At 44.5% G+C, this 121896-nt stretch overlaps 4 protein-coding genes across 6 annotated transcripts; 2 read left to right on the top strand and 2 right to left on the bottom strand.

Annotated features, from left to right (window-relative positions):
* Positions 1 to 1241: 1241 nt before the first annotated feature.
* On the bottom strand, positions 1242 to 58069 carry ACAD11 (acyl-CoA dehydrogenase family member 11). Its single transcript, XM_080934834.1, has 20 exons — positions 57864 to 58069; positions 49969 to 50068; positions 47885 to 48010; positions 47345 to 47506; positions 45312 to 45476; positions 43496 to 43637; positions 42886 to 43007; positions 41809 to 41915; positions 40333 to 40459; positions 34883 to 34960; positions 33555 to 33693; positions 32331 to 32438; positions 30556 to 30654; positions 12703 to 12769; positions 11912 to 11997; positions 11160 to 11231; positions 10226 to 10380; positions 4117 to 4233; positions 3189 to 3298; positions 1242 to 2361 (listed from the first exon to the last, which is right to left on the bottom strand). The coding sequence occupies exons 1-20, from the start codon at positions 57998 to 58000 to the stop codon at positions 2247 to 2249; spliced, it is 2334 nt and encodes a 777-aa protein (XP_080790960.1). The 5' UTR covers positions 58001 to 58069; the 3' UTR covers positions 1242 to 2246.
* Positions 26828 to 27880, top strand: ACKR4 (atypical chemokine receptor 4; the record flags this gene model as incomplete). Its single annotated transcript, XM_080934041.1, has 1 exon — positions 26828 to 27880. One exon carries the CDS (start codon positions 26828 to 26830, stop codon positions 27878 to 27880), a length of 1053 nt encoding a protein of 350 aa, XP_080790167.1.
* Positions 58070 to 58630: 561 nt separating the features above from the next.
* UBA5 (ubiquitin like modifier activating enzyme 5) lies at positions 58631 to 71975 on the top strand. Of its 3 annotated transcripts, none has more exons than XM_080934094.1 (12): positions 58631 to 58929; positions 61268 to 61313; positions 61402 to 61428; positions 63999 to 64108; positions 65114 to 65200; positions 65737 to 65821; positions 66472 to 66576; positions 66733 to 66860; positions 68794 to 68929; positions 69160 to 69238; positions 69373 to 69479; positions 71511 to 71975. In XM_080934094.1, exons 1-12 carry the CDS (start codon positions 58775 to 58777, stop codon positions 71592 to 71594), a joined length of 1149 nt encoding a protein of 382 aa, XP_080790220.1. In that variant the 5' UTR covers positions 58631 to 58774; the 3' UTR covers positions 71595 to 71975. The 3 variants fall into 3 exon arrangements, with proteins under 3 accessions (XP_080790220.1, XP_080790219.1, XP_080790221.1); XM_080934093.1 differs by having other exon boundaries at positions 61402 to 61491; XM_080934095.1 differs by lacking the exons at positions 58631 to 58929; positions 61268 to 61313 and having other exon boundaries at positions 61421 to 61486.
* Positions 71976 to 74181: 2206 nt separating this feature from the next.
* On the bottom strand, positions 74182 to 112931 carry NPHP3 (nephrocystin 3; the record flags this gene model as incomplete). The annotated part of the gene is made up of 27 exons (XM_080934213.1): positions 74182 to 74362; positions 74967 to 75082; positions 75728 to 75853; positions 76854 to 77094; positions 77859 to 77986; positions 78966 to 79041; positions 80058 to 80299; positions 80448 to 80634; positions 82117 to 82239; positions 83551 to 83645; positions 84815 to 84979; positions 87163 to 87301; positions 90585 to 90667; positions 91624 to 91726; positions 92445 to 92542; positions 93152 to 93295; positions 94539 to 94653; positions 95077 to 95180; positions 97568 to 97741; positions 98376 to 98450; positions 99002 to 99158; positions 104012 to 104172; positions 106431 to 106564; positions 107436 to 107588; positions 109794 to 109944; positions 110867 to 110992; positions 112551 to 112931. The coding sequence occupies 27 exons, from the start codon at positions 112929 to 112931 to the stop codon at positions 74182 to 74184; spliced, it is 3978 nt and encodes a 1325-aa protein (XP_080790339.1).
* Between the last annotated feature and the right edge of the window lie 8965 nt (positions 112932 to 121896).

The following is a 121896-nucleotide window of genomic DNA, read 5'->3' as shown; positions in this document are numbered from 1 at the left end:
AATATGGCAGAGAAACTTAACTGGCTACTTCCCCGGGAGCACCCAGCCACCCCTCAGTGTCCTCCTGGAGAACACTGTACCCGAATTCTGCGTGGGACCCATGTCTTCCCATCCCGCAGGCTGGAGGCTCCTGCCACACGGGAAGATCTTGGAGAGCCATGATGACTGTCTTGGGGGGGGGGATGGGGGACAGCATCCTACAAATGGCCTGAAGTGCCCAAGTTTAGCCTGCCTTCCTTCTCCCACCATGGCTGGGTCCCTTTGCCTTATTTTATAATTTGGGACTTTTTCACATTCAAAAAACAATCTTTTTTTTATGAATTCCTCCTCCCACGAGGCTTGGCTTCAGGGGCCTTTACCCACTGAGCCGTCTTACTTGCCTTGCTCCCTGTTCACTTTAATGTGATTTGGTCTGCGTAAGTTAAAGGTAAGGAAAGAGTCGTGGGTCACACGGAGTGTCTTGCCTGAGGGACAGGGACAAGAAGACAATCAGTGAACTGAAGTGAACTGCAGCCAACACAGCCAGGTTTCCTCGGTGACAGAGAAAGTGCATACAGGACTTTACATATATGACCCTTGATTCAGATTGTTGAAAACAAAACAAAAGTCACAGCAGAACCCCGGGCTCAGACATGGTGGTGTATCTCACAATCCTCGGCAGCAGGCAGCAGAGGCAGGGGAATTGGGAGTTCAAGGCCAGGTGTCCATAACCCCCCATAAAAACTTTAAGGAACTAATAATGAGGTATGTTTGGTTCTGGGTATGATTTCCTTCAAACAAAAGGAGGGCATAAAGCAGTTTGCTGCGTTCCCAGATTTCAAATTGCTCCTCCCCTGACTCTCACAGCAGCTACTATCAGGAAGGTCCCCAAGATTAAAAAGGTGGCCCCCGCTGGGTCTGAGGAAATGAGGTAGAGAGGATGAGGGCCCAGAGGCACAAGCTGCAAGGGCCCACATGCCATGGCTCCGAGTTCAGGCCTGTGGCAGACGCTGGCTTTCCTTCCACAGCCCCTAAGAAGATATCACCACAGGCAGGATCTCTGGCCACACACACCACACACACCACACACACCACACATACCACACACACCACACACACCACACACACCACGAGCACAGTTTCTGATGAAAAGGTTAAAGAGTTTTAGGACTGAAAATAATTTGGTTTGAATTTTTTTTTTTTAATTTCCTAGCTATTTTTCCAATGGTATTTACGCCACAAAATGACAATAGGAAGCAGAGAAGACTTAGGTATATTTTATTCAATTCAATGTTTCTAAATATAAATCGGTGTATGATCAGTATGTAAAGGTATTGTCCAGTAGATAGTTTAAATTATTTTCACTTTTCAAAATCTAGTATGTATTTTACACTTACTGTGTTTATTTGGATGCCAAATTTTGATTTAAAATATTTCTCTTTGTGATGAGATTTCAAACCATCTATACTTGAAAATGTAGATCCACCTATTCAAGCCTTTCCAACTGTACTTAACAGTTTTCCCCTGAGTTAAACTGAAAATATGTATTTAAACTAGAAATCTTGTTCCTCTGCTATGCCAGCAATATTTTGCTGTAGAGAGCTGCGGTGGTCCACGGTGGCACCGCAGGGGCAGCTCTGACAAACCTGGCCTCACCGGATCAGACCAGCTCTCACGGAGCTGCAGAGCTTTGATGTAGCACCGACTACTGACTGATCTCCTCAGCTTGTTCTATGTAGCTTACATGGCCTTGGCTGTACAGCATGCTATAACATGCTACGTTTCCTTGTGAACTTTCACATGTACTCAGATTTCACCAGAACTTGTTCCTGTTGGGTTAGAACGAGGCTTATTGGGAAGTGCTAAAGTAAGCTCCAAAACACTGCTGAAAGGGGTACAGTTACATACTTTTCAGAACAAGATTAAGTAGGTCTTGGGTGTCTATTCACATGGCTTAATTCTGGAAACACAAAATAAGCTTTTATGCCAAGGCTCCGGAAAAAGCTCTACCATTCTCAGTGTGACCTTATCACAGGTCACATGGGTATAAAGCAAATGCTAACCCGTTAGACACTAGACTCAACGACAGTTATGGGGTTTCTATTTACCTCACATCTGTGTGATTCTTAACATTATAAAACACAGTGATCAAAATAGATGCTAAAATCTTTACCACAGGTGAATAATTAGCCCTGTGCTCAAACTACTCAAGAAATGTGAGACATAAGTTTTGAACTGATCAAAAGTGTGCCCCAGGGTTGCTCCCATCACATCCGGGCTGTGAGCTGTCTGGCTTGACCCTGAAGCTCCATTTTGGCAATTGCTGAGAGGTGGACTTCGTCAGGACCATCTGCCAAGCGCAGGGTGCGTATCATGGAGTACCTGAGAGCAGGGGGGTCAGAGTTACCAGACAACACGGTACCGTCGTGTCACGCTCAGCCCAAACCAAGAAAAGGAACACGAAGAGAAAAAGCCAACAGCTTCTGAAGCTGCTGTCTTAAAGTTCTCAGCTCAGAGAGATTCATGATTCAAAATGAGTCAGGCTGCGAATTCAGCTGCGGCATCCTGTGGCCCCTCCCCTTCCTGGTTCTGAGTGGAACTCTTGTTGAAGCCCAGAAGGCCTCAGTAGACCCCTCAGGGCAAAGGCTAACGGGCAGAGTCAGATAGTGGCTGCCCTCTGAGAGGCTCTTTCTTAAAGCGCGAGTCCCACAGTATTTCCCATCACTCCACCTATAGTTACACAGAGGCGTCTACTCTTTTCCTAAACAGTTACTGTCTGTACAGCATCTGTAGGTTTAAAAACCTCATTTTATCTTCTGATTGACACTTATTTCAATCTTTGCATTTTTAATGCCCATCCTGTTAAATATATCTGTTAACATTTTTGTGTATAATATGTTCACACTCACACTTGTGTGTGTGTGTGTGTGTGTGTGTGTGTGTGTGTAGATCACAGGACAGTCTTGGGGGTTGATCCTCACATTCCACTCTGTCCCGTATTTTGTAAGGCAGGCTAACTGTGTGGAGTTAGTAATCTCTGGATTCCCTGCCTCTGCCTCCCGGTTTGAAGGAGCGCCCGGAACTTCAGACAGGTGCTCCTACTGCGCCCACCTTCACACAGGTTCTCCGGATGCAGACTCCATTCCCCACATCCGTGCGGAGCTCTTTACCCACTGCACACAATGCAGACACTCCTAACATCCACTCACATGTTAGCCAGAGGGAAATCCTGGGAAACTCCCGCGCCTCCGTGCACCTGGATGGCCCAGTCGGCTATTTTGCAGACGGCTTTGGGGGCAGCCACTTTGATCATTGCAATCTACGTAAGCAAGATAAGAAAATGCTTTTCTCAGACCATGCAGAATGTAGGAGGATTTGACAGAATTGGTATTTCTGTGTGAAGTACAACAAAAAGCTGTCCACACACCCAAGTCACGTAGGAAACAGGATCTGTCTGTGGTAGAAGCCAACAGAAGGTTTTGGCTATGGCTGAATTTCACTCAGCAGAGACTTTCTGGAAAGGATCTCACTTCCAGATCACATTTATTTCTAAGTAGCCTTGTTTCCAAAAGGACTTCAGGCAGCTTGTAAATCACACTTGGAATGTTTATGCTCCATTAATCTGTTCTTTTCTTAGAAATGTTATGGGCTTTTAGAATAAGATGAGTATGTTCTTATTCCAACTAAGCTGGACTCTGAAAGGCAGTGATCAGATGTCTTTAATGGAACATTTATAATGTGGCAGACTCACTGCTACAGCTCATACCCAGCATCTATCTAGCCTGAGGCCAAGTGCAGAGAGATGCTAGACACACTGACACAAAGCTAGCAGGGATGTGCAGTGGGTATCAATCCATCAATTCCAGGTACGCAGAAAGCCCGGGACTTCCCCAGCCCACGTGGTCTCATTTTAACAGTTCTTAAGGTGCTCTGCATCCTGAAAGCCATGCCCTCAGGCAGACCACTTCAAGGAAAGCCAGCATGTGACCCAGTCTTTAAACCAAAACTACGAGGAGACTTCTTGTATTCTGAGTGCCGTCCTGGGGGGCATGAACCCTGAAACAGCCAGTGGGTGGGAGATGGTGGAGAAGCTCTGAGGCTGGTGGCGCAGGGGTTGGAGTCGGGTGGGCAGCTCACCTCCTTCCTGGCTGAGGCACTGCCCAGAGTATCTATGTTGTACGCCGCTTTCAAGGTCAGTAAGCGGATCTCCTCGATAGCAATTCGGCTTTTAGCAATCCAGTGAGCCACGACTTCCTGTAGGGGAGTGGAGGAAGGGTCAGTGGGATCTTATTTGATAAACCCTTCCTAGTTCAGTGGGAGTTCACAGCCTGGCTGTGTATATCTCTGAGTCAGAGTCCCAGCTACAAACCTGTGGAATACCACAATGATGAGAAGATTATAGAAGCATTAGTCACTCAAAAAGTTACCTATTTTGGAGTTTTAAGATTTGTGTGAGTGAGTGAGTGAGTGAGTGTGTATGTGTGAGTGTGTGTATGTGTGGCCTCAGGTAGCAGGGCATGCTGCTCACATCAGACAGTTCCTCTCCACCCTTGCCAGTCCTGCCTCGACTCCCAGTGCTCAAGCCATCTGCTTCTCTCTCTCCCATCCCTCCTACACAGTGTAGTGGCTTCCGCTGTGGGCGGGCCACAAAGGGTCTCTGGGTAGCATGACGGCTGATAGGCCTCTTATTTTGGATATCTTAATGTATGACGTCAAGGTGGCTGAACTGAACAACTGATACCAAAGTGAGTATCAGTCCCCATAAGTACAACGGAGGAGCTAGTCCTAATCAGACTATTATTCCCAGCACAATTTCAGATGACCCAGCAGCCCTTTGTTGTGATGTTATTAAAAAGGCCTTCCCCATGCTTAGAGAAGTGCCTCATGCCTGTAACACCAGTATCAGAGAAGGTGAGGCAGAGGAATCAGGAATTCAAGGTTAGACTGGGCTACATCAGATCTTGTTTTAACAAAACAACCAAGACTGGAGAGAGCCTGGTGGGGTGGTTAAGAGCACTGGCTGCTTTTCCAGAGGACCTGGGTTCAATTCCAAGCACCCATATAGCAACTCACAATTGTCTGTATCTCCAGTTCCAGAGGATCAGATGATCTCTTATTCTGGTACACATACAGGCAAAACACATACCCATAACAGACAAGCAAACATAACCCACCTCCAAACAAGCAGAAAGCCCTTAGAGGATGTTCTAAGAGTTTCTCTCTCTCTCTTACACACCACACACACATAGCCTCGCCTTTTCAGGGGGCTGTGCTTCTTCCAGCCAGTGTAATGCTTTGACTTCCGCCCTCGTCTTTCCACTGACTAACAGCGATGCCAGCTGCTGAGAACGGATCCATCTGGAGAGGAATGAGGTCTGTTACCCAGTCATCTGCCAAGGAGCGCTGGGCCATGCCAACTTCTGACCCAGGGAGCCTCAGCAAACATTTCTATGCAGCCTTTAGTATATGCTCGTTTGTTTTTGTTTTGTTTCATTTTTAAGCAAACACTAGAAGTGGAATTGTTATAAGAGAGAGCTCACGTGGCTGTACCATGTAGAGTTTGCAGCAGCTGGCTAAGACAGTCCTGGATGTTTCCCAAGCACCGGGTACTGTTATCAACCTTTCAGTCAGAGATATTTCACTTTGGATCCAGCCTGCATTTTTCTAATGCTTGGTGCTTTTGATCCTCCTTTGGTGTATTGGTTTGCCACTGGTGAGTCTGTGCATGTCTTAAGGAGACACTCATGAGATATGACGCAGCAAAAACGGAAAAACAAAAAGATGTGTCAGGCAAACATAATCCGATGTCATGTAAAGCGATCTTCAGAGCAGAACTGTGGAAAAGCAGACGCATGGAGCAGCTGAGAGTGCAGTAGCTGAGGTGTTTAATGAAGAGAGAAAAGGGAGAAGATCCAGTCCAGCTTACTTCGAGAGCAGTTGTATAAAATGTGAGGGGCTGGAAAAGAAAGACTCAGGAGAGCTCACACAGGACAGAGGAGCAGAAACACAACGCCACCACATGCCCCGTGGACTCTGCAGAGACACAAGAGCATTTTAACGGAGGAAGGGCGTGCTCTCCAACAAATGTCAGAGCGGATGGACAGACAAAAGCAGGAGTCTGAAGAGCCACCCACCCCTCAGAACAAGACTACCCCACACTGTGTTCCAGAGCAGCAGGGGACAAAGCAAAGGCTCCCAGACTGATGCCCAGACATGGGCCATGAAGACAACAGGACAAGTGAGAATTCACTAAAACCGAATGGGAGAAAACACCACGGCGAGGGGAAACACTTGAAAACCATCGATCTGATAAAGTAGAGTGCCCAGAATGTAAAAATTAACTCAGTAGAAAACACCAAATTATCCAGGTAGACAATGGGCATCAGACACAAGCCCAAGTCCAAGGGAATAATATGACAAGTGATGACAAGATACCACGATAGAGTCACATGGATCATTACAAATCAACCAGAATGCCCAAAGAAAGAAAACAGTGACGTCATCACTTGCTGTGCACAGACACTGGACCATTGATACGCAGCTTCTAAGCTGAATACAATGATTGTATCGCCCAGGAACTGTTCTTGTGAGCGTTTCTCTCAGATAAATAGTAAGTTAGTATTCACAGAAACTCCTAATACAAGTGGTTACACCAGCTTCATAACAACCAGAACCATAAAACCATAGCAAGGACGGTGTCCCTCAGCAGATGCATAGCTCGCCTGTAGTACGTCCACGCTAAGAGATGCTGCTCGGCAGTACACAGAACCAGCTACTGAATCACACAGTTGGTGATGCTCCAAAGAACCAGACTGAGGAAAACAGCCACTCCCCAAGGCTTACGAACATACTGTGTAATTCCATGAATTCTGGAATGAAAATAATGACTTTAAACGGAGCAGATTATGGTTGCTGGGAGACAGTGAAGAGACGGAGTTGAGTGAGGTGAGTCTGGGTCATAAAAGGACAGCTTGAATGAGCTCATGGTGATGGAAAGTTTGTAGCTGGTACCCGAGACGGCATCAGCATCATTCTGATGTGCTTTTGTGGCTCTTCAAGTGGCTCCCACTGAGGAGCACTGGGCAGAAGAAGGGACATTTTGGCATTATCTCCTATAGCTGTATGTGGTTACAATTTTCTCAAAACAGAAAGGTGAACATGAGTCCTTGCTTCTCCCTTATCTCTGTGGAAATCCTCTGTGGTTCCTTCAGTTGTCAGAACTTAGAACAGAGGAGGGACGTGCATGGGTTATGGGTTTGTTTGTGTGCTATAAATCAGACGCAACAGGACCTTCATAACCCATCCCAGGTGATCAAAATGGATTTTGGGGTTCCCAATTTTAAACACAGAACTATTGCTTGTGGTGTTCGCTTAGCCCGACCAGCAAATTCCAGAGCTTGGTTTAAGCAGCATGAACCCCCACAGCCATCTACCACCCCATCATTTTTCTTCAAGTATGTGTGGCTTCTAAGGTCTGAAACGCATCCAATGTGAATGCAACTGAACTATGAAGTATAAAATGTGCACTCCATCTTAAAATGGAAACCACCTCACCTGTCCTGTGTTCATGCTGAAAATATGAAAATATGTCAACCAAAAATATGTTTTGAATGAGCTTCATCTGCTTCTTTTTACTTTTCAAAAATGCAGCCACAGAATCATCATGGTAGCGTTCTGTGGTTCCAGCACTCGGGTCAGGACAAGCCTTACAGGTGGAAACAGGCTCAGAATTCAATTCCAGCAAGCTGTCAGTGGCCAATGAATTTTTTGATGAATGAAAAGCAGGAAAGCTATAACTTCATGGACAGACTTAAATGGTTGCCCTTCTTAGTTTTTAGAACAAAGGATCAAGTTCCCCGCTGAGTCCCCTCAGACCCCAGGCTTGCTGAAAAGCATTGAAGTGTGAAAAATTGAAAGCTCCAGGAAACAGCCAAATGTGTTGACTAAGATGAAATTCCGTTTTAGAGCTGGTATAATTTACAAGGCAGCTGGAAGGAGTCTCTACACTGAGGGAAATAAAATGTCATTTTTACAAATTGTGAAAAGAAAAAAATAGCTGGAGCAGATTCTTGTTTGTGACATGTTTACTCTCTCTCTCTCTCTCTCTCTCTCTCTCTCTCTCTGCTTCTGCCAACTCAGTTCATTCAAGCCAGATGTGAGAGGGTTCCAGCAGAAAGAGACATGCAGGCTTAAAGCCCTCTCGGGTGTAGAAGGATATTAAAGGGGCAGGAGAGCTATCCTCTCTGGTGCAGCATTAAAACAGCACTCAAGTCAGATGTGGGGCGCAGGCCTTTAATCCCAGCACTCAGGATGCAGAGTCCCTGGGTTTGAGATCAGCCTGGTCTACAGATCCAGTTCCAGGACATTCAGGGTTATAGAGAAATCCTGCCTCACAAAACAACAACAACAACACAAAAGAAAACAAATTGACAACAACCCCAACCAAAGCAAACACCACTCAAAAGCACCAGGGCAGAACCTTGAGCTCAGGATGCTGCTGGACCCCCAATATGTCCTTCCCCAATTTGTTCCAGGGCTCCCATGACAAGCTTGCAAAGATGTGAGGAAGAGATCATGGCCAATGCCCTGAGTTAAAGTTCTTTCTGGCAGCAATAGGCTACATCCATCGTGACCCCACAGAGCTCCTCAGCCACGGGCTTCCCCACAAATCGTTTGGCGTCACGAGATTGGCTGCATTCTTCTTAAAAACAACGTTGAAAAGCAAACCATGTTAACGTTGAGTGAGCTCAGTCACGTCACAAATGTCGGTGTTAAGTAACGGTTACCAGTGTTGTTTGCAGACCCCTCTTCCCAGCCCCTCCTCTGCTGCAACACTGCCATTGTTAATATTAGTGTTTGTATGTGCGCCCACACTGCTCTCAGAACCTACACTGAAGATGGAATACCTCGAAAAACATAAACAGCCCAGAAAAGCCTATGTGGAAGCCGGTGTGGCTGTGTACACCTTTCAATCCTGCTTGGGAGGCAGATGCAGATGGATCTCTGTGAGTTCCAGGCAGGCCTACACAGAAAGACCCAGAAAAGCAATAAACCAACCAACAGGACAAACAACCAAACCTCAGCAAAAAGCTGCAGTGAGACATTCTGAGGTCATAAGTGAATGATGTGGGGTGCAGGAGCGTGGGGGTGGGGTTGGTGGGGTGCAGGAGCGTGGGGGTGGAGTTGGTGGGGTGCAGGAGCGTGGGGGTGGGGTTGGTGGGGTGCAGGAGCGTGGGGGTGGGGTTGGTGGGGTGCAGGAGCGTGGGGGTGTGGAGGTGGGGTGCAGGAGCATGGGGGTGGGGTTGGTGGGGTGCAGGAGCGTGGGGGTGGGGTTGGTGGGATGCAGGAGCGTGGGGGTGGGGGGGTGGGATGGTGGGAGGGGTGGGGGTGGGGAGGTGGGATGGTGGGAGGGGTGGGGGTGGGGTGGGATGGTGGGAGGGGTGGGGGGGGCGGGGTGGGGGAAGGTTCATACATAATAACACACACCAAAGCAGCAAACACAATACTTCAGTCAACACAATCTAGGCCTGACACTAGCATCTGAGCAAAGGTAAGATTAGTACTTAACACTGAGTTTTCTTGCTTTCTTAAAAATGAGGAGGGCCTGTGGGTTGTGACTTGGCTATCTCCCTTCTTGTAGAAGGTTCTCTAGAGTCTGCAGCCGTACCACTTCCCTCTGCTGACACACATGATCTAATTTTCCTGCCTATTTGTAACTGTGTTTATAGTGGGTTGTAACAGACTCAGTAGTATACAATTTATATAAATGAAAATCCAAAGATCATGTACCTGTCAGCAAATGCTGGTCCCATTTCTCCATCAGAATCAGCCCCCTTCCATTTTAAAAGTCGAACATAGAATATTCTTTCTTTCTCTGAGTTATACAATATTTTCCTATATAGAACACTTATCTGTTCTTATTTCTTCCAGAAACCCAAAGGGCAAGGCACATTCTTTTTCTATGACTATCCCAAGTCCTCGGTGAGCTGTAGTGCCCCAGGCTCTGGAGAGCATGAGTCTGAGAGGGCTGAGGCCATCCTCCCACTCTGTGTTCTGGGTGTTGAAGCATGGGACCTGGTTCATCTCTCACGAGGGGAAATGCAGCTTCTCCCCAGGACATGACCACAGCCACAGCAGAAAACCCCTTGCTCATGCAGAGGACACCTCTCCAGCATGGATGCTCTCCTTATTAAGATTAGCATGGCTTAGTGGGTTACAGCAGGCTCATGAATGGGATCTGCCTTACATGTTCGTAGAGCTTCTTCCTGAAGGCCACCCTCTGCACTGCCCGCTCACACATGATCTGCAGGATGCGTTCTGCCATGCCCACGCTTCTCATACAGTGATGGATCCTTCCAGGTCCAAGGCGGCCTTGGGAGATTTCAAACCCCCTGCCTTCTCCTGTGAAGAAGCAAACAAGAACATGAAAATGTCCCATCCAGTCCCTTTTATCTACATAAATTCGGGGGTGGGGGGAGCTGAGCTGCCCTCAGTACAAACCGCCCTCTGGTGTGGAAAGAGTCAATTCTGCAGCAACGTTCATTATGACGAAGGGGAGTGTGGACTCCAGACTAATGTACGGACTGTCTCTTGGGTAGAGGGCCGGCTGCTTTATCAGTGCTACAGAGACACTGTCCCTGCCTTAGCAATCCAGAGTCCAGAAAGAACGGACACAGAGAGACAAGGAAAGGCAAAGGACACTGTCCCCCATGATAATCCCAGGGCTGTGTGTGTGTGTGTGTGTGTGTGTGTGTGTGTGTGTGTGTGTTGGGGGAGGGTGAGAACCGAAAACACTCTTTGAAGGTTGGGGAGATTTCCAGTGAATGGAAAGATAGGGTCATCCCAGGCATGCAATGAACATTTTAAATGTTGTTCTTTTTATTCAGTCTTGGATCTAAATTCAGAGAAAAGTATCAACATTTTCTTAAAACCACTAGGGAGCCCTTGACCACGCCTTCAGCACGTTGCTCTGAATTGGATAACGTTTTTATTCAGCTAAGTTTCCAGCTGGCATAAAATATAAAACTGTCATTAAACATTGGAATAAACCCATATCATTCCAAATAAGAAAGTACACAAGATAAACATTTTCCTTGAGTGTTGGGAAAAGGTGGGATGTGTCTAAATCAAGGCTGTATCTTTTCCAGATGCAGACCCGGGGCTGGGGCGGTAATACTCACCAAGTATTAAGTTGCTGGCGGGAACGCGCACGTGATTGAAGTGGACCTCCCAGTGCCCGCCGTGCACATTGTCTGTACCACAGGAAGTAACAGTTTTATAATGGAAAATGAGTGGAGCCCAGGGGCCATAGACAGTGACTCTGCTATAAAGTCCAATTAGTCAGTGAGAGTGGCATTCGAAAGACACTGTGGACAGTTCAGGGCAGAACTTAGCACCTAGTGTTGCAGCAAACTCAACTGCTGCTATCAGAAGAGGTCTCAGGAACTATTTGATAAGGAGGCTTTTAAATCTCTCGTCTGAAGTTGCAGACTAACGGAAACGGCGGACCAGGTCCCTAGTGTGCATCATGGATGATGTCAGTTTGATTTGTTCATCTGTCTCACTCATCCCCTTGAGTAGACCCATGGTACCTACCACCAGGCACTGATTTCCAGAATAAGAAAGAAACCCCAGCTGCCAGCTGCCTTACTCACTGTCAGCGTTTTAAATGTTGACTCCCCCTTCCCCAACTGGAAGTTTTCTCTCGGCGTACAAACACATGTGCAGAGAAGTCTGCCAGTCAGTACTGTTCCCTGAGGACACTCGGCCCCTTCCTCGGTGTGAACACGGAGGCAAAGCTGTGCTGCCCACCTCTCTGCTCTGTCTGGACCTGCCCTGGCAAACTTTAAGGGGTACACAGTGCTGCTGGGTCCTTTCAGCGTCTCCGCAGACTGTCTTCCTGCGTGGGATGTGTGCACTACTGAGAACTTACCCATGTAGCCAAACACCGACAGAGGCCTTATTAACTCTACTCCAGGTGTGTCCATTGGCACGAGGATCATGCTGTGCTGTTTGTGTCTGGACAAGAGAAAAACAACGTTGGAGAGACTGCTACGAGTTGAAGTGGTCACCGTCTCTGAGGGATCAGGCGACTGAGTGTGTTAAATACACACTTAGCCTGGGCAGGCACGGGCTGTGGTCTGGACCAGAAGCCACGGATCAGAGGTGAGTGGAGCCTGAGGCTGCTCACCGCTCAGCCGGCTGACAACCGCAGTGCAAATTAAGCATGTGAAGACAACAGCCTTTAATGCACACAACTGCCTTTAATTCAGACAACTCCGAGCATTTCTATTTCTCTCCCTCTCTTCTACGGTACCAATGGCTGAGCCGGGGCCTTGAACCTGACACCCACCGAACACTGAACATTTAATTTCTAACCACTTTATCCACCCCCAACCCCCTTTTTTATTTGTCTCACTACATAACACAGGCTGGCCTGAAACTTGCAGTGTGGAGCAGGCTGGACTTGACTCCTCCTACCTCCATTGCCTCTGAGTACTGACATTACAGGCCTGCACCACCAACCTCAGCAGCCTCTCTAATGCCTCACTCCCTAACTTGTTTCCCAGATGGATGTCGACAGCCAAACTTGAGGGATGCAGACACACGTTAGTCATTAGCACGTCTTACCCTAATGCTTTCTAAGTGAGTGGACGTGCAGAAGGAAGCCTGCCAGTTCTTCCGTGGCCTGGCCCTCCCTCTCCGCCAGCAGTGCTTTATTACCTGGATACAGAGGGAGACGCCGTTCTTCCCAAGACAACTGCGATTTTACACTTGGGATTCCCAGCTCCTAAGAACAGGAGAGAGGGGGCAGAGAGAACAAAGGGAACGCTCTTATGTTACATTCCACTCGGAAGGCTCCACACCCTCCAAGTTTATTTCCAGTCCAAAAAAAGGAGAAAATAATTTCATTCATTAAAATGATAACAAGGCAAGCAATTAGGCAAGGATCAGACTGGACTCCACTGACCCAAGCTGCTGTGCCAAAATAGCCAGATGTTAAAGAAACGTGAAACAGCTGGATGCTTGAGGCAGAAGTGGCCCTGCCCCATTAAAGTCACTGTAAGCACTAGCTCGCTGGAGAGGCTGTACAACTGTGTATGTCCGATGCAGTATCTTACAGGTTCTGACCCCATCTTTATCTGGTAGGGCTATTTATTGTTTATTAAGGGTGACAATTAGACAACAAAGTCATTCTAATTTGAGTCGTATTTTTTTTTAAATCACATTTTTAAAGGTCTGTGAGAATTCTTCCTTAGGACCTTGCAAAAACACACTGAAGGGCCAATGACATGACTCAGAGGATAAAGGTACAGCCTAGATTGACAAACTGACTCCTGCAAGTAGGTTGTTTCTAACTGCCATACATGCACCACAATATCACACACACACACACACACACACACACACACACATACGGTGAGGGTACTAACAGAGAGAAGACTTGGGATTGTGAGGGTTGGGGGTGGGGAGGCCCTTTTCACAGCAGCATTTCCATCTTCAGCACCAAAAGCCCCACACTTCCATCTCCCACACTTCCGTCTCTCACACTTCCATCTCTCACACTTCCATCTCTCACACTTCCATCTCCCACACTTCCGTCTCCCACACTTCCGTCTCTCACACTTCCGTCTCTCACACTTCCGTCTCTCACACTTCCGTCTCTCACACTTCCATCTCTCACACTTCCGTCTCTCACACTTCCGTCTCTCACACTTCCATCTCTCACACTTCCATCTCTCACACTTCCGTCTCTCACACTTCCATCTCTCACACTTCCGTCTCTCACACTTCCGTCTCTCACACTTCCGTCTGTGACTCTCGAGAAGCAGCAGGGTGAAGTGAGCACAACTCTGCAGCTCTTGCAGGCTTCGATCTAACTGAGGAGACACTGGAATCAGGATACTACACACTGAAACAACACACAAATTAAAAACTGAGCTGAAAGTGTTTCCAAATCAATCTGGGAGGATTCAAAATGGCAGAATGGTGTCTGTCTCCCAACATGGTTGGGATTCTCACTGAAGTAAAGATGTAAAAACACAGTGAAGGCAAAACTGTAGAGAGAAGGAAATGGAGGCGGTGAAGCAGGAGTGGGGTGCTGGTGGCCACTGAAAGATGAGATTCCAATAATATCTGGGGAATGGGTGAGGGCAAGAGGACCAGGAAAATGGATAGAGACACAGGTGTCTAGACAATGATACAAGATCCTGCAGAGGGACAGGGCTAGAACCTTGTGAAAGTGGCCAAGGATGTAAGTAGGAAAATGAAGTAATCTTCATCTTCATTAGAATGACAGTTGGGAGAAAAAACATACTGAATTCATGACACAGAAATCAAATGATGTCAATCTGACACTGGAAGGCAGGAGTCGAAGCCAGCATCCCATTAGCCCAGCATCCATCAGCCCAGCATCTATCGGCCCAGCATCCCATCAGCCCAGCATCCCATCAGCCCAGCATCCCATCATCCCAGCATCTCATCAATCCAGCATTCCATCAGCTCAGCATCTCAATAGTCCAGTATCTATCAGCCCAGCATCCATCAGCCAAGCATCCCATCAGTCCAGCATCCCATCAGCCAACTCTAAGGGATCTGAGAGCTGCCCAACTGAGAAACTTCTTATGGAGTTCTACACAGTGAAGAAATGGGCCTGGGAAATAACTCAATGCCACTAACAAAAAACAAACAAACAAAAAAAACCCTTAACTTTGCCTCCTTTTCTCATAAGAATAAATATAATATTTCAAATTAGCAGTAACAATGTGAAAACCTTAAAAGGTTTCAGAGAGAATAAAACAGGGCACCTAAGAGGAAGGAGGGTGGGTCCTTGAGATCCTTTTCACAAACTGCAAGAGATGCTGGATGAAAAGATCATAACCAGAATTCTATACCTACCTAAACTACCCACTGTTGTGAGAGTAGAATAAGGACACGAATCAATGAGTAAGAGTTGATAATTGACCTTGTATGCACTTTCCCCCCTCAAAGAGTCAAGAATCTAATCAAGCAAACTAAAGGAACAAATAAAGAAAAGGAAGCCAAATATTCAAAAATAGTATATCTCAGTGAAGTGATGTGTGTAAATCTTAGGATAGTCACAATGAAATGTGCATACAAAACAATCAGACTGGAAAAGAAACACTGATGTCCATAGAGATCTCGGGGGGGGGGGAGCAGAATTATAGAACACGTGCAGGAATGGGAGCTTATCAAAGTAAATGATTCAATTATAAAATAGCAATTAGAAACTGGAAAATATCTAGTGGACACATGAACCATGACCCCAGATACAAAACAAATCGTGCTGTGGAATGATTTTGAGTGTTAGGAGGCTGAACTAATCGACCTCAACAATAGAAAGCCTCTTTGGAACAGTCAGGTGGTTTGCACTGCACCTCTACAGAAGCTCGTGGAATCTAGCAGGACACTCACAGAACACTGTACAGTCCTCACCGCAGAGAGTGCTAAGTGCTGATTTTCAAAGTTCAGTGTCACCCTGGGTCAACTTGGGTCAACTGTAAGTGTGGTCACAGGAGAGAAGTCAGTGCTAGTGATCTGGGCCATGCAGGAAGAAGCCGTATGGGAACAATGGAAGGAGGAGATAAAGGATGGAAAAGAGGTGAAAGAATTCAGGACCTTCCACTACAGAAGAGAGCTTGAGGAGACATCATTATACAAGGAATATGAACCCTAAACTGTACTTAAAGTTTCTCTGTGGCTATAGTTCTGGCTGTCCTGGAACTCTTTCTGTAGACCAGGCAGGCTTTGAACTCACAGAGATCACCCTGCCTCTGCCTCCTGAGTGCTGGGATTAAAGATGTGCTTCCACACCCAGCTCAAAAGTCAGACACTTTTAAGTTGGAATTATTTATTCCAACTTACTGAGTTTGTTTATTTAATATTAAATAGGTACAAATCTATTTAATATTAAAGTTCAGAGAGCTACAATGGGAACAGCCAAATTATCACCCGTCCAATTGGAGGGTCCATGACACCATCTTGATTGTGTAGATGGGGAATGGGGAGAGTGGGGTCACCTTGGACCAGAGTGGAGACCAGAAAGCTGCCACAGCTCCCCTCCAGGATACACGCTGCTGCCATGTGGCAGGCTAGGGATGAGCAGGCTGAGAGACCGCCTCTTACTTGTTACCATTTCAACGAGACAAGGAGAACTTTTAAAAAACATATTAGCACAACTAAGCAGAGTGTGGTTCCAGCCCGAATCCCAGCACTTGGGGGGCTGAGTGGGAGCATCTGGAGCATCAGACTAGGGCGGGTTACATGGTGAGATTCTTTAACATCGCTCCCTCACAGTGATAAAAGAAAAGCCTTCCATCACATAAACAAATTACAGAATTCGACTAGAAGATCTGGGTTTCTTTTCCAATTTTCCTTTAATCTGAACATAAAACCCACACAGTGGAAGGGTCATTTCCTGCTAGAGGGACAGTTCCTCACTTACAAGTGATTATGTGTAATTCCAGAGACCCTACGTGCATGCTCTGCTTGGTGAAATATTTAAATGGAGTTTAAAAACATACAGTGCTTTTATCTCTGAATGGGAGGGTTAGGGGAAGAAGACAGAGAGCCTAAACTGAGTGGCTCCACGTTCTCAGGCTGACACCAAATCAACGGCACACCTCTGCTGGTACGTGAGTCACAGCTCTGATGTCTCTAGAGCCACAGCCACCAGAGCTGTCTGAACGCGCAGTCACAGAGGTGCATGGGTGACTTCTATGGGTTACTGGAAAGGGAGCTGTCCTCAAAGTAACTGGAAATTTAAAAAGCAAAACTGGCCACAGAGATGTTACATTCTTCTTAAGTAACAAATACGTTAAACAAAAATTTCTTTCCCGTTTCCCCTGAACACATGACCTATTGTCTACATTCTGTGTGCAATAAAATGTGGAACCATTTTTCCAACCTTCTGGGCATTTGCAACACAATCTTATTACTAAATCCAATTTTTTCAAATAATGTGAAATGGAAACTATTATGTTAAAAAGCAATGAATGTTTCTCATTAAGAGAAAAAGGCAAGCATTTCCCCAAGTATAAATGAGGAAAATATGAAGTGACTTAAAAAACCATGTTGCTAGGCCCCGAGTAGTCTGCTGATGGGTGCTGGCGTGGGGCTTTGGCTCGGCTGAGCGTGCTCGCTGTGGGGCAAACATTGCCATGGTTTAAATGCTGAATGCCCTCTCATGGCCGTGTGAATGACTGGTCCCAAAGTAGCACTGACAGGAGGCATTAGAACCATCAGGAGGGAGAGTTTAGTGCCAGTCACTAAGTCATGAGGGAAAGGCCACCATGGGACCCTAGACCTATCTCCTTCCCTGTTTGCCTCTTGGCTACAAGCTAAGTCATGTGCTAAGTGCTGTGCTCTGCTACCTCCTTACTCCTCCCCACTCCTCCCCAGTCCTCCCCATTCCTCTCCACCCTTCTCCACTCCTCCCCACCCCTCCTCACTACTCCCCACCCCTCCTCCCCCCCTTCTCCACTCCTCCCCACCCTTCCTCACCCCTCTCCATTCCTCCCCACTCTTCCCCACTCCTCCCCACCCCTCCTCACTACTCTCTACCCCTCCCTACTCCTCCCCACCCTTCTCCACTCCTCCCCACTCCTCCCCACCCCTCCCCACTCTTCTCCACTCCTCCCCACCCCTCTTAACTACTCCCCACCCCTCCCTACCCCTCCCCCTTCTCTACTCCTCCCCACCCCTCCCCACCCCTCCTCACTCTTCCCCACCCCTCCCTACTCCTCCCCACCCTTCTCCACTCCTCCCCATCCCTCCCCACTTCTCCCCACTCCTCCCCACTCTTCCCCACTCCTCCCCACCCCTCCTCACTCCTCCCCACCCCTCCCTACTCCTCCCCCTTCTCCACTCCTCCCCACCCCTCCTCACTCCTCCCCACCCCTCCTCACTCCTCCCCACCCCTCCCTACTCCTCCCCACCCTTCTCCACTCCTCCCCATCCCTCCCCACTCCTCCTCACCCCTCCTCACCCCTGCACCCCTCCCATTGCCATTCAGCATCTGCTCTAGGGTCCCAAGCAGTAGGGCCTTCTGGTCATGGATTGGAGTCTCTAAGGCCATGAGCAGAAAGAAACTTCCCCTCTACACTAATTAGCTCAGGCCTTATCTTAGTGACAGACAGCTGACTAGCAAAACCAACAGGAAATGGAAGCTTTAGTATTTCTGGACTTTGTTTTAAATGGCAACCTCTCTCCTTCATAGTGGTTTGTAGCTAGAATTCCTTATCTGAAAATACTCAGCTGGGAGATTTTTCTCTCTTTATTTGCCCAGACTCTGTAATCATGTGAAGTTATACTTAAAAAAAAAAAAAAAAAATCCTCTCTCCCCTTCTCTCTTCCCTACCCCCTGTCTGGGGGTGGAGGAGGGGGACAGAGAGTTCAGTGCGGATGCTCACAGAGTCTAGAGGAATCTGCTTCCTTGGAACGGTGGTTGGAAGCTGTCCGGTCTGGGTGTTGCTTCTAGAAAAGCAGTTTGGGTTCTAAGCATTGAGCAATCGTTCCAGCCCCCATGAAGTCATGCTTCCGTTCTTAGAGATTACAGTTAAACGCTTTCATATAATGGTTCACTTTGAAGTCTTCAATAATATTTTTCTAGTAGAGTCAGTACCTAGAGGCCCATAAGCTGTAAGGTTGACCCGATGTGCCTCACACAGCATACCACCTCCTTGGTGAGCACACAGCTGAAGACAGGAACAGGGCAGCAGACTGACACAATTCGGGGCTCATCTTCATTACAAGTCTTACGGAAACTGCCTTCAGAAGTGCATGGGCTGGAGATGTGGCTCGGGGTACAGTGGTAGTCGAGCATGCATGAAGCTCTAGCTCCAACCCCACAGTGCATAAACATCAGTAAGTAAAACAAAGCTGGGAGTGGCCGTACAGGCCAGTACTTGAGAGGTAGACACAGGATTAGAAGTTCAAGGCCACTCTGTGTCAGCAAAACAACCCAACACAGTCTTCCCCACTCCTGGAGCTCTGGCTCACAGACCTTTTTTACTGTTTAGAATGTACACCCTCCTCTCCCACCTCTCCCTCTGGCCATGTTTCCCAATACCATGACTTTCCGAATGGAAAGGATTTAGGCATTTTGTCATATAAGCCTTCAATAGATTACAGATGAGTTCTGAAGAAAAACATCAGGCAAGTAATTCTTTAATTTTGCCTTATCCAAAAACACATGGAGAATACTTGGACTCTAAATACGAAACACCTAATGTGCCTCTTTTGATCATCACTTAGTAGAGGAAGTCAGGGCCAATATACAATGGAAAAAACTTAAAATATTTTGTAGTTAGATTCAGAAGAATGAGATGCAAATCCTCATAAATACATCAACTTCCCCAAGCTCCAGGCAGAACGTGGCAGGGGCAGCAGCAGCAGGAACACCCTTCTAGAGAACCCCTCTTTTACGTCATTTTAGTCACTGAACAGGATATACAATGTCAGAAATGAGACAGGCTGTAGGAAATGCACAGCCCTGGGAACATCTCAACACGTCTGCGGGTCACAGACCTTGCTCGTGAAAACAGATGCCCCAGATAAGGATGTTCGTTCTCAACACTGATTGTACTGAAAGATTGTTCAAGCGCCAGCACGCAGTCAGACTGCAGAGTCTATCCCCTGATAGACCCTCATCAGCTTAACCTCTCAGTCTCTTAACCTCACATGGTTATGGGTTGAAGGTCAGTTTCTTACAGAAGGAAAGATGACAAGTAGCTTTATCATGACCGTTGTGTATGTGATCCCAGTAGTGTGTGATCACATGACACAGAGCTCACAGCCACTGGGAGGTCTCCAGGTCATTTCTTCTAACACCATGAGCTTTCTCAAGTAGAATGGGACGCGGTAGGAAGTGGAGTCCATGGACGGACTTCACAGAAGCAGGGTGTTAGGGAGACAGGCACTGCCTCAGATTGCCGGCGGGGTAACACAGTACAACCATTCCCAAGGAACACAACTTGGCAATGCCCATAAAAATTACAGACTCCCTCAGTCTCTGACCCTCCCTGCCAATTTCTATCACCTGTTTTATCCTGTAAATATGGCTGCCCCCCTATAGATGGCAGGAGCGTTGACTGTGAAGAGCATTCGGTCAGTTTCCAGCAGGGCTGTTCACACATGCTGTGCTGAGCCCACAACATCGGCCTCTAAAGGATACAGAAGCTTCCTATGCACCAGCATAGAAGGAATCACAATTATGACTACAAGTGAGTCATGCTAACACAAAAGGAACACACACACACACACACACACACACACACACACACACACACACACCATTACAGTCTTCAAATTTTCTAAAGGTAGGTCCAAGTTTATCTTATCAGTCTACAAAGTTATCACTCTGCAATGTGATTTATAATGCTAAAAAGAAATCTAAATTTCCCAAAGAAATAATAAAGAATAATAAAGCAAACTATGGTGATACTTCTGCTGAAACTCATTGATGGTGAGTTTGGATAAAAATGCCTTTTTTTTCTTCTTAAGCAAACATGTGACATTAAAAACTCATAAAATATGACTTTAACATGTAATGTGGACACTGAACAAGAAGTTGGAAGGTTATCTAAGTAGCGCTCAGCACGCAGCCCAGCAGCAGCAGTGTTCTCAGTGATGGTATAGCATGTAGTTTAGTTAAACATCCATTGCCGGCAAAACAATGCCACCAGCAGAGGGCCAGGAAATGAATACAAAGAGGGGCAGTGTGGGGACCAAGGGACATTGCTGTGTTAAGACAGGAAATAATTTTTACAAACCACTTGAAAAAAATGAGACTCACAAGGATTCTGAGAAGAAATGAAAGAGAGGTTAGGGAGGGGATGGGGGAGGGGGAGGGCAGAAGACAACAGACAAACATTTAGTGCTCTGAAGATGCTCACAGTGGGGACGTTCTCCATCCTCTACTTCCTGTCACTACTCTTTGCTTCTTCCTTATTTGCTCGATATTAATTGCTGTTTGGTCTGAGTTGGGCTGTCGCTGTGTATCCTGGATCAGTGGTAGACTTGCGATCCTTGGCCCAGCACGCAGAGTGCTGGGGTTACAAGCCTGAGTTACGATACCCAGCTACTTTTCATATCTTGTCAAGAGTTCCCAACACCGCCAAGTCTCCTAGCTGTACCTGAAGAAATGAGGACACAGCAGAAGCAGGGGTCTGTTCCCATGACAAACATGTAGATGGAACTCAGAGCATTATGCCAGAAGCACCAGATTCATCCAGATGCCCTTTATGTTCTGAGGGCTTAAGTTTGAAGAAAATGATTTTTTTAAATCAAAAGCTGTAAAGATTATTACAGAATTCACCTGGTTCATAAGATAGGAACCCAAATGATAAGGAAATGCATCGTTTCTTAGGGTAGGGTAAACAAGGACTAGGAAGAGACATATCCAAGCACACACAGAGCAATACTAAGACTGCATAGCAGGCAGCATCATGGGTTACCAGAAGTGTGTCAGAGATCACATGATAAAATGGAAAAAGTCTGACATGGAATATGAAAATAAGAACTTTGGCCCTGGCATCAAAACGGAGGATGTTGCTCAAACAGATTTGCTGCAATGTGAGTTTATTATCTGACAGACTGGCATCATGAGTAAGTTACCATCATAAATGCTTAAAACACACAGCGTATGAGACAGCTGAGGAAGACAGACTATTCTAAAGGACTAAGAGGGGGGTGGAAGTGAAAGGATAGAAAATACAGCCTAACAACCCCCCCCCCCCGCGCGCCCTAGTGACCTATTTAAACTGCAATTGTCACCCCCCACCCAGGAGTCAGCGAAAATGTGTACCTTCGATAAAATGATTGGTCCCTGGAGCGCTGGCTTAGATAGTTCAAGATGATTGGTTCCCGGAGCGCAGGCTTAGATAGTTTAAGATGACTGGCCTAGAAACTATGAAGTAGTACAAATTGATTGGCCCACACCGTGTGGGCTCTTGATGCTATGAAGTGATTGGTTTGTGATGTGCGGGCTTTGTTGGAGACCCTATAAAAGCTGTCTCGATCTTGCACTCGGAGTCCGCAGCCCGCCAGCCACCCTTGCATGCTGTACGACTGTGGGCCCCAGCGGGGTTGGAATAAGAATCCTCTTGCTGTTTGCATCAAGACCACTTCTCGTGAGTGACTTGGGGTGTCGCCTCTCCTGGGACAGAGTGTGGGGGTCCTTGCTTTGAGGGTCTTTCAGGAGGTACTTTGGGAGCATCCTAGTTAGCTCTAACTGTGGCCTTGACACAAAGTCATCTGAGGAGGAATCTCAGTGGAAGGATTTCCCAGATCAGATTGAAATATGCTGATGGGCATGTCTGTGGGAGACTGTCTTGATTGTTAATGGACAAAGGAGGGTCTGGCCCTCTGTGGGCCAGTGCTATTCCCTGGGCAGATGGTCCAGTATAATCATGTGCTTTAACTATATTTACCCCTGTTTTCCTTTACTGTTCTCCTCTCCTACTGGTCCCCTTCCTCTTCCTAGATATTTCCCTTTTGATCTTCAGAGTCTGTATATAAGAGAACATAGTTTTTGGGTTTTTTTTTTTTTTTTTTTTTTTTTTGGTTTTGTTTTTAGGTCTAGCTAATTTTGCTTAAAATAATTATAATTCTATCTATCTAGTTCCCTAAAAATGGCATATCTTTCTGCTTTATGGCTGAGTAGAAGTCCACTGTATATGTATCTCGTATATTTTTCTCCTCTCCTCTTTCCTTCCTTTCTTTCTTCTTTTTAAATGTGTATTTGCACTGTCACTATCTTCAGACACACCAGAAGAGGGCATTGGATCCCATTACAGATGGTTGTGAGCCACCATGTGGTTGCTGGGATTTGAACTACAACCTCTGGACGAGTAGTCAATGCTCTTAACCGCTGAGCCATTTCTCCAGCCCCATTCTTTCCTCTTTCTTTTGAAACCTGGTTTTGAAGCCCAGGTTTCAAATTCCAGTGCTGGGATTCCAGATCTGAGTCCATATACCTTGCTTATAGTGGGGACTGAGAACTAAACCCAGGCTAGGCCTGCGCTCTACCAGCTGAAACACCGACAATCCTTAACAAAGAAAACATGTGGTGTTAGTACCTGCTCAGAAGCACAGACTATATGCCTCTGATAGTAACTTCTCTTTCAGTAAATTCCCTTTAATACTTAAAACTGACTATGGGGGGTGGTGGTTTTTTTACACCATGGCAAATGGCACAAATCTAGAACTAAGCTGTTTTAGCTGCACTGGGATGATGCTTCCTCAAAGAGAGGTGGCTACACAGGTCAAGGCTACCTTGACTTCCAGACATACCCTGGGGAAAATAAAGATGAAGGCACATACTAATGAGTTTCTTTTGCATGAATCAACAGAGGCTATAATAATCACTGCTGCAGGTGGACACTGAGACTAGCTTTGCTTGAGAAAATAGGGTAATGATATGCAAATGTGAGGTGAGGCCAGAGGACCCAGTCTGCCGAAACCCTCTTCCTTCTCTAAGGTACATTTGTTTGGCAGCCTGGGAAGGCAGCCTCTCCACACACAGGAGTTTGAAGGTTTGTAACTGGGCCTTGGGGAGAGAAAGCCGTGCAGAACGTTCACTATGGAACACAGAGGGAATCCTGCAGTGAGCCAGGGCTCTGCTCCAGTAAAATAAGAAATTGAAATCCTGTTGTATGGGAACAGTAAGTCCCTGCTATAACTGCCTGGTTTGGTTTTTCAAGAAGGTAACTTTATGGGTTAAAATCATTTTAGTTTTCTCTCATAGACAAAATAACTTGGTCAAGTATTTCTGGAGCTCCCTCCCCCCCCCCCCCTGCCACCACACCCACATCCCCAGGGCTGGGGTGCTCTGAGTCTCTCCCTTGGCTGAGCAGGGAGGGGTTGGTGAGCCACAGGCACTCTCTTGTCCCCTTCAGCTGAGTGGAAATGGGCGATCCTGCCTCCTTCCATCTGTATCTCAGGGCGTTTAGGAGTTTGGATGGACTCCACGGGAAGCTTTGCAGAGCACTTAATCAAATGCTCCGGAGGGTGAGTTTCAGGAAAGCTCTCTTGGATCCAGGATAAAGGCGGGGTGTAAAATTGAAAACAAGAGTTGCCTGAGTCAGAGAGGTCCTCCGATTTCCTCCTCTGCCTTCCAGACGGCACCTCTCCCAGCTTAAACAGGTTAGTTACTCTTTTTCTCCTCCTTTTGACCTGAGTATGTGTTTCTGATTTTTTTTTTCAAGCCCAAAGATTTTGTCTTTTTATCTTAGTGGAGGATGGGGGACTTGGTACAGGCGAGTTTAAACATTTACATGTAGCACAAAAAGCTGTTAGGAACATCTCTACACTATACATGAGCACACCAAGAAGAAATGCTATTTAATGCCATTGCTGCTTTGTATAGTGTTGCTGGGGAGCAGATGGGGTTTACCTGATCGTTGCTTTCAGCTCTTTGAAATAAACTTTTTTTTTTTTTTTGTTCTTAAAGGGTTCTTTTTGCAAACAGTTTCCTCCTTCTCTAATCTCCTTACACTTTTAGAAAGTCGTCCTTTCTCTCAAATACTCATCCTGGCATTTTATTTGGCTCTATTGCTCTTCATCACTAAGTCCAAGATGTCTGGGTAACAGGAAAGAACAAAGTTTATATTGTGTTAATAATTAGTGTGTAAACCTCGGAGACTGCAGAAGTCTTCTTTAATGGAGCCTTTGAGACACCTTTGGAATGAAACAGTCTTTGCAAACTGCTGGAGCTTGGTTTCTGCATAATAAAGAAAATCTCTGCTGAGCACCTTTCCTAAGGGGAACCTTCACACTCTGCTTTTCTCAAAGAAGAGTTAGCGTGTTGAAGATCTTTTTTTTTTTTTAAACTGAATGCTCTTTCCTGTACTGTTTTGAAAATACTGTTTTCATGATTGATTCTGTAAGATCTGAGACTCTTTGAAGGACAAAAATAGCCAAACCAAGATAGGGAAGCTAAAAAAAAAAAAAAAAAAAAAAAAACTAATAAAAATACTGTGTCATTATCCTATTTATATTAAGTTTGTGAGCTCTGTACAAGCTTTTCTTGTACATTGCAGTGTTAATAGCCAGAGTGTGATTCCCCAGTGCTGAGACAGAAAACATTGTCCACCCATTCTGCAATAACAGCCTTATCTGTGGTGGCAAAACCTTTAGAGCCTGACAGATATTTAGTGAGCAGCTAGAGGGTACCAGCTGTGCTGATGAAGCTTCAGTCCCAACCAGAAATCAAACTGTCAGACCCCAGAGCGCTTAGAGCTTGGAAATGCACTTTCTCCACAGGATGGAGTCAAATCTCCGAGAGTCTTCTGGGGAGGAAAACTCCAAGCTTATCCTTAATGGGAGGGCAGAAAATTGTGCTGGAGACAGGGATAGGCGAGAGCAATGGAGAGAAATGGCCTGTCAGTGGAGAGACATGGCCTGTCACGGCAGAGTGTGTCAGCAACAGCTGGCAACTCAGAAAGCACCACTGTCTACTGTGTGGGGAGGAGGCGGTGGCAGGAGGGAGCCTTGGATGCCAGTCCAAGGAGCTTGTGGTATATCCTTCTCAGGAAAGGGAAGTGCCTTCCAGGGAAAACACTAAGCGAGACAGTGGTAGATTGGCAAATCAGAGACACAAATTAGATCGGCGTAAGAAGACTGTTGACAAACAATTGGTAAGCAGAACAAACAACAGGTTCCAGATAGGAAGACAGTGGCATTAAGTGTGATGTGTGTGTTTGTGAGTGAGTGTGTGTGTGTGTGTGTGTGAGTGTGAATGTGTGTGTGTGTGTGTGTGTGTGTGTGTGTGTGTGTGTGTGCATGTATACTCATGGTAGAATCTGAATAACCAAACCAGGTGCGGTGGCCCACACATGTGATCCCAGCACAGAGGAGGCTAAGACAGGAGGATTGCCAATGATCTTATAGACTAACTGGAACCCAGGGATCTAGGAAAGCAAGAAGTGAAAGGTGGTGCCAGTTTTCAGTTTAGAGGGACCAGGGGACACAAGAAGTGTCAGGCTCAGGAGGCAAGCTGGCTAATGAGACTTTCTTGGAGCAAAGTCAACCAGTGACTCTGTGCCAATGCCAAGCTAATTTATTTAAATTAAAATTATAAATAACTCTAGAATAAAAATGAAAACATTTTTCAAGTAAAACAAGTTATTTTAATGTATTGCAGATTTACTCCACAAGACTTAAGTTACATTTATTAAGATTGTAATGTATCTTCTGCTCTTTGATTAAATTTTGTATTATAAAAACAAGACTGGGTAGATGGCTCCATGTGTCTGCTGTACAAGCGTGAAGACTAACATCTGGGTCCCCAGCATGTAAATGGGGGGTGGGCACCGCAGCCCATGCACAGCTGCTCCAACACTTACAAGGGAGCTGACTCAGAACAGTCCTGCTGCTAAGCTCTGAGTCCAACTGAGAAACCTTACATCGATAAATGAGAAGAGAGCAATCTAATGACTCCTAATGTCAACTTCAGCCTTTAGATACATGCACACACATGTGCACTCAAATCCACACACATGAACACACACACACGCATGCAGACACACAAACATACAAAAACACAAAACAACTCTTATTACTTAAAAGTCTTCAAGGTTACCTAGGACTTAATGACTAAGAGCTGGGATGCTGTCCATTGACCAAGGACCAACTCCAGCTCCTGTATGTGAGAGCAAAGGGTCGGGGGACTGGCTCCATGTGGTTTCCATAGTGAGAGCTAGGCCACATACGGGACAGCCACAATCTATTATTTTCTAGAGAGAACACAAGCCATGTGATGGGCAAAAGCTGCTTCCTGTTCGAAATGCTGAATGTGTGTTGTGTTCTTGTCATCCAGCTTGGTGCCATGGCTCTGGAGCAGAACCAGTCAGCGGAGTACTATTATGAGGAGAATGAGATGAATTACACTCATGACTACAGCCAGTATGAAGTGATCTGCATAAAAGAAGAGGTCAGGCAGTTTGCAAAAGTCTTTCTGCCTGCCTTTTTCACGGTAGCCTTTGTCACTGGACTCGCTGGGAACTCCATAGTGGTGGCGATTTATGCCTATTACAAGAAACAGAGGACCAAGACTGATGTGTACATTCTGAACCTGGCTGTAGCAGACTTGTTGCTTCTGGTCACATTACCTTTCTGGGCAGTTAACGCAGTTCATGGGTGGATTCTAGGCAAAATGATGTGCAAAGTAACTTCGGCCCTGTACACAGTAAACTTTGTCTCTGGGATGCAGTTCCTGGCTTGTATCAGTATTGACAGATATTGGGCAATCACTAAGGCCCCCAGCCAATCAGGAATGGGGAGACCCTGTTGGATCATCTGTTGCTGTGTGTGGATGGCCGCCATCTTGCTGAGCATACCCCAGCTGGTTTTCTACACAGTGAATCAGAATGCTAGGTGCACGCCCATCTTTCCCCACCACCTAGGAACATCCCTGAAAGCATCCATTCAGATGCTGGAAATCTGCATCGGCTTTGTGGTTCCCTTTCTCATCATGGGCGTGTGCTATGCCATTACTGCCAGGGCCCTCATCAAGATGCCCAACATTAAAAAGTCTCGCCCCCTCAGGGTTCTGCTCACGGTGGTGGTTGTTTTCATCGTCACCCAGCTGCCCTACAACGTAGTCAAGTTCTGCCAAGCCATAGATGCCATCTACCTGCTGATCACCAACTGTGACATGAGCAAGCACATGGATGTCGCCATCCAAGTCACGGAGAGCATCGCACTCTTCCACAGCTGCCTCAACCCCATCCTGTATGTCTTCATGGGGGCCTCTTTCAAAAACCATATCATGAAAGTGGCCAAGAAATATGGATCCTGGGGAAGACAGAGACGGAATGCGGAGGAAATTCCTTTTGATTCTGAGGGTCCTACAGAGCCAACCAGTTCTTTTACCATTTAAATATAAAACTGCTCTCTGTCTCTGCTTTTTGCTTAGATACACACTCACATACACGAGTGATGTTTCTTTGTCAAATAAAATATTTGTGCTACACTGAGACTCACCCATCAAACACTAAACACTCGTTGCGATGTATAAGGAAGGATTCAGGGATGGGGGAGGGGTAAGGAAGCCGGACTAGACGCCAGAGAGTAAACAAGTGGGCAAAATATGGAAACTAAAGCAGGAAAAGAGCTTGGTAGGAGGGAGAAAAGCATTGTGCTATAAAGAGGAAGTCTGTGTGTGTGTGGGGGAGGGTGTTTGCATCTTCACTATAGTGGTTATTCAAATCTGATAGTAATTAATTATATAAAACACAGAGTAATGAGCACCCAAGACCACCCTGTACTATCTTTGTAACTTCCTGTGAGTAAATAACTTCAAAATAAAAAGTAAAAAAAAAAAAAAAAAAAAAAAAAGTCATGCTGTGAGTCTGGCAATCTAAAACCAATTAATAAAGAAATGTATAATTATGTGTAATTATTTAAATTTTAGTAAGACTTTTTTATAAAATTACAATTCTTAAATAATCACAACAAAACTTAACTCTGCTTTTTGTTTCTTAATTTATAAGTGATTTTATAACATAACACATAAGAAAGAATGGTAATTAAAAAAAAAAAAAGAAAGGCCAGAGCCATAAAGATGTTCACCCATCCTGGTAAGTTCCTATACATGCAAATTGGTTTGATGATGTCACCAAAGAAAAGTATCCAAATATGCACAGAGTTCATTATGCATATTCTGAAGACCAGCCTTTTAAAAATCATTGTTATCTAGAGTCTTAATTTTATAACTTCCTAAAGAACTTGTCTGTGTTTGTTGGCCCATTACTGAGAACTGGTGAAAAAATATACAAATCTCTATATATAAAGTTTATTTTTCACTTAAAAAATGTAGGCAATAAAATATGTACCACAGGCTGGAGAGATGGCTCAGTGGTTAAGATCACTGACTGCTCTTCCAGAGGTTCTGAGTTCAATTCCCAGCAACCACATGGTGGCTCACAACCATCTGTAATGGGATCTGATGCCCTCTTCTGGCATGTGGATGCTCAGAATACCCAATTTACAGAACATATAAAGCTCAAAAAGAAAAAAGACCAAAATGTGACTGCTTCAGTCCTTAGAAGGGAGAACAAAATACTCCCAGGAGGTAGAGGGTGGGAGGGGATGGGGATGATCTACAGAGGGTCGGGAATTTAAACAGGTGTGTAGCAATGGACAGGGAAATGGAGGTAGCCACCAGCAAGTCCCAGATGCCAGGAAAGCAAGAGGCTCCCAGGACCCAACAGGAATGAAAAACCCAACAAAGGGGAGGGAGAACCTGTAGAGACCATATCCAGAGGTTAGGCAAGGCTCCTGCTTGGGCCAAGGGGCCATCTACCCTTCTAAAAATTTTAACCCAGAATTGCTCCTGTTTAAAGGAAACACAGGGACAAGGAGTGGAGCAGGGACTGAAGAAAAGGTCATCCAGAGACTGCCCCACCTGGGGATCCAGCCTATATGCAGCCACCAAACCCAGTCACTACTGCTGATGCCAAGAAGTGCTTGCTGACTGGTGCCTGGTATGGATGTCTCCTGAGAGGCTCTGCCAGAGCCATACTGATGTAGGTGTGGATGCTTGCAGCCAACTATTGGACTGAGCACAGGGACCCCAATGGAGGAGTTAGAGAAAGGACTGAAGGAGCTGAAAGAGTTTGCAACCCCATAGGAAGAACAACAATATCAACGAACCAGACACCAGAGCTCCCAGAGACTAAACCACCAACCAAAGAGTGCACAAGGAGGGACCCATGGCTCCAGCCGCATATGTAGCAGAGGACAGCATTATCTGGCATCAATAAGAGGAGAAGCCCTTGGTCCTGTGAAGGATCATTTTTTCAGTGTAGGGGAATGCCAGGGCAATGAGGTGGGAGTGGGTGGATGGGAGGAGGAGCACCCTCATAGAAGTAGAGGAAGAGGGTATAGGAGGGGGGCACGGGGAAAGAGGATAACATTTGAAATGTAAATACATAAAGTATCCAAGAAAAATAAGGAGGATAGGAGTGAATATGATCAAAATACACTGTGTGCATATATGCTATTTTCTTTTTTTATTTTAATTTTTATTGGATATTCTCTGCATTTACATTTCAGATGTTCTCCCGTTCCCCCAATGGCATCCCCCTCCCACTATTTTCAAAAGAAATAAAATAGAGTGTTAAAAAGTTAACCAAAAATCGAAAGACAAAATCTCTAATGGCTCTTTGAATAAAGATAATATGTAAACAAAGCCTGACATTAATTGCCTCAGGGTATTATTTTTGTATTATCTATATTATATATAAAAGCAAAACATGCCAAATAGAGGGACGTCAAAAAAAAAAAAAAAAAGTACCATATATACCACTGTCTCTGACATTTAAGACTGAACCCAAAACACACACTAAGCTTGTGTTCTACCATTACCACACACCTTAGACCCCACAACTTGCCAAATTACCTTTTCTCTTGGTACTGTTTCTAAGGTTAGTGTTTCAGAGACAGAATTTACAGCTGTGATCCTGCAGCAGTGAGTGGGAACCCTGGCCCCGCCCCGCCTCGCCTCGCCCCGCCCCGCCCCGCCCACGGGTGACGCCCACAGAGAGCACTCACCACTGCTCCACCACTTCTTGCCATTAACTATATAGCCATCTCCATCTCTCTGGATGCTACATTCGATGTTTGTGGCGTCGCTTGATGAGACATTGGGCTCTAGAAAGGAACAATGGCTTGATTTACAGGCGGGCAGAAAGCAGCCGTTAGCCAAAGAGGCTTAGGCAGAAAGCACAAGTTTTTCGAGGACAGAGGCACGCTGGTTTTTATTTTATTTTTTAATCTTTCTTTTTATTTGTTTCCTCTTGTTCTTTTCCGAATAGACAGTGTAGGCATTCAATACCACCGAGTGGGAAGATGGAGGGGTGGGGTGTAGGGCTAGTACTGACAATTTGTGCTCCCCAGGCCTTTACTTAAGTCTGAGTCTGCAGGCAACTGAGTTGTCGTTCTTCTAATCACCAAAAATAGATAAAAAACAACTACTTTGACTTTCCACAATGGGGATTTGCTTTATTTACAGGCAGGATGGATTTCTCTACTGTCCTTAGCCAGTTCTCTCTGTGCCTTGTTTGTGCTACTGGGAATGTGTTGGCCAGGCCCCACTTGGAACATTCAAATCTTCTCAACACTTAGGTCTCCAGAATGCCTCCTGTACCAAAACCTTTAACACCCATACATTCTGCTTACTGTGTGACATGTAGGAATCAGTCAGCTCACTCCTTGTTCCTGTATCGCTCTTAGGCTTCTTTATTGATTTTTGGTTTGTGTTGTGTGTATGAATGTGTGTGTGTATGCTCACATATTGAAACACATGTATATATGAACTCAGCTTACAACTTGAGCTGTCATTTCTCCTCAGGTTCTTGTCCACCCTGGACCTTTCTTTCTCCTCCCTTTGGAGACGGGGTCTATCCTTGCCTGGTTGGCTAGCTTGGCTCCTCCATCCTTCCTGTCTCCTCCATCTACCAGTACCGTGATTACCACTGCATGTTACAGTACCAGACTTTTTATGTAGATTCTGGGACTGGAACTCAGGTCCACACAGTGTGGCAAACACTGCACAGAGCCGTGTCCCCAGCCCCCTCCTGTTCCTTTAAAGGAGACCTTGGGTACTTCATGCATTTTGTTTTTAGAGACAGGGTTGAAAGGCTCACTTCACAACCTCAGCGTGGTGCTTTGCAAACACTATTATTACATCATTCCATACGTGGTCAATGCATGCCTTTTGATGATTCAAGTAGAAAGAACTTTGTTATTATATAAACAGTTGTAGAAAATAATAAAATCTGGCCATCAGTGAAAGGTTACATTATGACCAAACCAAATTGAATTTAATTCTAAACTCAATTTGAGAAGATAATTTTCATCTTTAAGGGAACTTTTGAATTACTTTCTCCAGGGCACAAGTGTGTCGACATCATTCTCCTCAGCATGCCCCTGGCTTTCTGCTCCACACTGTGGTTTCAGAAATCTTTCCACAGGCCTAAGTTATGTTTTGCTAGGGTTATGGGACAGTTGAGTAGTTTATCTTCATATAGATACAACAGAGATGAATATCCAGGCACAGCAATTGTAGAAACAGCGTAATTTAAAGACATCCCCCACTACTGATGCTGAAGCGAGCTACCAGGACACAGCTGGGACCCTGCCGAAGGAGGGCGGTTCCTCTTACACACGTAAACATGCCAGCATCCCAAACCAGACCCAGGAGAAACATATTTCTGGCTGTGGACAAAGTTGGCTGCAGCCGACCTGCATCCCACACTGCTTCAGTCCATCCTCCACACTAATCTCGAGGTGGTGACGGCAGCAGACAGGCCGTGGCTCGCTCCTACCTGTCATACAGAAGACGGAGGTGATGTCGCCACGCAGGAGAGGCTCCAGCCACTGCTGCTTCTGCTGCTTGCTGCCGTACAGGTGCAGAACCTCCATGTTGCCCGTGTCTGCAAGTGAGAACACAGCGTTTGCCCCTTGAAACCACCAGTCCTAAATCCACCTTTCTGAAGACGATACAGGCAATTCTTCTCGAATACAGTATCTGTTGAAACTATTCTGAGATGTACATTAACTGTAACACGTAATGGTGGCATGCTGCACCACGTGGCATTTAGTTCATCTGAAGGTTACAAGGAAAGGTGGTTTCATGAGACCTGTGTTAGATAAATATAAGCAGAGGAATATGTATCCATCTACCTACAAACCCATGTGTGTAACTGTATGTGCTACACATTGGGTCACAATATAAGTCCTGTCTTATTAGGAGGAGTAGGGAAAAAAGCTTTGAACTTCAGGGTCACTGGTTCATTTCCTTTTATGTAAAATCACACAGCATGTGCAGTATGTCATGAGAGCATGGCAGGTTTGGGATAAGACCTTCAGACACTGAGGACATGTTTCCCTTACCATAGCCTCTTGGCCGATACGGCGCAGGGTGGCAGAGACTTGAGAGACTTGTGCAGACAGAAGGAAGGCCATGCCAGGAATGAGCGTGATCAGAAGCCTATCAATTAACCTGAATTTCCCATACAAGGGAGTCAGTTTAACATGCAGCCACTTTATTAAACCTGGTCGCCTCTCTCAGAGAGCCACTACACTTTCATACGCTTTCTGTCTGTCCAACATGGTGCCAACTCTTCTGGGGACAGCCTTAACTCCAGGGCCATACAATAAAAGGCAGTAGGAAATCCTGCCAATTAATACTTTACAGTGTTCTGGTAATGGCTTCCAGCCCCTGACAGAAACAAAGCAGTCTCCTTCCCACAATGGAGAGACTGGGAATTTAATTAGCTACAGAAATATCCAACCCCAACCAGGAAGTGGGCGTTTACATAACCAGTCCTCTTGGTGGCTACTTCTGCCTATTAGTCTTAACATGATGATGATGATGACTAAAAGAACCACCCACTGAGGCCCCCAAACCCACTTGTATATTGCATTCGGAGTAGCTGTAAAATTATGCCCAAATTTGTAAGTGAATGACTTTGTACAGGAAAAACCTTCTAATAATAACGAGATTTGAAACCCTGTTCAAAGTATTAAAGGAAACTACTAGTAGGAACCTGGTGCTTGGCAGTTAAAAACATCTGGAGCGAAAAAGCATTTTCCTGTCTCTTCAGCAATCAAGGCATAGTCCACCTGGCTGAGACCACTCACAGCAGGCAAGAACAAGTTCCACAGGCCCTCTGCTTTGGCCATTTCCTGTCAAGAGGATGGACAAGTGATCAAAATTTACCAAAGAAAATAGCTTATTTTAAAGTTACTGGCGGTAATACATTTTGAAGTTTAAAGAGCGTTTGTGGAATTGCTTCATTGTATTGTGTTCTGTGTTAACTCATTGAAAGTCAGTTGTTGCTTAATAATTAAGGAAATGTCTTGCTTTCCAGGCTTCCTTAGATTTGGATCTAAAACTAAATTTGCACAGTTCAAACAGAGTGATTACAACCGCCGCACACACTTTTGAGTGTAAATCTTACATGTGTTGCTAGTAAGATCTGAAAACATGACATGTGACCTGACACCACACTGCCCATATGTCCTGCTTAGTCTTCTCCGTGCTGGACAAACCCAGGGCCCTGCATGCACAAGCGGGGAGGTCTTCCACTATGTCAGAGCCCAGCCTCTGTGTCCCACAGCTCTGACTTCTGCTCACTTCAGAGATGGTTAGTGAGGAGCAGGACAAAGAGACTATTGCATCAGAACCACATTCAGGATACCAGGTAGCTCAGTTTTAGCAGAAGACTCTTTTATCCCTTTCCTTCCCCGCCCTTCCCTCCCTCCATCGCTTCCTGCCTGCCTTCCTTTCTTTCTATCTAAAACTGGACTCATACTGCAGCCCTGACTCACTATGTAGCCCAGGTTAGCATCTAACTTGCAGCAATCCTCCATCTTCAGCCTCAGCTTCCCTCCAAAGTGTTAGAATTGCAGGTGTGAGCCACCACAAACAAATACGACTTTTAAAAATCCAAATTAAAAAATCTTTATTTTAAGAAAGTTATTTCTGATAATCAGGCATGGTGGCACATGCCTTTAATCCCAGCACTTGGGAGGCTAAGGCAGGTGGGTCTCTGAGTTTGAAACCAGCCTGGTCTACAAAGCAAGTTCCAGAACAGCCAGGCCTATACAGAGAAACCCCATCTTGAAAAACAAAAGATGAAAAACAAAACAAAACAACCCCCCCAAAAGCAAAACACAAAAAGGAAAGTTCTTCCTGGAGCATGAGCTATCCTGCCTATCATCCAGACACTTGGGCAACAGAGGCAGGAGGATTGCCACAAGCTGAATCCAGTCTGATCAATCACTGTAGTGATCCTTTACACAACAACAACGGTGATTAAGGCTCCTCCAAACACGCAGCTCCCCATGTTGAGTGCCTTCTTGTCTCTCTTACCTTTAGTTTTTCGATCACTAAGGGGTGCCCCCACTTTTCCGTGGAGTTTCCACTTTGAGCATAGTATTCAGCTACTTCCTTAAGACAGGGAAGGGAAAATGATTAGGCCAAGTTAATACAAAATAACAGTCACAAGTACTGTGAGTGTGTATGTGTGTGTGTGTGTGTGTATTTGTGCGCGTGTGCAGACTGGCTGCCTATGAGCTGTGATTACAGGCACCTGTCACCATCCTGGTTATTAATGTCTCTTTTTAATAATTGATGGAGAATAACAAAAGTTCTGTTTGCTCATCAAAAAATTATGCTGCCTTAATGTTAGACAGTGATAGACAAAAATAATCTTATACCCAAGGTTTACATGTTCCTCTTCCAGCAACACGGTACACAGTGGATGCAGATACCCCTCAACTGAAAAGGATGAAGTGTTATCAATTGAAGATACATCAAGTCACTTCTGATTGTTTTGAAAGAAAACATCAAAAGGCTTCATTCTTCAGACAGGCCGGGCTGATGGGAGGTAAAGTTTGTCCTCTGGGCTGTGGAGGTTGACCTAGGCCTTGGTTCTCGATGAGCCACATCAGCAGGGCACAGGCTAATGACAAGGCCAGCGGCTGGACAGAGCATACATTTCATTCTATCAAAGCCAGGAGGCTTGAGAAGTAAAACCCAAGAGGGGAACAAATAGAACACACACACACACACACACACACACACACACACACACACACACACACCCTTGGAGGCACACCATGGGGAGAAAGCCCCCACACAGCTCTTAGTTTGCAGTGAAATAGAAAGAAGAAATGTCGGGTCCTGAAACCTGCCTTCACTCACGCATGGGATCCAAATGCCAGACCCATGCGGCCCTCAAGCCTCAAACTCCAATGAAGTTTACAGTGTTCTTCCAGCAGTGGCCTCAAGCGGTGGCTGGAATAAACCAGCCCTTCTGGAGGAAAGAGCTTTGTACAAAAGCTCATGTAACTCCTTCGGGGAAAATAATTCAACCCACAGTCCATCCTGAAAAATCCCTAATCACTGCAGGAAACCAGCCACCACAGGCAAGAATCAGCAAAAATAGCCATGTTTCCTTCCAACCACTGATACTGCTCACATTTACAGAATAAAATAGTTGTGGTGAGTAGATTCCAAGAAAAAAAGAAAGGAATTACAAGTTTCACAATGGGCTACTAAAACCGACAAAACAAATATGAAAGGCAACCCAAGGAAACGAAGGCCTTGGCAATGGAGCTTAAGGTTACAGCAGTTTCTTAAAGGCTGGTGGGACCGGAAGTCCGCTCACCCCCGGAGGGGACTGTGGACCAGCGGAGCAGGAGCGCACCTTCAAGAATTTGGCTAGTCTGGGGCGTCTGGTCTTTAAGAGTTCTCCAGGGATTTCTCGGACTCTCCAAGTTAGGTAACAGCAGACTCTGGAGGACCGAAGAACACAGTAGGGAGATGTAAAGGAAACTCAGAAAAGTATGAATGAGAAGGACACAGTGGAGCATGGAGCCTGAGTGCTGACTCCCACGGCAACAATGAAGAGGACAGGCGGCTCAGAGGGCACAGTTCGATCCCTAGAACCTGACTTCAAGATGCATAAACCCCACAAACCTATGAACAAATGTAATTACGATGTTAAAAAGAAATTGAAGGGTGAATATCTTCAACTACTGAGAGAAAGTAATTAACAACTTGGAATTCATATCCCAAACTATTGGCTGCTGCTGGTGGTGGCACATACCTATAATCTTAGCACTTTAGAAGCTGAGGCAGGAGGATCATGAGTTTGAGGCCAGAATGAACTAATTAGGGAGACCCTGTCTCAAAACATAACATTGAATATTAAAGAATTAGAACAAAATAAAAGTATTATCAATAGGCAAGGTACTACTTATGCCTTCAATAAAACAAAACAAAACAAAAACCAACCAAATGACCACAACAAAAGCTCCCACAGACTCTTAGCAAAGGAACTTGGCTCCAAGGGAAACATATGAGTTGCAAGAATGAATGATAGAGTAATAACAACGTGGTAAAGTCTAAATTACACTATTCAGGCTAAACAGTAACCTCTGATTTGTACAACTAAGAGAGTACAGTAAAAATACTGGGTGATAGTTCTACCATAGTTTAGAGATATATTTATGAATACAGCAACTCTGTATCAACTACTTTCTCTACCCTTCAGCTAAGAGAATTAAGGAGGTTAAAGGTCATGGTTACTGTCAAAACTTTTGTGTGTATCATCAAGTTACTGTAGACTATTCTTCCACAAACGGCACTGCTCTCGACAATGAACTACCATGTTCCTCTTGGGAAAGCAAGGCTTGCCTGGAGTCCATGCTATACAAGGCAGAGGCCTGCATCTTCAAAGGCTCCAGGACGGAGAGTGCTTGTCACACCTCCCAGGAGGTCAGTTACATCAGAAGGCATGCTGGAGTTGCACATGATGCCCATCCTAGGGTGGCCAGAAAAAGTCAGTGCTGTTGTGCTTGGTAATAAATATATCATAAAAGATGTTTATGATGTCTTCCTTCTTCCTACCTCTTTATGACACTACAGTTCTGAGAAGTCAAATTATACCTGTGTTTACATGCCACAGGAGGGTGGGTTCATCTTAAGCCATGCTAAAGAGATAGGAGGGATAATTAATCACTTCTTTAATGAATGACTACTAACTTTCTTTCCTGGAATTAACTGCCCCTAGCCCAGATCCCCATGAGCTGAGCCACCTTGGGGTTTAGCCTGGTCTTTCTGACTCAACTTTCCCCGTTCCTTTTCTTTGGATGCTGGCCCGAACCAAAGCACATTTTTTCTGGTACATCATGCGCCCTCATGCCTTAAGCGGCATGGCTTTCTTCTCTCCTCTGAGCAGCTGCTGAGGTTACAACCTGCCGGCCATGGCTGCTTTCCTTAAGTCTAATGAGATTGCCTCCAAGCTTCCATTTGGGTCCACTTTTACAAGTCTTTTAATAATGAGACCACAAACTCCACAAGGGTCCCCGAATTTACTCATATCATCTGGTGACCATGAAGAGGCTCCCTCACCTCTGGTGAGGTCATCACTTTGTGTGCCCCTCCACTGCGCTGCTTGTTCTATCCTGCCGTGGAGTGTGAGTGCTCGTCACTGGGTTTCAAAGGAAGAACTGACCTAGCACAGTTTCAGAGATGTGTTCATTTTAGGCTACTGGGGAGTTTCAAAAGGTCACAGAAATAGTCTTGCCAACCTTACTTTTTCTTGGCAAGGAAAATTACATAAAAAATATTTTAAAAAGCCACCAAGAATTTTAGTAGCTAAAGATACGTGCTGTTAAATGCTGCTGCACAACACGACACAGTATAATTTTCTAGACACCCCAGTGTTGGTTTGGCACCTCAGTTGTAATAACATTGAAAAGAATGTAATGTTTTTTCTTTTATTCTGAGAAAAGCTAGCTACTTGTCTGCCAGTCATTTCAGATTATGTCCCGCAGCTGGGGATTAGCTGTTCCGATCCTCTACAGGATGAAACTACACAGGTTGTTACAGGTATCTGAGTGGAGACATGTTGCCGCTATCAGATGTGCCATGCATCTGATGTGTACAGACATAGATTTAAAAGCTCTGCCAATACAAAGTGGCATTCCTTACCACACACACAAGCCTGGACAGCTCTCACTCCCTACACTCTGCTGGGTTCTGTGATTTTACTTTCACTGTGAGTTCTTCACACGCATTTGACAGCTGAGTGGCACTGAGTTCAGAGGCACCACAAACCCTCCCTTCCCAGCTGCAGTGCCAGCCAGGAACACCTGGTCACATTTACAGATGAAAGAGAAAACTCCTTTCTTCCCGCTGCTGATCTAGGCTTGATTTCAGAACCAGGGCTGGGTGCAGGCACGGGTGTGTGGCAGACGGGCTTTGATTCGGTGTGGGGACATAAAATCAGATGAACTGATAGGTGACCTGGGCTCTCCATTGGAAACTCCACCAAGCAGACAAAGAACCAAACAATACAGGGTGCTGCTCTAGCTCGCTCATGGTCCTGGAGCCTGGCTTCCACCAAACATAACGTGCTGTGACAGCCTTCTTCTTGGGACAGATACAGCTGCTGTTTTAGTTGACAGAGATCAGCCCAAGAAACTGGATACTTCACCGTGACTTCTCGCTGCCCCTTGCTCTTCCTGTCACCCAATCACCTATTTTGCCTTTGTGGAAAAAGCCCACTTTCCTCCCTAAGTCCTTTCAAGATGCAGTGTCCTCTATGACGATCCGCTCTTCGTATGACCTACCCTGTCTCTCAGATCTACTTTGCATTGGCTTCTCTGGTGGCCCCTTGTCTGCTCTTGTTAATTTATTACATTGTCCTAAAATTTAAATGTTCTAAAGCTTCAACTGAATTTTATTTGCAGAAGGATAATGGTGTATTCAGACCACCATATTGAACTAAAGGTGCTGTTTGCCCCTTTTGATACTTAAAAGTTTAATTTTGAACTCAAAATTGGACACACACTAGCTAGGGTAAAAGTACTCAGTGTCAATGGAGAGGTAACAATTTTAGAATTAATACTTAATTATTTTTGAAGAAACTGTATCTTTCTCTATGATAAAACATTCATAGCAAGATATTTACCAATATGATACCTATAGCTTAATAATACTAATGTCCCTATAAACACATCCTCCTTCTCAATATCATTGAGAGAATCTTGGTCTTCTGAGTTCTTCCTTTGGCTCTAGCCCAGCTCGAGAGCCTCAGAACCGCAGGTAGTTACAACGGGATTTACTGTAGGTGTACCCAACTTACTCATGTTGCAGAAGGAAGTGAGGCCACACAAACTACCCAGCACAAGGCCACCAATCTCCAGCAGGTATGGAATGGAAGCAAGCCTTTACAATCACCTCGCATGCACAGCCTGGCCCTCGGCCCTCACACACTGTGAGAAGTGCACCTTCCTTTCCTTCAGAGCGTTTATCTCCTCCCCTCACCTGTCCTTCCACGGGGTGTAAACCCTGTCTGTCCTGTTCTTACTCCCAGCTGCTCTTCAGGTGTCCAGTTTGTCATAAGGTCCCCAGTACAAAAGTCTTTCCTGGATGAATGTTTCCTCACTACAATCCATGAACTTCACTGTGACCCCTTATAGTGATAGCTTATGAGGGAAAGGAAGGGTCATATTTATGTGGCTTGAAATGACAGGCCAAAGTTCATGGCCATGTCTATTTGGGAGAGATTGTGGTCCTCAAATTCTCAAAGCATCCGCATTTAAAGTAACAAAAGCTCAAGGTGAAAGGCAACTGGGTGTAACGTTTAACTCCAATCTATGCAGGCTCTCAGAGCTCGGTCCCTTTGCCCCAATTTGCAATCATAGACTATGGAACTGAGGGAAGTGAGAGAATGGGGGAGGGCACAGGGGCGGGGGGAGGCGACTGTCAGGAAAGAACTACCTGCCGACAGTCCTTGCACACAGTACCTTTTCAGCAGGAAAGACGTGCTGCTTCATGAACTGCTTCACCCTAGTGAGAACTTCCTGGCCCCTCCTGCTCTGTGCAAACAGCTGGCTTTTAGCGTCAGCCTGTGGTAGTACAGTACTGAGAGTTCTGGGCCAAAGAAAAGAAAGGTTACAAAGGTGTTCGAAGTCATTATTATATATTTCTTAAAATAAGGCAAGGTCTTCCCAGCTATCCAAATATATCCTTAGGTGGGCTGCCATATGTAGAAGGCTTCGACTTATTCAGTTCGGGTCTGTTAGCCATCAGCGGCTCCAGGGAGCAAACCCAGAGTTTTGCAAAGACCAGGTAAGTACTCTACTGCTGAGCTATGACCTTAGCTCCATGGACTATGTTTTTATAGTATGGAGCAAATGGGGAATTGCTTTGTTCTGATCATTAAGGCTGAAGGCTTAAAGAGCTACTTAGGAAAGCACAAGCCTCACATGGCCTTGATTAGTGCAAGCCTTAGTGCGGCCCGCTGTCAAAACCACAAAAGAACAAGGAAGGTGTGTGCAAATCTGACCAGTATTCTTCACACATGTTTCACAGTTATCACTGCAGGGTGTCTTAAAGAGAACCTTAAAAGACTAATAAGAAACACAATGAAGCCCATGTTCTGCTGGAAAAAAAAATCACACAGAGCAATCTAGAAATAAGATGTAAAACAAAACAAAACAAAACTATCCTGGGGATGGAGAAATGGTTCAGAGGTTAAGAGCACTGGCTGGTCTTCCAGAGGTCCTGAGTTCAATACCCAGAAACCACACGGTGGTTCACAACCATCTGTAATGGGATCTAATGCCTGCTTCTGGTGTCTAAAGAGAGTGACAGTGTACTCACATACATAAAATAAGTAAGCAAAAAAATCTCCCCCAACCCAATTATTTCAATGTTGTATCATGGGTCAGTGGGGCTTGGAAATGTTCCTGGGGTTAGTAATATTCATCTACTGTATAAGGAGCAGGAGTGTGGCTGGAAAGGTGTTTCAGGTCCCTCAGAAATGCTGCCCTGATACAGACACAGTTTCAAAGACACTTGCAAAACGTTGAAGACAAAGTATTACTGCTAAGTTAATAAATAACATAATAATGTCACTTAAATAGTTATGTGTAAGTAACAAATATAAGAAACCATGTTCATTTACATATTTAAAAGATTATATATTCAAATTGGTAAAGAATACATTTAGTCATAAATATGGGCATTTTCTTTTCATTTTTTAGGTCAACATCTCTTTAGGTATATAGTGATTTACTAGAAAACTATCCTGACTAGCAATAGCAGCCTAGTCTCAATAGCAGAGATATAATTTCCATTTTCTTAAAGTTTTAAGCTTCCCACACCCAGTGACTAAATGAATAGTGAGGACCCATGCCTGTCTCCTGATCTCTGGGATCTTATGAGACTGGCTAATGGAGGCTGTAATTTGAATTACCCACAGCATATGCTTTCCTTACCTTTTTGATAGCTGCAATCCAGTTTCTGCCAGAGGTTGCACAGCATTGGCAGTCAGAAAGCTATCCTCAGATGAGTTATTTCCCATGAGGTATCTACTGTAGACTCCCTACAAGTAAATTAACATGGGACAATTAAATTTGATTGAGAATGGTCCCTTAGCTATCCAATTATTCTTTCCAGTGTGTGATCCACGTGGGGAGCTAAACTCATGCACTCCAGAGATGCTGGTCAAACTGCAGAGGCTGTGAACTTACTTGCAGAGGATGCTGTATGCCTCTGAGTTAGAGTCACACTCCTATCATGTAGTTGTGACACTCTAATCCAGACAAAAGTATAACTAATGACTCAAGCCAAACTTGAGAATGAGCCACTGCCCCAAACAAGGCAGCCTGCAGGTCACAAGGCCAGCACCAATCACTGCTTCCCTTCACAGAAATCAGAGTGGAACCAGACACTAATACCAAGGAGGCCATGAGATGACCTTTCCTGTTCACTATCATTTTTGATTCCTAATTTGGGTAAAACTGTCTTTTGAGCAGTGTGACCTGAATGGCAATCGATCGGCTCTTTCACAATTCTCCACTTCTGTGCTTCCACCTAACACATGCTCTTCTCGGACTCAATGGCTCATCTTCATCATCAGTTTGACTGGCTTTAGAATCATCATAGGAACACACTTCTGGTGTGTTCATGTGTGCATTTCTAGAAAGAGCTAACTGTGGTAAGAAGACCTATGCCGGATGAATCCAGGTGGCTGCCACTCTAAACAAGGGGAGAAGACTTTTCAGTCTTCAACAGAGATGGATTTTAGCTTGCTTTTCTGGCACACCCTCCTTTCCCATTGCCGTTGCATCTTCTCTCACCGACCTTCTCTGTACAAAAGAGTCATAACTCATGTGACATTCAAATTTTCCTCCCACTTAAGTCTTTTGTTGTTGTTGTAAATTCTAAATTTACATGTTGCTTACATCTGCCTTGACTTTTGAAGAAGCACAGTGGCTAAACAGTGGCTTGAACCAGAAACACAGCTCACAGCACATCAGAAAGAAATGGTGAAACTTGCTTAAAATAAGTACCTGTGCTATTCCAGCCAATTTAAAAAATGAAAGGGCCATAAAGAAATTCCAGTTAGGGAGATTAGGATCAATTCCCCTGCGAAGGCAGTATATTGAAATCAGTTCTTCCATCAATGGTATTCCTATAAAACACAGCACACAGCATACACCTTAATAAGAATGCCACAGTGAACATTTCAAAATGACATAGCAAGAAGATACAATGTGGCATGCAGTGTAGACACAGTCACTGTTGAGAAGATACAATGTGGCATGCAGTGTAGACACAGTCACTGTTGAGAAGATACAATGTGGCATGCAGTGTAGACACAGTCACTGTTGAGAAGATACAATGTGGCATGCAGTGTAGACACAGTCACTGTTGAGAAGATACAATGTGGCATGCAGTGTAAATGCAGTCACTGTTGAGCCTGTTCTACATATGGATTCCCAAGTATACTATATGCAAAAAATGTGTATTGTCACAGATTATAAAAAGTGAGATGATAAAGCCAGTAAGATGAATTAGGAATATTTTTTAAGGAACAAAAGCTTCACAAAACTGCAAGCAACTTATGTCTTTCAGCTCTGGCAATAATAAAGAGGATTTTATAAGACTGTTCCACTGTACCTGTGTTCTCCTGAATGTAAGAGCCCCGGTTTATCATGGACAGTGTCCTGGGCCAAAAGTAAAACAAGGAAAGATGGGCTAAGTCTGACAAAGGATGGCCGAAGGTCGAGAGCTCCCAGTCCAACACCGCTATAATCCGACACTGCAAAGAGGCACACGGGACACACTGGCTTCAGAACAAAGTGAATAAGCAAGCAGAGGACACAGTACAGCCAGCACTCACATTTCCATCACAATGCAACACAAAACACAGTTTGTGGTCTTTGCCCATGGCGGTGCATCTCATTTATGAAAACCAAACAGCATCAACTGTCTAGAGCCAAAGCCTCTGGTTCCACTGCTGGCTGCCAATCCCCCAGCACTCTGCCCTGATGTCTCCGCTAACAAACAGATGCAAACACAGCTCTGACCTCTCGGCCTGGAGGAACTGAGGTAAAGAAGAAGTCTTAGGCGAGGAAAAGGGGTCACATCTCAAATGTAAATAGAGAGTGTCTAATAAAAAATCAGAAAAAAGAAATATACTCAAAAAGAATACAAGAAAAGAAGAAGTCTTAATGATTAATTATATTTATATTTTAAGAATTAATGTAGAAGTGGGCATTTGCTCTGGTGATGAAAATAATTATATATGTATATATATATATATATATATATATGTATATATATATAAAACAAATAGACCATTACAACAATAATATTTTAAAGTAAGTTATATAAAATAACCAAGAGAGAGCTAATCTCTTTGGAACGTCTTCTGACCTACACACACACACACACACACACATACACACACACCTCCAATATAAACATTTTAATTAAATAAATACTAAAGAAAACGGTTTTTGAATTAACTGATAGTGGTCATTGTCCCTGCAGAGTAAAAATGTCAAACTAAGTCATGCAGGAATCATGGAGCCTGAAAAGGGAAAATCAAATGAGTTCTCAAAGGAGGTAGAAAGGGCTGTCAGAGCCAGGGCTTGGCAGGCACTCACAGAAGCTAAGATGGAAGCAGAGGAAGGAAGTGGAAGGGAAGTAAGGTGGGCAGCAGCCATGAACCTGGCCGGTTAGTTAAGACTTTTGTTGAGGAATGCAGAGGACAGACTCTCAGGCCCTCTCTATATTACCTTTCCGTAATTTTAAATGTAATTTCACTTATGTGCATGTGTGCTTTGACTGCACAGACTTGCATCCCACACATGCAGTGCTGAAGAAGCCAGAGGAGACACTGGTTCTCTGGCGCTGGAGAGCAGCCAGTGTTAACTGCTAAGCCATCTCTCCACCCAGGGGTTTTTATTTTGAACTGCTCACGTTAGTCCACTCGGGGCCATTTCTTCTGTGCCTAGTTGTATAGGTTGTTTGGATAGTATGTTGTCATGCAGGTCTAAGATTGCTCTCTTGCTGTTTGCCAGTTACCTTTCCTTTCCGTCTGTTTTATTCTCGTTAAGGGAAATATGAATGTTTCTGAGCACAGAGTTGCTCACCACTAAATGCCTGTTGATGTGAATTATGCTAGCCATGTTATTCCATGAAGCTGGTATTTTCAAGTATTAGATCAAAATTTTCGACAAGAGTGACACACGGAGATTGCCAAGTCCTGCTTAAGTGAGGACTGTGATTCTGTTTAAGATTTGGACCAGCCCCAAAGGCAGACAGTCTCATGTCATAAAAGCCTTGGGACTCATCTCCAGAGGCTTTAAGTTGGAGACAGTCTGAGCTGTGGGGACAACAGTCTGGTCTGGGTTCCTTCACTGGGGGAGGCGGGTTTCCTTATGCAGTCTCCGGTCAGACAATGTGTCACACACATGGCTCACGGTACCTCTTTGGGGTGAAAAACTATGTTATCCAGCTTGAAGTCTCCGTGAATCAGGCACTCCTCATTGTCATTATCTGGCAAGTTCTTCATAAGCCACGTGGAGAGCTGGTCCATGGCGGGAATGTTCTGATGGGCAGAAGCCTGGTACTGTTTTGTCCAGGTGGACACCTGGAGGTTTATAAACCAGAGAGTGACAGAGGTAAAGAGAGGATGCTCTGAGTCAGTGACCGTAAGACTAGCCCAAGTCCACCTTACTCCTGAATGCTTAACCAACCCGTTCACATGAAACTCCCAGCAGCCTGAAACCCCAAACATTCAGGTGTCTGTTACAGCTTGCTCCGTTTTACCTACCTAGGTTTCTATTGGACAAGAAGTAAAGATGCTGGCATAGGTGTCAAGAATGGTCTTCACTTGGTAACTACTTCATGAAAGAAAGAAATGCATACAAATAACCTCCCCAAACAGAGATAACTTCACACACACCACATGCACAGATAATCCCCCCTTTCTCTGTCTCTTTCTCCTCTCTCTGTCTCTGTCTCTGTCTCTGTCTCTCTCTCTCTCTCTCTCTCTCTCTCTCACACACACACACACACACACACACACACACACACACCCCACAAGCAGACAATTTCTCCCTGAAAGGGGGGCAATGAAGGCTAGAAAGAGCTTTTCCCATTAACATCCTTTCCCTCACCCACAGAGCATTTTAAATGTACCAATAAGAGTAGAGCAGACTTTACATTGCTCTTAGAACTAGAAGCAAACAAAACCCATTTATCCTCAGAGTCCTCTTACAAAGGAGACCACATTATCCAGCTGTTCAACCCCCTTCATTGCCCAATGTCTGCCTGCTCAATTTAGTACAACAGAGCAAAGGTCTTCAACTTTGGGGTCTTACTGGCTGGGATTTACCTGTGGAACTTACCTGTGTATTATTGGGACAGTATAAACCTCAAATTCCTCATCTGCAGAATGAGGATAATAGCTGTGTCTCATGAGTTTTGCAGAGATTTAAAAACGAGGATGTCTATCGCTCACTTGGCACCCAACACAGCACAAGTGAATGCTCTCATTCCCCCCAAAGGACGTTCTTATGATGGATGCAGCCCATGAGAGCCTGGTCTGGCTTGTGTTTGGTTTCAAGGGTCACCATCCCATTCTTCACACTCCTCATTAGATCCTCCCCACCCCCAAGCACAGGCAGGCCATGCCCATGTGCTGGACATACAGCTCTTGCAATGAACGCTGAACAATTTACCAAAGGGTAATAAACTCAGAAATCGACCATTTCCCAGCTTCATGTGTATGAGACTCATGAATGGGTCTCTTAGAAACAACCACAAGCTTCTTTAGGGCAGGAACCTATTCCTGACTTCTTAATATATTTAAAAAAGTATCTCACAAGCATTAAATTGACAAAAGCTTAATAGATAACTTGCTTAGCACAACTCAGAAAGAGGGAACTGAGAAAATCTACTGGTAAACTGAGTGAAAAGCAGGAATGGATGCTTTTACTAAATGTAGGTTATCTTAAAAATGAACTTAGTGGGAGGGGAGATGGCTCAGTCAGCAAAGGGCTTGCTGGTAAGCATGGGGGCCGCAGCCTGGGCCTCAGAACCCACAGGAAGAGAAAAAAGTAAGAAAAGGAGGAAGACAAAGGAAGCCAGCCAGGCAAGGTGGTAGGTACATGCCTGGAATTCTAATACTGAGGGGGAGAGACTGGAAGACCCCCAAACTCACTGGCCAGCTACACTGGTCTAAGCAGAAAGCTTAAGGTCAACCAATGAGGTGCCTTGCCTAAAAAATAAGGTGGATGGCTCCTGGATATGAAACCTAAGGCTAATTTCTGGCCCTCATTCCATACCTATGTGCCATACTATATGCATACACAGGTTCATCCACTCAACACACACACACACACACACACACACACACACACACACACACACACACAAACATGGTTTACTTTGACTAGTCATTCATAGTGCATTATCTCTGAGACCGTGAAGTACTTTTTAACATAGGCAGCTTACCTGCCTTTTGCAGTAACCGACTCCAGTACCATATGTGTCCAGTTCCAGTGAGTGTACATCCAGAGAATGTAGCCAGGCCAGGGTCTCTACCACACACACATATATAGCTGCACGCTCTGCTGGCGTAACTCCAGGAATGGAAAAATCACGAAAGATCCGACCCTATTAGAGTGATCACAACGGCCAGTTTTAAAATATCTGACAGACAAAATCAGCAATCAACAGAGCGTGTTAGGCATAGGCTTGTCTGTGCAACATGGATGTGGATACATCCCAAAGGCAAAATTCAAGGACATGCCCGAGTGAGCCAGAAGGCTTTAAATTGCTTATAACCCACATCTTCTAATAAAAAACAATTCGAATTTGCTCTTAGTGGTTTGTTCTTTCTGTGTGGAAGAGCTCCCCCTCTCCTCGCCCAAGAACATATACATCTCCACCTTCCTGTTTGGCTACAATTGTTGGTAGCTCTTTACTGCCACCTAGAGGAGTGTTAAAAACAAGTTAGTGATATAAAAGCACCAGCCAAGCAAGATTCCTTACCTGCACGTGTTCCATCACATAAAATTCCGTTCCGATGATGGAAGCATCGTTGCAGAACAGCAGAGGCTTGGGAACAGGAAATCCAATGGAAAACAAGGCTTTCTGGACCTTGAATTCTCTATCAATCTAGATAGGATTATAAAACCCAGAAACAGAGAAATTTAATAACTACATGTGAGCTAACCTTAACTAAGGCTATTGGCTACAACATGTGTCAATAAGTAACCCAGAGCTGACAGTAACAATTCCCTTACATAGGAAGCTTCTTCAGCCATCGCAATGACAGATCAGGCCATCCCTAAAGCATCATAATTTAACTGGGGTAAAAGGATGGGCATTTGCATGAGGCTTAATACTGGCTCTTGTAGCAGAAAGGCCACAGTCTGGTTATATTTCACAGGTTTTGTTAAGGGCATTTCTGTGTTCTCAGCAGCTCCCTGCATGTTGGCTTCACCTCTCCCTTCACCATTCTCAGGAGGCTCAGGATTGAGTTCTTCTAGTCAGACCCAGGAGCTGGAGAAGGAAGGCAGTGGTCGTGGGAAGGGAAAATCACCTCTTTCTTCTGATTATCAAGGGAGGAGCAAACTTCCCAGGAAGGGGCATGAAGACACTTACAGGTCTGTTTTGAGGACCCAGGTAACTCTGAGGGGAACCAGGAACCCAGAAGCAAGTTGATATTAAAGCTGGAGCCCAAGTAAGAGAAGAGGAAAACTTATATCCTGGGGAGGACACATGTGCAGACCCAGAAAGGACCCAAGGGCTTGGCTTACAGCAGAGCTGTAACACGGGTGAGCAAGGATGATTTGAGCATGTGGAAAGTACCTTACTCCAGATGGGACAGGGTGAGCGAGCAGTTCTAGGGAGGGGAGAACATTTGCTCAGCTTCAGTTCAAGGAGTAACGCAGTTATGGACTAGGGAAGTAATTAAACCCAAAGAGAGAACCATCCGTAGTTCCAAGAGCTATTGAGAGAGATGTGTCAGGAAATGAGGGGGTGATAGGGAGTTGGGGACAAGGGGTTAGGGATTACAACGCAGATGGACAGCAAAGCAGGGATGCTGTCCTTTAAAACACAGACTTGGGAAAGCTGAGGAAGTTAAGACAAGGTCCACGGAGCTGTGCTTAGGCTGAGAGCAGGAGGTGTTTTGCTGTTCTAGCGGGACATACTCAAGAGGAGACTCAAAGAGGATTGCTTCTGAGGTAGACATTTCTAGGCAGGGTGGGGGTGGGGTGTTTCCTTCAGTCATGCCATATTGACATTTACTAAAATTACCCAGTTTGCTTTTTTAAAAGCATCCAAGTTACTTCATGTTTTCTGGAGTATGGTGGAGCCAGGAAAATGGGCACCTGTGTTCCAGTTACTACGATAGCAAACCCACCCACAGCGGTCTTTCCCGGTGAATGAGTGGAAAGCACACGACTCCAGTACCACCCACACATACAGAGAGTACTGAGAACATTTTGCAGGACTTGCAGGAGGTTCCCTCCTGCTCCCTACCTATCTCGAGATAATTTCTGTTTTTGCAACCAGGAAGATTTAGATTAAAAATTGACTGGCGAATCATGTTTGTATGCATTTATGAGGTATGGCATAATAACTTGGTTTATGTATTTACTGGGTTGTGAACAACTCAGAATAAATAGAAAACTTGATTTGTAACAGACATCTTTTATAATTTCCCATGATGACTCTAAACCCTAAAGCCTACTGTACAATGACTGTTTAGGTCTTTCTCTTTTCTTTAACCCCTGAATGATTATAAGATGACCAAAGTAACTATATTAAACTGACTTATCAAGTAAAGATCATCATTATCGATAACTGTTGGTATGCAGGGAAAAGAAGACACCTAGAAATGAGTAGCAATGAACCTATCCACAGGGATGACAGTGTAAACGCAGCTGTAGCCTTCAACCGCAGATCCTTTTTAAAACAAAAGGACGCGAAATTAATTAAAAGTGAAGCGCACTTGCATTGGTCAGTGATTGTGATGAGGCCTTCGAATGCAGACTAAATTGTTCTTGTGCTTTTCTGAGGCAGTGACCTGTGGTTGAAGAAAGGCTCGCTGCATTTCTGTGCCATACCTTATGTGCTTTGGGAAGAAGAGAGCCGGGTGGTTTCTTCCTGAGGACATACGCTTGAGCACCTTTCTGAAGAAAAAAAGTTGGGTTTGACTGTCCTGACCTAGGGGGGAAAGAGAAAGGTTTCAAAGGTCAATTATAAACATATCTCCTTCCCGAAATCCTACTGAAGTCTCAGAAAACTCAGGGACAAAATACATGTATCTCAGCGCCGTGCTGACCACGGTGGTACGGCCAGCAGCGTGGGCAGGCTGCCACAGCAGTGCGCGCAATTGGATTTCAGATCCTTCTTTTTTTCTCTGGTTCTTTGTTCTACAATCTCTTCTTGCACGATTTCTTAAGCACTTATAGCTGCATATAAATATCTAGTTAATCCTGAAGTCTGTTTAAGTCTCTCTTCACTTCAGAAGCTGCAATTTGCTTCCCCGTAGTCTGTCGTAAACCCATCTCAGTTCATCCCGCAAGCTTTCATCATCTTTCCACCTATGTTGCCCTTCTAAGGCCACTAGCACAAGCCGTGACAAACTTCTACCTCTGTCCACTCCTTCTCAAACTCCTCTGTGGCCTCCTGTAACTCTTCAACTTCTTAACACTGTACTGTTGTGGCTGGATTTCATATATTTATCTATCTCTATATCTATCTATCTATCTATCTATCTATCTATCTATCTATCTACCTCTATCTATCTATCTATCTATCTATCTATCTACCTCTATCTATCTATCTACCTATCTATCTACCTATCTATCTATCTATCTATCTATCTATCTACCTCTATCTATCTATCTATCTATCTATCTATCTATCTACCTCTATCTATTTATCTATCTATCTACCTCTATCTATCTATCTATCTACCTCTATCTATCTATCTATCTATCTATCTATCTATCTATCTATCTACCTCTATCTATCTATCTATCTATCTATCTATCTATCTATCTATCTACCTACCTCTATCTATCTATCTATCTATCTACCTCTATCTATCTACCTCTATCTATCTATCTATCTATCTATCTATCTATCTATCTATCTATCTATCTATATGAGGCTCTATCTACATGTACAGTTGCACACCAGAAGAGGGCATTAAATCGCATTATGGATGGCTGTGAGCCACTGTGTGGTTGCAGGGAATTGAACTCAGGACCTCTGGAAGAGCAAGCAACCAGTGTTCTTAACCACAGAGCCATATCCACAGCCCCCTAAATTCTTTTTCTAGGTAAGTCATTCTGTTTCGTGGCTTCCAATACCTACTCTGTCAACTGCTCCCAAACCTGTCTAGACCAAGTCTCTGCCCTGAATCTATACCCATCTAGTTACTCTAACAATTCACTTAACTGTCTAAAAACCATCCTGAAACTTAACAAAACAGAACTTTTATATTTTTTCAATATTAGTAGCATTTCTTGTCACTATGACGAAATGTGTGTCGGAAGTAGTTTATGGAAGGCAGAAAAAAAACCCTTTTATTTTGCTCAGGGTTTCAGGATATATGTTCTATCTCATGGGAAAACATGGCATAGTGGCTTAGTCTGTGGTGGCAGGAGATTGCAGCAAATGCTTCTAACATCTTGGCAAATAAGGCATTGGGAATACATATGACCTTCAAGGCCTGGGCCCTGCGACCCACTTCTATGAGCTAGACCACATGTCCCAAAGGTCCTGTTGTCAGTGGTCTGGGTATTTCCAGGTTTTGGGTATCTTCAAAGAGTGCACATCAGTGTCAGAGCAGCAAGAAGTTCTATAGAGAGACATGGCATAGGGTCTCATACAAGGAAACAGTGGGCTACTTGAGCAAGGGTACCCTAAAGCAGCACTTACTGTTTGGGGCTTCCTTGTGTGGGTTCAGGAAGAGGGTTGATTGGTTGCTAAGGGCCATACTGAGAATGGTTCTCTGCTTTGACAGCCTTTACTATGAATATACTTTCCCACAATGAACTTGATTCCACTCATAAGCACATCCAATCAAGCATAGGCATAAGTTGGTAAATACCAATTTGTAGATTGTCCTGAAGCTGTTTGTATTTCAATGTAAATTCCACTTCTCCAAGAAGGGCTGCCCAGTCACGTGCTCAAGAGGTGACTTCATCTGAACCTTCCCATTTTAATTAGTAAAATAAAAGCCAGTGACTGGGCGGGGTGAGGGAGGTGGAGAGGGCAGAGAGGTCTGAGGAGGTCAGAGGATGGAAGATGGAAGTTGTGGCAAGGTGGAGTTTCCCAAGGACTAGCTAGACCCAGGTAATATTGATTGGTGTTAAATAGCTATGAACATTAAGGATTTTATAGGTCTAGTATCTCATATAGAAGGGCAGTTTGTATCTTTGTCTATTTGATATAATCTTGTGTAGAAGGTTTGTGGATTGAGAGTTGAATACATAAACCTATATAAAAAGCTATCAGGCTGTAGAGTTGTGTTTATGTTGAGTTTTGGGGTAACCAACACCCTGGTAGAAGGCGGAAGGCGGGCAGAGGAAGACTGCCAAGGGAAGGAAGTTGTGTGAACAGGGTTGGGCCATGGGCAGCTCGGGCCGAGCGGCTCAGGCCGAGTGACAGAGGTGCGTGAGGCTCTGTATCAGGGCCGGGCTTAAGGAGTGAGACCTCCTTAAGTGAGATAAACCAAATTTTATATTTTTAATATTTACTGAAATACTAGCTCTCCCTAAAAGTTCACTCAGAGGATACAAGTTGTTCTTCGGTGTACACCCTCCAAACTAATCCAGACTGGATGGGCCTTTAGCATCTAATTCCAGGATACTTTCCATATATTCTGAGACACATACGAGTGGACACACCAGGCAAAAAATTCAGTAATCAGGGAACAACCTACTGCATTATCTGGAGGGGAAGGTACATGGAGCTTGAGTCAGGTAGGGGTCCCAGGTACAAAGTGCATCACTAGAAAGTGGCACTTGGAGTGCCAAGTGCTGAAACTTTGCCTACATTTGCCTGCTTCAGTTCCACCAACTAATGAAGACAGGGACCAAGAGTTCAAATGCACAAGCCTGCAGGGACATTTCACGCTCAAACCATGACACCCTGTATGGCCACCTCCATTTTGACCCCATACTTAGTTACCACAGCAAATAAGAACAGCCCTTATCTCTTCCCTTCCAACCTAATCAACTACTACTCACTAGTATTCTGTAACATAGTGGCCTTGTTTCCACCTTTGTCCTCTTCAGCCAACGCTTAACACAGCAAGCAGAATTTCTGTTCAAAACAATGGCAAATTATTTTCTCTTCTACTCAAAAATCTTCAACCTTTCCTACTTCCACTCAAAGCAAAGGGCAGATTCCTTATGACAATCCAAGGGGCTCCCCCGCCCCCTTGCTTACAGTGCTTAGTCCACACTGGTCTGTATTCCTCAGCACACACAGCATGGTTCTCAGCCCTGGCCTTCGATACAGTGGTCCCCCTGTCTGGAAAGCTTCCATGGTCTCATCCCCTTTAGTCTTTGTTAAATGCTACCTCCTCAACACAACCTTCCTGCCACGTCCTCAGCATCTTCAATCACCCCACAGCACGTACAAACCTGCGCATAATATATAGAAATCATCCTTCTTTGTTGTCTATCTTCTTCAGATAGACAGAAGTTGCAGATGAGCAACCCCAGTGCTGGGTATGTATTATACACTAAGGCTAGATGACACAGTTGGTTGTAATGAGCTATATAATGTTTATATTGCTGTTTAATTATATTTTATATTCCCCAAATGACTTAATACTTGAAAGCTCTAAGAAAAAAAAGAATGTTTGCAAAATTTGGAAGACGCATAATAGCTGCAGCAAAGCAACATCACATTCTCTCTCAAAGACCTCAGCAGGTCTCCGAAGGACTCTGTCTTGAATTTCATATTTACTGTTCTCTTAAAGTTTTATGTGGTTTTTGCTTTGCTACTTTGTGGTTTTTTTTTTTTCTTTCACCCTTTCAATTCTCTAACACTTGGTAGGAGAGAAAGAAGGATAGAGGGGAATGGGGGTGTTCCATACCTTGGATTAAAACAAAAACATATTTCCATAATATTTATGTGTTTTTTAAAAGATACCAAAATTCTCATTACAATGTACAGCCGTGGTTGAATAATTTTCACTGATGGAAGTCCAGCATGCAAATGAGCAATTTATTCTTCCATTCTGCTCCTAATACATATTACTGTGCTTTAAAAAGTTTTTCTATTACAAGCAACACCATGAATGTTCTATAGACTATTTCCTGATATCCTGGTATGAACTTTTCTTGACTCTAAGAAATAATATTTCTAGATGACTAATACCCAATATATACAAGGAACTCAAGAAATTAGATATGAGAAAACCAAATAACCCTATTAAGAAATGTGGTACAGAGCTAAACAAAGAATTCTCAACTGAGGAATACCAAATGGCTGAGACGTACCTAAAAAAATGTTCAATATCCTTAGTCATCAGGGAAATACAAATCAAAACAACCCTAAAATTTTACCTCACACTAGTCAGAATAGCTAAGACCAAAAGCTCAGGTGAAAGCAGATGCTGGCAAGGATGTGAAGAAAGAGGAACAATCCTTCATTATTGGTGGGATTGCAAGCTGGTACAACCACTCTGGAAATCAGTCTAGTGGTTCCTGAGAAAATTGGACATAGTGCTACTTGAGGACCCAGCTATACCACTCCTGGGCATATATATCCAAAAGATGCTCCAACATATAACATGGAACATGTTTCACTATGTTCATAGCAGCTTTATTTATAATAGCCAGAAGCTGGAAAGAACTCAGCTGTCTTTCAACAGAGGAATGGATACAGAAAATGTGGTACATTTACACAATGGAGTACCACTCAGCTATAAAAATAAAGACTTTATGAAATTCTTAGGCAAATGGATGGAATTAGAAACTATCATCCTGAGTGAGGTAACCCAGTCACAAAAGAACACACATGGTAGCACTCACTGATAAGTGAATATTAGCCCAAAAGCTCGGAATACCCAAGATACAATTCACAGACTACATGAAGCTTAAGAAGAAGGAAGAGCAAAGTGTGGATGCCTCAGTCCTTCTTAGAAGGGGGAACAAAATACTCACAGGAAAAAATACAGAGACCAAGAGTGGAGCAGAGAGTAAAGGAAAGGTCATCCAGAGACTGCCCCACCTGGGGATCCAGCCCATATGCAGCCACCAAACCCAGTCACTGTTGCTGATGCCAAGAAGTGCTTGCTGACAGGAGTCTGATACAGATTTCTCCTGAGAGGCTCTGCCAGAGCCTTACTGATATAGATGAGGATGCTTGCAGCTAACCATCAGACTGAGCATGGGGATCTCAATGGAGGAGTTGGAGAAAAGATTGAAAGAGCTGAAGGGGTTTACAACCCCATTGGAAGAACAACAATATCAACCAACCAGAACCCCCAGAGCTCCCAGGGACTAACCACCAACCAAAGAGCACACAAGGAGGGACCCATGGCTCCAGCCACATATGTAGCAGAGGATGTCATTGTGTGGCACCAATAGAAGGAGAAGCCATTGGTCCTGTGAAGACTCAATTCCACAGTGTAGGGGAATGCCAGGGCAGTGAGGTGGGAGTGGGTGGGTGGGGAAATCCTCATAAAAGTAGGAGAAGGGGGAATGGGAGAGGGGGGAACCCAGAAAGAGGATAACATCTGAAATGTAAATACATACAATATCCAATAAAATGCAAAAAAGAAGTAATATTTCTGAGGCAAGAGGCACGCCTTGTCTTTCTGACCTCATTTATACAGGATAGTGTCAAGTGTTGGTCAGTGGTAGCTATACTGGCCCATACTTTAATGAGTATGGGTCATTAAAGACATAAGATTACAAATACCATCATAAACTATTCCTGGCTTATGTGGCATTGGGGGATTGACCTCTTTGCTTCATGCATGCTAAGGGGCACTCCGCTTACTGAGGCAGGCCCATAGCCTGCATGACAGTTTCCTTAGAGAGCATTTCACAGGGATAATAACTATCCCACCACAAGCCCTTGAAGTCTTTTACCTGTGGATCATCCCATTTCTCCCAAGTTGATTCTAAGTGTCTGCACTGTCAAATAAGTTCTATAAACATGTGGGTGTTTTGTGGGCTCTCTATCTCATTGACATATTTAACTAATGATATGTCACCTTAATTCAGATTCCCCACTCGTTTTTTTTAATGTTTATGTTAACCCTTTGGTCTTTCACATAAAATTTAGAAGCAATTTTTTTTTCAAATTAGAGGAAAAAAACCAGAATTTTGATTGACATTGCCTTGAATCTATAGATCAGTTGGGACAAAAGCAAAATTTTTCAATACTGACTTTTCCTGCTCATGTATGTTATTCCTAAGGTTCTTTAAAAACTCCTGGTAAGGATTTTTTTTTTCCTGGTCTATAGAAAGGTCTTGCACACCTTCTTTTAGATCTTTTTTTTTTTTGGATTTTTTTAAAATCAGAACTTTTTGGGTGTCATATTTCAACTCTTGCTAAGATATAGAAATGATCTATATACATTTAACTTTAACAAGCGATTACCTATGTAGCTCTTGGCTTTTCAACACATGAAGCAAGTAGTTTCTACATTTTATTTCTTGGCTGTTTTCATCCTGTTAAAAAGTTTGACTTATATTGTAAAAATGTGTGGGTTTTTTCCTTTATATTTATTTATTTGGTGGCACATGCGTGGGGGCCAGAGAACAACATGCAGGAATTGTTTCTCTCTTTCCACAATGGGTTTCCATGGGTTATCTCAGGTTGTCAGGCTTGGGAGCAGGTGCCTTTACTTGATAAGCCATATCACTGGCCCACACTTTTAAAAGAGTCTCTTGAGATTTTTGTAGTTTTAGTGTGTCTTTATTTTTATATTTTTCACATGTTCTGGAAACAAATGTGTTTTCTCTGTTGAATATGTACTTCTATACATCTATGTTAAATCAAGCTTATATATATATATTTTTTTTTTAAAAAATCATTTTTGAGAACAAGGATTGCTACAATGCCCAGACTGGCCTCAAATTCACAATCATTTTTCCTCAGCCTCCAGTTTCCAGAGATCTTTAGATTATTGGAATTAAAGCCATGTAGCACCAGGCTTGGCTTCAGAAGTACTTTTTGTATCACAACTAATTTCATTTATTGAGCATGGATTTGGTGAACATTGGCTTAATTCAGAATTATTTTGAACCAACACAGGGCTACAGTAACTTGAGGATATATAACCTTTATCTGAAAGCAGGACAGTAATCTGGCCAGATTCCAGAGTGGACTAGTCATTGAAGTTTGAACTTTGATTTGTTTTAGTCTGTTTACAACACAAAGCAGTACATTTAGAAATGTCAACTATTCCTCCTTTCACCTCTCTACAGATATTTCAATGCGTAAGCCCTTTCACCTAAATGACTTCATTTCCTTTTCAAGACTAATGGGAACAGGCAAATGTTATAAGAAAGAAACTTTGATCTCGGTTAAATCAGTTAAACCCCCAGATAGAAAGGCCGGGCACAGTTTACTGAAACCATAGTAAATGGTTTTATACTGGAACTATATAAAAGTTAAGAACTATTGTAAAACACCAGAGTAAAACCAGATTCACTTGTCAGTGGGGAAAGGTACTCTCAGAGTCGTCACAACCAGTTTAATTCCCTTGCTTCAAGTACTTAGGCCTCAAGTGGTGCTGAAAGCGGTGAAGTAGAAGGTTTAGGATCTAAATTTGTATATTTTAGCTGGCATTATTAACCTAACCTCAAGTGACTGAGGTCAATTAAAAAAAAGGACACCAACCCCTCAGAAAATACAGGAAACGTCCTTGCAGGCGAAGAATTCGCGACCGGGCAAATGAGACACCCACCCAGGGCCAAAGAAGAAAAGCGCCAAGCACAGACAAGTTCCAGCAGAAGTCAAAGGCTATGGTTGATACCTGTATTGAGTAACGTTCAGCACAGCCTGGCGATCTGACCCAAAGCCGGGCAAGTGCTGATTCAGGTAGGCCTCCAAGGACTTGATGTCGAACTTGTGCTGGGGTAGCACCTCCACAGTGTCACTGATGATATCCATGATTGCCACAGTGTACAGAGACGAGGAATCCACAGACTGTGCAGAGAAGTAGTGCCAAGACAGAAGATACTAAAGCTTGGGGGCGTGGTTGGGCGGGGCTTAGGGGAAGTCAATCACCTGAACTTTGGTGCGACGTTGCTAAGCAATGTGGGCGGCTGAGTCTAGTGACTTGGAGTCTGGCGGAGAAATATAAGAACCGCCTGTTGTGGGCCCAAACTTAGAATTTACTAAGCGTCAGAGCTGGAGGCCTCAGTCTTATAGAAAAACAAGGTCACAAACGTGACTCTAGCGAGTGAAGACACAAACTTCTGTCACCCTAGAATGACGCGCCAGCAGACCTGTGCGGTCCGTCCAAGAAGAGAGTCCGACAGAATATTGAGCCCTGTATTAAAAGACCCCGTCATTTTTCATGACCTCCTAGATTAGAAAGGCAGAATCGCCGTCAACCTGATTTGGACACATAATGACGCTGACCCTCCTGCGACTTGATTCTTGGTTCTAGAGAAGAGAGCCGAATGTTTTCAGGAGTGTTTGTACCGAGGGGAGCGATGGCGGCGGCGCGCCGGAAGCGGAGGCGCGCCGGAAGCCCGGTGGGCGTGTCGGAGACGTGTCTTACTGGGATCATTGGAGGTACTTCCTCGGTGTTGGGACCAGGAAGGCTGTGCCTAGTCCTCTTGCACGTCGTGGGCTCAACGGAGCAGCGTGGGGCGGCGGCGGCGGCGGCGGCGACGGCGGCGGTCCGGCCTGGGATCGGAAGCCACCGGGAGCCCAGCCATGGCCGAGTCGGTGGAGCGGCTGCTGCAGCGGGTTGAGGAGTTGGAACAAGAACTCGCCCGGGAGAGAAACCGGCGGACTGAGGGGGGCGGCCACTGTGGCCGGACCCGCATCCAAAAGATGAGCGACGAAGTGTTGGACTCCAATCCTTACAGGTGATCCATGGAGGTGCGGGCAGGGCCACGCGCCGCTTGAGGGATTCAGCCGGCCTCCTGCCACTCTTTTTCTTGTGGAGTCTCAGATGGGCAAGGGCACGTCTTATGCTAGTTAGAAGATAGTCCTCACCAAGCGAGTTGACTCACGATTCATTCTAGTATTCGGAAGGGTGAGGTGGGGGGGGGTTGTGAGTTTCAGGCCAGCCTGGGAAACAGAAGTTCTAGGCCACCTTGGGCTGTGTAGTGAGACCCCCCTTTTCCCGCAAGGAAAAAAAATAGCATTTTATTAAAACAAAACAATCCAAGCCATAAATCCATATGGTGCAGCTCTGTTGCCTGCTGTTCTGTACCCAGTTTCTTGTCACCATTATCTTATTAGTGTACCTCGATCTGCATAGGCTGGTTGATAGAAAGCTCTGTCAGGACATAGCAGCTCATGTAAAGCCGCCAAGGACAGACCACAGCTTCCTAAATGCCTCTTTGTGTAATGTAGATGGAGCAGGACGAGGGAGAATTAGTTACTAGGGTGCTCACGAACGTCCCTCAATATCGACTTTGCCAGGGCTGCTGACCCCTCCTCTTTGCTCTCCCTAAATGGATTTACTAATTTATAAGGGAGAACACAGAGCAGCGGATAAGGGGAAGGCCCCTGCGTCAAGACTGAGTGGATTCCTTTCTCGGCTTACTAAGTAGTCTGTAACTTCTAAATTGTTCTAACAGCTGCTGAGCTTCTGGTTCAGGTTACTTCCTGTAGGCGGGGCCACAGAAAGGTCTGTTTCTGCCATAGTTTTGAAGACTGAAGCAGTTTATGTGCAGTTCTTAGAACAGCAGTTGTACATGGCAAACCTTGTAGATGACTGCAGTCGGTAGCATGTTGTTAGGCCCTCTATTACATACATGTTTCCTCTCATCCCAGCTCTAGGGCATTGCTGATAATTTGCTCTCATCCCGCTGGTTCGAAATGTGCAGAGAGCTCTTTTAGATGGATTGTAGTATCCAACAGAATCTGTGGCATTAAGTTCCTCCCCAGTAAGTCACTAAGGCTATAAGCAGTGAGGCTAAAAGCTGGGTGGTTTTTAACACAGTTAAAGTCCCGGAAAGAGGTAACTCCTGCATGTGAATGTACGGAGAAGCATCTGAGAACTGCTGGGGTTAGGTTGAGTAAGTACAAACGTGGGAGATTAGGCAGAAGGGAGACACAGTCGCTGCCTTGAAGAATTGGCCTTGTAGAAGAAAAGGAAGTTCTAAAATACCCATCCAGCAGTGAACAGTTAAGATCTAACCAAAAGATCCATGGCTACTGAGACAGGAAAATGTTTGTGCATCTGTGATGGACGTTTAGAGTGAAGTCTTCAGAAGACTGAGAGAGAAGCAAGAAGTGGAAATACTATCACAGTGTGTGTGTGTGCAGCTCTAGATAGGGTCACACAGGGTCAAAGTGGAGAGATGGGGCAAACCTGTTAACTTTCCTAACAACCACAGATCCACATGTGCATTAAGATCAAACACATGAAAACTTAAATATGTTATATAGGTATATATTTCAGTGTGAATGGGTGCGCGCGCGCACACACACACACACACACACACACACACACACATACACACACACCCACAACAATAGAGCAGATGACTAGTGTCTCTTAGATTCCTTGGCAGACAACAGATGCTTCCAAAAGCAGATATCCTCCATTATGGGCTGAGGCCATGAGCTTATTTCATTGTCTTTATATACTAACAAAGCAAGGGAAAATAATGACATTTCGCTTGGCCCTTAACATTTAAGCCATTAGGTATAGAGCTTGGCTACACATTAAGATAAAGAAGGTGTTTTAGAAGAAAAATAACTTTCACAAGCAACACCTAGGAGAGTTCATGGTTTTAAACCCAGCGATTCACTCTTATCTAATAAAAGTTAGTTTTAAGTTTAGCTGGTCATCACATTTGCTGTGTTTCTCAGGTTGGTCGTGAATGCCTAATCTTCCAGCCTCAGGCTTTCAAGTGCTAGGATTACAGATGCATGCCACCGTGTCCAGCTAGATTCCTCTTCTTTTGAAGTGGTAATAATTGAGTTTTGGGGATTGTTTCTTTGGTGGTACCTGGAATCTCACTGTTAACGAAAGATTGCAAGCTGGGTGCTGGAGAGCACTGGCTGCTCTACAGGGCAGTTCACGGTGCATAACTCTAGTCCGGGTGATCTGCCACCCTCCTCTGGCCTCTGCAGGCACTGCATATTCCTGCAGTACTGCATTTACAGGCAACTTACCCATCCGCCTGAAAATAAACACAAATTTAAAAGACTGAAAAAAACTCTAAGTTTGTTTTGTTTTTCTTTAAGCCGTCTGATGGCATTGAAGCGGATGGGAATTGTCAGTGACTATGAGGTATGATGAACTTCATTTCAGGACACGAGAATCGTTTCTGGTGACAAACCAAACAGAGTATTAACAGGAACTGTTTTGTGTTTCACAGAAAATCCGTACCTACGCTGTAGCAATAGTAGGTGTTGGTGGAGTTGGTAGTGTGACTGCTGAAATGCTGACAAGATGTGGCATTGGTAAGGTAAAAAGATTTCTCTTTGCCTGTCCACTAGGAAACTGTTCACTCCTGGAGCAAATCAGGTACAGATTAGCACCCTACTGCTTACTCAGTGGTTTATGATTTCTGTTATATTTAGGTAACTTGCTCTTCCCAAGAGGCCGAGTCTCATCTTTCTCCAGACAAAGGCTCATATTATTGCTAATTGAACAAAGGGTACTTAATTGTGTTCAGAAACTTTCGCTTAGGGCAGAGTAATGTGTAAGTAATTTGGAATTATTTTCGATACAGAACGGATGGAAATGGTTCTGGGGTCACTCCCAAAGCACTGCTCTACCTGTAGCACTTCAGCAAGGCAGAAAGTTTACTTCTGCAAGAGAGCGCATAGCTATGCCAAACCAAGCAGGCAAGCTCACCCAGTGGGGATTCTGTTGGGCTTCTTTCCTGATGTAAGGACTCCCATGCCCCACCGTGAGTGCTCAGAGTTCAGCCTCACACTGCCCACAGTTGGCTAACCCACAGTGGGACAGCTGATGAGCAGAGCACAATGCTTGGGGACAGGACGGAGCCTGGAGCACGCATTTTCATTTCAGGAAGGGCTGACCCTGGAGGAATTTAAGTTTCTGCCACATGTCTTCTTTATAAATTTTATTATTATTATTATTAATTTATTCTTCTCTGATACATCTTGACTGCAGCCTCCCTCTACTCCTCTTAGTCTCTCCCCCCAGCAGTTTTAAAAATAAAGTTTTGTCTTACTTGAAAAATCTTGTCGGGCACTCAATTAAACACATACACAGTGTGGAGGGCATTGAATTTGAACTGGGAGATGTTTCAGATTTTTTATTTAGCCCCTTTTGTTTTCTTTTAAAAACATGTGAATTGTAGAAAAGAAGTAACTTCCTGTCAGAATTTAATCTGTCAATCTTAAATTTATAAAGCCAAGGCCTATTGATGTTACTTAGTGATTGAATAGATAAGTTTTCCACAATTATCTTTCCTCTTGTTATTTTCTTATAATGTATTTAAATGAATGATTATATTTCATATTATATATTTTATAATTATGTACTTGATATATTTCATATAATATATATAACTTATACAATATATAAACAGATATTCTTCAATATCTGTTTGTCAAGAAGTTAATATTAAAAGATAGTGGTTGCAAAATTAGCCCTCATTTATCAGTATAAAGATAATGCCAACAAAATACTACAGCGCTTATTATAACTTTAATATCTTTGAAGTGGTTTACAGAGGTAGGCCAAAATATTGCTTGTAGATGACTTGAGTACCTGGTTGATTAACAGGATATTGGTGATGCTTGAGATGAGTAGTTAAAAATGAGTGTGTGGACATATTAAAGCAGACTGCTGGACCTCAGTTATGTGGTTCTAATCCTATAGATGGCAGGTAAACCAGAAAACTGTCATAACTGGCTTCCAGGTAATCTTTTATCATTAGCATAAACAAGAAGCTAATTGATGGAGTTTAGTGGGGAAATAGTGCTTTGGAGACCCAGAGTCCAGATCTGTCTCTGCCAAGTGTCTGCCGCTTCCTGGATCACCAAGTCTGCATTAGCCACTTTGCTTTCCAGATGTGCTTCAGGCTGGAGAGTTGATGTCAGTTCTCTGTGACCTAAGCCAAGTAGCGGCAGAATAACAACCTCCACTTCTTTGTACAAAGTCAACTAGGAACACATATTCACTTAAAAGCTTTCTCTCACCTAGCAAATATTATTATTGAATGAGCCGTGGTTTAGGGGCTTGAGAGTTGTAAAGGGCCTAAGTGGTATCTTTGTTAGCAAGCTATTGAAGGTTCTCTGGGTGTTGTCATAGGTTTTTGTTTGTTTGTTTCTATATTGAGAAGAGTAAAAGCAGGCCTGAGGGTAATCTTTGTGGTAGAACAGTTGCCTAGGTCCCAGGTTCAAACCCTAGCACTGCAAAAAAAGAAAAAAAGAAAAGGATAAAATCTCATTTTTATAGATTCTAACCAGTTCTCACTGATAAGACATGTGAATTCTGCTCATTTTAAGTGATATGTACGCATGTACTGAAGTAGACCTAAAAATGCAGCAGGAAACAGTAACTAACTGGTTGATAACTCTGGAGTAGTGGGTTTACCTTGGCTTGGGTACGTGGTGCGTCATACAGAGGAAGTCAGCTAAAGAGGAAGCAGTAGCATACCGGCACCTTTCTAAAATTCAGTGTGAGAATGAAATGAGAGCCATTCCCTCTCACTGTGCCGGTCTGTGGAAGCGGCATGGCCCTGGGTTAGGGAGAGCGGCTGCGCTGGCTCCTGTATTAGCTGTGTGCCATTTCAGTACAGGCCCCAAGCTGCCTTGTCAGGATGGAGGATAAAAGGAGCTATGCATTTATCTCACAGGGCATTTAGTAGATCACTGTGAAACACCAAGTGCCTTAGAAGTAACTAATGTTCTCACACCACTGACATTAAGCTTATTAAATAGAAGATCCAGTCGTTTAATGTCATTCTTCACTGAAGCATCACTGTTTTCATTTTAGTTGCTACTCTTTGACTATGACAAGGTGGAGCTGGCCAACATGAACCGACTTTTCTTCCAGCCGTATCAAGCAGGAACGAGTAAGGTCCAAGCAGCTGAGCAGACCCTCAGGTGACTTGGGTGGGGTGCATGGAGTGGGACCTTGTTTTGTGGCCTGCTGTGAGCTAAGCTGAGTGTAAACAGACTTGTGTTCTCTCCATGAAATGTATATTTCACTCATGCAAAGAGCTCTCTTAGTTCTTAGACTGGGGCTGCAGACTTTGTGTAGGGTTAGAGTGTGCATAGTTCATCTTTGCTGCCACTGCTTAACTGTGGAGCCACAGTGAGACAACCATGGACCCCACCAAATGGCTGGGCATGGCTTTGCTCCCTTACAACTGGAGTTGAGACTCTGAAATCTGAATTCTATTTTCTATGTAGCAAAATGCCCTGGAAAAGATTTTCCCCAACTATTACAGAATAGTTCTTAAGTATCTGTGGTGGAACATGTTGTAAATTTCAACATACAGAAAGTTGAGGCACTTGTGAGGAATGGCCCAAATTTGAGGTCAGTCTGGACTGTGTAAGAGCACTGCACCAACCAGAGATTAATGCAGAAACCCAAAGTGGGCGGTTCTCACCTTAAAGGCTGTACTAACACAGGGAGTGGGCCAGATCTGGCTCATGGGCGGTGATGTACCAGCCCCAAACTGTGGGTCTCAAACATTCTTGAACTAAACTGAATAAGACGAAGAGACCGTCAGGCTGAGCTGGACCTTCCGGCAGCAGTGAAGGCTCTATTCCAGCACATGGGTTGCCATGGGTTTGGATGGAAGCATTGCTATAGTCTTTATGACAGTTTTATTAGCATCCTACGCTGACCTTGCAGAAAGACACAGCATCAGAAGTATGTTGGGCTGCACACATGGCTACTCTGCAGCACTTGCAGCCTGTGGGCCGAGCGAGGGTTGCACACAGGTGATTTGCGTGTCTTCACACTCAGTGCAACACACACCATCAGTGAGGACTTTGCTGTCCTCACACCCACTGGAGTCCCATGGGCTCACTCAGCCCTCTCTTCTGCTTTCTGTCCTGTTCTTACTAGGAGTGTTTGTAATGGTTGCTTTTTCCTCTCAGGAACATTAACCCTGATGTTCTGTTTGAAGTTCACAACTATAATATCACCACAGTGGAACACTTTGAACATTTCATGAATAGAATAAGGTAAAATGTATGAATATTTTATGTAATGTCCTGTTAAACAGCTTAGTTAAACAAGCGCTAGAAAATCTATTGACACTTTTTCAGCTTTCAGGAAAAGTAATTTTTATGTAATATTTATTAGAATAATTCTCTATTCAGAAGGCGGCTTAACTTATGTAAGATGACACAAGATTCTTATGTAACATTAAACATGATGTCATAATTGAAAACTTGACTACATAAGTAGGATTACGGTGTATTTTGCATCCCATTGGGGGTGTGTGGCAGTGAATGCCTGTGGTGCCAGCACTTGGGAGGCCAAAGCAGTAGGATTACAGGTCTGAGACCTTGCTTCAAGAAACCAGTTGGGATTTAATGTGGGTTTGCATTTGGTAGTTTTTTTGAGACAGGATCTCATGTGTCAAGGGTTGGCATGGAACCGGTGATGGTCCTTTTGTTTCAGCCTCAGGTGTCGGCCAGCAGGCCATAGGATGGAACAAACAAAATGTATTTTGTATCCTCCTATTTTTCAAATACAATCTATTTTTCTTCTCTAGTAATGGTGGACTAGAAGAAGGACAACCTGTTGACCTAGTTCTTAGCTGTGTGGACAACTTTGAAGCTCGAATGGCAATAAATACAGTGAGTTTTGTGTGAGGCGGTGCAGCCTGGGCTTAACCCAAGTGTTCTATTGAAATATGGCTTTAAGCTTACATTCTGTCTTCATAGTTATCCTAATTTTAAAATGTGTGTGGTAAGAGCTTCTGTCCTCATCTGTGATGCGGGCCTGTGTCCCGCTCCCTTACATGTAAAGCAGCAGATGTATAAAGTCAGTGAATACTTACGTAAGTGTGATACTTGCTCTAGGTTCTCTCCTAACATGTAGGACCTGAGGATTAAACTCAGGTCATCAGGCTTGGTGGCAAGCACCTTTACCTGCTGAGCCAGCTCGCTGGCTGACCATTGGTCTTTGCTTTTTTGTTTCTCTAGTATTAAATGTATAAATTAAAAACATTTCCCAAAGATAAAATAATTTTCCTTTGAATCCCCTTTAAATGATACTTACAATTTTTATATTGCGGAGGTCTTAGGAAAATAAGTTTTTACATTAATCTGGAGAGATGTGGGAAGCAGGTTCAGTGTAAGGAATAGGTACTTGTGTTTCAACGATTGCAGCCCTTCTCTCTGACCCAGAAACCCTCAGGGTCTGTTTAGATAACACCACAGTTCCACAAAGGAGGCTGGCTGGCAGTAATTTGTGCTGTTTGGTGTTTTTGTCTTTTCCTGTTAAGGCTTGTAATGAGCTTGGTCAGACATGGATGGAATCTGGGGTCAGTGAAAATGCAGTTTCCGGGCACATCCAGCTCATGATCCCTGGAGAGTCGGCTTGCTTTGCGGTAGGCATTGTCTCGGCTCTCTGTCACTGTTAGCTGTCAGTGATCTCTCAGATCACTGTCTGCAATTCAAAGGAGCAGAAGTGTACTGGGATAGCATTTGGAGCATTTCATTTTCTCTCTATCTCGTTTGAAACTGGTGTATTCTTTTTCATGTAGTGTGCGCCACCACTTGTAGTTGCTTCAAATATTGATGAAAAAACCCTGAAACGAGAAGGTGTCTGCGCAGCCAGTCTCCCCACCACCATGGGAGTGGTTGCAGGGATCTTGGTACAAAATGTGTTAAAGTAAGTGAGGGCTGATTTTTCTTTGTGAGTGTGTGTATACATATTTGTTTAAATGTCAGTTACTTCCTGCATTTGGAGTAACTCTTGTCAAATAATACAGCAATGCTCTAATTCCCAGTCCTACATCACTGGACCAGAGGCTATATTATGAGAATTCGTCATTGGATATTTTCAACATCCTGCAGACACAATGCACTTCAGGGACACTAGACCAGAAAACCCCATGGCACGGCCACTGTAGCACCTGTGCCCTTTTGCTGATTGAAATGGGTGACACATGACTGATGCATTAAGCACCTGAGTTAAAGCTGTACAGACAGACAGTGGGTGGAGACCAAGGCACAAATCCACCTGCTTCTCCTATTACCTCTTACTAAACGTCATTCAGAAGTGATCCAGCCAGAGAAGCACTTCTGTCATCCAAGACCGCATTCCTCAATGTTCTTTTTAACTGCAGCTAAAAATGAGAAAAATGGGTTTTGTATAGCTATTGTTTGTGTCAGTTGATGAACCAATTTACTCTTTAAAAGCAGACTTCTTCAGAATTCCCTAACTCTGGCTAATTTTTGTCCCACTTCAGGCTTAGAAGCTGAGTTATGTCTAAGTCTCCAGTATAATCACAAACTGCAGTGTGGTCAATAAGCATCCTGACATCAGCAGTGTGGCTCCAGCAGAGGTCATAAGAACACGTACAACAACTCTGAGCAGCAGTCTAGGGCTGTGTAGTGAAAGAACAGGTGCTGGCTAAGCATCAGTAGGTACTAGAGCACTTTATGATATTGTACAAACACACTGCCCTCAGGTTCCTCCATTAACACACATCTCAACATTTATTATTGTCACCAGTGCTGCAGACAGCATCCTACATATGTCCTTGAAGACTCAGTTTATCTGTAGTATGGGTTTCTGCAGTTTCTTTAACAAATATCACCTGGTTATCTTGGAAAAGAGGCCATACTGTCCATTAGAGACTCCAGGTACTTGGCTCACAGATGCTGTAAGAAACATCAGTATCTTCAGACTTAGAGCTTTGCCAGTCAGAAGAATGGCTACTTCAGTTTCCACTTACTTGTCTAGAAACATGGGCTGGGCACATTCTTTCTGTGAATGATCATTGTACTACCATCTGGTTTTTCATTCCTTGTTTTATATTTAAAGATCTATTTGTTCATGTAATGTGCATTAGTGTTTTGCCTCTGTATGTTGGTTTGAGAGTGTTGGATCCCCAAACAAATAAAGTTTGTTATTTTAATCTTGTGTGTGTGTGCGTGAACGAACGTGCACATTTGCTTATGTGTGTATCCAGGCATATGCCTGTGCTGCATGTGAGTGAGTGTGTGTGTGTGTGTGTGTGTGTGTGCACATTTGCTTATGTGTGTATCTGGGCATATGCCTGTGCTGCATGTGAGTGTGTGTGTGTGTGTGTGTGTGTGTGTGTGTGTGTGTGTGTGTGTGTGTGGTATGTGTGTGTTTAAAACTCAGGCTTTAAAAACACCTCTCACCTTGCAGTCCTCTAAGATCAGTGTGCTTCTTTGAGGTTTAGCATGTTATCCTTGCCAGCACTTCATCTTTATCAGAGGTTCAGAAGTAGCTCATTGTACAGTGATGGAAGGGCATGAACTTTCCTTCACTTAACAAATATCCAAGCATCTACTGTGAGCCAAGGTATCTACAATAAGGTAGAGGAAGTCACTGTTTTCTAGGTTTGTTATAAAATGAATCACCTATTCCAGAATTTACTTACCTCTAGTACTTTATTTATTTATTTAAGCCTACTTTGATTTTCTCTTTTCTTTTGTGTTTTGAGATGAGGTCTCACTCTATGTCCCTGGCTGGCCTAGAACTCTCAGAGATCCACCTGCCTCTGCCTCCCAAATTCTGGGACTAAAGGTGTGCACCACCATTTCCAGCTAATTTGATTTTTCTTTTCCAGGTTTCTGTTAAAATTTGGCACTGTCAGTTTTTACCTTGGATACAATGCAATGCAGGATTTTTTCCCTACCATGTCCATGAAGCCAAACCCTCAGTGTGACGACAAAAACTGTAGGAAGCAACAAGAAGAATACAAGGTACACACAGGCAGAAAATCTGAGGATTCCATCACCTAAGACACTTTCAAAAGAGACAGACTTGGAATATAATATAAATGGATTCTGGATTTGTATAGTTTTGGCTAACTTAGCACACTGGAAAAACAAAAATTCATTCTTGCTTTTGGTAATTTAAATGCCTGTGTGAATTCTTGAGGAGTGTGGCAGAGAACTGCGGAGTAAGGCTGTGCTTTGTCTGCTTTCTACAGAAGAGGGCGGCAGCGCTGCCCACACAGGAAGCTGCGCCCCAGGAGGAGGAAGAGGTAGTTCATGAGGACAACGAGTGGGGTAAGGAGCCGTCCTGCGCACGTACAGACAGTTTTTACAGTGTTCTCTGGAAGGGAATGTACGATTACACAGAAGCATAAGTAATTCTTGTGGTTTTCTGGAGGATGAGCTCAGAGTCACACTTAATTCTACAGGTATTGAGCTGGTGTCTGAGGTTTCAGAAGAGGAACTGAAGAACTCTTCAGGTCCCGTTCCCACCTTACCTGAAGGAATTACAGTGGCATACACAGTCCCAAACAAGGTATTTGTGAAGTCTGATTTGCTCATATGTAAATGTCAGATAAGTATTTCTCTTCGTTCAGCTTTATCTTATGTTGGAAGGCTAGTGGGGTGTTTCCTGTTTTAGATAGTTACTTGTAGGCAGTGAGGTGTTAAGATCTAGACACTAGACAATATCTAGATTCAGTGTCAGCAAATTTGAAACTGAGAAAGTGGAGACTTTCAAAAATTCACTGATGTGTCAGTACAATAGATTTTGGTTAAATTAAAATATGACTTTTACATACTGATAGTTTTGGCCACAAACCCACTTAAGTTTACTTCAGGAAAGGCTGATGGTGTGAGCCTGTGATCCTTGCACCCAGGAGGTTTGAGATGAACCTGGATGTGCAATATCCTGGAAGCAGAGGTCATGGGTGAGAGGTGAGGGGGGGAGGGAGGGGAGAGAGAGAGGAGGGAGGGGAGAGAGAGAGGAGGGAGGGGAGAGAGAGAAAGCATGCACATGAGTAAACCTACAGAGATTCTTTGTCTAGTGAAGACTTACAGAGCAGGGGCTTGGACCACCAGACAAGAAGACATACAGCTAGGCAATAGGTATTGAAAAGCTGCTAAACATTCTTAGTCATCAGGGGCATCGGATGAAAGCCAGTGAGATACATCTCACTCCGAGTGAGAAAGGGAAGAGCTGGCAAGAGTGTGCAGAGAGTGAGCCTACTCTGTAGTAATGCATTGCTATCAGGAATATAAATGACTACGTCCATTATGGAAAACAGAATTGAGGCTTCTCAAGAAATTGCAAGAATTACTGTATATGTAATCCAGTACTCTAGGTGTAAGGTATATGTCTAAAGTATGCACAGCCTTAATTTCCTTTGACTGATAAATAAAAGATACGTGTGCACACAAAGAGTGGAATACTGCTGAGTGTAAGAGGATGACAGCCTGTCATTTGTGACAAGATAGATGGAACTGGAAGTAATTAAAATAAGATCTGCACAGATGGATGAGTACCACATGTTCTCACCCGTGTGGATTCTCAAAGGTTTAATGTGCTCAAACTTGAGAGTGGACTAGTGCTCCCGGGGATGAGCGGGCAGGAGAGTAGACTAGTGCTCCCAGGGATGAGCAGGCAGGAGAGTGGACTAGTGCTCCCAGGGATGAGTGGGCAGGAGAGTGGACTAGTGCTCCCAGGGATGAGCAGGCAGGAGAGTGGACTAGTGCTCCCGGGGATGAGCGGGCAGGAGAGTGGACTAGTGCTCCCAGGGATGAGTGGGCAGGAGAGTGGAGCAGTGCTCCCAGGGATGAGTGGGCAGGAGAGTGGACTAGTGCTCCCAGGGATGAGCAGGCAGGAGAGTGGACTAGTGCTCCCGGGGATGAGCAGGCAGGAGAGTGGACTAGTGCTCCCAGGGATGAGTGGGCAGGAGAGTGGAGCAGTGCTCCCAGGGATGAGCGGGCAGGAGAGTGGACTAGTGCTCCCAGGGATGAGCAGGCAGGAGAGTGGACTAGTGCTCCCAGGGATGAGCAGGCAGGAGAGTGGACTAGTGCTCCCGGGGATGAGTGAGCAGGAGAGTGGACTAGTGCTCCCAGGGATGAGCAGGCAGGAGAGTGGACTAGTGCTCCCGGGGATGAGTGGGCAGGAGAGTGGACTAGTGCTCCCGGGATGAGCGGGCAGGAAGAGGAAATGGTTGGTGAGCAGTTGTAAGTTTCAGCTAGCTAGGAACATAAGCTCTGGCCCGTCACAGAGGGGTGGCTGCAGGGAGTCAGTGTTTTATGTTCAGAAAGCTAGAGGAAATGATTTTTGAATGTCCTAATTACAAAGAAATGTTTATTAAAAAAATACACTCAGCAGGAGTGCTAAGAATATTGAAGTTGCTGTTTCCCGGACATTTTGGTGGGTAATATATATAAAGAACTTTATGCCTCCAAATATTTTCAAATATATTTGTCAGAGAAAATCCGGTTTCCCAGCAAGCTGAGCGTGGGTAAAGCAGACTGTTGAGGACATGCAGTTTGGATGGTTCCAGTTCATGGCGCTTCCCCCTTTTGTTGACAGAGAGAGGATTCTGTTTCTGAAGTAACAGTGGAAGATTCTGGTGAAAGCTTAGAAGATCTCATGGCCAAGATGAAGAACATGTAGACCACGGGCTGGCGTCGGTCGCCTTTCCTGTGCTTATGCTGCTCCCTCGGAACTAAACGATCAGAATAAAGCCTAGCGCCGCCTTGGTTGGCATGTGTATCTTCACTGACTGACGCTGTGTGGAGCACTGGTGGCTTCCTCGTGCTTCCCTGTACATCCTAAGCAGTACCCCAGCACAGGAAGGGGTGGGGCGGACCATCCCATTCCACAGCCTCCTTTATGTAATTCCACGTCTGGCCTGTGGCCCTGGGCGATAAATAGCACAGATGGAGGCTGGACTTGTAGCCTGGTGGCTGTGGCTCACAACTAATAGTCATCAGGAGTGACTTTAGACAGTCTATAGAATAAAACATCCCTCAGACACACTGGTAATGCAATAAATAGATAAAATAAGGATTTTATTATGTACTAAATTTGAATATGTAACTTAGAGAAAAAACAAAATATAATTTAGTGACCACCTCAGTTATAATTTGCCATAAAGTTGATTAAATAACAATGCAGTTTCTAAAATACTTTGTATAGTTCTCAAATCTAAGTTTTAGAAGAACAAAGAATAAATATATTTATTTGAAGTCTTTTAGAGTACTAGTCACAGATTATTAAGGTTTTTTTTTTCAAAGGCAATTAACTTAATACTATACTTTTAGTGTATTATATTAGTCCTGAACTAGTTAGGTTTTTAAACTTTGATAGATCATTGTAAAATCAATGTCTTATATGCTCAAGCATTCTGTAATCTTTGCCTTTCAGAGGGGGCAAACCCGAAAGATAGGTTATGGTCATAGTTTAGTCTTTCATTTCCTCTGAGCCTCTCCCAAAAGGTGGAAGAAGAAAGCTTATTTTGTCACGCCCTGTCTAAGTTACCGTAGCCGCGTGCAGACTTTAGCAGTACTTCTCAAGCTTCAGCACGAGGGACCTGGCCACCTAGCTCTCAGGATTCTGAGCAGGCTCAGGGAGGGGCCTCCAAGTCTGAATTGTAAGTTCTGGCTGGTGATGACACTGGCTTCTGCATCTCCCTGGCGTTGGGTGACACGGCACACCCAAGAGTCCCTCAAGTTGAACAAACTACTGGGTAAACATGGCCAATATTCAAGCCAGCTGAAACAGGTTGGGTGTTCACTCTTAAATGACTATGCAAAGTAGCCCTCAAATGCAGAGTGCAAAACAGCCTGCAGTCACACTTTTATTTTAAAACAAATGCAGTTTTTATGCCTGTCATCTTTACAATAATATATATTGAAATCTTATAAGATTTAAAATTGTTGAAAATTTTACTTTAAATATACAAATAACAATATTGAAAATGTAGCAATATTTATGAAGTCTATAAAAATATTTAATTTCCAGTATAAAAACATCAACTAATTGAGGTAAAGCAAGATTGATTTTGACCATTTACAAAAGAAATGGATTTGTCATGGCTTTGGTGTGTGTGTGTGTGTGTGTGTGTGTGTGTGTGTGTGTGTGTGTGTGTGTGTTGTGTGTGTGTGTGCGCGCGCTGAGAACTAAACCCAGAGTCCAATGCACACTAATGCTGTGTCCTCAGCTCTACTTTTTTATTTTGTGACAAGGTCTCACTAAGGTGCCTGGACTGGCTTTGAACTCATCCTATACTCTTAAACTGGACCTTGAGAACCTCCTGCCTCAGCCCATGAGAAGCTGGATTTTCAGACCTGTACCACAATCAGAAAGATCATGATGGGAAAGAGCCTGACACTGTGGTGTCAGGATGCCATCAGACCCTACAGAAAGCAGAGGCTACCTAAACCAGCTTAGGGAAAAGGAAGGCTCAAAAGCAAATCCAGCTGTGGTGATACGCACCTGTGGTCCCAGCACCCAGGAAGCCAAGGAGGGATGATCAAGAGTTCATGGTCCCCCTGAGCTACAGAGATTTACAATACAGTAAGGCTAGCGGGATAGCTCAGTTGGTGAAGTGTCTGTCACATAAGCATGAGGACCCAAGTTCAACCCCCCAGAACCCACTTTAGAGAGCTGGGAGTAGAAATGGAAGCTCGTAATCCTAATCCTGTTTTGGAAGGTGGAGGCAGGAGGATAGGTCGCTAGGATGCTGGATGTCACCCTAGTTAAATGAGTACCAGGTCACTGAGACCCTGTCTCAAAAAAAAAAAAAAAAAAAAAAAAAAGTCAAGGTGGACTCAAGGCTGACCTCTGACCTACACATGTAGCCCTTGAAAGTTCTTTGAGGTAGAGAACTGGCTCAGATCCCTGCTAGGAACAGATGACAAACAGCAGAGCTAAGGTTGCTCTTGAGGGAGAGAAAGCTGTGGAATTCTTAAACCATGGGGTCATGCCGGCTCTTGCGCAGAGACCAACCCACTCCTCATGCCACTGAGTGCTGATGTCTCCGTCCTGGATCTCATCCCATAGGAAACAGGCTCTTTAACCAATTTAAACTTGATGCGACAAGCCAATGTAATCCAACTCAGCTTCATACAAACGCCAGTTAAATAACACTGCCTGTGTTGGGAAAAAAATGTTTTCTATAAAAACATTGAGTTTTCAGTTAGACTGTTCCAGGTGTTTAGTTGTTTGAACCTGAAGTATTCTTGCAAAGAATTGACAGTTAGCTTTGACCCTGGGGAAGGAAAACGTTGGGAGAATGAGTTGTTTTAAAGAGAAGCGTGTCTCTACTTGATGACTGCCTCGAAGGAGCTTTTCCACCCAAAAGTGATGTCTCTGCTTCTTTTATTTCCATTGCCCTTTTGTACAGTTCAGCAGCCTTTTCAAAATTCCCTTCTTCATAGCTTTGAGAGGAAAAGACAGAGATGTGCTGCTATTAACAAGGAGCTCTTGCTTCTAAGTAGCCATCCAAGATAGAGAAAAACAAGTTGCAAATAACTTGCCATTCCCCTTGAACTCTTTTTTTTTCCCTTCTTCTCTAAGATAGTCACTCAGGTAGACCAGTTAGCCAGGGTTCCCAAGCTCTTCTATCAGTACAGTGGAACTTTCTATCTCTTGTATGTACACCATTAAAACCATGTTGTCATGGGTTCAGTAAAAATGCTAAGTGTTGTTATCACCTGCATTTCGAGATGAACATACAGGAGTGAACAAAACTCAGCGCACACCTAACTCGTCAGCTCTGAGGTTAGTAGGTAACCCTATCACCCCACAGGCAGTGAGCACTGGTATAACCCATCTTCACTATTTGCCAAGATACACACCTCCAAAAAGTAAGCCTGCCTTCTCTCTGCTTCTGAGTACCACTTGACTATTCAAAGTTACATGCGACCCAAACAACTACCCTCACTCCAAAGAAGACTATTTTCAGGGATAAATATTTATTTTATGCTGTTCTATGCTGAGCCAAAGCTACTAAATATTGGGATAGATGAGAAGTGTTCTTACCTGAGCACAGCTAAATTTTTTAATGTTTCTCCAACTCTAGGATGCATCCGCCCCAAGCTATCTTCGTAAATCTTTAATGCTCTTTCATATAGTGGCAGGGCTTCACTGTGCTTTTTCTTATTAAAAAAAAAAGTAACAGTGATCACTTAACACATGGCATTTCTAAAATTAGTATTAATGGCTTCTATACTGTTCTGACCGACTTTGGTAAGAACTTTGAAAACCTTAATATCCTTCTAAGAGATGCAAGGAAACATTATTTTATGGACAGTCATAACTGGAGAAGCAGAATAACAGAAAATAAAAACTCTTAAGGTTTAGACATGGCTTAGTAACAGTCTGACTGGATTCTGTAATATAAGACAAGCCTGCTCACTGCCCAATGGACACCCACACAGATGTTCTGAGACTGGCCAGAAGACAGATGACACAGGTCTCAGAAGGTGAAAAGCAAGCCTCATCTGAACTCAGCTGGTCTTTTACATCCAGAAAGGAACCAGCTTACAAATTTTACTTTAATAATGTTAGAAATTCCGAAAAAGGAAGCATTAGCTGGTAAATACTTACACTTTCTTTACTATGCCATTAACAACTCACATTTATCCATGTATATAAAATATGTACATTATATATAATATATGAGGTAATAGATTTAATATATTCATATGTGTAAATATATTAACATTATATATTAACATATATATGTATACATAAAACATTCAGATCATTCATTTATAAACAGTTGAAATGTAGATACTTACCATTTGGCTATGAAGGACTGCCAAGTTTACCAAGGCAGTAGCTACACTGGGGTGCTTTGGGCCAAAGGATTTCTGCCGAATTTCAACAGCCAATTCATACAGAGGTACAGCTTTGTCAACTCTTCCCTTAAAAACAAAAGCATGAGCTAACAAAATATTAAAGCAATAAATACTGTCTGATAAAATATATTAAAGTTGCAGAAGCATTTTCTACAGCTGGTTCCGCCTATAGGCAACAGAAAATCCAATATAACATTTGAATGAAGGCATTGGGAACACAGAGATAGTTCGCAGTTCACTCATCCAGCCTTTCCAATAAAAGAAAAGTCCAGTTGTGTAGACCTGCTGTGGTTCTTAACTCAAGGAGGCATCCAAACAAATTCCTGTCCCACCAACTGCCAAGCCCTCCTGGGGGTTCCTTCTGATTTCTCCTAACTGAGAAGCCGGCCTGAAAGACCAGCATGTTCCGTTCTTGCGCATGCCCTTCCGTGCTGGGAGCCTGACGGCTTCTCAGCCTGCAGCTCTGCAGCTGCGCTGTTCGAAGCAGGCTGTGGCCATTTTTCCTTTTGAACATATCGAAAAGCCCAAACTTTACTCCCATGGCAAAGAGCTGATGTTTAATTGTAGACAAAGTAAGAGAAGAGTGAAGTAAAATGATGATTTTGTAAATAAATAAAGAAAGAAAGAGAAAGAAAGAGAAAGAAAGGAAAGAAGGAAAGAAAAGAAATAAGGCCCCTTTTACAGCCCTAGCCACTGGGTAATTTGGTATGTTTTGGTTAATAGCATGTCCAGTAAGGGGAATTTTAAAAGTTCTGAGCTACTATATAAAAAATATTTCATTCATAATGTGTTGGTAAAAAGGGTTATTTGAGAGGAATTCATTTGCAATGTTGATGCTGGATTTGTAGTTGGGGATGTATTTTCAGAAAACCAAATCAGTGTCTTAACTGAATTAAGTCTAAAACAATATACAGCCTTCATGCTCTCATTTGTTAGAAATGACATAATTTACTCTACAATGCTCGTCTGCAATGACCTCCCATCAGTCAATAAACTAACAGGCTGGCAGTGGCCCTGGCCTCTCCAGGCCACTATAAAGCATGCAGGCACGGGGAGGGGTGCTTACCGTTTTCTTATACAGGATTGCCAGGTGCTTCACTGTGTAGGCCAGGGAAGGGTGGTCAGGAGCCAGCGCCCGTCTCCGGATGTCCAGCGCTCGCTCATACAGCTCTTCTGCTTTATCATACTGCTTCTTCTCATTGCAAAGAGCTGCCAAGTTATTCAGGGACTGCGCACAGTCTGGATGGTCTGGCCCCAGAAGCCGCTCCCGCATTTCCAAGGAACGCTTCAGAAACTGCTCTGCTGTCCTAGGGACAGAACCCCAAATGCCTTAAGCAATGTATTCTCCAGAGTCCTAAGCTCATAGTGATTCGGAGAATGGAGACATTTTTATTCCCAGATACAGCGAAGTGAAGGGTTCAGCCCAAGCCTCACCTCCTCCTCCTCCTTACCCCACCCTTCCCCTTCCTTTGCTTCCCACGAGGCAACTGCATGACTGCTCGGTTCTCAACTCCATTTCCCCTAGAAGAAAATCCCACAGATATTTTTGGAAACAGCCGTCTAAGGCCTCTGCAGTGGTCAGACCTGTGCCGAATGCAAGACATTGGCATTCGTCATTTCTTTTTCCTTAGGAGTCGCTGCCAAATAATTGGTAAAAGGAACTTAGGGGAAACAGATGAAAAAGCTTTTGCATTTTCCTAAAACCTAAATGCACTTGTTTTTCAGACAGTGGGAATGTAGACGTGGAGTCTTTTCTAAGTAAACCAAACTCGCCGCCGGTCTGAAGTTGCCTCTGTGCGTCTCACATATAATGTCGGCATTAACTTGCTTTCCACAGCCATGAAGGCCATGCTAGGGAAGTTGCCAAGCAACACTAAGCTTCAGACGCATCGTGGAAAGGAAATGGAAACACAACATCAATGTGTGAATGCTCATAACCCAAACCAAACAGGAAATTGGCAGATTCCAGCCCCCCTCCCCCTTCAACCCTGGACTTGACAGGTAAGTTTCCCACCAAAGAGACACAGTGGCTGCTCACTAAGAATCTCGGTTTGAACGCCACAGTACTCACTCAAGATTGTTTTGAAGGTAGTAGAGGACACCCAGTTCATTGAGGGTTCGGGCATTCTCAGGCTTGTCCTTGCCTAGGGTGAGCTCTTCCAGCTGCAGAGCCCGCCTGCGTAGCAGGGAGAACCTGTACTGCAGAAACACAGAAACACAACCACAGTGCCATCCTCCACTCTGGAGGCACCTGCTGGTCTCCTGACAAAAGCCTTTCTCTCTCACCTAGACGCAGTTACTTTAAGTAACACATTGAACGTAACATTTGTGAGGAGCATGTGTGTTTATTTCTACGTGGAATCAGGGTCCCGTGTCCATCAAGCACTATTTTGTGAAATCGATCACGGGGCATTTTAGCAAAGTACTTCAGAATGGGCTAGGAACTAGCTTACTGATCTATGACTCCAGCTGCACGCATCGGGCCCTTCTGCATAGAGTGAATTATATTTATTGCTTTATAATCATGCACGCATGCACGCACACAGGTGCATGTGGAAGCCAGAGGGCGACTTCTGGTGTTGAGCCTCAGTTGTTACCCACCTCATTTTTACAGTGGGCATGACCAGTGAGTCTAGGAAACTCCCCCAGTTTGTACTTCCCCAGTTCTGGGATTGCAAGCGTGTCAGCATGGCGGCCTTTGTTTTTTATTAATGTGGGGGCTGGGGATCGAACTCAGACCCTCATGCTTGTACAGCAGACACTGTGCCCACTGACCATCTCAGTCCCACGGACAGAGAAGTATTACACCCACTAGGCTTTTATCAGCAACTTAGAAACATTTGCTTAAGGGAAACAATTCTTTCCTGTCTGAGCCTCACAGAAGATGTGACTAAAGTTGAAAGTCCTTTCCTGACTCCTCACAGAGAAGAATCCCAGTAGCCTGGAACAGGGCCTCTCAGAGCACTTCAGCTGAGCTTTATAGCTTAAAAGCCTTCTGGGTTGCGCTGGTCAACAATACCGCTCTCAAGCTGATTATAAATAAAAGGAAGCCGCCAGCCAGAGCCTTTCCAGAAGTCACTTAAAACCCGAAGTGCTCCAGTGACAGGCTCATGGACCCATGATATTCACACCTCATCTTTCCCTCAGGCTCAAGGGGCGATGGGAACAGATTCATTACCAGGCTGCCTTTTCGCCGTGTCGCTTGCTGACGAATTAGAATCGACTTTTTCCTAAAGTGTTCAGCTTGTTCATACCTTGAAAAAAAAAAAAAAGAGAGAGAATGCACAGTGTTTCTGACTGTTAAATACAACAGGAGTCTAGTGGTTGCTCATGCAGTTCAAAGTCTCAGAGGAAACCCACACAGCCCTCTATAAAACTCACATCTAACTGTTTTAAACTGATTTAATGCAGTCGGAGTCTCTAGCAGTCTAACTCAACGTTCCCAATGTTTAGCTTGCAGTGGGCACCTTTTATCTAGACAGGCTAATTTTTGGTTAGCTGAAGATGTAGAAATCTAGGCAAAATTAGTGTGAACCCATACTTATAGAAGTTAAAAGGGAAAACTTCCAGGAAGTCTTCCTAATGGTGGAGGAAGAGAAAGAATTTCTGAGAGTAGAAGAGATGCCACTCAGTGGGTGCCCCGGTAAGTATAAGAGCTTTGGAAAAGTGTGTTGTCTTCCTCATATGGTATCAGGGATCACCTCCAGGGCCATGCACAAGCTAGGCAAATGTTCACTGTTGCCGAGGTATACCCTCGCTTTGAAAGCTTTTTTATTGTACTATGGATCAGCCAATGTTTCCTACAAATGGTGCATAGTTTGGTATTTTAGGTTTTGTGGTCTGTGTCAAAACTAAGAAAACCTTCCGTTGAAGCACAGACAGCATGCAAATAGAAAACATGGCTGGGAGTCAACGACACTTTCTTGCCAAACTGGACTCGGCCACTAAGAATGGCTCGTGGTCCCCACGGTAAGTAATGCGGTAGCAGTGATGAAGGCTGTTGGAAGAGCTCAAACTACACCAGTCCAAGGCGCATGCTCTATTCTTCACGCATCTTCAGTGAAAAAAAAAAAAATCCCCAAATCTAGGGAAATTTAATTTTCTTTGTGTGCCCCATGAAGACCAGGAAATACGATCTGAACATGATGCGGAGGGTAAGGAAAATACAGAGCGGCAAAGCAAAGCCCCCCTCCCCCCGCCCCCCCACTTCCGTACATTAGAAACACCCACTCGCTTTGTGAGATCTGAGGCTGAGCCATCTAAGACTTACTTGTTTTGTTTGTGGTACAAAGTCGCGAGCGCCTCAAGCTCACGAGCAGCGTGTGGATGGTCTGCACCGTAAGCGTTTTCTGAGATCTCCAGGGCCTGTTTATACAACTGCTCCGCATCGCCGAACTTCTTCCACTGCACGTACACACTGGCCAGTTGGTGGAGGGACTGGGCTACTCTCGGGTGATCGGGATCTAAGGCCGTCTCCCGAATTTCTAGGGACCTCTGCAAAGGCACCACAGCCTGGGGACAAAGGCGCGAGAGAGGCTGATCAAACGCAGCAATTCCACACCACAGAGCTCAGCGCCCACAAACGGAAAAACCTCCGGTCCTGGGAGGAGAAACATATAAACGTGGGGAGCCATCCTGCCTTTGGGTCCCTCGAGGTTACCTGACTGAGAAGTCCTAGGTCCTTCAGAAACCGGCCGAGGGTTTCGTACAGGTCGGCTAGGCACAGCATGTTCTCCTTGCCTTCGCAATTCTCAAACTGCTTCAGTGACTCAAAGTACTCGGTCGCCATGGCACCCTTGTCTTTGCCAACAAACTGCCAGTAACTCAGCAGCTCAGCGAAGTGTCCTCTGTTCCAACAGACAATGTTAACTTTAAAACCCAAAGCAAATAAAAATGCCGGAATTCCTTCCTATGGAGTTATAGGCAGATTATGCGCAGGGACAGTGAGGCCAGGCTTGCTCTGCCGTCCATCCTCCGGTTCTTGGCTGCGGTGTGTGCAGCAGGCTGTCTGACCTCTGACCTCTCACCACTGTCTGCACAGAAGGGGTTACCAGCGCCACCTTGCAATGCGAGCAAGCTGTGGCTAAGATCTTGCTTAGTCTCTGGTGCCGATTCACTGGAATCCCTGGTAGACATTTCATGCTGAAGTTAGCTCAGCTCACCTCCAAGCCATTTTAAATTATGGGAATTAAGTAGCAGAAACTAGCGAAAGAAGTCAGTTCCCATAGCATACCCACCTCGCGATTGCCCTGAGGAACTGGAGGGAGACGGAAGTGTTCGTTTGCAGGTGATATTTGCAGGAGGGTGAGTGAGACGCCAAAAGGCCAAATGTGAATTCATAGGACCCACAAGAAGCTTACATGGAGCTCAGCAGGTCCAGCAATAAAATTTGTGAGTGTCTCTGCTCAGGGGCAAATCAAATTATAGCTCTGTTTCTAAATTTCTAAGTGATGCAGAAAATAAACAAAAATCCTTCCTGAGGCTTAGTAGGTAAGAAGTCAGGCCAATAAAAGGGCAGTTATGCCATTAACAAACTCAGATGTATCCAAAGAGGCAACAGAAGACATAGAACAATGCTTACATTGACCCTGGTCAGATTTCCCTGGGAGCCCAGAATCTGGTAAGAAGTGATACGTGTGAGAGACCAGGCAGCCCTGAGAAGCTGAGCTTAGGAATAATTCTCTGCGTGATTTAAAGTCTGCTTAAATGTAAGAATACGGTATAATATGCCTTGGGGTTGTGGAGAGCGGGTATGGCGACAGTCCAAAGATGCCAACTCTTGTGACTAGCACCTGACTTCCTCCTGCTCCCCCCCAGATTAGCCACTCCCACCGTGCAAACCGTGCAGGCGCACCCATCAGATCAGGCCAGATGACGCAGACCTATGAACTGCAGCCACGCAACATGGAGTGAGGAGGTGGAGTTGAGAGAGGATAAAAGGACTGCGCTTGGGGGCGGAGAGGGAGAAAAAGAGAAACAGAGAGACAGAAAGGAGGCAGAAAGATTTTCACGGGCATGCCGTAAGGTTCCTGAATAAACCACTTTGAGAAGAACACTGTGTCGTTGCTCCTTTTCTGCTGGTCGGAGACAGTAGCAACAAGAGGTCATTCTAGCTGATCTTTGAAAAGCATCAATATACTTTCCCCCTGGACAAAGAAGATCTCGTGACAATTTATAAACTGTCACGGACCCCCACCTCCATTGTGTGTATTTCTGGTGCTACTGAAACTACTCTGATTTTAAAATTTGAAACAATTCCATTTTGCCAGTGTTGTTACGTAAAACAATGAGCTGTCCCTCTGGGGAGAGATGATCTAGAAGCTTCCCACCTTTTGTAGAGGTTCTGAGACACGAAGAGGTTGAGGAGGCAGCTGTGCAGTTTCTGTTTACTTCCCTGCTGCTGGAAAAGCCATGGGAGTTCATCGGCACTCCTCCAGGTCACCCTGTCCTGGCTGTGAGAGGAAGGGGACCACACAGTGAGACCGTTGGCAACAGAGGCCTCCGATGGCTTCAGGAGACCGCTGGATTAGACTCTCGTATAATCCAAAGCCAAGAAAGCTAGGCCAATTCCAGAAATGTTTACCGTTCTCACTGAGACAAGTCCCTGATATTCTAGACTAGACTCTTCCCCAGGCTGGTATGAGGAAGGAGATATAAGATTGAAACACTGAAAGGCTTAAGAGAGTGAAAGTCCCAGAACATTGAAGGTGTTTCCCTAAATTAAGGAAAAAAAAAAACACAAACAAAACCACAAAACCCAAAACAACCCCCCACCAAACAAAAACAAAACCCCTCAAATCAAAAACAACCTTCAAAGAACCTGAATATACATACACAGAGATGTGTGTGCGTGTGTGTGTTTGAGAGAGAGAATGCACATGTGATATCTATTTTTAATTATTTAAACAATAAAAATAAAGACAATAAATTTATCTGGTATCAATGTTATCTAAAGTTTCTCCTTTATCATAATAACACAAGATTTCCATAAAATGGTATTTTGTTCTTGATATTAATATGGGATAAGGAAAAGATAAATTTTTTCAGGAAATAATTAAAGTTTTACTTTTTTTTCAGTATGTGGGATTGAATCCATAGTTTGGCACTGGGCTGCCTTCCCTGCCTCTATCTATCTATCTATCTATCTATCTATCTATCTATCTATCTATCATCTGTCTATCTGTCATCTATCTGTCTATCATCTATCTATTATCTACCTATCTATCAATTATCTATCTATCATCTATCTATCAATCATCTATCTATCTATCTATCATCTGTCTATCTGTCATCTATCTGTCTATCATCTATCTATTATCTACCTATCTATCAATTATCTATCTATCATCTATCTATCAATTATCTATCATCTATCTATCTATCTATCTATCTATCTATCTATCTATCTATCTATCTATCTATCTATCTACCTATCTATCTAATGTTGAAATAGGGAAGATCTCTCTAAGTTAGCCTTGAATTCACTCAGTAGCCCAGATAGACTTTAAACTTGCACCGTGAATCCTCTCACCCGAGGACACAGCATCCTACCTGTCACTGTAAAATGCTTGTCACTTCACAACCATGCCCCTCGGTCACATACAACCTGGATATAATTTGCCTCAGTCTGCCTAGTAACGGGTATTACAGGCCTGTGCCACCTCACCTGGCTGAAGTTTACGCTTCAACTTATAAGCAAAGGAAGAGAAACCAGAACACAAAGGCAGGGTGTAGCAGAAGAGCAAGGCAGACATTGCTGATACCTGAGCTGTGAGGTGAAATAGTTGATTAGCTTTTGCCTGTATGAAGAAACGAGGGCGGGGTCTCCCATGTACTCCAGCCGCACTGTTTCCCAGGCCTGGGAGAGGAAACAAAGACCGACTCTATTAATGTCACTACACGTCTGACAGTGGATTTGCAGAAAGCAATGTACAGTTCTCTTATGTCTACAGTTACATAGTAGGAACAGCCCTACAATCTTTTAAACTTTAGGATGATGTGATGATAAGCTTCGTTTAATAACTCAAAGCACAACTTATTTAAATTTTTTTTACATTAAAGTACATTGAAAAGGTAACTCAAAGGAGCAAATTATATCCAGGTTGTATGTGACAGAGGGGCATGGCTGTGAAGTGACAGGCATTTTACAGTGACAGGTAGGATGCTGTGTCCTCGGGTGAGAGGATTCACAGTGCTACACGAGATGGGAGCAGGCGTTCTACTAACTAGTCCCTTCCGAAGATTTACAAGGATTAGACACATGGCAAGTGTGGCACCTTTGAGGACCATCCCCAGTCTCGTCACTGTCCTGGGGACAACTTAGAGCTCGCCTAGAACTGGGCAGATGGCTCCTGAGCCAGGGAGAGCGGCCATCAGGAAGACTGACTCTTGTCTCATTTGCGTTCCTAGGAGGAAACCCCCTTTATGATTTTGCTTCATGTGTTTTGTGAATGGAATTTTGCTTTAAAAATTATGCATATAATATGTAACAGGACAGGTAATTTCTTGATTTTTTTTTTTTTTTGAGTTTTTGAGACTCGCCTGTTCCTATGTAGCCTAGGCTGGCCTCAGATTTACTAAGCTCCTGTCTTAGCCTCCTGGGATGGCAGGCATATAGCCCAGGGTAGAGTGACTACATAGCAGAGGCTAGTCTTGAACTCCTGATCCTCCTGTCTCCACCTCCCAGGTACTGGGATAATGGCAAGCCTGTGTCACTGAGCCTGGCTCCTTTTATTAAAATCACACACTGTCGTTAATTATAGAAACAATACATTACGGCAGATCCTTAGAACCAAAGCATCTTGGGTAATAGCTGTCCCATAAAGGCACTACATGCTTAGCATTAGACAGGTTTCACATGCAATTTAAAGTTACTCTGAATAAAATGTAATGGTAAATGTTAGGTTTTGAGATTAACTTCTGAAATGTTTATCATAACATAGTATAAATAATATCATGTGGAATGCTATGGTGATACTTACAAGTAAAAAAATACGTTTTATTAAAAATATTTGAAACAACATTCACCTGCAGATGTTGAAACCTGAGCAAACCACAGCTGTAGGTCAGCAGATGCATTTTGTGTAAACTGTGGACAATGGAAGTCAAAGAGGCCCAGGACAGCTCTGGATACAGCTCCATCAGCTCTGACTCGCTCACACCATTGTGACTAACGTTGATGAGGCAGAGAATCTAGACAGAGAACAGGGCACACAGGGACCACAGGCTACTTCAGACACCACGGCCAAGAGTTTCTAAAACTTCTTAACGCTTATCCAGGTTTTATCCAGACTTTGTCTCAAGAAAAGAAAGTAGAGAAGCAGCCGAGAAAAAGATCCCGGTGCCAGCTTCTGACCTTCACACATGTACACACTGGTAAGTACATTCCATCATACATGCATGCAGATATCACATACATGGCAACATGTGTGAGCACACACACACACACACACACAAATACACACATACAAACCTTAGCCAAAACACAAGGGAAAAAGACAACTTCAATCAACAAAATGTCAAAGCTTTTCTTTCATCTTAAAGTTCTAAGACAATTTATCAATGGGAAAGAAGAAAACAAAGGAAAGAAGAGAAAAAGGAAAGGAAAGCTAAATTGACCAGAAGAACATAGAAACAGACCTACAGTTACATGTTTACACATGAGCGAGATATTTGTTGTGTAGCATTTCAAATCAGAAGAGAATATATATTATTTAATAGTGTATATCATTTAATAATATATATCATTTAATAAAAAAAAACCCAGCAATCAGATAGCCACATGACAAAAGGCTGAAAAGCAGAGAAATTTTCCCTCACATAAGCTAAAATAAATCCATATGAATTAAAGACTTACACGAAGCTATAAAGGGTTGGAAGGAAGCCACACATACACGAACCACTCAGGGGACCAGTAAAGCAGCAGAGACATTTTAAAGACACAGCAGACCAGTACCGCTGGTTAACTTGGTTTTTACTAAAATATTCTTCAATGAATATTAACATAGATGACCAGGCACAAAGGATAAAGACATTCAATTAGTATTCAGTATGAACATGTAAGGACTTCAGACCAATAAGAAAAAGAAAACCTGGGAGTGGGGAGATGGCTCAGTGGTTAAAAGCACTTGCTGCTCTTCCAGAGGACCCAGGTTCAGTTCCCAGCACCCGCACCATCAGGCTTACAAATACACGCTCTTGGGTATTGAGAGCCTTCTTGTGGCCTCCTGCGGACCTGCAATCACATGCCTGTGTGCTCCCTAACAGACACACATGCTTACACAGAATTAAAAAATAAACTTAATCTACAGTTAACTAAAAAAAAAAAAAAAAAAAAAAAAAAAAAAAATGACTCCTAAAAGAAAAGAAGAGCAAGACCAAGAAGACAAGTCAATTTAAAAAGATGTAAATGTCAAGTGTGGTGGGGCATGCTTAAATCTCAGCCCTTAGAAGTCCAGCCCAGCTAGACTAGACTGACCTAAAAAGCCTCTAAGCCTTCAGATGCAGTCTTATGTATCTCAGGCTGTCCTCAAACACTTGGAAGCTGAGAGTGAATTTACTCCTCATGTTTCTGACTCTCCCCTTAGCTGCTGAGATTACAGGCATATAGAATTATCTCTTCCTGCAGATCAAGATATGGATCTAGTCATATCAGCTCAGGGCTCATAAAAACAAACCCCACAAGATCACATTTATTCTGCCTATGTGTAGACAGGGTCTTATGTATGTCTTGCACTTGCCTAGTTATCTTTCTGAGCAGAGCAAGCAAGTTCGATTACAAAAATGGCAGTTAAGTCTGATGACCTGCTATCTTGCTAGAACAGCAAATTTTATAAGATCAGTCAGCTTAAGAGCAGACTTCAACATCTGGTTAGAAAAAACAAAGTGGGTCTGGAGAGATGGCTCAGCGGTTAAGAGCACTGACTGCTCTTCCAGAGGTCCTGAGTTCAATTCCCAGCAACCACACGGTGCCTCACAACCACCTGTATGGGATCTGATGCCCTCTTCTGGTGTGTCTGAACACAGTTACAGTGTAGTCATATAAATAAAAGTAAATCTAAAAAATAAAAATAAAAAAAATAAAAAAATGAAGTCCAGCCCAGGAGGATTGCTGTGAGTTTTAGATTAGCCTGGGCTCCAGGACAGCCAGAGCTGTAGAGCAAGACCTCATCTCATAAAACACAAGAGATAAGACAATGAATAACCGTGAGAAGAGAAAACTCAGTGATCGCCAGGAAGACTTGTTTCGAGCACTGGCTCCAGCCTCCTGCATACGCTTACAGCACATTTAAACTCCAGCAAAACATGATTAACTTCCATTCCCGGGACTACACATGGGCCCTCAGGGGGCCTCCTGTGGGGTCACCGCACTTCACCTGTGTCATCCGCTCTTTATCCCTGTCGCTTGGCATGGACTCCCGGACGTGGTGGAGAACGAGTCTGTACAGTGACACTGTGTCCTGACACTGCAGGCACCGATGAAGGGTTTCAGCTAAGTTGCCCGCTTTCCCGGCACTGTGGAAATTGAGGACAGACTGAATTTCATGCAGACTGCCAATATCTGTGAAGAATCTGGGGCACACAAAACAGTGACCTCTATTTTTGTGCTACAAAATTAGGAGTAATGGAGAGTCAATAGAAATACAGAAAGATGATAGCAGTTTGGTTTATTTTATCACATCATTTAATTCATTTCGATGAACACGTGCTGAGAATTAACTTTTACGTCCGCTGTGGACTGTAAAAACAAGTGAGGTTGGCGTTGATGCTCCAGCGGGCCACCTTCTGCAGGATACAGGGAATTACAGAAAGCACTGTCAGCCAGGCACACTGAAACTGTACTGAGCCAGGGCAAACTAAAGAAATTCGGTAAACAAGCCAGGGCACGTAGTTCAAGTGTGTGAACGTTCCAAGTTTTAGACTTGCCGAGGGCACAGAGTGAGCTTAAACTCAGCCTCACATCTTAGTGAGAAGCCACCTCAGAGGCACGGCATTTGTCTAGCATCCATAACGCTACAGGCCCAGGTCTATGTGCTGCAAAATAAATAGAGTAATTACAGGTGACATACATGCACATTCACGGGGACACAGCGCGAGGCAGAGTGCTCACCCCTATCTAACCCCTGGGTCCAGTCTTTAGCAAGAAACCAAACCAAACCAAATTAAACATACAATATAACAACTCCACCACACAAAAGTCTCTTTTTAAAATATAGAAATGATCCATGGTCCCTCTTAAAGATAGATTCTTGTGGAAACCTGATATCAAAAATCCAAATAGCCCAATTAAAAAAAAAAGTGGGGTACAGGTCTGAACTGAGAATTCTCAGCAGAGGAAACCCAAATGGCTGAAAAAACACTTAGAGATGTTCAACGTCCTTAGATACAAATTGAAACCCTGAGTCCATTGTAAACCTGTCAGAAAAACTAAAATAAAAACCGCAAGTGGCAGCTCATGCTGGTGAGGATGTGATGCAGGGGCACCCCACTGCTGGTGGGGGTGAAGGCAAGTACAGGCATCATGGAAGTCAGTATGGCAGTTCCTCACACAGATGAGAATCAATCCAGCTGTGTCACTCTAGAGCACATACCCCAAGGACGTTTCATCCTGCCACAAGGACACTTGTTCAGCCATGTTCACTGCTGCTCTAGTCATAAAAACTGGACACACCTAAATGTTCCTCAACAGAAGAATGGATTTTTAAAAAAGTGGTACATTTATACAACTACTCAACTCTTTATAAATCACATTATGAAATTTCCAGGCAAATGGATGGAACTAGGAAAAAAAATCTTGAGGCAACCCAGACCCAGAAAGATAAATATGGTATGTGTACACTTATATCTGGATATTAGCTATTACATGAATGATAATCAAGCTACAATCCACAGGCCTAGAGAGGTTAGACATAGAAGGGGCTAGGGAGGACGCATGGAGCTCCCTGGGAGAGAACAGAAGAGATTTTATGGACAGGCTGGAGCCTGAGGGTGGGGGTGGAGATGGATGAAGATGGGAGGGTCAGGTGGGAGGAGGGAGATGGGATGGAGGGAGGGAATAAGGAGGAGAGAGAACTGGAGAACATTTGAGGGGTGGAAACCTAGTGCAGGGGAAACTTCCTATAATATATGAAGGTGATGCCACTGAAGTCTCCAAATAACAAGGGACACAGAATCCCTACTGGCCATCTCTTGTCACCAAAACAAAGCCTCCAGTGCCAGGATTCATCCAATTGAGCTGTTGGCCAAAAAGGTTCCATCGAAATCCCCAAACAACCCGGGCTTTTGGCCAAGACAACAGGTTGCTTCCCACAAACTGATAGCAAGGTCCCATTTGTTAAAGACAACACTCACATAACTCAGTGAGCAGGAGGAGGTCAAGCTGGTGCCTATGCAGAACCCTCAGTCCCATGTCGTAGCGTCTGTCCATGACGTGGACAGGTACTCTGCCAGCTACCAGAAGAGAAAACACCACCACAAACCACAAAAACGTTGGTTGCCAATGTGTCCTGCCTGAAAAATATACCAGGGCAATTGTGGCACAAACCTCATGGAAGTAACCAACCAATGTCGGATTTGACTTAAGACCACACTCCATGAGATGAAAGCCTGACCTGACACTGGGTGACCAAGAACCAGAGTGGAGATAGTCCGGGGAACTAGGGTAAAACCAAATAATACTGGTCTAAAAAAAGTAACAATCACATGACTTCTAATGATATTTTGCTATCCTCACAGACTGACGCCTTCTTCAGCTATCATGAGAGATGCTTCTTCCTGAAGCTGATGGGAACAAATACAGAGACCCACAGACGGCCATTATACACAGAGAGATCTTGGGACACATAGCTCTGAACAGAGACCCACAGAGCTCAGGGAACCCCATGAGAGAAAAAGCAGAAGGTGTAGGGGAGACGGAAGGGATGGAGGACACTAGGAGAACAAGACCCCCTGAAACAACTAAGCGAAGGTTGTATGAATTCAGAGACAAGTAACAGCAGACTTTCAGTGCATGTGACCTAGCAATCTTCAGCTTAGAACGTCTATGGGACTCTTGAGCCAGTGGGCCTCTGGTTCCTGTGCCTTCTCTTGGAACGTTTATTTTTCTGTTGGCTTGGCTTGTCCAACTTTGGTATGATGGCTTTTCATTTTCTCTCATTATAGTTTTATATGGCTGCATTTTGTTTTTATCTCCTAGAAGCTTGTTCTTTTCTGATGAGAGATAGGAAGGGGGTGGTTCTGGATGGAAGGGGAGGTGGAGAGGAACCAGCCTTGGATGGAGGGAAAACTGTGAGAAAAGAATCTATGGTTACTGAAAGAGAAGAACGGGTTCTTGCAATGAGCAGCTTACAGCTGTGTGGAGAGGAATCCCAGCAGATACCGTGGTCACTCCATTACCACAAGCAGCAATGGAAGAGCCTGGGCAGGACACACCACAGGAAACTCAATTGTGTAAGATTTTCTTTTCAGTTCAGATTTGGTGTTCAAAGTGAGAACATGGAATTAAGAGACAAGAAAGCTAGATTCAGTGTCTGTAAACAAGGCTTGTGTTGTGATGACTTCTATTATGACAAGTATCAAAAATAAATCATTTTTTCACATCCCTGGCTGAGGTGGTCCATGCAGAAGGAAGAAGCCAAAGCCCAGCAATCGAATGCTTATGAAAGGTGGGTTACTGACTGGTACGGAAGACAGATATGTGCGACTAGATTTGAGAACAGAGACGATGGAAGGGATCCTTCCTGATTACATTGTGTTCGACAGGGGAGGGCTGGGGAAGGGGGAGGGGATGAGCACTTACCAGGCCATCATTTTGCTGAGAAGGGTGACGTAGAGGGCGTGGCGGGTAGTGGCTGGACGGCAGTGCTGTTCTAGCATCTTCTCCTACACCAGTTTCCAAATACAAAGTGAAAGTAAGAAAAGTAGCCAGAGGTCATCAGTGCTGAGCCAGCCACAGATGTTGGCATCGGAAAGAAACTGTCCCCGCTGCCATCAGTGATGTCACAGGGGTGGGTAGTAGAGGGAGCCTGGCTCTGGTCAGACTTCCGGATGCAGAGGAAGATGCAGCCAATATAAAAGCACTTTTTAAACAAATACCCATACTTAATAATACTATATACTCCTCCCTAATGAGAAAATATTTGTATTGCTTCTTCTATATGTCTCATTAAAAACAGAATGGCCAGTGGTGGTGGGACAGGCCTTTAATCCCAGCACTCAGGAGGCAGAGGTAGGTGGATCTCTTTGGGTTAGAGGGCAGCCTGGTCTACAGGGTGTGCTCCAAGACAGTCAGGGCTACACAGAGAAACCCTGTCTGGACAAAGAAACAAAGCAAAGCAAAGCAAAACAAAGAAACAAACAGAAGCCAGAGTGGAGGTGATTGGGGAGGTGACCAGTGGGTAAAGAGATCGCTGCACAAGTCTGAGGACCAGAAATCAGATCCTGAGGAACTCGAATTAAAAGGGCGGGGCACAGTGATGTGTGCCTGTAACCCCAGCAGTGGGAGGTGGGGAAGGGGAGGGTAGGGTTCAGAGACAGGTGGTTACGTAGAGCTTGCTGGCTATCTGGTCCAGTGAGACTTTGGCTCAAAGGGGGGTGGCAAGCAATATGGAAGACACCTGACTTCATCCTCTGGCATCCACACACGTGTGCACAGGGGCATGCACCTGCAGACACATAGGTACACACATGCCACACACACACACACATTTTTCAAAGAGAATAATTATCGACCAAAATAACTCCTGAACTCCTAATTTCCTCAAGAGCACAAGGCACCTATACGGAATTTTAAGTCTTCTGGCAGAGAACAGAGAAAGCACCGAAGTCAAAGCGCTCACCTGCTCTCTGCTCAAGCGCATGTCCACGGAGTGACATTCTGCGGTTATTAAAGATATGGCGTCTTGGGGGCTTAAAGGATCGAGATGCAGTGTAGGCCACAACCTTTTGTTTCAAGAGGAAAAAGGAAAATAAATGTCTAACGGCACAACAAAGACCTTAAGCCAGCACAGCACCCATGATAGTCCATTGGATAAAGTTATTTTATACTGTCTTTATAAAATAAACATGGAAACTGTTAGGTTTATCATTACATCCACCGGGAGTCAACGCAGAGTGCATAATCTACGTTCCCGTAAGCCAGGAGGGGAAACAAAGTCAGTTCTGCATCCAGCACTGCAGTAAGAGTCGGCACTGGTACCTGGTGCTCAGGGGGGGCAGTTGGAAATGTTCTCTGCACCAGGGTACTTACAGGACAATGACTAGGGACAGGGAAAGTCTTATGCTGTGTGCAGAGCACAGATACAGAGATCTGTCCACCGACACACACTGACATACGGAGTACGCATTAAACGTCCTTGAGAAGGTGTGATGGGGAAGAAAGGTTTTCTTGTAGAAAAAAGGACAAGGTTTCCCCCCTGGGTAACAGTGACTGGGCTAAGGAAAACTGCCTGACAGAACTCAACTCTTAAGTAAGTTTTCTGAGGATTGGCAAAAAAGGGGAGTCTGCATCCTAGAATAACAGGTATCAAGACTGCAATCCCCAGGCCCGCCCACCTCTCCAATTCTCTCACCCACAAATGAACCTGCTGACTTGATTTTACAATTTGCAATTCAAGTGAAACCCTCCCAAGAAACAAATCCCATTCCGATTCGGGCATACCTCCACGCTGTGGGGCAGGTCTCCACGTTCACAGAGACGATGACTCTGACATTCACTGGAAGGGGGTCTATCAGCCACTTCATGTGCTTCTCCACTTGCTTAAGAGCACACATCAGAAGTCCGCTTATAATAACAGCATTTCAGAACGATCCCCACAGTTGTCCAAGGGGATAAGAGTCTCACTACACTTTCCTTATTATTAAGGATACAACTCTTATTCGGGGGATGGTTTATTCTAGGCTGGAAAAACACCGTTATCACCAAATTTAAATTCTGGATACTTAAGGAAATGTGGGTGCCTTAAATTGGTGTCAAAATAGGGCTGGGCAGTGGTGGCGCAGGCCTTTAATCCTATGCTTGGGAGGCAGAGGCAGGTGGATCTCTGTTAGTTCAGCTCCAGTCTGGTCCACAGAACAAGTTCCAGGTCAGTCAAAGGTATACAGAGAAATCCTATCTCAAACCCCTCCTCAAGGTCTAAATACCTTTTGCCAAGTCTATAGATTTTCTTGATGTTACTCTCTCTAAGCATACAATTCTTTTCTTTTTTTTTCAAAATTCAGACACCTCTCCCCCAGAATTAAGTAGCGATAAATGGAACAGCATCACCCCCTTCCCCGACGCTCAGAACTGAGAAGCCTGCTGCCACCACTGCTGGTCCCCTGGCCTCCGGGGACACCTGCTAATAGAAGCCCTGGTAAGAGCAGCACCTGAACTTGGTCTATGGAATCGATGACGATGAGGATGCTGCCCTGGTGCCGAGCAGAGAGCTTCTCCAGCCAATGTGGAAATTCCTCCAGAAGTTTAGCAGGGTCCAGTGTCAGTGCAGAAACTGCCCAGAGGTGCTGCATCAGCTGCAGGGTGACAGGGTGACATCACGTGCAGTGTAAGCCAGCCATACTCCATGGTAGCAGGGGGACCTTCCCAATCCCCACTGTGTGTCAGCACTGACTCTTCACAGTGGTGGAGTCAAGTACTGTGTGTGTGTGTGTGTGTGTGTGTGTGTGTGTGTATCTGCATCCATATGCACACACACACATGTATGTGTGCATGTGTGTGTTTGCATGTGGAGGCCAGAGGGTGGTGCTGAGTATCTTCTTCAATTGCTTCTCCACCTTATCTTTGCTGACAGGGTCTCACACTGAGCCTGGAGTTTCACAGACTGGCTAGGCTAGTGGCCAGGAAGTTCTACAGATCTTCCTGTCTCTGTCCACCAGATCATGCTGTGGTTCCAGGCGTGCACGCTGCCATGCCCGAGTGTTTGCACGGATGCTGGGGATAGAAACTCAGATATTATTCTTTACTGACTGGGTTTCCTTTGCAGACTGTAAGTCATAATTAAAAATATTTACTTTTATCTTATGTGTATGAATATTTTGCCTGCATGTACACATGTGTACCATGTACATGCAGTTCCCATGGAGACCAGAAGAGTGTCAAATCCCCTTGGACTGGAGTTACAGATGGTTGTTAGCTGCCCGGTTGGATATTGGGAGCCAAACCTGGGTCTTCCGTAACTGAGTCATTCCTTCAACCCAAGTACCATATTTTAAACCTTACACAAAACCAAGATAGCTTGTCATAGGTTGAGTATTCCTTATGTGAGATGTTTGGTATCAAAAGTGTTTCAGATTTCAGATTTTGGGGCCCTGGGTAATATTCCCATATACATAATGAGTTGATCTTGGATTCAAAGCTAAAGTCTAAATATAAAACTCATTTCTATTTCATATACATGCTTTACAAGTGGCCTGAAGGTGTTTCTGAACATTCCAAAGTGAGCCAGTGTCTTAACTGACATGTCACATGAGCTCGGACATGGAATTTTCCACTTGAAATGTCATCTTGCTGCTCAGAAAGCTTCGGATTTTCCCTGGGGCTGGAGCTCAGAGGTAGAGCACTTGCCTTTGTATGCACAGGGCCCCAAATGTTCAATCGCCACTGCTGCCAAAAAGTCTCAGCCTTTGGGGCAGTTCAGATTTCAAATCAGCGATATTCTACCTACCTACGGCACCAAAAGTTTGTTTATTATTATTAACCCAATCCTAGAGAGCTTCAGAATCTGCCCAACATTCCGATAACCAATTCCCATCCTACCTTCAGAGTCAGCCGCTTGATAATCAAGAAGGACTCTGAGCTGGTGGACAGTGGCCTCCCCACAAAATGAGACAGGATCAGAGTGTTAGGGAAATGCTTCTGCTGCAGCTGAATCCTGAGAGAAAAACACGGGACATGTCATAAAGCTGACTGTGGTCCTTTACGGTCTGCAACAACAGACACACAAAGAGCCAGACATTAAACACTGCCCCAAGTCCTTAATGACATGGTTAGTCATATTGCAACAAATAAGGAGATTAGTGAACTCGCTCTATTTTTAGAACCTTTTAAACTAATCACCTCAGTTTTAATTGCAAGATGATGTTAATTAACATAAAATGTTAATAAAGCATTTAGCTAAAAGTATGCTGTTAGAGGAGGTTACAGGAAGATCAGGAGTTCAAGGTCATCCTTAGTTACACAGTGAGATTGAAACCAGGCTAGTTTTTGCGACATGAGACCCTGTCTCTTAAAAAGCAAAGCAAAACAATCCAACAGACAGCAGCGGGAAGAGTGGTCTAACTGCATCTTGCCGTACCACTTTGATAAAAGAAGGGACTTTCCTGAACCTGGTCCTCCAGAAACCAGGAGTGGTGGGATCGGGGCTGGCGCCACTACCAGATCGTCCAGGCGCTGGTAATACTAGAAAGAAAGAAAGAAAGAAAGAAAGAAAGAAAGAAAGAAAGAAAGAAAGAAAGAAAGAAAGAAAGAAAGAAAGGAAGGAAGGAAGGAAGAAAAACCGCATTTATGTTATTTATAGTATGAGACTGCATATGCCTCTGATCATCCTCTGAAAACACGAGAGAGAAGCGCGTGAGAAAACAGAGTGGGCGCCTGCGTGGGGCTCATCTGCACACTGGAGCCTGAAGTAGCAAATGGGGCCAATGGCACTGCTGTCACTGAGAGTGCGTGGGGCAGCACAGATTTCAGTGGGGCTTTACAATGTTCAGGTGTTTGCTGAAATTCTGCACCTTACACTGGAGCCCCTCGACTATAGGAAGTATCCCAGAAGGCTGTGCGAGCCCAGACAGCAACCCTGGATTTGCTGATCAGAAGAACGAATGTGGGAGTTTGCTTCAGTTTCTAGGGCTTTCTAAGAATGGGCCCTAACCCCACTCCGAGTCTCCCAGGCTGCTTCAGAGAGCCAGGCATCTCTGCATAGGCTGTCAGAGATCTTCATGACACTGAATTCTATGCAAAGTCCAAGAATTCCATCCTTCCTTCGTGGGCTTTCCTCACAAAAGCGAAATGCGACGACACTTCAGAGTGTCCAGAGCCAGCTTGGTACTGCTCTGCCTATAGATACCTGACTGACTGCAGATGAAGCTTTAATATCCATAACAGCTGGTGGGCCTTAGGCTGGCTTCTTGGCAGTAGGATCTCCAACTGGAGGGAAGCATCCTTGGTGTACATTTTCTGCTTGAAGTATCTAGGCATGAATCAACTGCCAAGGAACCCAGTGGTCCTCGTAACAGTATTGCTTCAGAAGGAACACCAGGAGGCCTTGGTTGGCTTATTACCCTATCGATCCCAGTGGTTTCATTGTTCTACAGAAAACCCACCTAAAGGTCCCCACACTGGGGCTTCTTGCTGCAAGGAAAAAAGTCTCGGATGTAGACTGCAGTTCAGATTTCAAATTTACTCCCTGTATGCTCATGGGGAAGTCATGCCGGACTTCCATTTCTTCTTCTAATCCATAGTGTCAGTACCGCTGTTTCAAACAAATGGCTACCTGGGGCTGGAGAGATGGCTCAGCGGTTAAGAGCACTGACTGCTCTTCCAGAGGTCCTGAGTTCAAATCCCAGCCACCACATGGTGGCTCACAACCATCTGTAATGGGATCTGGTGTGTCTGAGGACAGCTACAGTGTGCTCATACACATAAAATAAACAAAATCTTTTTTAAAAAATCACTACTTAACATTAATCCCATGCCAGCACTAAGCTCTGCTTTAGGGACCTCATCTGGCTGAACATTTGCAACATTGTCCCAAGAAGGCAGTGGCATTGCCTCTTCTGCATGTATGAAATGAAGGTCTGATTTAGAGTGGCCAAGGGATTTGAGAGAACCAAGCAACAAGCACAGTTTAAACTCTATCATGTTAACGTCTGCGATAGTCTTTAGAAATTAATTTGTAGACTCAAGTTGAGATGGCTCGGCCCGTTAAAGGTTCTTACCACTAAGCCTGACGGCTGGGTTAGACTCCTGGGTTATAGATGGTGGATGTAGACAATCAATTTTCTCCAAGTTGTTATTGGCTAGTCACACATGCACCATGGCATGCATGCCCTCTCTCCTGTACACAATACATATGCCAAACACATTTAAAAACTGGTTTGTATATTCATTTAAGAGCCCGAGAGCCTGGTCTTGACTATCTTCACATTTCCTGGCCTGATCTGGGTGAGCTGCGGGTGGTAGCAGACCACGTGCATAGCTCATGAATCCATCATCAATAAAAATAATTGGTGTTCACAAAGGTATGTCAACGTCACATCGTCTTCCTATGACACAAATTGAAGCGCATCTCGATGTGGGTCATTCCGCCTCGAGAGCAGATAACACAGCCACAAATCCAAAGATGCTCAGGTGAAAGCTTTAGCATTGGACAACCTTTAAGCTGTAGCTTATTATTATTATTATTATTATTATTGTTAATTTTAATGGTGTGTGTGTGTGGTGTATGTGGGTTTATGCAGGTGTGTGTGCACTTGCATGTAGAGGTCATAAATTCCCATCTGGTGTCTTCGCTAATACCATCCACCGCATTTTTGGAGGCGGGGCCTCTCCTTCAGCTCAGGTTCACTGATTGGCTAGGCTGACTGACCAATGAGCTGCAGGAATCTGCCCGCGCCTCTGCCCACCCCACACACTGGGGCTACAGAAGGGAGCTCCCTCTTTATATTTTTCACATGGATGCTACGGATCTGAACATGGGTCTTCATACTTGACAAGAGCTTTCTTTATCAGCTGTGCCGTCCCCCCAGCAAGCCTCTGAATTTTGCTGGACAGAGGGCTCAGAAGTTTACCTTCTCAAATCCCAGTTCATGGGCGGAGTTAGAAGCCTGCTGGAAGGCTTCCATCTGTTCTTGCTCATCATGTACGTCCCACAGAACATCCCCAAAATCATCTTCTTCTGGAGTGGAATCCTCACTGCCCCCATCCTTCACCTCCACATCTGTGTTCTCGAGGCCAAGGATGTCCTAAGTACAAAGAACAAGTACCAGAAAGCGAGTGAAATTCGGAGATCTTGAAACGGGGGCCAGCTTGCAGGGTGTTCTCTGTCTTTTGACTTTAGCTATTGGTATTTTTGCTGACCCAATTCTGAAATGATTTCTTTGCATAAAAATAATCTCAGGCAGCTATGGGAAGCATACATGCTTGAGATTTCAAAGAATCCAGCTCCAGATGCCTCCATGGACCATGTTTCCGTTCCCCTGAAAGTTGCTTTTGCCCTCTCTGCTGCTGTTAGGAACAGCAAGGCAGGGAACGTCTCAAATATATAAAAATCCCAAGTACACAAAGAACACACAAAGCCTCTTTGTGGAGTAAAATGTACATTTGTCCTCAACTGCCTCCTCTGGAGTTTTGTGTTTTCAGTACACTTCACACCTAACAGGGGTTGAGGTCCAGCATGGCGAGGCAGATCCTGACAACACCAGGTTCTCATTCCAGTAACAATTCCCAACAGGACGATGGCGCTTTCCTGGGATACTGTTCCCAAAAATGACACACGAGTACTTCTGTCTGGAACACTTGTCTTTTTGTTTATTTTTTTTTTTAATAATTACCATGAGGTTGTTTTAGATGAAAACTTACAGAAAAATGCAATTTTACCTGTTTAATAATCCTTTCCACACCCATGTAAATCTTATACACTCCCTCTGAAGGGTCTCCTGAGTGTTCGATGATCTAGGAGAAAAAGGTTCAGAAGTAAGAAGGAAACACGGAAGAGCAGCATCAGCATCAGGAGGGAGCCTTTTAACATTGTGACTTTTTATCCCAGCGAGCTCCTTAAAACAGATACTATACTGTCAACTTGTTCAGAAGAGGAAACTGAAACTTGCCTCCGGTCTGGCAGGGATTCAGTGTGAACAGTGTGTGTGTGTGTGTGTGTGTGTGTGTGTGTGTGTATGTCTCCCAGTATTTCTCATCTAGATGTCCACACCAGGTCTCAGACCTCTACCCTCCCGACCACTCTATTTCTCATACAACACCAAGCAAATCACTGACAGGATCCACACCGGTCCTTGCCATTCTGCTCAAAGACAAACATACCTCACTCCAAAGGAAAAGTCCTTAAAAAAATCCCAGAGGGTTTTCAGGCTTGATTTCATTGGGCCACCCCTCCTGAATGTCCCTTCTCTGCAGACGCCCTGACTTCCTTTCCCATTCCCATCCCCCTCCCGGCTCTGGTCTCATGTCTGTCATGCGTGCCCTCTGACATTTCCTCTGTGTCTTACCTTGGCTTTAGTGGTCTTGCTGAGGTTAGACACTTGATCCAGTAACTGTTGGACGGAATCGGAAGTGGCTTTTCCGTCCTCCACACGGTGGTAGATTAATCTTGGTTTCCCTTCTGGGTTTTGCAGAAAGGCTTCTTCACAGTCTTCCAGTAAAAAACTAGATGAGAAATTGTCATTTTATGGGCTACAGAGCACTGTGGCAGCAGAGACTTAGGTGACCAGCCTAAGTGCTCAAACGGGCTTTTACCACCGTGACAAGGGCCGAGCTAACCAGGAAGAAAAGCTTTCCAAAAAATATATGTGCCCGTGTTTGTGTCCAGAGGTTGGGGTCAAATGTCTTCCCCAGTCTCTCCCAGAGCTCACTAAGTCAGCTAGCCTGGCTGACCACAAACCCAGGGATCCTTCTGCCTGTCTCTCCTTCCTCTGTGCTGAAATTACAGATATTCCTAGCAGCACCCAACTTCTATGTAGGTTCAGGGATCTGGGTCAAATACTCTGGTGGAAGAAAAGCAGACGGTACAGGTGAAACGAATAGGCCACTAGCAGGTAATTGCTGAAGTCAGGCTAGAGGCCAGATGGTGGGCTGACCTGCTTTGGAGGATGCAGTTAGAGGGTTGAAGTGACAGGCCACACAGTTGGTAGAGGAGATACTACTTTGTGAAGTGGAAGGAGCTGAAACTTAGAAGCTGAGGAACAATGGAAGCAGATCAGCCATGGACGGAGAGCTCCCACATTTCTGTGAGGTGACTTATAGGTGATCTGGCTAAAAGAGCTGAACAAACCCAAGAACAGGTCCCAAGGTGTGCTAGAAGGGGATACAATTACTCTGGGCACTGAAGACTCCTCCAGCGGAGCTGTTTCTTGAGAAGGCTGGATGGCATACTGCAGCAAACCGGTGGCAGACGCCTCTCTGATGCCAGGTGTCAGCCAGCCTTCCCCTCTCCTCAGGACCAAGCGTTCTTGGTGACCCTGGCTGTATAAGCACTGTTGGAGGCCTGGTGAAGGGGGTGAGCCGAGCCCATTATTTGGAGGATTCCTATCTGGTGTTCCTTTTCCTATCCTTCACTGTAAACCGTGACTGCCAAAGGGATGAAGTCAAATCTGTACCTTACAGAGCACCTCTGGATGAAATGTCAGAAGTGACCTGTCCTCTGCACCCCGCTCTGGTGAGAGACAGTGGAGAGGCACACACCTGTGCTCCCAACCAAAACAAAGCCGAGACAAATGCAAGAGAGTAAAATTCTGATTCTTTAAGAAGAACAAAAATTTACTTGAAGTGGAGAGACGAACAACTGGAAATGAGTTAGAGGGAGACCTGAGTTTAAAATCAGGAAGACAAAAATGAACTTAAAACAGCATAAGCTTACGAACAGTGTCATACTAACAAGTGGCCGTCTTGAAGATGCAGAGAAAAGCAAGATGGCTTCAGGGATCAAAAATAAGAATTAAAAAAAATTTAACAATAAAGGATGTGTATTACTAAGTAACATAAGATACGGCCAAGTAACACTAGGTATTAAAAATGATACATATTGGGGCTGCAGAGATGGCTCACTGGTTAAGAGCACTGACTGCTCTTCCAGAGGTCCTGAGTTCAATTTTCAGCAACCACATGGTGGCTCACAACCATCTGTAATGGGATCTGATGCCCTCTTCTGGTGTGTCTGAGGACAGCTACAGTGTGCTCACATAAAATAAATAAATAAATCTTTTAAAAAATGATACATCTTTAATGAATACTAAGGAGAGGAGAGAAAGGTAGAGAAAGGAGACTCAGCTGAAGGCAACCAGTTGAAGGGCATTGTAAACACACTCTGAGGAAGCAGCCTCTGCTAGCTTTATTGACCCAGCCACTAGGCAGTCTGTGGTTCCACCTTTTCTTCTTTCTCTTGTGTGTGTGTTTGTGTGTGCTGTGGTGCATATGTGTAAGCATAATGTGTGTGTGTGTTTATGTGGAATGTGTGTGAGAATAAGTGGTGTGTATGTCTTGTGAGAGTGTGTGTGTATGTATGTATTTCTGGTGTGAGCATGTATGTATGTATGTATGTATGTATGTATGTATGTATGTATGTATATATGTATGTGTGAATGAGTTTATGTATGTGAGTGTGTGTGTTATGTGGTGCATGTGTGTTGTGTGTGTGAATGGGTGTGTGTGTGTTGTGTGTATATATGTGTAACTGGTCACTGAATCTAAGGCTTCATGCACATTAGGTAATTTCTCTACCTTTGAGTTTTATCCTCAATCTCTTCATCTTTTTAGCCTTTACTTTCTGAATGCTGGAAATGCAGGCATTCATCACTATGCCTGTTTTTGTGTGTTGCTGGGGACTAATCCCAGAATCTTGGGTGTCAGAAACCATCTAGGAAAGGCTATGGGAAGCAAGGGAGTTTTCTGGAGATGGCTGCCATGGGTGAGCTCTGAGATGCAGGGTCCTCAGAGACATTATCCCAGAATTGCATCTTGCTGCTGACATTCCTTTCCTGGCACCTTTACATCGTCTAATAATTCCTGGCCATCAACCTACCCTATTGGGCAGATTTCCTGCAGAATAAATATGAAGATGTATTTTCATGGAGTAATGCTGTTTATATGAATTGATGATTTCATAATTCCTGATAATAAATGTATAGAATTCCTACATTGATACAAGTAGTTTCAAGCTGTCTATAGAATAAAAGCTGCAAATAGAGCTCTGTAAACCTTCATGTGTCACTGGCTAATTTCACTAGGAAAAGAAAACAGGCTTGGAACAAATTTACAATCAAGGAAAACATTCCTTCTAGGACAGGAATGAGGCCATTCTCTGGTAATTACAGGTCTTAAACTGGGAATGGGCAATTTACTGTAGGTGCAAGTTTGGAAAATAAATGATGGACTAGTTTATACAAGACTTCAAAATAACAAGACACAAGGTGAATACTTGGTCTTTTGACAAAGCCATGCTCACTTGTGACATAAAAACTATTGCTTTAAACTTATAATGAACTTGTGAAGTCAAACAAATACACAATGAATGTTTAGTCAGGTACTAGCCTAAATAGAAGGACATACACAATTCTGTCGTAACTACTTAAGCCTTATTAACCTATCACTTGAATTGTTGCCTTAAACTTACTATAAATGTATGATATGTAATGCTTAAAAAACTCATTTATCAATTATCCTGAGAAGGTATAAAAACTAAGAACCACAACGAAGTGGAAGTGTAACCCTTTTCTGCTTCATCCACTGTGAGTGTGTCTGTGTGGGTGCCTGACTTACTTATTTACTTTCTCTGTTTTCTTTCCTTTTCTCTCTGACTCACAAAGAGTTAACGAACTTTGAGCCTGTAGCCTAGCCAGTGAGAGGTCCCTGAGTCAAAGAAAAAAGAACTCAAGTAACTAAGTTCCTTTTCCCCTATTTCTATCAGCAGGAAGGAGTTAAATGCTAGAAGCCAGCACCTTTAGACCCCTGAATAGCAAGAGAGACTTAACTTGCTAAAAGCCATCAGTTTTTACCTCTGCCCATCACTGCTTTCTCCAGGTACTTGAATGTCAGGGCTGGACCCTGGCACTTGTGTGTGCTAGGAAAGTTCCGTACTAACTGAGACATACCCAATCCTTGGTTTTTCATTTTGAGACAGGATCTTGCTAAATTGTCTGGGCTGGACTGCAACTTGCAATCCTCTGCCTCAGCTTATGAGCAGTTGAGACTCTAAGCATGAGTTTGGCCCAACTATAAGGCAGAGCCTTAAGGACCAAGGATAGGGTTTATTGTAGTGAATGTGGTAGACCTGGAGATCTTACGCTTCTGCATACAATTTAGCAGTCATAGCTGGGCCCCACTCAAAGGCAACTAATCTTTGTAAGGGCTTAATCCAGTCAACATGTCTCTATAGAATAGCTAACCTCCCATGATGACCATTTTTGTCTTTATATCTACACTATGTATTTTTGATTGATTAAAAACCCAGTAGGTAAGATACATTAACATAGTTATATTCCAATTGAAACTTCACTGCTCTCAAATTGTATCCAAAGAAAGAAAACAATGAGGGTTACTGTGGACTGAAATGAGAAGCCCCAGCTTTACTCTGTAAAGTCAGACAATAAACATTCTGGGCTATTGTAGGATACAGGGTTTCTGTTGTAAATACTCCATTATGCTGTTACAGTATGAAAGCAGCTGCTAAAAACAGTTACAGAAATCAATGAATGTTTCTATGTAACTATTATTCTGTAGCTGGGTCTTTGCTACTTTGTAGGTTCTTCTCTTTTCCATCCCCTCTCCCATCCCCCACCCTTGTATAAACACACACACACACACACACACACACACACACACACACACACACGACAGGAGAGAAACAGGATAGAATGGAGAGGAATTAGGAAAATCCCTGAATCTAACTTCTTTTGTTTCTTCCTTGACTACAGCTACTAACAAACTGCAAACAACCTCCTTAAACAACCAGGAACCATCCACCCCTTCTCCTGGCACCCTAGCATTTATACACCATCTGAGAAGTACCCAGAATTCCAGATGTTACACAGTTGTAGAAACTATCTGCAGCTGGCAAAACTACGATTCTGCTAGAGAAGCAGGGAAGTCACATTCAGCTGTTGTGGACAGTCTTAAACAGCCCACATTCCTACACCTGGGGTTAAACAAAAGCATAGTCTTATAATGTTACCCTGTTTTGAAGAAACCAAAACCTCCAAATTCTCAAAAGTGTCACTACATGTTCCAATAAAACTTTATTTACAAAAAGCTGATACCTGGCAGCATTTAGCTCTGGGTCACTATTTTCCAACTGCTGACTAAAATAGTCTTTATATTAATGATGCGGAAAGGTCTGATGGAATAAAACTTTACATTTCTTTTTGGGTGTGAGGTTGCTAAGAAATTTACTAGATTTCACACACTGTTTTGAACTATGAGAATGGAATTAGGACTTGTCTTTGAGGTTTGTTAGTAATCTCTTTACAGTGATATGAATGATAAATTAGAAATCTTTTTTGGTTTACCTTGGTAATGTTGAGTGAAGGAATAAAATAACTAAAGAACTCTTCTCAATTTCCCATCTTCTTACAGTGAGGTACTGATTCTCAACATCTATTGGAAAATAAACAGCATGGAAGAAATATCCCATTGTCTCGCACATCCTTTTAAGCTTAGGTGAATGGTCCTAAAATGAATGAAAACATAGAAGAGCATGATGTAGTTAGCTAAAGGTAGAGGGGATCTCATCACTTAGATGTACGTTAGGACAGCCTCGATAGCGGTACTCTAGTACAGAAAGGTAAAATGATCACATTTTAAAGAAAATCTTATAGGGAAAAAGTAAATTTCTCTGTGGAACAAAAATAATAACTGAACAAGTAGGTCATTGTCTAGCTCAGAAGATGATTTATTTCATAACTAAACAACAGAAGAAAGTATTAGGGTTAGTTTGATTTCGTATTTCTTGGTTATTTTTATCCTGAATAATTTGTTTTCTTGTTTTAAAGGATCCTAGTATGTCTCCCTCCCTCCTGCCCTCCCTCTCTCTCCCTCTCTCTCTCCCCTACCTCGTGTGTGTGTGTGTGTGTGTGTGTGTGTGTGTGTGTGTGTGTGTGTATACAAGCATGTGTATGAGGCATATAGTGCTTTGAGCTAGGAAACATAGCTTCCACGAGAGTGGGCTTACCTAGCAAATGAAAAGCCTTAGATTTCATTTCTAGAAACATAAAAAATTTAAAAATCTTAATAAAAAATGTTGGTTTATGATAAAGTATGATAAATAATGATGGTTTTTATGCAAGCAATTAGTTAGGGAAGCCTCCAACTGCTGTTTGGGAGTAACCTATGTCCAATTACTAGATGGAATCTTTGAGATTTAAAATATTTTAATATCTTACCAAGATTGAATAACATTACAAGGGAACACTAAATAAATCTATTAACAATTTGTGAACTGAATTCAGCAGGTTTCTCCTGGGACAGGCAGATACATTTAAAGTTCACTTGAGACATTAATGGAATACAGATTTCTCCTACAAGAGGTTAGGTGGCAAAATATTTTTACAAAAATAATAATGTTTAATAATGCAACTGTTTCAACAGAGGTTTTTTAAATATTTTTTATTTCTGTCCCAATTAACTCTTTTTGTAGCACAGCAATAGATCGGTCGATCGGTCGATCAATCGATCAATCGATCAATCCATCTCTCTCTCTCTCTTAGTCTCTCTCTGTGTCGTGAGCACATACACAGCCTGGGTGTGTTCCAATAACACTTCTTAAAAATAGATAATAAAGTGTGGATTTCATATGATTGTCACTTAATAAAAGTCTCTTCCCAACAATTTAAAATATAAGACAAATCCTAGCTCTCGGCCACATGAAACCAGGCAGCAAGCCAGAGTGGCCACAGGCTTTAGAACAACTCCCTGGGATACCTTGAGAAGCTCATAGTGATAAGGATTAAACTTGGGCATTATCTGAAATAGATTTAAAGACAGCAATTAATTCAGGCCCAGCTAATGAAAGACTCACACCTTGTAGAGAATAGTTAATGAAATATGAAAAGGCCATTTTACTATGTAAATTTTTAGCTATAGTTTCTACTTTTTCACGACAGGTGTAATAAACAGTCTGTCTGTCCTGGAACTCACTGTGTAGATCAGGCTGGCCTCAAACTCACAGAGATCTGCCTGTCTCTGCCTCCTGAGTGCCGCATTAAAGGTGTGGAATCTTAATGATGTATTTCAGGTATAAAATTAATTAGAAGAGAAAAAAAGGCATAAAATCCCAATACGCTGTCGCATCATCACACCGTAGCCCCGTCCTTGTTTCAGCCCAAAGTTAAACAAAAACTAAGAGTTTTAACATGGTGCCTGCCCTTCCACACATGAATACTGGCCCAAACCGTGTCATAAGAAAAGCCCGATGTTTTCTTTTTTTAAGAATGGATAATCTCACACATAGCAGGCTACTTAGTTTAAATGCAATTACAGTCTGACTATAATCCTAACTTGTATTTTTGTTGGTTTTGAGATAGGTTCTCACTCTGTAGTCCAGGCTAGCCTCAAACTCAGCATAGTCCTCTTGTCTCTGTGTTCTGAGTGCTAGGACTACAGATGTATGCCACCCCTACTGCTCACCTCTACTTCCTTTCCTGTCTTTCTTAAAAACCGACTCACTTATTTTTACTGTAGGCTTGTGGGTGTTTTGCCTGCATGCATGCACGTGTGCTCTATGCATGCTTGGATGCCTGAAGAGCATAGAAAAGGGCATCTAATCCCCTGGAATAGGAATTACAGCCATTGTGAGCCAGCATATGGGTGCTGGGGAACAAACCTGGGTCCCCTGCAAGAGCAGCCAGAGCTCATATCTCCTGAATGGTCTTTCCAGCCACAGGCCTTGTGCTTTCAGTGAGTGAATATACACTTTCTGAATGTTCTCACCTTGAGGAAGAGTTCCATGTCGGGCTGGGTTTCATCTGTATAGATGAGGTAACATCTGACTGGGTGACTCCACAGGGAATGGGAGAACAAGGGCGTGGCCTGTAATAGACCAGCCACCGCAGTGTCCCAGTCATCTGTAAGTAAAATTCCCACAAATTCACAAGAACTACACCAGAATAAAACTGACAAAATAATTCCAAGTGAGTCTGGGGGGGTGGTGGCGGGGACCTTAACAGACACAGACAGTCAAAGCTAGAAGAACACATTAGAAGGTAATTAATTTCTAACATCATGTTCTCCTTTGGGATTCAAGGCAATTGAATGCTACTAGTGGTCTCCCCTGGAGAACAAGGGATCCCCAGAGTAGGGGCCCTGACTCTGTTTTGTTCTGCTCTTTGCAGGGAGTCTGGGCTCCCAAGGCGACCGTTATCTTGCCTTCTCCCTCTGGTATCCCCTGAGGTACAAAGAGTTGGAGAAGAATGTAAAATGAAAAGCGGTTTTAGGCTCTCGAGTCAGAAGGAAGAATTGTGAACTATCTGGCAATCAAGATCACAATATAAAAATGATTCACCTTGGTCCAGTGAAACGATTTTCCTGTTTTAAGGAATTAGAGCAGAGCTACTGACAAGTTTTGGGGCTGCAGTGATTGTGCAGTTCCGCACAGTCAGGGCTTTGGGAGCACTGGATAATGCTAACATGAAAGACACACTTTTTCCTTGACCTAACAAGTCCTTTAGTATTTTGTTTTAGCATGCCCTTTCAGTAAGATCAGTTAGGCTACATTGTATCCCTGTGGCTCAACCAAAGCACCTGCAGAGCAGCTACTTGATCTAACCTGGGTTGCCAGGATGGCAGGGGGACCATGGTAACCTCAGCGTGGTCAGTCACTGCCTCTGTGCGAGCTGGCTTGCCAGTGGAACCTGCCCGAACACTAGTGTCATGTTCTGTTGTTAGTGTGATTCCAGAACACAAACAGTCACAAGGATCAGGCAAGGGATTGGTTACCTCGGTTGATGTTTGCAAAGGGTCCTTCCACATCTATAGAACTGTGGGCGAACTCGGGGCCTCTGAAGGACTGCTGAAACTGGAGCATGCTGCCTATGGAATGCTCGCTGCCCGGGGCTCTGCTGGCCCAGTAGTCACACTGGGTTCCGGCAGCTGTGTGCAACAAGGAATTGGAGTTTGATTAAAACCAAGTTACCGAATGTTTAAAAACTCTCCACATCTGTGAAATGGGGTTTCTCATGTTCAGATACACTATGTATAAACATAATAAGCCATGACGTAATGGTTTTCAAAGCATTTTGGCACTGACTTTCGGCAGAGCACTCCTGCTCTGGTTAACACAATTTTGGCCATCATCTCAAAATCAAAGGAAACTAGGAAAAAGGAAAAGAAAAAGGAATTTAAGAAACAAAGAGATTTTAGTGAAAGGCAGTTTAGGACCAGCAACATGGCTAGTATGTAAAGGGGCTTGTTGCTACCAAACCTCAGGATCTGCCTGAGTCCAATCTCTGGAGCCCTGGAGTACAATGGGTAGAAGGAGAGAATTGCTTCTCCCAGATTATCTTCTGATCTACACACACATCACACACACTCCTACCCACATACATACACATACATATACAGAAAATAATTAATAAGTATAATTAAAAAATCAAAATGAGGGACTAGAAAGACACCATACACTATTGTAAAAATCTACTTGCTATTGGGCATTTATACATCAGTTAAAATGTGAAGGAGCTTTTTTTTTTTGTTTGTTTTATAAGACTTAGCCATGGCTGTCCTGTAACTCACTGTGTAGACTATGCTGGCCTCAAACACACAGACATCTACCGGCCTTTGCCTCCTGGTTGCAGAGATTAACAGGGCTGCCATTCTGCCCAGTTTAGGAAGGGACTCTGAAGGTAGACTGTCAACAGAGCACTGAAACCTTGTATCCTTCAGGTTTAAATCAGTACCAAGGAGAAAGACCAGAAAGGGAGCATTAACTTGTTTTTGTTAACTAGCCAAGACAACTGCAGTAGCTTTGACACACTGTACATCTGAACAATCAAAAAAAGAAGCAACCAGTCTTCCTCTGTGGCAGCAGGAGGCACTTCGCAGTTGCTCTTGGAATCACTGCATCTTTTTCTCAAAAGTTAGTAGCAAGAGTCCCAGGATGCTGACCACAATGCAACGGGAATAGAATGAAAAGGAGAAAGGAACTACCAGTTCCTGTATCTTACTCCCAAATACATCACGTTGTAAGACTATGAGGCAACCCTTATAAATAGGAGGACCACAGCATTTTCTCCTTATAAGCTACAAGGAGTGTTGCCTTTATCTCACATTTATCACAGTTGACTTTTTTCTTGAAACATGGGAAATGCCTTCAATACTGTGATTTTTTTTATTGCCTTTGTATTGATAGAAAAATGTTTTATATGCTCATAATAAAACCAAAACTTTTGAGTGACTCATGGAACTGCATTGGAAAGGGTGAGACCAAAATGCATGTATTGTAAAGAGCTACATCACCACATGAGAAACAGTCTGTGGAGAAAACAATCCCATGATGCCTAGCTCCCCTTCCCGCTTCAGCTGACACACGTCTGCCTGGCTATTGATTTTAATTTCCACTCTAGGTTCAGCTTTGGCCAGAGACATTTGAGCAGAGGTGACTGTACTTCAGGTTGTGCCTTCAGGGAAAGCAAAGTGTCTACCTGTTATGCTATTAAAAAAAACATAGTTTCCAAATGTCTGGGCATGTGTGCATGCATGCGTCGTGTAGGCATGGACCACCCATTGCCCGTATGTGGAGGTCAGAGGATAGCTTTAGGAATCAGCCATCTCCTGCAGCTTTGTCGGGGCCCAGGATAGAACTCGGGTCATCAGGCTTGGGTGTCTCTCACCCTGTGGCCACCTTGCAGGTTAATCTTGATGGTTAAATTGACAGGGATTGTCTAGATTAGGTTAGTTAAGGTGGCAAGACCCACCCTAAAAGTGGCCTGTTTCACCACACGTTTTGGGGCCCAAACTGTATGGAGAGGAGGAAGCAAGCCGAGCACGGGATCCTTCACTCTGTCTCCTGACTGTGAAGGCTGTGGGATCAGCTGCCTCATGCTCTTGCTGCTGTGACATCCTTGCAGTGGTGGGTTGGGCATGCACACACACTGTGGGCTAGGATGGATGGCACAAGACAATGACAAGAGAAAACATAGCTCCTGACATCATACACTTGAAGGAGAGGAGACCCCGAGATCTGAGAGACACGGAAAGGCCTCCCCTATTCGTAAGAGCAGAGTAAGCACTAACCCTGAACACAGAGAGTGCCCTGAGCATCAGTACAGCTCTGTGGGAAGTGGACATGGAGCTCACCGGTGACATCTGTGCCGTTGTCATCCGAGTCAGACTCCCCGGGGTCAAACACTTGGACCCCCTGAGCCTGCAGCCTCTGAAGTCGGCTCTCCAGATCTCGCTTGGCCCTCAGTAAGTCCTGGATCTCGTTTTCTTTGGTCTCCCTAAAAATCTTTCCAAAGGTAGAATTTAATTTTGAAACTTTTTTTCCCCATAACCACAAAGTCATGCCACCAAGTTTACAGGGTGGTGGTGGGGGAACACTTATTCATAAAGTTAATGTCCATTTGGTTCTCAGTCTCCTCATTTGTAACAGCAAGACTTCTCCAGACCTTCATTTCATTGTCCGCAATGGAACCGGCCAGAAGTCTGACAGCATGGGTGTGTAACATATTGGTTTCCCTCATACCAAATACCAAACAAAATATCCCCAAGCATTTCCAAACAGTTCATCTCATCAAAAAACCAAACCAAACCAAAACCAAAACAAAAAGAAAACCCAAACAAACCAAAACCCCCCACATTCTTGGAGGCTGGAGAGATGGTACAGTGGTCAAGAGCACACACAGCTCCTGCAGAAAACCTGAGTCTGATTCCTAGCATTCATCTCAAGCAGTTCACCATGACTTGTAACTCCTACTCCAAGGGATCCTATAAGTCTGGCCTCCACAGGCACACTGCATTCATGTGTGCTTACACACACACACACACACACACACAAATAAAACTTAAAAAACAAACTCAGCCTTTCATCTTTCAATATCTCAACTAAAATGTTCACTTTTGCATCTCTGTATCGAATAAACACCACCTAACTGAAAACACGGACTGCTTTCTTCTCCAGCTCTAACACCTTCACTGCTGTTACTCAATTTATCTATGTTCCACGTGATAGTCAGGGTTTCTGACTGTCCTGGAACTCACTACGTAAACAAGGCTGGCCTCGAACTCACAGAGATCTGTCTGCCTCTGCCTCTGCATCCAGAGTCCTGGGCTTAAAGGTGTATGCCACTACACCTGGCTCAAATTAACTTTTAAAAATTATCTTTTAATCTATGTCACTTGGGGAGGAGGTAGAAATACCAAGAATTTACCTTGAATTGTCTTTTAACTCTGTCTCTGTCATGTTCAAATGTGACTGCTCTCTCCATGGCTTGGTATTTTGCTTCCAAGGCACCCTCTTTTTCCCGAAGTATCTTCTGGTAAGTTTTCTGAAGTGCCTGCAGTGATGTACCTTGTTATTTCCTAACAAAAACAGCCTTTCATTCGTATCTTGTATCTTAAATTCTTACATACATGTTTACATATGTCTACATATGTTGGGATCTCCACCCTCTCTACTCACTATTTTATTGATTATCAAGCACTTCTATGTCATCAATTATTTCAAGCAAAATAGAAGCAAAAACATCATTGAATCCTAGTCAACAGGTTCTTCAGAAAAGAGCTTTCAACGGTTAATGCTTTTTCTTTGAAACTCTGTACCAGCTCCTGGATTTTTCTATGCCTCGGGATGCTAAGAGGATAAGAAATGCAGTTTGTAAGGTTTAGCTTGAAGAACGTACATATGAAGCTTTCTGTGCTCCTTGGTGTTACATATTAATCATTTTGCTGATCTCCAGAACCATTCACAGTCTAGACCTGCGGTCAGACCTCCAGTAAATGTCAACATGACTGAATGAAACGAGTGTGTGTGTATGTGTGTGTGGCCGGGGTCTCAAGATTATGCAGGTAAGAAAGGAACAACGGGGATCACAAGGAACTGGAATTGCTGGTCTGTGACATCTCTCTGCCAGTCCTCCCGGCACTGGCCTCTTTATCCTGCTACCCCCTTCTACCTGCCATCTCACACAGTTCTTAGTGGGCAGTGGTTCACACACATGCGATCAGACACAAGGAACGCACTAGTCCACTTTCTAGGGGCAAGCCCATTGGCCTCCCAGTAGAAAGTGAGGTCAGCAGGGAGCGGCAGGTAGGAACAGCTTTCCAGATAACAATACAGCACACAACGAAGGGCTTCGTAGCCGGTGGGAATGAAGCCGCACTAGAAGGAAGGAGCCTTCTTTTACAAAAATCTGTGCTGGTCTTACTTCGACCGGCTAGGAGTTCTTGGGCTGTCAGAGTTCCCTCCCACGGAAAAGAAAGGCATAAAAAAAATGATCATCAGCGAGGCTCTGAGCCCATAGCATACAGTCCCAAGTTTTTGCTCTGAGAAATTCTGCTTTTACCTAGTACCTGAATGAATTAAAGGCGATTTGTTATATAAGGCCTACAACAGCACTGCGGTAATTGTTGAGACCATTAACTAAATGAACTAAGCGAGTTTGAGTACTCTCGGGGAAGATTTTCAATCACAACACTTAAAAACGATGAAATCAGACGGTTTCCAGAAAAATCCCTATCATATCATTAAACTCCAGAATCCGCAGAACTTCGTGAAGAAACTGAGCCAAGAGCTCCATCTTGGAGATACGTTAAATGGGGAGGAGTTGTGTGAAGTTGCTCCGAGAAACTTTATGGCTTCAGGACTTGGGTTGATTCAACCCGTCTTAATGAATGAACCGGAAACTGAAAGGGGCGGGGAAAGATGCTGATAAGAAATTAGTTTAGGTTCAGATAACGATTTCTCATAAAGGAGGAGCAGCTTCTGTGCAATTTAGAAAACAACTTGGTTTGTAGCTGGGGTGGGATGGTGGTGCCACCAAGCGGCTGAGCGGTGCTTTTGGATCTCAGTTTCCACCGAACCTCCCGCTTGCGGCGCGCTCGGTCCCGCGTTACCTGCAGCTCCGCCCGCAGCCGCTTGTTCTCGGTGTCCAGCTTGGCCTCTCGGCGGCCCATGGACAGCAACTCCTGGTTCTTGCTGACCCGGAAGATCTCATACTCCTTCTTGAGCCGCTCAAACTCGGCCGCCGCATACTCTAGCTCGGGCACAGACGAGCCAGTGGACTTGAAGCTGGCGCCCAACAGCCCGCCGCCCCCTGCCGCCCGAGGCAGGGACCCGGGCCCGGCTCCGGCGCCCCTGCGGAACGAGCTACGCAGCAGGCGGGCCTTGGGTTTCACTTCCACCGGGATCTCGCAGGCCTCGCCGCCGCCTGCCCCGTACGTGTCTTCGATCACCTCCCCGCCAGCGGGGCTCACCAGCGACGAGGCTGTGCCCATGATGCCCGCGGCCAGTTGAGGCTGAGAGCCTGCTGGGTGCCAGGAGAAGGCGGGGCCAGAAGGGCGGGGCCTGCCGGGGGGGCGGAGCGAAGCAAGAAACAAAAAAAAAACTCCCAGGGATGGGCGTGGCCAGGAGCAGGGTCGGGGCAGGGGCGTGGCCAGGACTTCGGGGCGAGGCCAAAGTGGTGGTGGTGGTGGTGGTGCAGCATCGGAGAGGGCGGAGTCTGGAGAGAAGAAACAGCGGAACGTGAACAGGGCCTGGCGGTTTGGGAGAAGGGCGTAACGTGGCAACTAGAGGAAGCGTGGTGTTAAAGAAGAGTGGCCGTCCTGGAGAAGGGGCGGAGCCATATTTTCGGGGCTGAACAAGCTGGGAGCGTGGGGGTGGGACGTAGCAGCGAGAGGAGGCGTGGCTAGGTGAGAAGAGCAGTGTCCAGAGTGTCCGGCCAGGTTTTGGGGGCGTAACCCGGTATGTGGGGCGTAAGGCAGCAGCACGGGAGGGGTGGCGGGGGGGCAGAAAAGAGCGAATCAGAGTCAGAAACTCGGAGAGGGGTCCTAGTTGGACAGCGAGAGGGGGCGTGGCCCAGGAAGAAAAAGCGCAGTCCAGTGGGGGCGGAGCCAGGTTTCAGGGGCTGTGGCCAGACCTGTGAAGTGTGCTTTTCTGAATGAGACCTAGAGAGGAGCTAGGCAAGGTAGGGTTGCAAGAAATGAGAGTCAGGAAGAGAGAAATGGGTATCATGGAGCTGTCAGCTGTCGGGCCTGAGAGCTTGCTTTGCAGCAACAGGCCGCAGGACTGAGTTGGGCAACCTGGGCTGGGCGGGACTAGGAGAAGAGCTAGATTCAGGACATCCAGAAGAGAAGGTTCCAGACTAGGCCTAAATCTACACATTCCGCTTCCTCTGCGTAACTTTAGTTTTATTGAGTTGGAACTAGATCACACACCCATTTGCAGCTGTTTCTGTGGTTCCCGACTAAGGGGCTCCTTTCTAGAGGCAGTTTAGTGCCTAGTGTGTCTCTCAGAATGCTTGTAATAAATAATGCCAGCCAGGAAAAAACTTTGAAGCGTCATTACTTGAACCCCCTTCCCCTTTAATAAGCTCAGGTTTAAGGACGCTGGGGACCCTATTTTAGACGGAAGGAAATTCTAATTACAGGGTTTACAGGAAGGGAGCACTTGCTATCTTTAAAATTCGGTTCCAAGTTGCCCTTGATCTTCCTTGTCTTCCTACCTGTCCCAGATTGGTACCCCAGGTTAGAGGAGACAAAAAGGTCAGGAGTGGCTTTGAGTCACACTGATGTGAGCTGGGTGCTGCTGATCTTTATACTTGCCCTTTTCTTCTTAGGCATTCTTGAAAATTCTCCGATTGCCAGTCATCCTCTCTCTGCCGTCATCCTTCTTATTGGGAGTTCTCTTGCCCAAGGGGGATATAATATTATTTTAGCTCTTGTTTACTCCTTTCCCAGCTGTCATTTTAAACATCTGCCCATGCAGAGCCTCCTTGGGCTGTCCTAAGATAATCTTTGATGGCTCACTTGGCTATAGAGTTTTATCTCATCAACAGGCATCATAGGGATTCTTGGAAAGCCTACTCTGAGATGTAGATAAGTAAGGTGTCTACCGGGGAAGGCTGGGTAGGGACCTGCAGCAAGCTCAGGGAAGCTGTGTGAGCTGTGCAGCATTTCCAGCGGACCTCAGCCAACCCTGCAGGGACTTTTGAAGCTGAGATGGCCCTGTGGAGTTGTCCTAAGTTATTCGGGAGCTACGACTTCACACTTAAGCCGGTCATCTGCTCGCTCTAGCTGGTGGAGACTGGTGGCCGAGAATGGTCTGCCATCAGCATCTTCATAGCTGACATCGAATCCTTCACTCATCACATCAACCACAAAGCAAACGGCCTTTCCTCCAAAGACCTCTGAGAATGCTGGTCCATTCTAGCTCCCGCCCCACCCCCACAAACACCCCGAACTTCTTCCATCAAAGTAACTGGACATGTTTTCTCTGACCTATCAGACATCCTTCTGGCCTTTGGACTCATCTAAGTTGAAGGATTACACATTGATTTCTCTAGTTAGTACCATGAGATTTCTAAAAGGAAACATTTGCTCTACCTGAGTACCCAAAGAACTGCTCTACCTTCTCAAAGCCTTTCTAGTTGCTAATTTCTGATGTCTGTTTCTTCAGAGATTTGAGGACCAGTCTCTAGATTTTCCTTCCTTCCCTCCTTTCTTTCATCTCCTCTCCTCTTCTCTTCTCTTCTCTCCTCTCCTCTCCTCTCCTCTTCTCTCCTCTCTTCTCCTCCCCTCCCCTCCCCTCCTCTCCCCTCCCCTCCCCTCCTCTCCCCTTCCCTCCCCTCCTCTCCTTTTCAAGACACAAGTCTCCTATAGCGCAGACTGGTCTCAACCTTTCTTTGTAGCTAACGATGACCTTGAACTTCTGAGCCTCCTGTGGGTACTACCATCTTACTTGATGGGGTCCCAGAATGAATACACAGGAGAAAGCAACTGGTCCACCTGGGTTCCTCTGTCTCTGTTTCCTGGCTAAGGATGAAATGTGAGGAGCCTTCTCATAGTCTGGCCACAAAGCCTTCCTGCTGAGAGGGATGGTATTCTCATATTTCCTGCCAAATATCTTCCTCTCTCCCTTCCTTCCTCCTTCCCTCCCTCCCTCCCCCCTTCCCTCGCTTCTTTAAGTTACACATTTGTCAGGCATTTGTCACAATAACAAGAAAAGTAAAACAGCATTTTACTAGCCAGGAGGGATTCCTTTCTGGTAACCATTTGGTTGTTGCTGTGGCTCTACCACCTGTTACCGGATCTTTTCTGGGCATCACAGCAGTGCAAATAAATGACAATCCAGAAAGACCTGTCACAGTCTCACAGAGCTCACGGACTGGACTGGTTGTCACCATCATCTTTAAAAACCTTCAAATGGCTTTGTAGATGCTCCAGACACAAATCCAGGTTTACCAAGACCCTGGGCATTTCTGTACCTGTAGAGACAACGACAAAGACCCTGTGTTTCTCATCAAGGAACTACACACACAGTCAGTCTGCATGTTGACCTGAGGTAAGCACTGATCAGTGTCAATCCAGGGCAATCCAAGTGAGCAAGATCAAAGGTGAACATGCACAGGGCCAGCAGGGACCCAGTATGATGGGGTAGTGGCTTAACAGAGCCTACCCACCTTAGTCTGCTTTTGGAAAGTGTAACATGGCACAGAGAGATGCAGTGGGAAGGAGTGAAATCTCTGCAGGTGGCCGTGACCAGTTAAAGATAGATGGTTTGGGGACAGATTAATGGCAAAGGCCTTTGCTGCTGAGACTGGTGATCCGAGTTCAGTCCTTGAGACTCACATCCTAGAGGTAAAGAGCTGGTCCCTTGAAAGTTGTTCCCTGACTTACAAACGCATGCCATAGTGTAATTCAAAGGAGAGGGGCTTTTTGAGATAGGGCGCCACTTTGTAGCCCAGGCTAGACTTTACCTCACTTCCTCCACCCCACACTTCCAGAGAGCTTGGATTATAGACATATCACTACACCTGCCTTGGACACTACCATTTTTAACATCGAAAGATAACAGTTTGAGACAAGGAGAGGCTGCCTTTGTGGGAGCATGGGTCAAAGAGGAGTGTAATGCCCTTGTTCAAAACTCATGAAGAATTTCAAGCAACAGCATCAGAGTGTTAACCCCAAAGGGCAGCCCATTGAGTGTGGGGCCCAGGGATGGGAAGCCTATGGGAGTATTCATGGGGTCACATGAGGCTTATGACTGCGTGCCTTGGGTCTGAGTGAGCCCAGACACTGCCTTGACCAGTAATCTGCAGCAGAAGTGACACTGTGACACCTCCTAAGATGAGTCCCTGAGAGAATGACTGCTCCCTTTAGAGTATCCTGGAACTCTCTGGAAGCCTGTGAACAGAGTCTCACACTGATGAGTTCATGTGTAGGTGACAGTCTCCGCAGGGCCCTCCAGCCACTCTTTCCCTAGCCATGTGTGATAAGGTCTTTTTTGAGCAGCCCACTTATTATCTGGGTGCCGAATGACTTTGGTACACCCCACAGGAAGCACTGTCACTTGGCAAACACGAACTCAGGGATACAATGAGATTGCTCTTCCTTTCAGCCACTACCTTTTGGGAAGATTCTTTCTCACTCCCGAGGAAGGAAAAAAAAATGCTTCCATTTGACTTGAGTAGCGTGTGGAATTAGCAAACAGTAATAAAACTGCTCTTCAGAATGTCTCAGAGAAAATGACACTGTAGCTGCTTCTCTGAGTCTGAGTTTTGAAATTACTTGGGACGGCTGGGTGCTGGGTGTTGTGGCTTAGGACAAAAGTCCCATCACTGAGGGATGAGGCAGAGGCAGGAGGATTGCCATTAGTTCTAGGCCAGACTGAGTAGATTGTAAGACTGCCACACACACAAAAAGAAGGGGGAGAGCGAGAGGAGGGGATGGATATGGAGCCAGAGGGAAAAGAAAAAAGAAGGAAAGGAAAGAAGGAAGAAATCATAAATGGATTACTTGGGTGCTTATTTAGAAATGAAGATATATTTCTGAGATTGAACCCTCGAGTCTTCATGTTCAGTTAACTCCCAGGTGATAGCCACCTGCTTAAAAGCCTCAACGCCATTGAGTTTGCGTACAAAGCATGGGTAGGAATGACCTAATTCCTTCTCACTTTTAATAGGATGGTCCGCAGATGGCACCCACAGCATCGCCTTGAAGCTTAGAACAGGCAGCCATGACAGCTGGAATATGTCCTATCACTTGAGACACACTGCTGAGGGATAGGCATCTTAGCCTTTCTGCTCATTAAAATCGCCTAGAGAACTTGGCAAAAAAAGAGAAAACTTCATCCAAGACCCATTTGATCAGAACCTCCAAGGAGTGGGGTCTATACATCACTGGCTCTTAAAAGATCTATGGAGATTGAATCGGGAGTCAAGGCTGCAGACTAATAGTTTCATCTCTGCCGTCTGCCTTTATATTTCCAACGCGTGCTATGTCTTCAATAACATTGCATTTGAACCTTAAAAACAGGCATGCCATTGCAAATATTCATAGCACCTAGGAATAAGTGCTCCATGGACTGGAAATGCTACAGTTGAGTCTTTGAGGAGAAAAAATTAGAAAAACTGACTGTTTAATCATTTTAGTCTTTCTTGTTTCCACCAAGTGAAGTTCCTTAGTAAGAAATGCATAAGCAAGTCTCTATTATAGGGAATTGATTACAATAGAGGATCTGTGATTTCATATTGCTACCAGCAGGTGGCAGCACAACTTAGGGGAAAAATCAACTTGGCTGGAAATCGTGTGTTTGAGAAAAGATCATCTTTCTAATTGCGAAGGGGACAGTAAAGGATCCATTCACTAATGATTGATTACGTTGTTGTACTTAGTTCCCATCAAAAATAATAACACGACTCTGCAGTTAGTTATGAAACAGACAAGAGCAGGGTTCCAGCTATTTCTTTATAAAGGACCAGAAGTGACCCTGAGGGTCATATGGTCTCTGCTGTAATTATTAAGCTTTAACATTATATCACAGAAATGGCCTTAGCAGAGCAGATACACAAAAGTAAAGCATGATTATATTCTGATAAGGCTTTACGTGCAGCCACACGTGGCTGGCTGTGTTAAGCTCATGGGGTGAGCTTGCTGATTCTTTATATGGAGAGATTATGTCTTAAGACTGGATGGCTTCTAGAATAATCCATGGCACTGGTTAAAACTTTTGAATTTTTCAACATACATAAAGTTTATTAAATCAAAATAGTTATGAGTGGAGCTCATGCAACTGAATCGAAGACCAACCCCCCCCCAAAAAAATCCAAAAAACAATAAAACAAAAACAACAACAAACTCCTGACTGAAGGAACCATTAAGTCAAAAATAAGGATAAATGTCTTTTTTGGGGAGCTGTTGATAAGGCCCACCTTGTCAGGAGATTGTATTCTCAGTGCCTGAATAACTACCCATAGTATAAAAGATAAATGTAAACCTAGGTTCTGGTTGTAGATACTCTTCAGAAAGGGCTGATTTGGGGCTGGGACTCGGTTGGTAGAGTGCTTACTTAGCATGTTTGGTCTCCAGCACCCTAAAAACCGGGTGTGGTGGCACCCACCTATAATTTCACATCCTAGAGGTGAATATAGGCCTACAGGAGACCTTGTCTAAAGGAGGATGGGGAGAGGGAAAGAGAGAGGAGATATCTATATTAAACCTGTATAAGTCTTAGGAACGTCTTAGACCTCGGCACATCCTCACCTATGTTCAATCTCCCGGGGAGATGACTGAAGAAAAGAGTAAAGGAAATGCCACGGGTGCCACTGTAAAGCCACAGGGTAACACTGTACCAAAAGGAGGAGACAAGCCACGCGGTACCACTGTATAATACTCCCTGCCTCCCACATCCCCTCAGATCTTCAACAAATGTATAAACTCAGCAAAAGCTTTCTGTGCTTGGAGTTTTTTTTTTTTTTTTTTTTTCCTTGCATGACTCACTGAAGGAGGGTGGTTTAGGGCCTCGGAGTGTAGAGAGAAAGACCAAGCTAGCAGTGGGTAGGGACATGGAGTGAGAACATCGTAAATACGGCATGTCCGCATTCATCAGAGTGGGGTTGCCTCAGGCTCTGTCACATTGGTTCAAACAAGTATCTGGACATAAAGAGGGCCAGCCACCCTTTAGAGAAGCCGCCACTGGTGTTGTTAAGAGTAGGACCGTAAATGTCTTTGCCTGTGGTCCTATCTGAAACATACTGCTCATTAGAGATATTTGTTCGATAAACAATATGGCTCTTGTTTTCTGGAGCGCACACAGCCCCAGGATGCAAGGAAGCAACGATTTCTTTCCCACTGCTGAATGTCTTTTCACTTCTCCAGTTCAGGGCTATTCTCTCTCTCCCCCCCAACCTCTGCCTCTTGTTCTGCCATTGAAATGAATATACTCTCAGTTTCTTACCACCCTCGGTACCCACGTGCCAGGAAGCTGGTAAGGGGCCGGATTTAAGCAGCCACTCCCTCTCTCTGTCCCAGGTCCTTGAGACTCTGGAAGAGTTGGCTCACATTTTCTGCTACAACAGACAATGCAAACTTCAAATCTCTGCACAGGTTATGTGTGAATGTGTTAAAATGGTTGGTCTCAACTCCAAGAGCTTAACAAGAGGATTTGCCATTTTTATAGGATCCACTCGTGGTCATGAAAATGTAATTATTATTACGGCATTGGTAGGTTTTGTTTTTAAGTGTGTTAGGTGTTGGGACGGTCAATTTAAGAATCTTTTCCCCCTGTATTTCTCCCTGTGCATGTGAGCATGAGTGTATAGGTGTATGTGGAGGCCTTCCTCAAAAACGTCTACCTTCTTTTTCTAAATACTTAATATTGACTTGTGCTGTATTCACAACTGCAGGGAAAAGGACCGATGTCTAGATGTCCACTCATGGATGAATGGACAAGGAAAATGTGATAACATCTATCTTCTTTTCCTTTCCCAATAATTTTTTGAGTTTTATGCACTTTACATCCTGAATCCAGCCAACTCCCTCCTCTCCTCCCAGGCCCTCCATTACAAATATCTCTCTCCCATTACTCCCTCCAGAGAAGGGTAAGCTGCCCTTAGGTACCACTCCACCCTGGGACATCTAGGCCCAGCAGGACTAGGCACATCTTCTCCTGCTGAGGCCCAACCAGGCAGGCCCTGTAGGAGAAAAGGCTCCAATGGCAGGCATCAGGGTCGGAGACAACCCTTGCTTCAATTCTTGGGGGGTCCATACTGCACATCTGCTACAAATGTGTTAGGAGACCTAGGTTCAGCCCTGCGTGCTCTTTGGTTGGTGGTTCAGTCTCTTATGGGCCCAGGTTAGTTGACTCTGTAGGTCTTCTTGTGTTGTCTGACACCTGTGGCTTGTTCACTTCTGTCCCCTAGTCTCCCACAGGCCTCCCCGAGCTCTGCCTGATGTTTGGCCGTGGGTGTCTGCATCAGTTTCTGTTCTCTGGTGGATGAAGCCTCTCGGGAGACAGTTACGCTGGGCTCCTGTCTGCGAGCAGAGCAGAGCGTCATTAATAGTGTTAGGGGTTGGCTCTCCCACATGGGACGGGTCTCAAGTTGGGGCAATCAGTGCTTGGCTGTTTCCTTGATCTCTGCTCCATCTTTATCCCTGTGCGTCTTGTAGGCAGGATACATTTTGGGTTGAAGGTTTTGTAGGTGGGTTGATGGTCCTCTCCTGCCACTGGAAGTCCTGCCTGGCTACAGGAAGCAGCCACTTCAGTCTCTGTATCCTGGTAAGGATCTCAGCTAGGTAGATCTCACTCCCAGAGACTACCTGTGGTCTCCCTCGCCCCGCCCCCATCCCAGGCCTCCAACTGACCACCAGAGATCCAACCCCCTGCAATCGATTCCCCATCTTACTCTCAGCCCTCTCCCCCACACCCCTTCTCCCCACACCTGATCGCCTCTCTTCACCCCCTCTCCTCCCCAGTTCCCTCTCTTCATCCACCTCCCATGACTATTTTGCTTCCCCTTCTGAATGAGATTCACACATCCTGCCTCGGGCCCTCCTTATTGCCGGTTTCTCTGGGTCTGTGGATTGTAGCCTGGTTATCCTGCACTCTATGGCGCATGTCCACTTATAAGTAAGTCTTCTGGGTCTGGGTTGCCTCCTTCAGCACGATATATATAGCTTCTTTTCTGAGACAGGCTTCCTCACTGTGTCTAAAGCTTGCTAATTTGGTTAGGTGTGGGCTAAACCAGGCTAGCAAGTCCCAGAGTTCCCCCTGCCTCTGGGCTGGGATTACAGCTGTACTGCCATGCCGAGTTTTAACATGGGGGTTGGGAGTTCGGTACTCATGTTCACACAGAAGCACTTTACTTACTGACCCATTGTCCCAAGCCAGTCTAACTTAGTATTTTCAGCGTATTTCCGGGAGAACTGAGTTAAGCACTCAGCACAGAGCTGAATCAATGCTACA

Source organism: Micromys minutus, assembly GCF_963924665.1.
Source record: "Micromys minutus genome assembly, chromosome: 21".
NCBI classification, from domain to species: domain Eukaryota; kingdom Metazoa; phylum Chordata; class Mammalia; order Rodentia; family Muridae; genus Micromys; species Micromys minutus.
Note: the sequence above shows the minus strand (reverse complement) of the source record. Positions and strands in the feature narration are given on the sequence as shown.

Excerpts from the sequence above, each read along its gene's own strand:
- ACAD11 (XM_080934834.1), bottom strand. The coding sequence starts at position 58,000 with ATGGATATCATCAGTGACACTGTGGAGGTGCTACCCCAGCACAAGTTC. Across the intron at positions 43,638-45,311 it reads TAGTTTTTCACCCCAAAGAG|TGTCGGATTATAGCGGTGTT; the intron begins GTACCGTGAGCC and ends GCCTCTTTGCAG. Across the intron at positions 34,961-40,332 it reads ACGTCTTTCCTGCTGAAAAG|GAAGTAGCTGAATACTATGC; the intron begins GTACTGTGTGCA and ends CCCTGTCTTAAG.
- UBA5 (XM_080934093.1), top strand. The coding sequence starts at position 58,775 with ATGGCCGAGTCGGTGGAGCGGCTGCTGCAGCGGGTTGAGGAGTTGGAA. Across the intron at positions 65,201-65,736 it reads CATTTCATGAATAGAATAAG|TAATGGTGGACTAGAAGAAG; the intron begins GTAAAATGTATG and ends TTTCTTCTCTAG. Across the intron at positions 65,822-66,471 it reads CTCGAATGGCAATAAATACA|GCTTGTAATGAGCTTGGTCA; the intron begins GTGAGTTTTGTG and ends TTTCCTGTTAAG.